Here is a 144,179-nt window from a genome sequence, read left to right on the forward strand (position 1 = left end):
ATTACTTAATTTTTTTTTTTTTTTTTTTTTTTTTTTTAAAGGGAAAATGCACATCAATTGACATTTTTTGTTTATACTCAAAATGTAAATGCACCAGAGTTAGCAGAAAAGCTAATTTTCATCTGTAGTCCTTTGGCAGGTCAACACATCATCATATTACATTAATATAAAATAAAACAAAAAGAATACATGAAAGATAGAAAACAGATTAAGAAAGAAAAGGGAAGATAAAGGAGAATTGAACAAATAATAAAATTAGTACAATACAAAGAAGGGCAGTACCTAAGATAAGGTAAACCAAATATTGACGATTGCAGTTTTGATTGTTTTTAATCCATCTCTTGAGTGTGAGTTTAAATGATAGATAGCTGGTGCTTTCTCTAAGTTCAGTAGGGAGGCCGTTCCAATAATTTGAGGCCCGTACTGAGAAAACTGTTTGACCAAACTTACTATGTCTATACTGTACAACACAGTCTCCCCTAGTGGCTGCCCTAGTTGCCCTGCCACTGCTGTTCTTTTGTTGTATAAATTCACCCAATGGTGGAGGTGCACGCCCAAAAAATGAGGCAGGCATCTTGAAACTGTAAGAAACTCTCAAAATTGAATAAGTTGTATTTTGTAGTGATAGGCAATGGTGATAGCTGATAGGTTTTTGATCTAGTATTTTTAAAGTTTGCTTATAAAGGATTTCTGTTGGTTTAAGAGTTGTCATGTTTGCTTGGGACCAGCTCGTGAAACAGTATGATATATGAGAAAAAATCATGGCATGTATAAAAAATTTGGCATGCCTCTGTGGTTAGATATGGCCTTATGTGTCTGAAATTAGCCAGATTATATCTGATGGTATTAGCCACCCTTTTAACATGCTTTTTAAAAGTTAAATTAGAGTCTAAAATAATGCCAAGGTATTTAAAATCGGACACAACCATGAGTTTTTTTCCTTCAATAAAAACATCAGCCTGCTTTGCACTTGTGGATTTCAGAAAAGAACATACAAACTGTTTTGTTAATGTTGAGATGCAGATCTGACATTTTTAGCCAGTCAGAAACACGTACCAGTGCTTCAGTTAATTTAGTTGCAGCCTGTTGTTTGTTCTTACTATGCAAATAAAGAACTGTATCATCTGCATACATTTGTATATTAACAGACTGACAAACTGAAGGCAAGTCATTAATGTACAGGCTAAACAAGATAGGGCCCAATACTGACCCCTGGGGTACACCAATATTACAGTCGAGGTATGAAGAATAAGAATTACCAATATGTACGCTCTGTTTCCTGTCAGTTAAGTCATCCGAGAAATTAAAAAAAGATCATTTTGATAATAGTGTCTGGTGATTCACAGTGTCAAAAGCCTTCTTAAAGGGATACTCCACTTTTTTTGGAAATAGGCTCATTTTACAACTCCCCCAGAGTTAAACAGTTGAGTTTTGCCGTTTTCGAATCCATTCAGCCGATCTCTGGGTCTGGCGGTACCACTTTTAGCATAGCTTAGCATAGATCATTGAATCGGACATGACCATTAGCATCTCTCTCAAAAAAAATTACCAAAGAGTTTCGATATTTTTTCGACCGACAGAAAATGAAAAGTTGCGATTTTCTAGGCTGATGTGGCTATCTGGCTGTGTCATATCATTACACCTGCTGCACCCATGGTACGGCAGTGTAAGACTGAAAATACTGGTTGGGGTCTGAGACAAAGAGCCCTGCTAGCTAATTAACATTCGACCTCCCCCATACAGGAAGTGAGGTTCACTTCCTCTCAGAAACAACAAAGAACTCACACAAGAACATGGTTTATTGTGAATGTTTATCATTGACTGTTATGTTTTTGGTGTCATTTGAAATGTCTCAAAGTGAGTGGTACAGATATCTCATATCCAGACAGATAAAATGAAAGGAAATAAGGTTTATAGAAGTTTAGAGAAAACTGGTCCAGATAATGTCACCCCCCTTTTGTTGAATAAGAAGCCATTTTGAGGGTGGCCTCCCCCATCCCCCATGTCACCTGGTCAAGGGGATAAAGGAAGGTGTGCTCTGGCTCTCAGGTCTCTTCATTGCTGGTCACGAATGGAATAGGTGGTCTCTGTATCTCTCTCTCTCTCTCTCTCTCTCTCTCTCAGGCTTCAAGCTGGGTAAGATTCTTTGGTGTAACCAATGTATAACCATGTTCTAGATATTTGAATTGATTGTGGAATTGATCTCTGATATCTGAAATATTAAATTGTAATGTGATTATTCTAACTGATTTTGACATTGTTCATTTAGTCTAATGGTTAAAAGGAATAGTCAAACATTCACTCACTTTTAGTGAGGCACAGATATTATTAAAAACCCTTTCATTTATGGAGTCAGATGAAATAAACGAGAGAATACATAACTAAATGTATTGTAAATTTAACCAACCAATACTTTGCATGAGTGACAGAACACGTGATAACCTTCCCCGTGTATTGGCAAACCGGCAATTGGACCAATATAGCGGGCCTTACAGCAGCAAAGTTTCTTGATTATTACGCAGGAATGAGAGTATAGTTACTAGCCATATCAGCCTAGAAAATCGCAACTTTTCATTTTCCGTCGGTCTTAGTACACGATGTAACTACAGAAGAGTCAAGTTTTAAATCGGAAAAATATCGAAACTCTTTGGTCATTTTTTTGAGAGAGATGCTAATGATCATGTCCGATTCAATGATCTATGCTAAAAGTGGAACCGCCAGACCCGGAGATCGGCTGAATGGATTCGAAAATGGTAAAACTCACCTGTTTAACTCTGGGGGAGTTGTAAAATGAGCCTATTTCCAAAAAAGTGGAGTATCCCTTCAAGGTCCAGAAACACTGCACCTACTATACCACCCTCATCTAATTCTGACTTTATGTTTTCAAGGAGAAAACAGTTAGCTGTCTCTGTAGAGTGGTTTGTGCGAAATCCAAATTGCATTGGGTGTAAAGGGGTGTGACCCAAGTTTAGATGGTTTGTCAGCTGTTCTGCTACCCATTTTTCTGCCACACTGATAGAATAATAATGGGTCTATAATTTGACACCATTGTTTTATCACCAGACTTGTAGATCGGAGATACTACTGCTGTTTTCCAGGAGCTTGGAAAAGTACTTTGCCTAACTGACAGGTTGATCAGATGTGCAATGGGGCAAGCAAGTGTGCGATTTTAAATGTGATTTTAAAAATGTGGTATCCAAACCATATGAATCCTTTGCTTTTGAATTCCTTAGTGAGGTTATAATTTTGATTATAACCTCTGATTCAGATATTTCCTTTATTTAAAAAATAGGTTTAGCTTTATCAATGGGGATAGATGGTATAGTTTCAGTTGGGATACCTTGAGACAGCTCTCTAACTGAATTTATAAAGAAATCATTAAATGTACTTGCTATCATATCATTATCTTGGGTCAGGATTCCATTCACTTTGAGTTTATCAGGTAAAGTTATCCTTTGTTCTTTACCAGTTAATTTATTATTTCTCCAAATAAGTTTTCCATTTCCCTGTGCTTTGTTAATGATTCTGATAAAAAAAAACTCTGCCTTAGCCTTTCTTAAATTCCTTAAAACCTTATTTCGGAGAGTTGTAAAGGTGAGCCGGTCGCTATATGCCTTGATTTTAGAGCCCTCTTTAAAGCAGAATCTCTTTCTTTCATTTGTTGCCAGAGAGTGTCATTTAGCCATGGTAAGGTGGTCTTTTCTCCATGTTTACGTTTCACCTTTCTTGTGAAAGCTGTTGTTATCTCTGTAATAATAGAAGAAAAAGTGCTGCAGCTAATCTCAGTATCCCTGCTGGTTAGAAAGTCAGACCAGTCAGTTTGGTGTATAGCTTTTTCCAAGTTGATTGTTTCATTTTTAGGAATTTCCTTATAGAATTGATTTATTTTGGAAGAATTTACAAATTGTTTTATGGTTAGTTTCCTTACCAGCAGTGTGATATTATGGTCGGACAGATCAGTCAGCATATTATGCGATGTAGTTACTCTCTCAGGTCTGTTTGTAAATATCAGATCAATTTGTGTCTGGGAGGAGTTGGTTATTCTTGTTGGACCTTGTATGTGTGTGTGTGTGTGTGTGTGTGTGTGTGTATATGTGTGTATGTGTGAGTATATGTGTGTGTGTGTGTGTGTGTGTGTGTGTGTGTGTGTGTGTGTGTGTGTGTGTGTGTGTGTGTGTGTGTGTGTGTGTGTGTGTGTGTGTATGTGTGCATGTGTATGTGTGTGTGTGTGTGTGTGTGTGTGTGTGTGTGTGTGTGTGTGTGTGTAAATATATATCTCAGTGGTTAAAATTAATAATAAAACTTTGATGTTAGCTTAATATTTTATGCAGGGAGAGAAAATAACAGTTGTTTTGTTTTGCCTTTCACCTCTGGTGTTTAAGACCAAATTAGGTCTCTTTCTGTCAAATATGGGATGGCGGTGAAGGTGGACAGCAGGATTAAGCAGCTGCTCACGCTCAAAGCAATGGGCTGGGATTCAGGAATGATGCACAAAGACTGTTGGCTGGTTTCACAGAGGCTTAAGCTATTCCCAGACTAAAATGCATGTTTGAGTTATCTGAACTGAAAGCAATGTGCACTGATATATCTTAAAATATGTCAGTGCCATTGTTTTGTCTTAAGATGTACACCACTAATGTTTTTTTTTCATGTTTATAAAATCTACTTTAATTGCCTAATAGAACTAAGGCCGTATCCCGGCTTAATCTAAGCCCTGTCTGTGAAACCGGGACTAAATGTTTAAGAAGTCTGATCTATGAACTCTTCATAGCATGATGTCTATCAAAATATACATCTCTCTCACGATAATCAATGCTTGTGAGGCCCCCTTTGGTGTGGTGTGGTGTGGTATTGTTTTCACATTTCCTGAAATGATCAGTCCATATGCATAAAATGAAAATTGAAAATGAAACATAAAATGAAAATGTAAATATGTGTCACTGTAATTTTAGAGTGTAATTTGACAATTCATTGTAAGTATGTTATGTTAGCAGTGTCAATGGAAGGTGAATGTTTCCATATAAAAATGAAGCATTTTAATATATCCCTTGGATTTAACCGTTTAATTAAACTGCAGCCACAAACACACATTTCCAGAGAAGAACACTCACATCCATATTTTGTAAGTTAATTCAAAACATTAAAAAAACTTTATTCTTTTTTTTCCAGATGTACCATACCTTTACAGTCAAAAAATATCTGTAAGGACAAAATGTAGCACTTTATTTTACAGTCCTGTTCCCCATGTACATGTACTCAATATAGAAATGGCAAATAACTACTAACCCTGAACCTACTCCTAAAACCCATATAGTTATATTAACCTTATATTACCCAGTACTTTTTAAGTGCACATACTGTAAAATAAAGTGCAACCGGACAAAGTTATTTACTCTTTTTTAAGGATTCATTGCAAAGCATAGTGATGCAGGCGATCAGGGTGACGTACTCCTGGAAGTCCACAACACCATCAGCATTTGCATCCAGATCCTTAAATATCTTGTCCAGAGCTGCCTTGTCTTGGGTTTTCTTTAACAAACACACAAAAGCGCAGTCAGAGACAAGATCAGTGCAGTGATGAATCAAATGGCCCATATTTATTAGCTCAAAATATATTCATTATGAGAATTAATACAAAAGAATTAACCTTAATTTAATTTAAAAGTAAATATATTATTTTTAAAAAGAAAATTATAGAAAGGAGCCATTTTAATAAATAACTTTTTCAAAAATACCATAATGAAAAGAAAAATTATATTTCAAATGTTCAATGTATGAAACAATTACTCAGAGACTCACTCCAAATATGTCTCCTAGCTCTGCGGTGAGCAGGTCCTTCAGCTCGCCTTTGCTCAGAGTGAGCTTGTCTCCCTCTTTTCCTGAGTATTTATGAAAGACTGCAATCAGCTGAGCCATCGCTTGCTGAGTTTCTGTGAAATTAGAGTGATACAAAATATGTGCGCCATTAATAAAAATAATCAAACAAAGGCTATGTGTCCACAACATCCAAAATTAGTAGTGGTGAGATGTCAAAAATACACATATATGAAATGTCACGCCCAGCAACAGCATAACAAACGGTTAAAGTTACACCCCTCTGGAGTCAAACAGAAGAAGGAGGAGAGAAGGGATGGACCTGTAATTGTCTACAGAGTGGGAGTTTTCAGAAAAGGGGGGATTAAAAACGACAGATTTGATCACGGCCAACACCCTGCACTTACCAATTAATTAAGAAAGGAAAGTGAAATATAGAAAGAAAGAAGGAAGGAAAGAGATCTACTCAATTTTGACATTTGATCCACCACCAACATGCTTCCTCTTCCCAACACACAAACTCTTAAACTATTGCGTCAAAATTGACAAAAGACATATTTACCAAATAATTAACGGTTGAAAAACATACAACATAGGGTACAACAGGGCTAAAGGCACACCGGGGTAAAAGACACATTTTAATATGATGTATAAATGATTTGTGTCTTTTGCCCCATGGGGCAAAAGGCCCACCTTGCCACCTCATATTTATTTATATGATTTTTAAACAAACAAACAAACAAACAAACCACTTTTATGATTTAATTTCACACAAAATCTGTTACTCCATCCATGTTAAATAAAAACTTTTTTGTTCTGCAATCAAACACTATGGGAGTATAGTGAAAAGCGAATTTTTCTTAAGATGTGCCTTTAGACCTGTTTTACCCTAAACTATAGCCAATAACTCAATATCAGAAAATGAAGGCTGCAAGAATGCTTAACCCATCAAATACAATAGTAGTGCAGCGGTGCACTACATTACAGTGCAGATCATTAGTTCACTTAGTATCACTGCTAAGTCAGTAAAAAAATATAAAGTCTCTTACGTGACATGGTGAAGCAGAAGTTCACGGTGAGCAAGAAGTAAAAGAAAAGAAGACCAAGCGAGTGAGGACTGAAGGGACAGATTGAGTTTTATATGCAGTAAAATGCCACACCCTCCAAATTCACCCTCCCACCATCCCAATCCTTTAACCACAAACACACCTACACATTCACATCCCTCTCTCTTTAACTCTGCCCTATATGCTCTCTTATTGTTCATCCCCTTAAACCATTGAAAATCCTGTTTGCTTAGTTTGCAAAAAAAATAAAGCAGGTTGGCTTGACATCTCTTGTCCTTGTAAAGTCTCTAACTCAGGTTAAACCAGTTCCTGCAAATAAACTGACAAAACCTTATACTTGCCTCTGACTGGCGTATCTGAGAAGCACTTTAGTGAAACAGGAATCACTGAAATAATCTTATACTACAGAAATTAAATCTAATAGTCATTATGTTGAAACTCCAGTTGTGAAATCATTTTAAGGCATACGCGCTAATACATGTTTGCTGGTATACAAAACTGCTCAAGTTGAATGAAAATGTAAAGTATCCTTTTGCAAAATGCATACAGATGTCACCTGTTTTCATCAAAATGACAAAGCCCATAGTTTGTTTTCTTTTAGACTGGTAATAACTTTTGCATAAAACATAGATAGTGAGTGACCTGAAATAGAAATGAATACAACTTTTGAGTATTATAACAACAAATTCATTCTTTGAGATTAAAGTTCTGAACATGAGATAAAGTTCATTCCTTACGGCTCTGAGTGCCAACGTAACAGTTTAAAGATCCCTTATGAGGGCCACCACAAGATGGAGACATTTAGTTGAAATATTGCATTCCATGAGCTGCAGTGAAGATTAATGTTTAGTAGTTATTTGCAACTTGTCTGATCACTGAATTGGGAAAAGCACTTAGAAAAAACAATGTGTGTTAAAAAACACTCCATAATAGAGTATCAGTGGTTAAAGCTAAAACGTATAATAAAACTTTGGTGTTAGCTTAATATTACAAGGAGGGACGGACAATAACAGTTGTTTTTGTTTTGAAACATCATATCAACATTATAATAACAACAATAAAATAGAAAGATGGGAATGTTTAAAAGAAAAAATTACAGTTTCATGAGATATGATTTTGACTCTAACATGCTAACGCCTCGGTTACTAACGTAACCTCGGTTCCCGAGGTAAGGTAACGAGTATTGCATCTGCTAGACGCGATGGGGAAAACTCCCTTTTCTCAGATTAGTGAAGCCTTTTATAACGCAGTGCTACTTCACAGCTATAACAGTGCAGTTATCTACACGCACGCTTATTGGCTGGTGAGTGGGAACTGCAGGAACCTATGGCGGAGTAGCGAACCAATCGTTGCACAGCCCGCCGATACGAGGGCAGATCCCGCCAGAAGGGGTGGGACATCTGCCTATAAAAGCAGCTCATTTTGCCATATGATTCAGGTTAAATAGACTGAAACAACTAACGCCGTACGCAATACCCTTATCTCGGGGAACCAAGGTTACGTTAGTAACAGAGTCTTTCCTTTTCAAACGGTCACTTCGTATTGTGTCTGAGACGCGATGGGGAACCAATCCAATCATGCCGTGCTATGTTCAAGCAGAACAACGTTCTCTGGCCCCAGCCTGGCACACTTGGACAAGGGCCCGGAGGGCAGTAGGGCCAATGAGGCAATCGTGCCCTGAAGAGGATTCAGAGATTGGTCGGAACCTCCAAGAGTAATGGTGGGCCAGGCTCGTTCAGAGGCCAGCTCCAACTATACAGAGAGGATATGTGCCTGTAGCGCAGGGACTTCCAGGTTATAAAATCTGGTGAAGTTGGACGGCGAGGACCAGCTGGCTGCCGCACATATCACCAATAGACAACCCACTGGACCACACTCAGGAGGAGGCCATGCCTCCGGTGGAGTGTGCTCTGACGGCGATGGGGCATTGGAGGCCCATTGAAGCGTAAGCTATAGCGATAGGATCAACTAACCAGGGGGATAAACGTTGCTTCGTGACCAGAAGTCCCGTTTGGTGTGGCCACCGAAGCTCACGAAGAGCTGCTCCGACTGTCTGAACTGTGCGGAGCGCTCTAAATATGCTCTTAGGGCTCATACCAGGCAGAGCAGGTGTAATTGTTGTCTTCCGACGTGTGAAGAGCAGAAAGCAAAATTACTTGTGCTTTGAACAGAGTCAAAAGCACTTTGGGCATGTAGCCGACTTGGGCTTGAGGGCGACTTTAGAGTCCAAACTCAAGGTAGGATGAGTATCCTTGCCCCCTTCAGGAAGCAAACAATAAAGTCACTTTTACCCAACGATTACCAAGGGAGCATGGAAAGCTGCAATGGCTGCCACGTAGATTTTGAGCATGGAGGGGGTGCAACCCGCGTCCAGTAGCTCTTGTAGAAATGAAAGTATACCAGCGGTACTTCACATAATGCAGGGTCTTGGCTCCGGGCTGAGCACCAGCTGGAGAAGATGAACCACAAGGGCATAGAGGCGTCTTGTGGACGGCGCTCTAGCCTCACAAAGGGTGTTTAGGACTCTTGCTGGGAGCCCCCGTCAAGGGTGCCAAATCAACCTGTTCGCCTAGGAAAGAAGGTCTTTCCTCAGGGGTATCAGCCATGGGGCTGCTGTCAGCAGCTGAATCAACTCAGGGAACCAAGGTTGGGTCCACTAAAGAGGGGCCACTAGAAGGACTATGTGTCCACCCTCCCTGATCCATTTGATGACCTGAAGGAGGAGTGCGACTTGGAGAAAAATGTAAAGAAGGAGGCTGGGCAATTCGTGGGAAATCCAAAAAAATCCTTTTGAGATGAATATTGGGCAGTGAGAGTTGTCTTCAGAGGCGAAGAGGTCGAAAATAATCCGAAAATACTCAAGATCATTTGAACCGTCTGGGGATGAAGGATCCATTCTCCTTGGGACAGCATGTCCGCTCCCTGGTTCAGTTTGCCCGGCACGGGCAAAACATGTGCCACGCGCTCTCAGCAAGCCCAGGTTGCCTTGTGCCCATAAGAGGAGGCTTCTGCCTAGCCTTTACAGAGGTCCCGACCTGAGTCCGCCCTGGCGGTTTATAGTTCAAGGTTCTTCTTTATTATCTGTCACATACATATAGGCCTACATGCAATGTAGTGAAATGGTTTTCCCCTAGTTTTTCGTCCCACTGAACAAAAATACTAACAACAATAAGATAAAAAAGAAAAAGAAAAAAAAACAATAATATATATAGAAAAACATGAATAAAAATAAATTCAATATATGATAATGTCTGTATCTGTATGTAAAAATGTGTTTTTACGTGGCTTAAAAGTTCTTCAGACTCATCAAGTGTACTAATAATAGCCAGATTTGGCTATTAGTACCAGATTTTAATAGCCAGATTTCCGGAGGATAAAAACTCCTTCTCAGTCTCTCTGTATTAGTTATTTCAGTCACGGCACCCTTTGAAAATATTCACAAATTTGTGGCACCCTACACTAGTGTTGTCCTGATAAAACTTTAATACGATACCTTGAAATGTATCGATTTTCAATACCACAGGGAAGAACCGCCTACTGTCATATAGATATTTTTAATATTATCTTCTTCTTTTTTTTGGTCCATCCATTGAAAGTCTAGGAATCAGTAATTTATACATAATGACATATTTAATTAAGGCTTTTATTGATATATAAACATTGCTCAATACCATTGCAAATCTCACCTAAATGTTTGTTCACTCAGTGCATTTGTGTTTTTAAATTAGAATAATTTTGTTGTAATTGCACAAGATAGCTTGTTTTTAATATAAGTTTTAATATATTTTATAATATAATTATTTCACAGTTAATCTCTAAATTAATGTAGAAACAATAAAGACAGTATAGTTTAAATAATTGTTTAATGGCATATTTTTATGGATGAAGGCCAGTATACAGCTACTGATGTCTTCAATGACTTTTTTTCTTAAATTTTAAACATTAATTATCGCCATTCAACATTAAGGTGATTGAAAGCTATCAATTTTAACATGTTATTACGCTCCAAAAAATATTGCAACTTTTAATTTAAGTGAACTTAAAACAATCTTCACATAAGTTCATAACCCAGCCAACATTTGTATGTGGGATTATATATAGGATTATGTAGGATTGTCCACGGGTTCCATTATAATGGACCCTTGTTAATTGCCCAGATGGATTTCATGTAGGATTGGACGGTACTATGTGGGACCCAAGTGGGTAACATGCACAAGACCTATCTCGGTCCCAGCTTTAAATGTCATATTTACCTGTGCCCTTCCTACCTGTCTGTATAGGAAATACACAGGGGGGGTGGGGGCTATATATACCAAAGTTGTATACACAGACGGTCCCTAAATGTGCGAATGTCCAACTTCAAGCCAACTTATGTCAGTCTATCACTAGGAAACGCTCAGCATTAAGCTTTGCGCGCTATTCTGAGTCCATCTGCTTGCCTGCGAGTTTGGTCTTTTATATCACTGTAATTAGTCCATTAACCCCTTAGCTGTCACCCCCCTTTTTGAGAATGGACATTAAAATGCACTATTCAAGCTTAAATGGTTGTAATTCAAGAATGCTTTGGAGTATAGACCTAAGTTTGGTCTTGTTTTAAAGGTAAAAAATAGCAGATTATTGCTGAAGTGAAAGCACTTCAAAAAATTAAAGTATGAAAAAGTTATGGAAGTTTAAATTTACATTAAATCAAATATAATTTATTTAATATTTTTATTTTATATAAAATATATATTTTACAAAATATGTTTTACAAAAAAATTACTATAAAATCAAAGCCAAATATCTAACCAAGTTGTGTTCCAAATTTGAAGTTGATATCACAAAAAATGAAGTTCCCATGAGATTTTGTTTAGGCGTATTACCAAAAATAGCCACCGGGTGTCATTGAATTCCATTGAATTTTACTGTATGCATTCTACCATAACAAATTAATAAATTTCTGTCCAAATATCACTTCTGTCACAAAATATGGAACCTTGAGACTCAGACCTTTCTGACAATATGTGTTTTGTCAAGATTAGAAAATATTTTGATCATAAATTATGAAACATAAGGATGCCCAAAAGGGGAGGAGCCTGATAAAATAATTTAGAGTACCGTTTCTATGGTAACACAATGTCCAATTTCAAAACAGTTTTCACAGGATGAATTCTGAGATCATAAGCTTTCAAATGATACCTAATTTATGATAACTACTAAAATATGTAATATAATAAAAAAAAGCGATAAAAAAATATAATACAATATTTTAGAGGATAATATATATATTATACTTTTTAGAAGATAATATTATTTTATAATTTTTTATTGACAAATACTAGATTATATATTTTCTAATGAAATTTTAGCATAAAAACCAACATATCAATTATTAAAAGTGTGTGCGTCAACTTTTTGTGACGAAGGTCAGAACTCCTGTTATTATGTAGATTTTTTGAGGTGCACTCTTGTCATAAATTCATATATTTCTGTTCCTACATAATTTATAATAAAAAAACAGACCTAAATATCTATTTAGGAGTCTTAGAACTTTCCAACGATATATAGTTTGTCATGATTAGATTAGGATTAAATAGTAATATAGGGAAGTAAAGTTAGGCGTCCCGTATACGGGACGGTGACAGTAGCTACATTAAGCGTTTTATATGCCCAGCAGGGGAATCCTTAAGTATTGAGGGAAACCCTAATAGCTTGCATGCAGCACATCGCCACAATATAAAGTTAAGGCAACTAAACAGCCAAAAATATATGTCAACCTCAAAAGTGTAACATTGGATCTGTACATCCGCATCGGGGGAATAACATTATAATCTCGTTCACGGTAGAGCAAGATGCATGTAGGCTACACAGGAAAAGTAACCGTGAAGACACTGAATTTAACATATAAACAGCTGTCATAATAATCACAAATACGCTTACATTGCTGTAAATGAGTTTTATGAATGAATGGCTTGCTCTAACTTAGTGGTTCTCAACGGGGGCGGTACCGCCCCCCAGGGGGCGTTCAGAGAACAATGGGGGGCGTTGGAAGCAAGATTTTTGAAAGGAGGGCATTCAGGTGTTAATGGGGGGCGTTCACAAGTTTAAATATATAACGCAATATTTTTGTTCATTTACTTTTGTTCATTTTAAGCATTTAGTAATTTAGTTGTAACTGTAATAAACACTTTAAGTGGGCTATTTAAAAAGTGTTAGGACTATGTTTTTGTTAAACTATGTTGTAAAACATATGCGCAGAGTGTGATATCATATTGTGTGTGCACGCGCGTCTATGGTGCGCGTTAAAGAATACATCAGCAGCGCTCAAAAAAAAAAAAAAACATTCGTCCGCACCCGCTCTACTCCTGACCGCAAGTCCACCGTCAGTGTTGTAGGTAGGCACTAGGCAGGTTTTTTTGTGTTCATTTCTATTGCATTACGATTGAAAGCAGTATCAATAATGTCAAAAATATGATGTGCAGTCAAGTTCGGGTGTGTGTAGGCCTATGCTGTGAGTGTTCTCAGTTCTCACCAATACGCTTGTTGTGATTCGCGGAGTTTTGACGAGTTGTATTTTGACGACTTGATATTATTTCTTATTCAAAAGTTTAGAATCCCTAACATTCTAAAATCTTCCAGTTTTAGCAACATGTAGCCTATCGTTACTTTTGCAACGATTCTATTATTTTTCCAGTCATAGACCAGCGCTCAAGCACTGACTACAATCCAGCGCTGAGAAGAATCAGCAATCACGTGCTCAAAAATGTGTTTCGCGCTGACAACAATCTAGTGGTGCCTAGAATCATGCAGCGGAGGAATGGAAAGTTGACAAGCCATTAAAAAGTATTGTCTTAAGAAACACTTACATTTTTTCAAATATTTTCAATAAATCATGTTCCCGTTCACTCTGGCGACGAATTTTAAAATTAATTAAACTTAATTCTATTTATAAGGTAAAACTTTTACATTTTTAGGCATTCCAATCCCTAATGCCAAAATGTTTTCTTTGTTCACCAAGTAATTTACTGGTCAGGCATTATTGTTAACTCGCAAGACAGTATGGAGAAAATGACAATTTGATGGATAATTTAAATATATTCTGCAATCACATTTTGGTAATGTAGCCTATTCATTCCGCCGTCACATCTGAGCGCGAAATGCTGCTTGGGTAGTTTCAAGATATAAAAATAATTAATAATACAATAATAATTTAATTGTTCATATGTGTTTAATCTTGTTAGAAGATTTTGTTTACTGATTATGAACACAAATTAATCACGACAAACCAAATTAATTGTAATTACCATTGATGACAACAACCAAGGTATTTTAGGCCTACAATTCTAACATAATTTTTCATGAAAAATCATGATTGTATTTATTTATTTTTCGAAAGTAAGGTTAATGAAAGCAGCTTCTTGCAATACTCTCCTAAATGCATAATTAAACCTAAGTGCAAACATTACCACTTTAATGACCGTCCTTTATTTTTCAGTGCATTTGTTTTACAATATATGGCTATTACTGTCATGGATTAATATTATAACTATTATTATGTAGTAGTGTAATGTAGACATGCACAACTAAAAGAGGTTTGAATTTTTCTTTAATTTGCACAGTGAATATGGATTGGCGCTTTTAATTTTGAACTCTCAAAGTGCACCAGATTGATGAATTAAACATTAAAATGCACAAAATTTTGTTACGGGGGGGGCATGCCCCCGAACCCCCCTAGAAGGCCTGTCCACCCACCACAGATTTACCAAAAATCATGTGAGAAAAACTTGTATTGCTATGCCAATGCAGTTTATAGCTTGTTTTTTGGATTAATTATTGTGGAGTGTAGTTCCATTGTATTAATAAAATTCAATTTTGCACTTATTTCATCTGTTAACTCTCATTCGTTCCTGGTCGCTTATTAGTTTGAGGGTGGGGGGCGTTCAGGGACCTGGATATTGGATAAGGGGGCGCTGGCCCAAAAAAGGTTGAGAACCACTGCTCTAACTGTTGCTGGTCTTTGCCAACAAACACGCGCTTTTGCACCACCTGCTGGTGAGATTGACTTACAGCAGATGGAGTGTATGCTCAGTGATCTACTGCTATTCCTGCAGTTCCTGGATGTCAACCATAGATGTCAACGTAGAATTTTCTGTCGAATTTGAACCACTGAATTTGTGGAAGCGAAAATCATTTGAACCGAAAAGCGAAATAAAATGGACCGAAAATTGCCTGTTGAATATTATAGGTTGTATTTTTAAACAGTTTGAATATTTTGGAAGTGAAATATGAAAGGTGAATGTGGATTATTGAATTTTTAATAATGAAAATTTGTTTGAAATGTTTTTAATTGAAATATTCACAGCTTAAATATTCAACCATGTTGAATTTCAGCCCATAAAAATGCAAGCCCTAAAAATACAATGCATTAAAATGCAAGCATGGTTAATGCAATGCCTATTTTTTTCAAGTAGTGCAATTCAACAGGCTTTTTTGAGCCTGCTGGTCAGTAGACTTTCTGGATGGGAGACCTCCTGGGAAAGGTTGCTGCTGGAACAGGTGTTAGTTAGGCCAGCAGGGGGTGCTGCTCACCCTGTGGTCTGTGTGGTTCCTAATGCCCCAGTGAAGTGATGGGGACACTATACTGCACAAGCACTGTCCTTCGGTTTAGACATAAACTGAGGTCCCAACTCTCTGTGGTCATTAAAAATCCCATGGCACTTCTCGAAAGAGTAAGGGTGCAACCCCGGTGTCCTGGCCAAAATCTCTTCATTGCCTTTATCAATCATGGCCTCCTAATAATCCCCCTCATTTGAATTGGCTCTTTCACTCTCTCTCCTCTCCACCTATAGCTGGTGTGAACACACTGTTCTGTGGCTGCCGTCACATCATTCAGGTGGATGCTGCACACTGGTGGTGGTTGAAGGAGACTCCTGATATGATTATTTGGATGTAAAGTATATAGTAAAGCGCTATATAAGTGCCTCATTCATTCAAATGAGTCACTGAACACATTGTCACTGAACATATTTGTGCAGTTCTACACCAATTAAAGTTCCCATTCTTCGTGATCCCATGTTTCAAACTTTAGTTAGTGTGTAATGTTGCTGTTAGAGCATAAATAATATCTGTAAAATTATAAAGCTCAAAGTTCAATGCCAAGCGAGATATTTTATTTAACAGAAGTTGCCTACATCGAACGGCCGTTTGGACTACATCCCTCTACTTCCTTCTTTAATGACGTCACTAGAACAGTTTTTTGACTAACCTCCGCCCACAGGAATGCTCCCTCAACTTCCCCAAAATTCGTGTATGTACTTGCGCACTTCTAATAACTTACTGTGTTTACTCAGCTCTTACGGTGATTTTCTGAAGTAAAACTGACGATTCATCTTTTGTGTGATGTACAATAAACTTTATTAAACTCATCAGTATATGTTTGATCATCATTCAGACAGCAGACTTGTAGGCTATTAATAAATAATGGATACATTACAAGCAGATGACAAATACGTTATAATAACCGTAATAAAACTACTAAACTATACCTGTTCCATCTCTATACAGCACTCTGACTCTGTAGGCATTATTGTCCAACTCGAAATGAACACCGTTACTGAGAGTTTCTGATATTATCATCATTCCGTGAGATGAAATTGTCCTGAGAGACCGAGCGTGAGCTCGTGAAGCTCCACCCCCTGGGCCATGCAGTAGCAGCTTATTTGCATTTAAAGGGCACACACTAAAACAGCTCGTTTTTCTGAGCCCCAAAAAATTACAATTTAAACATGCTGTAAAAAATGATCTGTTGGGTATTTTGAGCTGAAACTTCATACACACTCTGGACATCAGAGACTAATTTTACATCTTGTGAAAAGGGGCATAATACGGGACCTTTAACAAGACATATTGAAAAGGAGATAAACAGAAGGGAATAGCCTACATCACCCATATAATATAATATAATATAATATAATATAATATAATATAATATAATATAATATAATATAATATAATATAATATAATATAATAAGTTCACTAATCTTCCATTATTGAAACAAATTTCTTTAGCATTGTTTAGAACAATGAAAGGTAGTGACCACATGAATACAAGATACAGAGGGTCACAATCACATTTTTCTACTGAGGCCGCTATAGGGGAGTGGGAGAAAGACATGAGTTTGGCTTCAGCATTCCCTGGCATTGTTCTCAACAGCAGCAGACCACATAGCAGTCAGTGTTCAGAGACAATGGGCTGGGATTCAGGAATGATGCACAAAGTCTGCCCAGACTAAAATGCATGTTTGAGCTGTCTGAACTGAAAGCAACTTGCACTGACATATCTTAAAACATGCCATTGTTTTGTCTCAAGATTGTATTGTTTTCGCATTTCCTAGGAAATGATCAGTCCATATATGTGTCACTGTTATTTTATAGTGTGATTTTACAATTCATTGTAAGTATGTTATTATGTTAGCAGTGTCAATAGAAAGTGACAGTTTCCATATGAAAACGTAGCATAATATATCCATAGGATTTAACCGTTTAATTAAACTGCAGCCACAAACACAATAAACACACATTTAAGAACACTCACACTCACATATTGTAAGAATACAGTTTTAATTCAAAACATTAAAAACATTTATTCCTTTTTTTTTTCAGATGTACCATAACTTTACAGACAAAACCTTTCTGTAAGGACAAAGTTATTTACTCTTACAAAAAAATTCATTGCAAAGCATAGTGATGCAGGCGATCAGGGTGACGTACTCCTGGAAGTCCACAACACCATCAGCATTTGCATCCAGATCCTTAAATATCTTGTCCAGAGCTGCCTTGTCTTGGGTTTTCTTTAACAAACACAACGCACACAAAAGCGTAGTCAGAGACACGATCAGTGCAGTGATGAATCAAAACGGCCCATATGTATTAGCTCAAAATATATTCATTATGAGAATGAAAAAGAATGAATCTTATTTATTTTTAAATAATGTTATTTATTTAATAAAAAAAATATTTCATTATAGAAAGGAGCGATTTATGTCATAATGAAAAGAGGAATTATATTTTAAATGGACAATGAAACGATTATGTAGAAACTCACTCCAAATATGTCTCCTAGCTCTGCGTTGAGCAGGTCCTTCAGCTCGCCTTTGCTCAGAGTGTGCTTGTCTCCCTCTTTTCCTGAGTATTTATGGAAGACTGCAATCAGCTGAGCCATCGCTTGCTGAGTTTCTGTGAAATTAGAGTCATACAAAATAGGTGCGTCATTAATAACAATAATCAAAAGGCTATGTGTCCATTAGTAGTGGAGATGTAAAAAATACACACATATGAAATATCACGCCCAGCAACAGCATAACAAACGGTTAAAGTTACACCCCTCTGGAGTCAAACAGAAGAAGGAGGAGAGAAGGGATGGACCTGTAATTGTCTACAGAGTGGGAGTTTTCAGAAAAGGGGGGATTAAAAACGACAGTTTTGATCACGGCCAACACCCTGCACTTACCCTTTAATTAAGACAGAAGTGAAAGATAGAAAGAAAGAAGGAAGGAAAGAAAGAGATCTAATCGATTTTGACATTTTATCCACCACCAACTACGAAAATGGTCAAAGTGACAAAAGACATATCTGCCAATAAATTAATGGTTGAAAAACATATAACAAAATACTGAACTAGCCTTCAAATCAATATCAGAAAATAAAGGTTGCAAGAACGCTTTAAATACAGCAGCAGTGCACTACATTACACTTAGTTCACTTTAAGCAGATAGTAAAAAAATATAAAGTCTCTTACGTGACATGGTGTAGCTGTAGAAGTTCACGGTGAGCAAGAAGTAAAAGAAAAGGAGACCAAGCGAGTGAGCACTGAAGGGACAGACTGACTGTTATATGCAGTAAAATGCCACACCCCCCGAATTCACCCTCCTCCCACCATCCCAATCCTTTAACCACAAACACACCTACATTCACATCCCTCTCTCTTTAACTCTGCCCTATATGCTCTCTCGTTGTTCACTACCTTAAACCATTGAAACTCTTGTTTACTTTTTGTGCTTGTAAAAAATGAAGCAGGTGTGTTTGGCATTTCTTGTCCTTGTAAAGTCTCTAACTCAACTGGTTAAACCAGCTCCTGCAAGTAAACTGACAAAACCTTATACTTGAGCCTTTGGACAAACCCATTGTCAATACCTCCCCCTGACTGATGGGCGTATCTGAGAACCACTTTAGTGAAACTGGAATCGCTGAAATAATCTTATAATGCAGAAATTATATCTAGTATGTTGAAATTTATGTAGAAACTTTTTTTAAGGGCTACTCGTTAATGCATGCCTATGCATGTTTGCTGGTAAACAAAACTGCTCAAGTTGAATGAAAATGTGACAAAAAGTCTTTCGCTAAACGAATACAGATGTATTCATCAAAATGACCATGTCCATATTTTTTTTCTTTACGACTGGTAATAACTTTTACATAAAAACATAGATTGGTCTAATTTTAATCTGAAAAGTAAGACTGATTACCCCATGTCTAACTGCTAGTTGGTCAGACTAGTTCTTAAGGCACATTACTTAACATAAAGGCTGGATTTATGCAATTGGCAAAATCTAATTTTTCACAGCTAAAGGGCACAAGTTTAAACCATTAGGTATTGAAATCGCACACTGTATGTGTCATTAATCAGAAAAAGATGTCATGAATTTACTGCTTTAAGTTATGTTGCAATCATAATGGAGTTGCTCCAGCAGTCTTAACCAGCCATAATAGACAGGATTACTGTCTATTATTCTAAGAAATTCTAAAAGGCAACAACACATAGAGACTATATGCCTGCTTATAGCAGTCAAAAGCTACTTATCTGCATTAAATGTTGTGGAAGACCAACAAAAAAAATGCATATCCCATAGCCTATTGCAATGCTTAATGGGAAGCATGTTATACCACAAAGCAGTGATTAAAAAAATATTTTGTGAAGTACATTTTGCTAGAGCATTTTAGATTCCTAGTATAGATTCAGCCTGCACCTTAAAATGGAATACCAACAACAAAGGAAAAAAAAAAGTGCAAAAAAAATAAATAATAATTTGTCACTGGGACAGTATCCTCAAATGGACTCTGCATATTAGAGTCTTAAAGGGACAGTACATCTAAAAATGAAAATTACAGTGAAATACAGTGAAAGTTAGTGAGGGCCAATGTTGTTTTGGACCCCATCAACTTTCATTGAATGAACAAAAAAAGTTCTTTACAATCTGCACTATCCCTTTAAGGTACTGATATCACCACTTTAGGAGTATATAAGGTACAAATGTATTCCTTTGTGGGTATTGCCCTAATAACAAGATGTTGTACCCCTAAAGAGACAATAATGTACTTTTTTTTCTGACAGTGCACAGCCAAACAAAACTAGTCACACAAAATACTATATAAGAGGAGAAATAAGGAATACTGTATTCATTCTGATTTGAACGAATGCTACTAGATGGCACAGTATAATATGTATCCTGTTTTACAGCTGTGATGCGGAAGCATGGGCTTACACAAGCTGCAGCTTTTATAGCAATGCACTGCTGAAAAAGTGAATAAAGAAATAGATGGAAATAGAGAGAATAAGGGAAAAGGGGAGGGACATTGCATGTCAAACCAACATAGTAAAAAGCATGTGAAAAGCATTCAAAAGTACTGGTATTTCAGGACCAGTGACCGATTTGAAGACAGAGCTAGAAATAAGAGAAGTCAGGGAGGGAGAAAGGAGGGGGGGAAAGGAGGCGGAGGAGATGACTGGCCTTATTTAACCTCTGTGTTTGGTGACTCATTCGAGTAGAATTTCAGGGTTATTTTTTTTACCACAGTTGTTCTTTGTGCACGTTAATGCATTTAACTTTTTTGGTGCGCTGTTTATTTCCCTTAAAGGGATACTCAGCAATTAAAACGGCAAAAACAGCAATTTTGTCACCATCTACTCGCCATTCTTTAAAATATCTTCTTTTATGTTTTGCAGAAGAAAGTCATACAGGTTTGGGACTACAAGAAAGAGTTGAGAAAGAATTTTCATGGGTGATCTGTTCCTTTAAATGAGTGAGAAACATATACACATGCACACCTATGTGTTCATGCAATGGCAAGTTGGATGCAGCAGCTGGGAGAAGACAAACAAGAGCTCATGATTAAATCTCATGCACTCTGTGGCCAGTTTCCTCATGAGTCACCATCAAAAACATTCTCTGAGTAAGTGGGACCTCCCTGGCGCCATTTTGACCACGAGTGTTAGTTAGGGTCGGCTTCAAACTCTCAGTGTATCACAGTGTGCAAGTGTGGATGAGAACATGAGAGGACAGGACATGGTGGAAATACTTGTTTTGGCAGGAGGTTGGCCTTTCTTTGAAGATATGCGTGTTGCTATGAATAAATGTGCACAAAAGCATGGCACAAACTCATTCAATTTTCATATCAAGTATAAGAAGAAAGTTATTGTGTATAGAAATGACTTTCCTGCAAGTCAAAAGACATTATCTTTGCTCTGATTGGCTACAGTTGGCATGAACCACTTATTATACTGTGTTGACATAGCTAGCATACAAAACATATAACATCATGACAAACAAAATAAATATCCCTCTCCTTCCCATTCATATATTAAATCCAGACATCTGCAAAAGGCCTTTTTCATAAAGGTCAGGTTGAGGCAAGTTGTCATATGTTTTAAATGTAAAAAAATTGTTCGATTCTTTAGTATGCTATCTTCTATGTTTTTGCTGTTTTGTGAATTCTTTCGTATTATATAATTGTTTTAGTTTTGATAGGAAGGGTTATGTTCTGTTTTTCTGTGTTTTGAGCGTTTAGTCTAGTTTTCCTGCCTGTTACCGTGATTACCGTGTTTGTTGCCCTGATTGCTGATTTAAGTCACGCCTCTTTGGAGTTTCTTTGATTATCTTCATGTGTTTCAGTTGCCCTTTGTTTTCCTCATTATTTTGAGCTGTTATCTTATCTGTGTTTTGTTTCCTGAGTATATGAAGTGTTATTTTGAGTTTTGTAGCATTAAAGAATATTCTGCTGTGCTTAAATCCTGCCTAAACATAACCCTACCCTGACAAATATTCAGTGTGACAACTAGTCTACACTTCTCTTTCTTAGCCTGTAGTTCTCTTCAATGAGAGCCATTTCCCAGAGTACCAACTATAAGGAGATCATTGCATAAATTCAGATCAGCCTAACAATTCAAACTATGATGATTGCCAAAGAAAAAAAGACACTACCATCCGATCAGCTGCAAAGGGAAGCACAAAGGGACTTCTTTCATCGCAAGTTAATTACAGAGGGCCTGCTTGTGTGACTCAGACAGTTATCTAAAAATTTCTAATATAGCCCTATGAGGGGAAGCACCCTGTCACACAGCTGAGGGTGTGTTGTGTGTTGTGTGTGTGTGTGTGTGTGTGTGTGTGTGTGTGTGTGTGTGTGTGTGTGTGTGTGTGTGTGTGTGTGTGTGTGTGTGTGTGTGTGTGTGTGTGTGTGTGTGTGTGTGTGTGTGTGTTGTGTGATGAGGCCTGGATTAGTGTGAATTTTAGAGCCATTGGAGAGACTTTACATCTCTGTGAAATATCAGATTGCTTTAGACTGGAGAGCTGCACTAAAACTTCTGGCCTTTTCTTCTGTATAATATTAAATGAATGAATCAAAAAGTAGATATCCAGCTAACAGTGAACATTCTTAGAACATTCTTGGCAAGGTTCTTTCAAAGTTATGAACAAAGTTCTTCCAGTAATGTTAATAGAACATGTTCAAAGTTATCTGGTCTTTAATAACTTTATCAAAACATTAGCATAAAAATGTTATTTATACATCATTCATGGAACGTTTTTCTGGAACATTTTGGTTGAATGTTTGTCTAATGTTTTTAAACGTTACTACTTTGTTTCAGATGGTTCAGAGAACATTCAAAAGTAACATTCCCATAATACTCGCAAAATGATAAAAGAAAGCATTCCCTTAATGTTTTTTCTAACGTTCATATAGCCTAACTAAGAAAAAAATACATTCTTAAAATAATTTAAAACCTGGATGCTTTTGAACTCTCTAAAATATTGAAAAATAACGTTTTCATACAAAGTTCTGTCTCTCTTGACGGCACACTGATAGGTCCTTATTAACTCGATCTGCTTGCAATAACATCATTCTCTTTAAGGCACAGCTGATTGGTTCCTACATTGCCCAGACAGTATAATGATGTAAAGTCTTATTCATTTCCACGAACCAGTTCTTGGACAGTTCGTTTCAATGAACCGGTTCAAAATAACGATTCCTTACATCATCAGCAATTATGTAACAATGCATTTCTTTTCTAACAACTCAGTGTCATGTTATATCAAGGAAACATTCAAATGAAGTCACTTGTGTCAACGCATATTGAAACATTCAAATAATTTGTTTATTTATTTATTCAAATTTATTTGTGTGAACGCAAATTGCTTATTATTGCCTTTCATTCACTTCAGGGGCTGTGTACATTACACCGTTTTATATGTTTTGGCGTATAAAAAAAAGTGGGTAAAACGCAAACTTTCAAAAGTACAAGTTTTTGAAACCGGTCTCCATGTAAACAACAAACCTGCCAATCTGTGAAAACAATGACATCATTCACATGCGTATTACACGTTCAATCTAAATGTTTCATCGCCATCTAATGGCCTGGCAGCAGAATACAGCGTTTTTAGTCGTTTTCGCAGATCCGTGTAAATGGGGAACGTTTTGACAATGGTGTCGTCTGTACGCGTTGAAAAGAAGTTTTTCTTTTTTTCAAATTCTCAATTGAAAAATAAGCATACCGTTGTCCTGTAAACGTACCCTAAGTTAATGGTGTTTGTGGTCACAGTTTAATTTGCGGATCCTTTATGTCGGATACGTCTGACCGATATTGAAGAGCCTATCTTGGATAAGATTCCTAAAAGTTTCGCACCTACAGCACACATTACAACACGCATTGATGCACAAACGTGGATATGATCTACATGTCTAAAGAATAACCCAGTCTTATAAACTCCTTGATTTCACAAAGATGACATAAAATATAATCTGCATGCACAATAAACTATAGTAAAATGCATCTCTCAACAGAAGGTTTTTGCTGGTTTTAGCATATTTCCAGTATGTGCCTCAGGCTGGCATAGTATCGTAAACTCATTCATCACTATCAGCTCCTCTGTAATCCTCGGCAAACTTCGACACTGGTTAAACCGGCTTAGTTGGTTCTTTTTGAGTCGGACGTGCTACTTTAGCAGTGCGTCTTGCGTCATCAACCCTAAATTAAACTCGATTCAGTTAAATTAGTGAAGCAACTCGATCGGTTACTTCCTGAGAACCGACTCAAAAGAATGATTCGTTTAAGAATCAAACCATCATTAGACCTGATATGATCTGCTATTGTAAATCATGTATGCTGTTTTGTACAGCAGCAGCATGTCTTACTTGCTCTGCAGCAGCAAACAGCAGCAGCAGCGTAGCAGGTATTTCTAGACCAAACATATCAACATGGTCATATCCATTACCATGCCAAACACTCCGAGAGTTGTCATGACAGAAGTAACTTTATGGGAATGTTAGAAAACCGTTCCCAGAACATATTTTTGTTTGGTAGTGTTTGTGTGCATGAATTGATATTTCCTGTAGGAAACGCTTTGTGTTTTGTTATTTAACTTCTATTCTTTTGTACATCAGAATGGAAAATCACACATAATGTTCACACTGGCCTCCACCTCTCATTTCTCTCTTTGTCTCTCTGTGTTTTCTCCTCTCTCACCCTTTCTCTCTCTCTCTCTCTCTCTCTCTCTGTGGGCTGATAAAAGAAAATGTTTTCCTGCTGCCAGCTTCTCCACTCTGGCACACTGGCATAGTAAACTTATACTGTATACAGAGGAAATCCTCCACTTTTAAGCGTCTTGTCCTGTGCTGTGCTGTTTGCTACTCTCTTGTGTGCTTCCATTATGTTTTCTCTGCTCTTGAGTACACTAAAAATGAAGTTTGTCTCAAGTGAAGTAAAGTCAAATTAAGTTTTGCTTAGTTGTAATTTGCACAGCTTATACAAGGCTGCCTGGAAATGAAATGCTGCATTATCCCGTCCTTCGGATGAGATGTTAAACCGAGGTCCTGACTCTCTGTGGTCATTAAAAATTCCAGGATGTCCTTTGAAAAAGAGTAGGGGTGTAACCCCGGCATCCTGGCCAAATTTGCCCCTTGGCCTCTGTCCATCATGGCCTCCTAATCATCCCCATGTACTGATTGGCTTCATCACTGTCTCCTCTCCACCAGTAAGCTGGTGTGTGGTGGGCGTTCTGGCGCAATATGGCTGCCGTCGCGTCATCCAGGTGGATGCTAAATGGGAGAATCAATGAATTGATGAAATTTATTGAATCATTGAAATAATTTAACAGTATTATGTGGATGTCAATAGAAAATGACTTCCACTATAACAATCCTATTAAGACCTGAGCCCTATCACCTACCCATTACACAGAGCATCCTCACATAGTGAGGAACATTTCCAGTTATATCTCCACGTGAGCATGGTTTAGCACGGTATGATTACCTTTATGTATGATGTGATTATCCTGCATCACCAAGGTTACGTACAGCCTAATCCTGATTTTGTTGCATCACGCCGGAAATACAAACTATAACCGTGTCAACTGACACAAACTGAAACTGGTCTGCGCTGTATGGTGATAAAGAATATTGAATAACATTCTAATCAATTGGAATTTAAAAAAAGTCAGATGAGGACCGTTTAATTGCCTTTGTTCAGCAACATTTACCTGCAACAAACTATCCAATTTTCCCCCAAACAAATTAAAGTAACTGTAGAAAGACCACGCAAAGGGAATACTTTATAAACCGAGTTCTGTTTATTAGCCTCACTCGTACAGCTCTCAGTATCAGGTAGCAAAGCCTCGTATGTCCACCAGCCCCTTTTGCGCAGGCGCAGTCTCTGATAACAAGTATGGTGGCTACAAAGGCACATTAAACTCCAAGCGAGCATTAGGTGAATGCTCTACAGTAACCATTTATTCCCTCTTATCTAAAATACTATCTATTTGGAAAGCAGTTGACTACCAATCACGCTATTTAGGGAACAGCCAAAAGTGTGAGTGTGCATTGTTTGTGAGTGTGATTGAGGTAGTGTGGTATTGAGGTTTCTCTGTCTCTCTCACCTCCACCATTGTCCCTGGCTAAGTTAACTATGACCATCCAGTCATCTCTCACTAAACTTACCGCAAGGTCAGCAACCCATTTTAAACTTTCCACAGGATGTATGTTTTTTTTGGCTTGCTATACCACATGAGCCATTTTTACACAGGGAAAGTCAGTATGTGTACGCCGAAATTGTCAAGTCACCTTCATTTATATAGCGCTTTAAATACAGATTGTTTCAAAGCAGCTTTAATAAACAGGAAAGTAATGATCAATGATGCAAACTGAATTCAGTTCTTCTGTAATGCATTCTAAAGAGACAATAGTGTTATTGTTCTGCATGCTGAGCTCAGTTTAGTGTTGATTCAGTTCAGTTTAATAACTGCGTTAAGTTAATTAATAATGAAATGAGTTAAATTCAGCTATAAAGCAGCTCTGCCAAAAACAGCGATGTCATTGTTTAGCTAAGTTCAGTTCTCAGCCAATAGTGGTCAATAATATTGCAGAATATGAAGTGTCCCTAACTAAGCAAAGGTGACACTGGCAAGGAACCAAAACATCATGTGACAGAAATGGAGAAAAAACCTTGGGAGAAAGCAGGCTCAATCGGGAGACCAGTTCTCATCTGGCAAAACGAACAGACATGGTGTGATGATGATTACAGTCTGCATCACAATTTTATTTTACTGTAGAAGCACCTACATTTGGAACTTGAGTTTTTTTGCATTTAATTCTGCATTAATAGAAATACATGTGCAAAATGATCATGCAATCAGTAAGTCTCTGCAGAGTCTGCCAAATGAAGGTGTGTCGGACCCCTCTGAGACTAATAGCACTGGGGTCTCTGTTAGTCTTAATAGGGCTTTTCACACTGTGCTTAACCCCGGGTTATCATCGTTCTAAACACCGCTTTAACCCAGGGTAAAGGAATGTTTCACATTTGTAATTTAGAAAGGGGGTTAGCACCGTTTTTTACCCGGGGTTATGAAACTCAGAATTTGTGTGTGTGTGTGTGCTTTTGTGTGTTTTGGACACACAAAAGCACACACATTGGACATATGTGCACCAATTACCTCCATTCACTTCTGCAAATCCATGTTCCAGTCAGAAGCCTGCGGTCAGTGTTCGATCTGTATATGTAATACTTTTCCCATTGCAGCTCTGAAACTTTATATTACAGCATTATTACAGTGACAGTCTTTCTAGGGTAAATCACTTTTGTTGTTGGTGTTTTCTTTTTTGCTACATGGATTTATGTAAATGTGCATTTTAAACTCTTGCCTATGTTTATCACCTCTGAACATATATGATTTTTATGCTTCTGTTTGTCTGTCTTTGTTCTGTGTCTTTGTTTGCGTTTAGTTGGCTTTTCTTTTGTTCGTTCTTGAAGTTGAACAATTGAAACTGTCACCATGTCACCACACCTAAATCATGCCAAAGGAATGACATGGGTGGGACATGGGTGTTCTCTTCTTAATTTGAATAATTGATTTATGGAAATGCACCAAAGGGAAATTATTTCCTGCAGTTATCAGGCATCTAAACGGGCAAAAGATGAGTCACTGCCAGCCAGTATTTGAATGCGGTTCAAAGTCATGCCTGTACACCTCATGCAATCATCTACACTGTTTCACATTTTAAACAATCAGTCTCTTGCAGACCCAATGTGTTCTGACATTGAGTTACAGCAAATGACCTTCCAGTAAGAGATTAATGACTTTATAACATTAATAATTGAATATGCAATGTACTGTAGTAGACTACAAGTCGAAAGATTAGACATACCTACTCAATCTCGTCACCAGCAACACAGTAAATGCACTCATGCATTTGTTAAAAATATACTTTTAAATCTATAAGTGTAATACAATTGTACTGTTATGGTGCAAATTAGGTGCAATTTTCCTCACATTATGACTTTTTTTCCAGGTTTCATCATGTGGGGTGCAGAGTATTTCTTCCAAGCAAAATGCCATCTGTCCTTTGTAAACAAGCCTCATCGAGATGCTGTTTGTGTGCTTTGTGTGTTTAGGAACATGTGGGTGTGTTCGCTCTTACATTAGACTGCTATACAGGTGTGGAGGACAGGGACTGCACTCTGGGAAAAACAATATATACTGCAGAGAGACAGGTGTCCCTGCAGGAAGTTTCCATGCAGCATGCTTCATGAATTTATTGATATAATACATATAGTGCGGCTTAAAATGTCTGTGAACACACTGAAAAGTAAAAAAAAAACAAAAAAAAAACACTAAACTACTAAACTGTTTTTCTTTATTTTACAAAAGCACAACATTTAGTTGCTATTGTGAGTTTACAAAAAAAATAGTTACAGTTTCTAATGATGTATTACACTTATCTGCATGACCAAAAATGATTGTTTCCATTGTTATCAGGAAAACGCTGGCGTCTCCATGTTATGCAGTAAGCGCTATCCTTTAGCTGCCACACTCCGCACAAACACTTGCACTGCGTCCAAAATCGATTATTTCCTTACAGTATAGTAAGCGAAAAACGGTAGCCTACGCCAACTGTATGTCCGAATTAGTATTCGAAATAGTAGTCATAAATAAAAAGGAATAAAGCTCAAATTGTAGTAGGCCTACCTACACAGTGCACAATTTCGGACCCACCATTGCGCACATTTATTTAGGTTAACGTTAGAGCGAGCGGCCAAGTTACTTACATGTTTCAAATGATAAACCATATTTGAGGACGATGGATGATAGGTGAATGTTCGGATTTCCTGCCCGACATAGACTGCTGTAACAAAACGCAGTTAACTATATGCCGCTCACGGACTGCGTGACTTTGCCACTTCCTGTGGAGTGTTTTTATTTAAGTAACAAAGCAACTAAAATATTGGTCGACTAAGCCTCACCTCGTCAACTAATGTTTAGTCAACTATCAGGGGGCATTTCACATAGATTTTTATTTTCTCTGTGCAGGTAGGCTACATGTTGTAACGTGTTGGTATTGCCTAAACAAATGTGAGAAAAGAATTAGTGGCAGTTGGCTAACAGGTTCCTTAAATACACCTTGAACTTCTAAAGCTGCTATTATGTAACAATCTATTATCTTGCTTTCTTTGACTGTTATATTGGGAATTTGAATATTGAGTTTTTTTTAAAACAGTAGAGCGTTGGTGCTAGCAATGCCAAGGTCATGGGTTCGATTCCCAGGGAAAGCAAGAACTGATAAAATGTAAATTGTGTACCTTGAATGCAATGTATGTCGCTTTGGATAAAAGCGTCTGCCAAATGCATAAATGTAAATGATCGCCTGACTACAATCAGCTAAGCTGGATTGCCTGTAATCAAAATGGGTGAGTTATTTGCCTTTGCACTGCAGCAGAAATGTCAATTTGAATAAGTCAGTGAGATACTTCAAACAAAACTGCCTCCTGTCAGCACACCTCTGTTTGATCTAGGCCTTTATGAAATGCATACACCAGCCTTTCTCAAAGTGGGTGCCGCGGCACACTGGGGTGCCTCCTGACTTTGTCAGGGGTGCCGCCAAAAAATTACGTAGGCTACAAAAAAAAAAAAAATCTGACATTTCATATATAAATATATTTGAATTTACATAAATACATTCTTCTTCTTTTAACCCTTTCGCACGTACGATCAGTCTAGGCTGGTCCCTGGAGCACCGGTGTGATTAGAACGGTCAGAGCATGACGTGATCAACTGCTAAATTCAAATGTGCTTTCGCGCGTTGGCTGGCGCTGAGCCAACTTTTCAGTGTTTTCATCCACATAATGTTTGTTTTAGGTTTCAGACATAATTACTAAAAAAACAATACATTTAGAGTTTGTAAAATACACACTGATGTCAAAGGAAGAGGCAATAATAATAATTTATATTATAATTAGTTTTATTCATATCAGATACACATTGTGTAAGTAACTTTAAAATTTACTCTATTCTTCTCCCAGTTCACCTGCCACTTACTTTTATGTATTTCGGGAGAAGTGGATGAATTCACTTGTTGTAAATCCAACAGATCCGATTCTCTGAACTGCGTCTGCGGCACAAACTAACATGGCGGCGCCCATCGCGCATACAGCTCAACTAACGCGATCGTTAAAATGGTGTTCAAAAAACAAAACACTTCCACTTGCATATATTTGACAATCGGAATATCAGATATTTCATGCCATATCTAACAAATTTGTGAATATTTTGAATAAAAAAGTAAAAATGACATAAAAGCAGATCATAATGAACATCTCTGTTGTTGCAGTTGCAGCGGTGTGTCACGTGACAAGCAATGACGCGTCACCATGGAAACCATAAAGTGACACATTCTAAATAATGGTCCCCTAGAAAAACTCACGCTGGGGGGGTCAGCCAGAATATATTAAATTTATGTGTGAAAGGGTTAAACATATGAAAGGATTAATAAAATTGTCAATTCATTTTATATATATATATAAAATTTGCATTTGCATTTGGGTTATGCAGTGTTTTTAAATTATATTTTACACTGGGGTGCCTTGAGATTTTATGCACTTTTGAAAGGTGCCCTGACTGAAAAAAGTTTGAGAAAGGCTGGCATACACGATAGGGCAAGGGTAGGTTAATTGTGTTTGTGTATACTTTTTTTTTTTGTATGAATTTGATTAAAATATAGCATATATTTTATGTAAATTTAAGAAAGATTTAAATTCTGACTCTTTCGACTTTTTCATAGGGTAGGCCTACTTTACCTAAAACATTTTGTTACATTTTTTAAGGTCACTGTACATTCACAGAGGATGACAGCATGTGTAAAAAGGAGGTGTGACAGAATCATTTTTGCCAAACAATGTTACAAAGCGATTATCCTATTAGAACATATTTGCATTCATGTTTGCATAGAGCAAGTAGGTCAACTGCCATAGAGTACAAGAGTACAAAAAGTCCAATTAGAAGGAAAAAAAATATTTATTGCATTCAAAGTTTTTTATACACTCAAAAATGTATTTATTGATGAACTGAATTGAGTAAACTCAACTAAACTTGCAGCAGACCTCTGCACAGACTCAGCTTCAACTCCTCCCCAACATATGCCGGTGTGATATATCCCAATCTTCAAGCAGAATGAACTGGATGGAATATTCTGAATGACACCAATCCACAATCTGACTTGTGATGCAGCCTGGAATTAAACCACAGTATGTTGGTTCATTTGGCCAGATGAGGACTGGTCCCCCGATTGAGCCTGCTATCTCCAAAGTTTTTACTCCATTTCTGTCACAGATGGAGTTTGAGCACACCTTTGGCTTGCTTAGTTGGGGACACTTAAAGGGGTGGTTGATTATGATTTCACTTTTCTAAATTTAGCTAGTGTGTAATGTTGCTGTTTGAGCATAAACAACATCTGCAAAGTTACAACGCTCAAAGTTCAAAGCAAAGGGAGATATTGCTTTTAAAGAAACCGCTACAACAAACGGCTGGTTGGGACTACACAACATTCCTCCCGGGTTAGTGACATCACCAACCCTAAAATTCACATAAACCCCGCCCCCGGAACATGATTTATAGATTATCAAGACAGAATATGCCAATCAATGACTAGAAGATGACTACACATAGGATACATAAATTCATCAACTGACCATTCAGAAACGTCCTGTTGCAATCTACATGTTGTTACTTCTTCTTGGGTCTCTCCATCATTGTCTGAATCCAGTTTGAACATAAAAGGCTAAAAGTTGTCAGTGCATGTCTCTGTTGCAAACTGTTGAAGCTCCGCCCTCTGTGCCTTGAGCAGCAGCTCATTTACATTTAAAGGAACAGACACAAAACAGTGCATTTTTGCTCACCCTCAAAAATTGACAATTTTAACATGCTATATAAAAATATCTTTGGGGTATTTTGAGCTAAAACTTCACATACAAACTCTGGGGACATCAGATACTTATTTTACATCTTGTGAAAAGGGCATTATACCACCCCTTTAATATTCAGCAATATTTTTGTCTTGGATGCACTGACACTATTGGATAAGAACTGAGCTGGACGACAACATCACTGTTTTCTACAGAGCTGTTTTATATATGAACTGAACTGTTTGTTTCCACATTTGATGATTTTTATGTCTTTTTGTACTTTTACAAAGTTATTTGTACAAAAACTTTTACAAAAACTTTGTACTTTTACAAAGTTTTTCTTTATGTCTTTTTAGGGCTCTTTTACAGCAGAATTGAACTCTGTTTTCATCACTCATTATTTTTCTGTTAATGCCTGTGAAGATGTTTTGAAACAATTTGTATTGTGTAAAGTGCTATAGGCCTAAATTAAGGTGACTTGACTTAAACTTAAGGCCTATTCACACCAAGAACAATAACTATAAAGATATCGTTCTGTTTATTCTAAGCACGTGCTTGTCTGTCACTTTAAATGCTTAAGATCATTACAGCAGAATGGATGCTGTTGAACTGTCGACGAACAGAGGTAAGTCTGCTGTATATATACCTCTTAATTCGTTGATTGGGTTGATTAACTGAATGTGCTCCACTCGTGTTTAATTAGCTTTGATTATCTGAATGCGCTCCACAGGTGTTTAATTAGGTTTAATCCAGGGTTTCTCAAACTCGGTCCTGGAGGGCCACTGTCCTGCACAGTTTATAGCTCCAACCCTGATCAAACACACCTAGCTGTGAGTTTCTAGTGATCCTGAAGACATTGATTAGATTGCTCAGGTGTGTTTGATCAGGGTTGGAGCTAAACTGTGCAGGACAGTGGCCCTCCAGGACCGAGTTTGAGAAACCCTGGTTTAATCTGAAAGTGCTCCTCCCGAACTTTGTTAATAAAACATAATTTAATGATTCAGTCGTGTGCTTTTGAGTGTGGGGTGAATTCAGGTTTTTTGTTCCAATTTATTATTATTTTTCACAAGAAGCATAACATGCAATAACTGACATAAATATATATTTATATAATGTATTTTACCCCCAAAATGTGATATGATGTAAATAAATAATATACCCCCCCCCCAACATACACAAATAATTTAATATTAAAATATAACATGCACTCATTTATTTAAATAAAGTTATTTTGAGCAGATTTTACAAATAATTAGCCTACGTGAAATAATGCAATAATTGGTATATATTATGTCATATAAAAACTAAATGAAGAGAAAAAAGTGAGAAGTACACATGATTAGTGCTTTTACTAGTACTTTTATTAGTGTCCACAGAACAATAAATTACACTTTTGCAAAATGTATATAAGTAAATACTGTTTGTTAGAGAGGACAAGCATTTTGCACAACACCATTTCCTATTGTGCCATACTGTCTTACACCATAGCAAATTGTTGGCCACATTAAAAAGTACAGTGTGAGACACTGAGAGGTACTTTGGGACCTTATAGGAGGCATGTGAGAAAAGTGTGTGAGGGACGTGTGTGTTCACTTATCCTGACCCCCTCTGCCCCTCCCTCTGCTCTTTTCTTTGCCATGCTTCTTCATATAGTAGGCCCTGGCTAGACCAGAAATACACTGACTGAATTCACGGAAGTTCACTTCTCCATCATGGTTCTTATCCAGTTCTTCCATCACCTCCTTAATATTCTCTGGATCCACTTTATCCTGAGACAGACATAGAGGGAGGAATGTCAATCCTGTTATTACTTACATACCACTCATAGCTCCAAAAAAAAAAAAAAAAAAAAAATGATGAAGGGCAGCAGTGCATGAGTTTCTAAAAAGTGTGTTAGCAAAGGAATGAGAGCAGGAATGAAGAGCAGGAATATTTTCGAGTTTCCATCATGGGTGTTACGACTTGAAATGCTTCTCATGCCAGGTTGCCATAATAAGCCTTTACTGCACAGTAATTGCACAACTTTTTTTGTAAACATGTTTTGATTTGTTGCAACATGTTGGAGGGGTTCACTTCTCCCAACCAATGACTATCTTTCTCAAAACGTCATCTTTTTTTCTATGCATCTCTCTCATTCTAACCTTAAATTCAGGACTGGTCAGATGGGCTTTAATAAGCTGTCCGAGTTCAGCATTACTGAGCTGGGACTTCTTCTCATCTGTTCCTGCATACTCCTCAAACACCTCCACTATGGCCACGATGGCTTTCTCCAGCTTAGACATGTCTATGAGAAAGAGATTCATGAAGTTCACTAATGCCAGTCAGAAACTCTTCATGCACATTTATCATCTTAAAGTCACCATAAAGAAGGTCTATGGCCAATGCAAAACAAACAACACATTTATATTTGCTGCAAGACATACCCACAAAATGATGGTCTGCAACTCAGGAATGCAATTTAAGCTGCACAAAGATACAAAGGGTCTGAATGAAATGAGATTTTGAAGAATGTTTTTGTCAGTACAATAATAGCCAGTGGGTTCCAATGTTTATGTTGGACCCAATTGACTTTCATTGAACGGACAAAAATAATTGACATTTCAAAAATATCCTCTTCCGTGTTCCACAGAAGAAATAATTTCATACAGGTTTGGAATGACATGATGGTGAGTGAATGAATGACAGATGGTGAATGATAGAACTTGAATGATATATCCCTTTAAATAAGACTTGGGTTAAATAACAATCATGCATTAAATCCATCATAGTGTGCTGTAAATTCCTCTAGACTGTTTCTAAAATCTTTTTCAGTTTGCACTTTCTTTTTCTCTTTCTCTCTTCTTATTTTCTTGCACTTACCTCAGTGTTGTGGTTCCAGAGAAGTTATGCAGATGTTTTGTTGGAGTAAATCGTCTGCTGCTTTTAAAGCACAGATTTAATTCTCCATAGCACACACACGCACACACAGCGGCAGGAATGATTCATTCTTGGGCTATGTAGGATTCGTAGCACGCCCAAACCAGTCTGATGAGTCTCATGCATCGTAAAATAATACATGGTTATGTAATCTGTTACACTTTTTAGATTCAAATATGATATTCTGCTGTGTTTCACTATGGATATGCAATTTGATTATAGTAAATAAACAAAACAAAAAAATGATTGGGGATTTCCCAAGTCAGACATGGGGAATCTGAGTCACATAGGACATGAGTGACTCTTTCGCTCTCTCTTCTGGGTGTTGCCCATTGTCCTTCTTTCCACGTAGAAAATTGTGGAAGCCTGAACTAACTGGTCTCATGCACCCTGAATGCCATAGTTGCATGTATTTTTCTGAAGTGACTGCATGCCCTTTCTTTAAACATTCTTTTAATAATGTTTCATCTTCAACATTTAGGAAAAAGCTGAAAGACTCATTGTGTAGCTATGACGTTGTTGGCTATATTTTCGTGCAGGCTTGAATCACAAGCTTCAAACGAAGCTTCATATTTGCAGTAAACAGAGACACACTTATCCTCTCTAAATCTAGTCTTCAGACATCAAAGAATGCCTGATATTTGCAAAATGATAATTTTTAAAGGACACTATATATAATCTATATATTGTATATTATATATATTATGTACATAAATACTTTATCCACAGTACACAGAAACGCTAACAATAATGAAGCCATCTGCAGACAATAATGGTGCACAAAACCATACTAGACAATGACTGCTCATCTTTATGCTCGGTTGTGGAGCAACAGAATTTCCCTTAAGCTTTTCATACATGACATAAATACAAAGACACTGACTCATCATCCAGTGTTGTAATATAGTCTAGTTTTTGGAGACCCAAGTAAACAGCCAGATAAACAGACACACCCTTTCGAATTAACTTAACCAAACCTATTTATCATATATCTTCCATTATTTATCATCACAGAATCTTTTTAATATATTTGCAGAACATAACCAAGATGGGTAACACTAACAGCAAAGTAAATGTCTGTGAATGTAAACCCCACCAAAGTCTTTACCTCTAACCTCTGAGAAAAACCTTTAGGCTGTGGAGTATTAAAAAGAAGGGTGTGTGCTTTTAAGTGTACTCTATTTAATTATCTTTTGTTCAGTGCAGGTTCTTCTACATTGTAAGGTAAGCATAACCACAGGTGTTTTAATACTGCACAAACACACCTTAGCAAATATGCACGCAAAAAAAAGGAGCATTACAGGAGCCATTATGTATAGGTGCCATAGCCATGAGCATTTGACTCGAGAGATCATGAGCTCTACAGTGTGTAACAGTGACCTTGTAACATGTACTTACTGTAATAAAAGTAAATTATGCATTCATGAATAACATAAACTAACATTTTTATTTCAAACCCTAATAAGTTGAAATACTCTGTAGCTACTAAAATGTGTAATTACACTGTAACACATCTGTAACCAAAAATTATAATATACTATAGGGGCCTAATAAAGTAAAAAAGAAAATAACAAAAATAAATTGCAAAAAATATAATCATTGGTGTCACTTTATCTGACATAAAAATGTTGGAACACAAATGTGTTTGTTATTAGCATGTTAGTTTTAAAATAATCCATCATAGTCATTCATTCAGCAAAACAGCGGTCTAAATGTAGCCTACAGACATGTTTGATCTTATCTGTGAAGAAAAAAAAAAGAAAAAAAAAAGCATTTTTGGGTTACTTGTCTGCAAGATAGAGAAATATAAAAGTAGGAGAGAAGAGGAAGAGCGAGTTGATGGAAGAACTCATGACGTGTGGAATACTGCTGACATCTAGTGATCAACTTCCTGAACTATAATAGACAATATTAAGAGCTGCGCCACGAATGAAAGCGAGGCTGTGATAGACTTAGCGTGTTTTCAGTGGCATTCGCTGTAAGAAGCTGTATAAAGCTCTGAGGTCACTTATAATTTTACACAGCTAATATTGTCTAGGGTTTGTTTTTTTTGGCCAACTGATTTTTTTTTTTTTTTTTTTGGCAAGATAATGCTATGTTTCGCCAGCAGAACAAGCCAAAAATACAACACCACCAGTACAACTCACTGAACAGATGTACGTCTATCCCGGACCCTCACACAACCTTGCTTTCATTCCTGTTAAAAAAAACGAAGATGGCGCTGCTGTGAATAAGGTCTATATGGTCACATGACAGACATTAGACACTTTAATTCCCTTTTACAAGAAATAAAAAATAAATAAAAGTGTCCTTGTACCATTCACTTTGTTTGTGCATCATGTAATGTTATGTATTATATCAAGTATTATAAATATGTGCATAATAATGGTAATAATAATTGTAGTTGTATTGATATACTGCTTATAGTTATACTGATCTATGGTCTATGTATTTTTGTATTTTAAGTCCAGACAAATCATGCTCTCCCATGACCTCATGTGGCTGACACACCCTTAAGAGTCATCCTGGTTGCAAGGCAACGCGACTGTTTACACGTGATATTTCTGTTTACACGGATTTCAAACACGCCCACACATTGTCGGTGGAGGGGGGAGGGGTACATTTGAAAACCACCAAAGTTGTTTGAATCAACAGATCCTAAAATTATATATTATTATGTAAAATGAATTCAGGTACGTGTATCTACAATAAACACCAGCTTGCAAGCACTCTGCATGATGTCGAGTGAGCTTAAAGCAAGCGGCAACCTCCCCGTCTCTCCCTTGAAACCAACACGGAAGTGAGTTAAGCTGTAATTCGTTGACTGGCCGCTTGAGGCTGTTGTCAGAAGTGAGTCAAATCTGTATCTCCCCCATGTTAAAATGACCAACTTTACAGCAGAAAAAAACGTGTTTAAAGCCTGGTGTCTGTATGTGGATTTGGTCTATACAGCTAATTTTGCCCTTCATAACAACTGTGAGGGGGGTGAATTATTTTATAACTCGTCCGTTTAGTTGATTAATATTTAAATTTAAGGGTGTGGCCAAGCCACTTGAGTGACAGATGGATTGCCGCTGTCAGTGCTAGCCGTTTGTCTGCTGTTACTAGCCGTCACTTCACCTCAGCAATGTTAGCTGCTGAACTTGCCATCTCTGCAGTGTTTGTGCTTTTTTTCGGGATTATCATTTCATACAATTTTAATACTTGGGTAACGTTACAAAGCTCACGTCTTAGGATTCCGTCGTTATCGTTCGAGAGAAAAAACAGCGCTGTATTTCAGTTGTTTTCCTCTGTGAACATGCACTAATGGATGTCTGACAATTTCGTTGCTTTTTGGGGTTTTCAAATTTAAAACGTCAATAAATGCTCGTTCGTTCTGCTCCCATGGAACAGATGGATTATAATATGCTTATGTAGGTTACCGTCAGATGAAATCATGCAGGCGTCGGCGCTTTCTCCGTCCGTGAATGAGCGTGGATTTTCTAGCGCATTTACTTGCACTTCAAAGGCAATATATCTATGGTTTAACCCATTTGAGAGACGGCCAACATCAGAATTTAAAATGGACTGAATAAGCTCTCTACGAACTTGAGCGATGCCGCGCTGACGGACCATGAAAGAGTGACGGACATGTATGCACATAAATCACTGTCGTACACAAACACTCTCGAAGTAATACACAGTCTCACTTGTAGCCATGTCTTTTAACTATTATAATATTTCGAAGGGCAAAAATAGGAACGTTTAATTGGCTTTACATCATCAGCTAACTCGATCACGTCGAGCTAGGTGATTTCAGATAGCCAGGCCAGGCTCCGCTCCTCAGCTCCACTCACGCCCCGCCTGTTTGTCCATTTTCTGTTATCCGGGAGTGACGCAAGGCCAAGATGGCGACGGCCGGCTCCGCCCACTTTAGGCTTCAAAAATGCTCTTCAGAAACCTACGGGTGACGTCACGGACACTACGTCCATATTTTTTTACAGTCTATGGCTTAAAGCAACACTAGGCTAAGTAACATTTTTTACCTTAAAATAATGTTTCCAAAATGGTTTCAGTGGTTCATCAAGTCGTAACAGGGTGAAAGGCACTTCTGGATTCGCTTTGCAGCCCTAAATCTGCTATAACCGCGCTATGCAAGTTTGCCAAACCGGGTCGCGTTTCTGTAGTTCGAATTAGACATAAGAAAACTACAAATTTGACTTGCTTTACGTCAAGCGTTACAATAGTCGTTATTTAGTTTTTCTTAGTTTCTGATGTCGCAATACATCATGCTTTCATGAAATCAACATACTCTACCTTGTCTGTGGACATCGTTCATATAAAGCCGGTGCTGAATAAACAGCGAGCGTGCGTGCGACGGTAGGCTGCGGGCGGCGAAATTATTTACGACAGCGGTAATGGACAATTCCGCTTCCAACCTGTAGGGCGACCGAACAGGATGTTGCTTTTTTTTTAAAAAAACCCAGCCGAGTAGCCTAATGCTCCACAAATCAAACAATAATGATAGACTCAAAAAGAAAAAGAGAAATAAATTGAGATTCATTAATATCATTACAGTGTTGCATTAAATATTATATGCCTGGTTCAAAGTTAAATCTGTGTTTGGTGTTTACTGAATGTCTGATGTGTAAACAGAGGATTAAGTGAGGGCGGGATGATTATCTTTTCAAAATAGAAAGCATTCAGAAACAACATATTTACTTTTTCATATTCTTGGTCATATTGTAGTTCTAAAAACTAATTTCATGGCAATAAAATGTGTTTATTTAAATAGGCTATATCTTTATATATTTTAAATGTTTATATACTGGGCAATGATGTATTATCTGATTTATGTATCAGACTGATGTATCATACTGTAGGCATAAGTGGATTGGTAGAGACCTTTGTGATATCCCTCATTGTTACTGTGTTAGACAACGAGAATCCCATTATTTATGGGAATTTTAAAGGAAGCATGAAGAGAAAATAAAGACAGTCTGTGAATTAGCTGCTCTTTGAACATTCACAAAGTCACTGTTGAAGTCTGTGATTGACCCGTTTATGAAAATGGTGTTTCCTCCAGTCTGGTTGCTCTTAAGGATTGGCATTTCTGTGTTGTATTGTGTTTGTTGTGGAAATTCTTAATACAAATATACCTACTTAATCTGACTTCACCATGGACAATTAAAACAACTTCCAGTTGTTAAAAATAATAACTACAGTATCTCGAGGTAATTCCCTGAATTACCTGAATACTTAGCCTACACAATACTTCCCTGAAGTAAGGTGACGGCGTCCCGTCAAGAAGCTACACCTCAATAATCACACATGAGCACACAGGCCTTTAGCATCTATACACTCTCACCGTCCTTCTCAGTCCAACAAAGGATCATTAATACTAACTCAGAGTATTACAGCCTCACCCCGAAAGTGGCTCTATAGTCTTCCAACACTATCACTGTCTCTACGGTGGTCTTTTGACCATAGAATCTTTAGTACTTCTGCCTCAATCTCACATAGATGTTATTTTGTTGTCTTTTGAGTGTAGAAACTGTTTCTCAGCTGCACAGCATATACCTGACACGACTCCCAAGTTGCTCTTTGCAGAAATGAAAATATTCTCGTCCGGGAGATCACTGGCCACAACAACCAAGTGAGTCTCCTGAATAGAAAGATACATGTATATTTAAATCATACAGTTGAGTAAAAATCAATGTCACTCAAGTCTTCTTCACTGTGATTTGTTCTGGTGATTGGTTTGTAATGATCTAAGCTAATCATATGGCTGTGTTAAGCACTTTTTGGTATATGGCCTTTGACATGAGCATCCTTAGTCTGCATTTCTCTGTACATTTAATGTTGAAAATAACCATTACATAAAATATTTCTATCACATGTTGTTGTTGCTGTTGCTGTTATCATGCCATTTGTGTGTCTACTATAGTTTCAGTCATTTCTGGGAAAGGCAAAGGTTGTTTTGTAGCTCTTCTGTCACCATGTTAAGCCATCAGAAAACAGAATGCAAAACAGAAACGTACATAAAACTGTAACATTTTTAAAAATTATTTCAGGGAGCCTATATAATGTGTTAATAAATTGCATTATCATCTCAAGTTGAATAAATATGCTGTATGTTGGGACATAATGCCTACAGAAAGTATAACAGAGCTGAGTAATTTAATATTACACGCCTTGTGCTTGTAAAGAGAATTTAATGCTGATATATCTAATCAAATGTTTAAAATCATGGGAAAATGTGCTTATGAAGCACAAAAAAGGAACCTGTTTTGTAGAATTATCCTTATTATATAAATATTAATTCAAGCAAAAGTTCTCAGAGGCTTATGTCTGGAAAATATTCTATGTTAAGATTGTATTTGATACTCTCAAACTCAATCTAAGATGTTTTTAAGTTCCAGTGTGTCTGCACCCTTAAGACAATCATAAAGAGCAGTTTGCATTTTCTTTTGAAATTGTCTCCAAAAGTCTCATCAGAGTAACGTCTGATATGATATCTTAATAATTTTGCAGAGTATATTGGAGTCCGACCTGAACAGTATGGAGGCAAAAAAAAAAAAGGAAAATCATTGAGTGTTTATTTCCATGGTGGAATTTACAGGACTTTTGAGAATACATTTTGTGCCCAATGCTGACACTTATAAAAACTTAAAGTGAATTTGAACATCACTGGACAAAAATGACAAAACATCCTCTTTTGCAAAACATACATACAGTGTAACTGTAGTAACAACTTCAAGGCATGTGACTGAAAGTGAAAAACATATTAACAAAATGATGAAAAAGAAAAACAGACATTCTTTTTTGCCCTCATGTTTGGCTATTTAATTCTTTTTGACACCAAGTGCCTGCTTTTGCGTCTGGTAGATCTGTTCACAGGCAATGGAGAGGCCCACAACAAGAGACACAAACTCTTCAAAATTCACCTCTCCGTCTCCATTAGAGTCCAGATCCTTCATAATCCTGTCAATGGCAGCAGGGTCCTTCTGACTCTGGGAGAAACAAAAGATACATGTTTGCAATATAATAGAATTGGAAGTAGGTTTTCACAGATTATGGAAAAAGAGTTAAATATGAAGAAGATCTGAATGATTCGGTATGGATATCAGAGGCCCCTTGCTCAGGGCCCTCCTTAGGGCGGTGCAACCGTTACGACCGCACCAGGCCCCGCACTTGACGGGAACGGACCAGAGGGTGGCTTCCACTACCTTGGACTGGGTCCCACCCCATGCTTGGTACGGCCCTGCCCGTGCTATACCATTAGAGGGCCCTGATCATTACAGGGCCCAAGCCTATGTTTAAAGTTGTCCCGCCTCGGGTGTATGATAGATGGAAATTTGTACCTTCAGAAAGCTAGTCAGCTCGTTCTCCATCAGCCGTTTGAGCTCTTTGCGACTCAGGGATGCTTTGCTACCCTCTGTGTCAGCATAACGGTGAAACACCGTGATCAGAGTCTCCATTGCTCTCTCAAGATCAGACGGCATTTTGACTGTCTACAGTGAGAGAAAATGTATTCGTTTTTGTGTCTCATCCCTTAATCAAACTGCATATTATGCAAACAGCCACTGTTCTCCTCCCATTGGGCAGATTGGGAAACAGAAGTGGATTTTTCCATTTGGAAATAAGCCAAAGTGTGAGTAATGCCCACCAGATGTCATGCCAAATAGATGCATTAAAAAAAAGAAGAGGCAATTTATTATTAGAAGGCCTATATCCTGATGCAATTGTTAAAAGTATTTCAGAATTAATGTTATTTTTAACTTTTAATCTACTTATAAAAACGTTTAGATTACGTAGCCTTAAGTGACACTGACGGCCATAAAATCTGTGCATATACGCACACACACACACCATTTAAAAAGTGCAGTTCGTATTTCAAAGTTATGTATTACTATCACTTAACAAGTAGAAATCTTATAATACTAAGGTAAAAACTTTTAAAAACCGCTATCAGTCGATAACTAAGTAAAACAATTTTGTAGGCTACTATGCCTTTATTTTAAATGTCAACTTGTTCTAGAATAGTAAAAGTTTGCGTACTTACGATTATAAAAGGCAGAGCGTCACCTGAAGATGAAAGAATGTACTGAATGTCTTGTGCAAGAGTTGGTCAAGCAGAGCAGGAATTTATACCGGGGCTCCGCCCGAATGATGAGTGTGAGGTTGGGTGGGAACTATAGCCTAAATGTTAACTGTTTAGGGCTGAACATTACAGAAAATGCTGACGGGTTTACAGTAGGCTACAAACGCGAATGAATGTAAGCATGAGTATGTAAATGAATTTAACAGTGGTCCCGTTACAGATTTATGAACGAGAAATTCCACTCCAATCAACTCTGCTAGGAAAAAACAAACCTCACAACTGTAACGCGTGAAACCAGTTAGACCATCGTAAACCAGCTAAAACCAGCAAACCACCCTTGTGAAAAAGAAGTGTGCTTACTTGTAGTGTAGCCTACTTCAAATCTTCAAATGTACCTGCAGATAATATATTATTAAAACAAAAGGCTACTTTTATAAAGAGAGTATACTTTCATGACTGTGTACACTGCACTTTGAAATAATTGAAAAGCAAACTTTTTTGAGGTACATTTTAATTTATTGTTGTAAAAAAAAGGTTGATCTTTTGTAGTGCTTTAAAGAAGTATTCTTAGTTTGATGTGCTGACTAACATATTACAGCATATGTAAACTTGATTATGATTTTAACTGTAGTTTTTTTTAGTTTCATCATTACAAATGTGTGATTAAAAATGCATGTAAATTCCACAATGCTTTGTGTACATCATATTTAAATGATAATAGAATTATATTACATATAGAGATGTATGCAAGTCCTCTAAGCGCCTCAAAAAAGCACTCTTTTATTAAATGAAACTAATTTAATTTAATATAAATGTAATGTGTGTGTGTGTGTGTATATATGTGCTACTTTATGGTCAGTGCATTCCTATGCATGTTGAACGAATGTTCAGTAAGTTTTCACAAGGAGGACCAGCCCTTAAATTCCTATCCACCATTTCCTAAGTGTGTGACTCAAAACTTTCACAATGCTCCTGTCTGACACAACATTGTCTGACTCTCCACTGAGAACAAATGTTAGAAGAGGATACTTGGCAGGGCATCATTTTTAAGGGAAGGGCCGGCGCTTTTGGCAAAGATATGGCCTGTTTCAACCTGCACAGTAGGCATGAAGGGATGTCTCTACCCAGCACACAGGAGGTGTCTTTAAAGGGGTAGTTCACCCAAAAAATACTGTCATGTACTCACCCTTAAGTTGTTCCAAGCCTGTATGTATTTATTTCTTCTGCTGAACACAAAAGATATTTTGAAGAATGTCTGCAACCAAACAGTTGATGAGCCCCATTGACTTCCATAATATTTTTTTATAGTCAATGGGGTCCATAAACTGTGTGGTTACCCATATTCTTCTAAATATCTTCTTTTGTGTTCAGCAGAAGAAAGAAATGCATACAGGTTTAGAACAACTTGAGGGAGAGTAAATGATAACAGAATTGTCATCTTTGGGTGAACTATCAGAAACTAAATTGAATCTTTATTAGTATAGGACATGAGAAAAGGGGAAGAGAGAGAACGGTCATGGGTGGATGACACATGGTGTTTTGAGTAAGCACGATTGTTTTTGTCATAGTAACCATGTTGAATCCTTTGCACATCTCTGGAGGTTTTTTGCCACAACAATTCTCTCGTTACATTCCTTTCAAGCAAGGACATGACGTTTTTTTTAAGTGGTATAACTGGCAGTTTTTCCCACAAAGGGCTAAAACAGATAAACATCTATGCATTAATGCAATAAAGAAGCAACATGAGGGGGAAAAAAACATTAACTTTCACAACTACAGCATTGGTCCATCCAGAAAAGACATGAATCGATATGGAAAATAACTAACTAGTTACTGAACAAATGGGCTTCCATTAGTTTTTTGTCCTTCTGAATATTCAGTGCTTATGTTTATATAGCCTGGGAGAACCATTTTGGCAGAGCACAGCAGTATCACAACTATCTGGTTTTAATTTGAAATGCATTACAAATATTTGGGTGAGCTTCAACTGTGGTAGAGTCACATACTTTTAATTCCATGCTAATTTGAAGCTTATCTGCGGTTTGAGCTTTAAGGACTGAGTAGGTTAAATAAAGTCGAAAGATGACAATGAATGAGTTTTTTGTGCGGGGTCAGTAGCAGGACTGACTGAGTCAGCTGAGAGTCCCAGGATGCAATGTGAGGCCTTAGGCAGGAAACCAGCACTGTTTAGCATACATAAAGGGTGGAGGACACTGAAATCACTTGGCAGGTTAGTCATCTGGAGTCTAACAACTATCTGCAATAATTATTATTCCTAAATCGACTGCAGTTTTCATATTGTCTGTTACAGAAAATTCACATTAAAGTCACAATGAAAATTTTCTTCCAAATTGTGATGTACAGTGAAATTTATGCTGGGGACTTGGTTTGATCCATAAGTTGTTGATTGAATGAACTGAATGTGAGCTTGACAACAAATTTAAGAAAACGGTGGGTTTAAGTGGACTAGACGACTGGAAAAGTCCAGCATACGTTATTAGGGTGAAGTCTGCCGTTTCACCGGAAAAAAATACAAGGTACATATGCATTAATGAATCGGTCAAAATAAGATCAATAGGATTCCTTTAAAAATAATTTTCATTTTGTGCCGACTATAACAGGAAAACAAGAGTAGCTCTCTGAAGGGCCATGATTCTTTCATCAACTTTTAATTACAAACCCCTTAAACAAAAACAATTTTGTAAACAGAACCAAAAACCACACATCTATGACTGGTATGACAATATGTTTAGTTATTTTTCAGTGTGGATGGAATGGATAAAAAAAGTCTGCTGTTGGCAAACGCATCAGATTTCGTAGCTTTAGCAAACAACGGTGTGGTGGCTGAAGTCATAAGTGCTTCAGTTCTTCCTTTTGCCCTTGCTGGTGAGTTTGGCAGGAGCTGGAGCAGGTGCTGCCTGGTAAAGAGCTGCTGACACTTTGTTGATGTAGTACAGTGCGATGACAGAGAAGATCAGGCTATATTGGAGACAACAGAGAAAGAAAGAACAAATTAACAGTGTTGAATGAGTTATATTTGACCAATTCGACAGGTAGCCTATAAAAACAAGTGGGTTGTCAACTATTTTTTTGTTTGTTTTTAAAAATATATGTGGGATGAGTCAAGTTTTTTATCTGGTAATCGATTACCACAACAAGACACATAATAGTCGAAGATTTCTTACAAAAAATACTTTAGAGGGAAAATGCAAAGTCCAAACGTTTTAGATTCACAACATCATCAGTGCCGTAATGGACAATAGTGCACCCGATTTTATTTATTTTTTATATATATATATATATATATATATATATATATGTTTGTTCGTGTGTCTTGTGAAAGTATTCAATCCCCTTCATTTTTTCATTTTGTTATGTTGCTGACTTGTTAAACTACTTTAAATGACTTTTTTTTTTCTCCACATGAATCTACACTCCATACACCATAATGACAAGGCAAAAAACAGATTTGTGACAACTTAAACCTTAACTGCAAATTTAGTAAACTGAAATAATTACATTGCATAAGTATTCATACCCTTTTCTGGGACACTTGAAATTTAGCTCAGGAGCATTCCAATTACGCTTGTAGATGTTAACCTATGGCAAATTCAGTTGAATGGGTACGATTTGGATAGACACACACCTTTCAATAAAAGGTCTAACAGCTGAAAATGCATATCGGAGCAAAAACCAAGCCATGAGGTCAAAAGAACTGCCCGTAGAGCTCAGAGACAGGATTGTGTCAAGACATAGATCTGGGGAAGGAAGACTACAAAAAAATCTGCTCCATTGAAGGTTCACAAAAGCATGTAACCTCCATAATCCTTTTTTTGAAAAGAAGTTTGAAACAACCAGGAGTCAGGAGTTCTAGAGCTGGCCTCTTTGCCAAAATTAATGAAGGCCGGGCCTTTGTAAGAGTGGTGACCATAGCTTCGTGATCATATATGGAGATGGGAGAAATTTACAGAAGGACAAACATCACTGCAACACTCCACCGATCTGGGCTTTATGGCAGATATGAGTGGCCAGACTCAATCCTCTCCTCAGTAAAGACACATGAGAAAACACTTTTTTTCTCAGACTGTGAGAAACAATATTCTCTGGTCTAATGAACCTCAGTTCTTCGGTCGAAGTCCATAGTAATCGATTGTCGAGTTCACGCGCGTGATCATAGGTAACTAAACCTATGCGGGTGAACTCGACAATCGACTACTATGGACTTCGACCGAAAACAGGAAGAAAATACAGGTATGTGCGCTGGCTGAAATAACATCATATTTATTCATATCTTTCACATCTACTGCAGTCAGATTCACCCGTGTTCACTCTGAAGGAATCGCTCACATGACCTGTGCACTTGTAATGACACATCAAGGATGTTAAGAGGCTAAAGCAGGTTTAAAACTTGCCCCATTGAAGTCAACAGGGTGCAAATTTTAAAAAGAGGATAACACGGTGTAGGCAACACCGATTTTTGTCATTGTTCTGTATTGACAGCACTCCAAATGTACAAAAAAATGAGCTCAATGTTAAAATTGACCGGAGTTCTCCTTTAACTAAGTACTGAGTTAAGGGTTTAAATACTTGTGCAATGTACTTATTTTCAGTTTAAATTATGCAGAAATTATTCAAAGAAAATTATATAATTACATAAATATATATTAAATCAACATATAAACAAAGAAATGATTCAATTAATTTCATATTTTATAATTACACAAAATAATAATACAAGTTTTCATGATCATCAAGAATATAGTGCAACATTATCCAAAACAACATATCAAACATCATAATATGATTATCATATTTATGAGGAATAAACCCAGCAAAAAAAGAAAAAGAAAATTGAAGGAGAAAATCAAAAACTTTAAAACGTTTTAAAAGTAACTCACCACGTTGTCACGCACACACGATGCACCAAACCCGACGCAAACAGAGAGAGGCACAGGCACACGAGAACTGAGACAAAGATTGTTCAAGTAAGTACATATATTAATTCTTCATTAAAATCATTCAGATTTTAATTCAATCTGATTACACTTGTCTATCAAAATGTGTATTTGTACTTTGTAAAAATGTCATTATTAAAATCTTCTGGTTAAGTATACACTGCTGTAAGTTTGTGATTTAGATTTTTTTTCTTTCATTTATTTGATTGTAAAAGCAGTAATATTGTGAAACATTATTACAGTTTCAAAATAACTGTTTTGTTAATTTAATATATTTAAAAAAAAAATATATATATATATATATATATATATTTATGCAATTTATTCCTGTGATGGCAAAGCAGGAATCATTACTCCAGTCTTCAGTGTCACATGATCCGGCAAATCATTCTAATATGCTGATTTGCTGCTCAATACACATTTCTTATTATTATCAATGTAGATAACAGTTGTGCTTTTGTGGTAACCGTGACTTTTCAGTATTCTTTGATGATAGAAAGTTCAAAAGGACATTATTTATTTGAAATAAATTTCTTTACGGTCTTTACTGTAAAGAAGTTTTTACTGTCACTTTTAAATAATTTAATGCATCCTTGCTGAAAAAAAGCTTTTTAACTTTTGAATGGTAGTGTAAGTGTTTCTTCATTCATTTGAACTTTATGCAAGTGAGGAGGAGGATACACCAGACAATAGCAGCACTTACTCTCTGGGAAGATTTTGGCTTGGAAGCCTTTCCCGAAGACAAGGTTCTCCAGGTTATTGAAAGCCTGTAATTGCAGGTTAAGAACTAACACCGAAAATAGATAAGCCAACTGAGCAAAAACTTAACATTAAGCCTTAAGGTTAGACAAACTACTACTGTATGCATGACCAAGCAGCAGAAGGATACTGTAAGAGAGCAGAGAAACAGCACAGACCCCAGGAAGCCCCCCAGGATGGTCAGCCACTCTGAAGAGCCCAGCTGCCGACTGAACATCTGCATTCCTGCAAACACCAGCACGGACAGCAGACTGGCCAACACCAGGGATGTACTTGTGTTCACCGCTATAACAACAGAGAAAGATAGAGAGAGAGAGAGACCATGACAAAGTGTGAGTGTGTGGAAACATCAGTATAAAAATCAAATAATAATAATAATAATATGGAAAGAATATATGAATTTGAATTGAATATATTAAGAAAGAATTAAGAACATGTTCGCGTACAGTTCTTGACAGATTAGTCTATTTGGTTCCGCGACGGGCTAGTGTTCATTACGGAAGAATTAATTTGGGAACGAGGGACGACTCAGATTAATAAACATTTTGTCATATATTGATTTACAGACAAGAAACGTTAAATTACGAAGAGAAAGGCAAAAAAGCATAAACGTAAAGGGAAAAGCGTACTATGGATCTATTATGAAGCAGGTAAATGTACAAGAATTTGGACACGTCAGTGTACGCTCTTTAAAACGTTCCGTGTGGAAACAATCAGAGAGGCTACAATTTTCATCTACTGTTCTGCTTTTCTTTTTTTAAATAGTAAGCGCACACTGAATTAAGTTATTGTTATTCTTCTTCTTTCGTCTTTTCTAAGAATACTATGCCGATGACAATTGAAACGTATGAAATGTTTAGCAATGGTTAGCGGTGAGCTAAACACCATTCATACTGTTCATTTTTGCTTTTTCGAATCACAAATGGATGAAAAAAAAAACAATTCAACTTATTGTTAATGTTCACAAAGCGACTTAAATGAGGAGCTGCAGTAGGCTCCTATTTTGCGTTCCAATGCTACAAACTTTTGACGAGACCACCCGTGTAACGTTACTATATGTCCATTTTATGATCATGCGTGCAAAATAACAGACAGAACAGCTCAAATTTCAACGTTTGAAATAGTTAATGTAAAAGCAAAGCTCACCCATATTGGACAGCAATAAGGTAAAGACAGGTTTAACTCCTCTCTGTTCAGTCTCGGGGCCAGCAGAGCAAAGATGACGCGCTGCTAACGTCTAAAAACTGTGCCAAATGCAAATTCCCCTGCACTAACCCTATAGCTCCATCTAGCGGACAGAAGCGTGCTGCACATTCATCGATAATAATTATATTATTATATTATATTATATTATATTATATTATATTATATTATATTATATTATATTCATATTTTCTACCGTAGACTGTAAAAACCACCCAAGCGGCTCTCATGCATGCTCAGCTCAGCATCCATGCGCATGCTCTTTACTGATCTCCCCCTGAACACCTCATAACATCCATCGGATGGCTTAACATCCGTCAGAATAGACCTCAGCAAGCACTGTTGGAACCCCCCTAAATCAACATGGATTGCGTTAAATTGGACCTCTCTTAGACACAAATAATGTCTAAAACCGTAAAGGTTTAACAGCCGTTAATTTCATTTGCACGTTCAACCATTTTGTTTTATTTCGCGGAGTTCTGATCTTATAAACCGTTAGTTGTTTAAATGATTCTCTATGTAGAAAAAAAACGCTCGGTAATAGCGTTTATTTCATTTGCTATTAATATAACAATCGGCATAGTTCAGCAATGGCAGATGCGGAGTTGCAAACCTTTACATCCATTATGGACGCCCTCGTGCGTATAAGCGTAAGTACATTTGCATTATTAAAACCACATATTTACACGTTATCTGTCATTTGCACGCGGCTGTTATTTAACACACGAATGCAATGTTTACGGTCAGGTTTAGGCTAAATGTGACATTTGAGTGTTTTCCATGCCCAAATCTAACATTAAAAAGAAGAAAATAATAATAATAAAAATTCTTTACTGAGAGCATATATCGCTCGATATGAATAACACATGTTAGCAGAAACCGAGCATATTTATCATCTTTTTCTGCTAAAGCGCGTGTAGGCCACGGCTGCTTTTCCTCTGTTATGAATGATTTATTTGCTCTTAAGCGTGTAGCCAGGCCTAATATAATATCAGAATATTTTTTCCCCGTTAATACAAAATTGAACAGACTGACGCATTTAGTCTAACTCAGAATCATGATTGATGCAGATCACACGCTGATGCAACATATTAATTGATTACATTCTTCGAGAAGATGTAAAGGAAAAATAGAGGAGCCTTTAAAAATCTATAAGAAGCGGAAAAGGCCTTATTATCTGTGAGCTGCTGTCGCGCGACAGGATGTGTGTTGCCATAGAGACGGGGATGCAAGAGGGCCGAGGTCGCGAGCTGTGGGAAACGTCTGGAAAAAAACTAAAGTCAGTGTAAAAAAGAGGAACAGAGCTTGGAGAATTTAATTATTTCAATGGCTTATTGACAGAATATGCTGTCAGCTCTGGGGAAAATAATTGCCAGATACTGAACATAAAACAGCTTAAAATAGCTTAAATTGATTTTGTCAGGCTTCTAGATCATCCTGCTAACCAGCCAAACCAGCTGAGCACATGCCTGACTGGGACAGCTGTAAATGTCAGCATTTTCTTTTTCAGTAGGGAACCCCCCTTTTTTATTAAATGATGGAGACTAATGGAGTGCAAAAATGCATTTTTTTAGCAGCCTGGTTCTAGAAATATATATTTTTACCATAGAGATTTTTAAAAAGTTTTTGTTTAAGAGTTATATACTGATCACAAGCGGAATAACCACCTTACAAAGTTTAATGTAAAGCAAATCTTTTTGAAAATCGGACAGAAAAGTACAAGACTGTGTATTTAACAGCTTTAATGAGGGAAATAACTACAACTGCGAAAGAAACAATTTATTTAAAAACAATGACGAAATATGAAACCATTGGTTTAATATAATATATAATATCATTTTTATATAATGTGGATGTACATTATTGTCTGATGTGTTTTTTTTTTTTTATGCCAGCGTTAAAGATGAATTTCTGTCCAGGAAATCTGAACAGATAATAAAGTCAAACACAACAAACAAGATGTTGATTATGTATAGAAACAATATAGTTTAAGTTAGTGTAAGACTGAAGTCATTCGCAGTGCTTCATGGGAGTGGGGGAGTAGTTGAAGTGTTTATTTGGCCTGATTTAGTTACAATTCTCTGATTTAGTGTAGATTTCTCTGCGGAATAAAGAGTAATGTAGATTTTCAGCAGGAATTCCTCTGTTAAACATGATTATTTAAAGAATAAGTTGAAATAATATGGACTAACCGGTTTGTCAAAAGCATATCATCGATTAACAACCTCAGAGCTCGCAGCAGGTCTGTCTTTAAAGATTTATAAGTTATCCTTTAAAATCAATTTCCCTGTTGAGAAAATAAATGGGATTTTTACTTCCGGAAACCGACTTAAATTTAGATTCCAGTGATGTAGAATGAATGGTTGTTTATGAGTATGATCAAATACAAAAAAAGTAATTAAAATGTTAACTTCCTTATGCCAGATATGAATCTTGGGTGGTAGGAATGTAAATAAACAAGATGTGTGTGAACTTAGTCTGTATTACAGAAGCCAACATCAAGGTTTTCGAGTTTGAGGAATGATTTTCTTGTACTCCCGCCAAGTTAAACGTTCGAGTTGCACTCCTTTTGGGAAGACCAAAGATGACTAACACATTTGAACAGATTTGTAACACAGAAAAAGTTCAATTCGTAAATCGCAATTGTCGATAAAATGTAGCTACTACCAATATCAGTCATTTGTGTGAATACATAGCAGAATTCATGATTTGAATGTTGCATAAAAGTATTTCCATTACTGGGGACATTTGTAAGCAAAACTAGAAAGAAGGAAGTATTGACTACACTTTTAATAAACAAGACTGTTTGTGTGTGTTGTTTTTGGCATGTACATAATTTTCCTGATATGCAAATATTCAGACTTTTATGACACATTCATACTGACCAACCTATGCCCATAATGTTTACCTTAGAAAAAACTCAGTCCATAGCACAATCCATAATCAATTTCAGTCATTGAAATGAAAAAACAACAACAACAAAAAACACTAAAAATACACTTAAGAAAAAATTGGTGTAAAAATTTCTGGTAAATTTCACAAATACTTACAAAGAAACTGCAAGTAACACATTGAATTAAACGTAAAATAAAAGTAGAAAAACTGAAATTGCATTTTCTGTGAAATGCCCTCTAATAATCTTTATTTTTGCAATTTTGAAAAATAAATAATTATATATATATATATATTACAGTGTATAGGCTAAAATAAAAATAAAGCCTACAGTGTTGCTTCAAAAACATGAAACTGCACATCAGGAATGATGTATATTATATTGTATATTAAAGCCTTTACCTCTGAAACAGGATATATGGTTATGATCTGTCTATAAATATCAACATAATCGATAATGTATATATAGAGAGAGTGTTGTCTGTGCTTGCATGTTTGATTGCGTGTTTTCCTCTGGTAAATATTGTTAAAACTGTCCCTTTCTCTGTCTAGTCTAATATGAAGAGTATAGAGAGAGAGCTGCACTGTCCAGTGTGTGAGGAGATGGTGAAGCAGCCGATAGTGTTGCCATGTATGCACAGCGTGTGTGTGCTGTGTGCGGCAGAAGTCTTGGTTCAGAGAGGATACCCGCCCCCCGAGCTCCCCCCAGAGCCCAACACACCCACCTCAAGCCCCAACACACGCTCTCCCCGACAGACACGTCGACCTCCACCCAAAACAGACCGCCTAGACCGGGTGATCAGAACAGGTTTGTGTGTTCCTTAATAGACACTGAGATCAAAATCAGGTGTGCTGTCATCTTATTACACGGCTCTCTGAGATGCTCGGTTCTGATTTGTCAATCATTCGTTCAGTTCTGCAGTCAAGTTTTTTTTTATACTGACCGCTAAACTGTATGCTACCATTTAAAAGTTTGGGGATGGTATTATTTTTTAATGTATTGCTCACCAAGGTTGCATTTATTTAATTCAAAATACAGTAAAAACTGCAATATTGTGAAATAGTATAGCAATTTTAAATAACTGTTTTCTATTTTAATATATTTAAAATGTAATTTGTTCCTGTGATGGTAAAGCTGAATTTTCAGCATCATTACTCCAGGGTCACATGATCCGTCAGAAATTATTATAACATGCTGAGTGATTTGTTGTTCAAGTAAAATGTCTTATTATTATCAATGTTGAAAACAGTTGTTGTGCTTAAGATATTTATGAAAACAGATACATTGTTTCAGGATTCTTTGATGAACACAACTATTTATTTCTTTAAAAAAATCTAACTAAATCAAAATTTTGAATTTTAGTTTATTTACAATTTTTCCTGATAACTAATTTTATATGTATATTTTTGTGGTCTTTTTAATCTCCCATAATCACGTAATTTCAGCTCAGTTCAATTAATCATGTCCATTTGATTATTTATTTGATCATCATTTAATAATTATAATTTATTAATTATTTTAGGCATTAAAATGAATCATATCAATTATTTATTTTAAATAATTAGATTATTTAATTATATTTAATAATGCTTAAAATAAGGCATGCCAGTTTAATCATTTATTTGGTTGTATTTTCATAATATTTATTTCAAAATAATTTATATATTTATTTAATTAAATTACTTATTAAAAAATTATTTAATTATCCCCAGTTTCACAGACGAGGCTTAAGTCTAGTCCCAGACTAAAATGCATGTTTGAGCTGTTTTAACTGAAAGCAACTTTAGCACTGACATATCTGAAAATATGTTTTGTTTTGTCTCAGCAATACACATTAGTAATGTTTTTTTAAAAGGCACATTTATAAAAGCTACTTAAATGTCTTAGCTGAGCTAAAGACTAATACTGGCTTAATCTAAGCCCTGTCTGTGAAACCAGGCCCAGATTAAATAACATTTAATCCATCGTGATGTAACTTCAGCATAGTTTAACTAGCTTTTCTCTGTGCAAAAGTTTATAGATGCTACTGTATCATTCAGATGTATTGCGTCTTTGCAGCACTTTGCAGGTGCGTGTGTGTTTAAATGTAGCAGCCGTCGTGATGGGCTGATTCTGAATGTGTCAGCACACACGGGGCCTCTGGATTCGGTTCTCTTTCGGCATTGATTAGCTTTTCCTTTCTTCTTCCTGCCTTAGATTTATAGTGGCTTAAAGAAGCTTTAATGTGCTTTTTCTGTCTGCATCTCTCCTTCTTTTTGTGCAGTGTGTGGAACACATCCAGGACGGAGGCGTAAAGACACCCCTCCCGTGATCATGCTGTTCCCCTGTCCCACCTGCGGAAAAGATGTGGAGCTTGGAGAGAGAGGGCTTGCAGATTGTCTGAGAAACCTCACGCTGGAGCGCATAGTGGAGAGGTCTCACACACACACACACCCCCTCAGAGAATTCCTGTTTTTATTAACTTGAGCTACATTGAAATTGTAATTCCAGTAACTGTACTGTAATGTTGTTCTACTGGTTTTGAACAATACATCAGATGTTCTGAACTTGCGTCTATTCATAGACACATCACCATAGGGGTTGATAGTTGTTTGAATATTTTCACGCAGTCTCACTACGTGGACCAATCAAATCACCTTACTGGCATAGCAAAATGAGGTCAAGAGAAGGCGGAGAAAATATTTAGTTTCTTCCTTCCAGTAAACAGCTTGCATGGCTCCATTCCATATAGTAATAATGCGCACGAGCAAATCTGGCCCTAAAACACCACAAGACTCAATTATAACTCAGGAGAAGCAAGAGAAGAAATATTTGACTCAAAATGAAAAAAATGTTATTCAAAACCTAAATTAACTTCTCACAAAAGGAGAAGAATGTTCTAGCCACTCTTATCCATATAATGAAAGTGAATTAAGGATGTTGAGCATGCACATTACTAGGATATTTGCTGTTTATTAGTACTTATAAAGCATATATTAATGCATTATTCTGCATGACCTTATTCTACATCCCTTAATCCTACCCAATACCTAAACTTAACTACCTTACTAACTATTAATAAGCAGAAATTAGAAGTTTATTGAGGCAAAAGTCATAATTAAAACATTAAAGACATTTAATATATATATACAGTACATATATTATACAGTACATATACATATATTCTGATGCTTTGTTTTTATGCAGTCTTTGGACAGCTGAGCTACATTTACACCACACATACAAACACACACTATAATTGATGTACATGTGGCGAGCAGGACGAGGCCGAGGGCCGTGGGAGAATGGCGCGAGGCCGGTGACGTGATCGATGATGAGCGCACCGGTCTCGTATCTCTCACGTAGGAGCGGAGGCATAAAAGGAGGAGCGACGACAGTGGAGATCGAGAGAGGACCAGGCCTGGACTGTTTTATTTGATGTTATTTGATGATCACGCCTCTGTCACATGCCTGTCCTGTCTTGTGTAGCACATGTGGTGTTTGTGTTCCTGTCACTGTTTGACCCCACCCTCCTTGTTATCTCATTATTGGTTTCATTTGCCCCACCTGTTGTTCCTTATTACCTGCCTGATTTGTCCCTTTTATAAGTTCCTTTGTGTTTGCAGTCTGTGTCGGATCGTTGTCTTGTTTACGTCTCCCGCTTTCCCGTGAAACCCCGGTATGTTGCTTTGTAGTTGTATTTTTGGTTATTTCATGTTTTCCCCCTTGAGGGTTTTTGTTTCATTTCATGTTTCTTTTATTTAATAAATATTCTTTCTGCACTTGAGTCCTCTCCTTTAGTTTTTCTTTAGTTATACGTGACAGAACGATCCGACCATGTTAAGGACTCAGCAGAAAGATTCACGACACCCACCAGGCCCTCCTGTCTCGTGCCCCGACCATGTTAAGGACTCAGCAGAAAGATTCACGACACCCACCAGGCCCTCCTGTCTCGTGCCCCCACTACGATCGCATTATTCGTTTTCAGACACTAAGTGCCCTCCGCCAACAAGGGGCTGACCTGAGGAAGTTCGCGGGTGAATTCCTTGGAGCGGCGGAGGGTTTAAAACTTAATGACGGGCCTCTAAAGGACCTCTTCTTTTACGCACTCAATGAGCCCATGGACTGGGTTCTCAGGAGGGCGTATGATGGCTGTACGTTTGAGGCTATGGTGGAGGGTCTCGCTCGCTTGCAGGAGCGAGAGGCCAGGAAGAGGGTCCCAGTTCCGGTGGCCTCAGTGCCGGTGGTCCCGAGTCCAGTGGTCCCAGTTCCGGTGGTCCCGAGTCCAGTGGTCCCAGTTCCAGTGGCCCCAGTTCCAGTGGTCTCGAAACGGAGGAGGAAGAGGAAGACTCCCTCCGTGACTGTTCCGGTGGTCCCTGTTCCGGTGGTCCCTGTTCCGGTGGTCCCTGTTCCGGTGGTCCCTGTTCCGGTGGTCCCTGTTCCGGTGGTCCCTGTTCCGGTGATCCTGCTCGCACTGCCTGCACCACCTCAGCGATCCGTCACGTCTGCCCAGCCAGAGACTGTTCACGTCACGTCTGCCCAGCCAGAGACTGTTCACGTCACGTCTGCCCAGCCAGAGACTGTTCACGTCACGTCTGCCCAGCCAGAGACTGTTCACGTCACGTCTGCCCAGCCAGAGACTGTTCACGTCACGTCTGCCCAGCCAGAGACTGTTCACGTCACGTCTGCCCAGCCAGAGACTGTTCACGTCACGTCTGCCCAGCCAGAGACTGTTCCTGAGCCTATGTCTTCGGACAAGATGGTCGTCGCTGCCGCCGAGCCTGTTCACGTCACGCCTGCCGTGCCTGTGTCCCCTGACAAGATGGCCGCCGTCGAGCCTATGTCTTCGGACAAGATTGCCGCCGCCGAGCCTGTTCACGTCACGCCTGCCGAGCCTGTGTCCCCTGACAAGATGGCCGCCGTCGAGCCTGTGTCTTCGGACAAGATTGCCGCCGCCGAGCCTGTTCACGTCACGCCTGTCGAGCCTGAGTCCCCTGACAAGATGGCCGCCGTCGAGCCTGTGTCTGAGCCGGTGGTGTCTGTTCCTGAGCCCTCAGTGACCGCGACACTGGCCATTATGGCCACAGCCATGTGGTGTGTGTGGGCTACGCACACACTTGAGCCGGTGGTGTCTGTTCCTGAGCCGGTGGTGTCTGTTCCTGGGCCGGCGGTGTCTGTTCCTGAGCCGGTGATGTCTGTTCCTGTTCCTGAGCCGGAGCCAGTGTCTGTTCCTGAGCCGGAGCCAGTGTCTGTTCCTGAGCCGGAGCCAGTGTCTGTTCCTGAGCCGGAGCCAGTGTCTGTTCCTGAGCCGGAGCCAGTGTCTGTTCCTGAGCCGGAGCCAGTGTCTGTTCCTGAGCCGGAGCCAGTGTCTGTTCCTGAGCCGGAGCCAGTGTCTGTTCCTGAGCCTGTTCCTGAGCCTGTTCCTGAGCCTGTTCCTGAGCCTGTTCCTGAGCCTGTTCCTGTTCCTGAGCCTGTTCTTGTGTCTATGTCTGTTCCTGGGCCGGTGGGGCCAGTTCCAGTGCCCGAGCCGGTGGTGCCAGTTCCAGTGCCCGAGCCGGTGGTGCCAGTTCCAGTGCCAGTCCCAGTGCCCGAGCCAGTGGTGCCAGTTCCAGTGCCCGAGCCGTTGGTGCCAGTTCCAGTGCCCGAGCCGGTGGTGCCAGTTCCAGTGCCCGAGCCGGTGGTGCCAGTTCCAGTGCCCGAGCCGGTGGTGCCAGTTCCAGTGCCCGAGCCGGTGGTGCCAGTTCCAGTGCCCGAGCCGGTGGTGCCAGTTCCAGTGCCCGAGCCGGTGGTGCCAGTTCCAGTGCCAGTCCCAGTGCCCGAGCCAGTGGTGCCAGTTCCAGTGCCCGAGCCGTTGGTGCCAGTTCCAGTGCCCGAGCCGGTGGTGCCAGTTCCAGTGCCCGAGCCGGTGGTGCCAGTTCCAGTGCCCGAGCCGGTGGTGCCAGTTCCAGTGCCCGAGCCGGTGGTGCCAGTTCCTGTGCCTGAGCCCTGGCCGCCCGAGGGGTCGTCTCCGCCGTGGCCGCCCGAGGGGTCGTCTCCGCCCTGGCCGCCCGAGGGGTCTTCTCCGCCCTGGCCGCCCGAGGGGTCTTCTCCGCCCTGGCCGCCCGAGGGGTCTTCTCCGCCCTGGCCGCCCGAGGGGTCTTCTCCGCCCTGGCCGCCCGAGGGGTCTTCTCCGCCCTGGCCGCCCGAGGGGTCTTCTCCGCCCTGGCCGCCCGATGGGTCTTCTCCGCCCTGGCCGCCCGATGGACTCTCTGTTCCGCCCTGGCCGTCCGATGGACTCTCGGCTCCACCCTGGCCTCCAGAACTGTTCATTTTCCCTGCCCCACCCTGGTCTGTCTCTTTTGTTCCCCCTGTCCCACCCTGGTCTGTCTTTCCTGTTCCCCCTGTCCCCCCCTGGTCTGTCTTTCCTGTTTCCCCTGTCCCACCCTGGTCTGTCTTTCCTGTTCCCCCTGTCCCGCCCTGGTCTGTCCCTCCCTGGTCTGTCCCTCCCGTCCCGCCCTGGTCTGTCCCTCCCGTCCCGCCCTGGTCTGTCCCTCCCGTCCCGCCCTGGTCTGTCCCTCCCGTCCCTTGTGGAGCGTCTGGTAGCCGCTCCTTAAGGAGGGGGTAATGTCACATGCCTGTCCTGTCTTGTGTAGCACATGTGGTGTTTGTGTTCCTGTCACTGTTTGACCCCACCCTCCTTGTTATCTCATTATTGGTTTCATTTGCCCCACCTGTTGTTCCTTATTACCTGCCTGATTTGTCCCTTTTATAAGTTCCTTTGTGTTTGCAGTCTGTGTCGGATCGTTGTCTTGTTTACGTCTCCCGCTTTCCCGTGAAACCCCGGTATGTTGCTTTGTAGTTGTATTTTTGGTTATTTCATGTTTTCCCCCTTGAGGGTTTTTGTTTCATTTCATGTTTCTTTTATTTAATAAATATTCTTTCTGCACTTGAGTCCTCTCCTTTAGTTTTTCTTTAGTTATACGTGACAGCCTCGTCCTGCTGGCCACAGTACACATACAAATATATAATGCAATTAAACAATCATGCGTACATGTAACCCAAGCCATACGTGTTTACTTTTCAAATTAGCCTCAGTGCACAATAGATGACCGATGTCTCTCTTTCTCCATGTGTGTAGGTACAGGCGGACAGTAAGTCTTGGCAGCATGGCAGTCATGTGCCAGTTCTGTAAACCTCCTCAGGCTCTGGACGCCACCAAAGGCTGCGCTGACTGCAGGTCCAACTTCTGTAATGAGTGCTTCAAACTGTACCACCCCTGGGGCACACCACGAGCCCAACACGAACACATCATGCCCACACACAGCTTCAGACCCAAGGTAAGAGCACCTGGGACCCTTCTGAGAGAGGATCACCACAAACACAAAGAAAGGAGAGTCATTGACATTTAACCCGAGATCGGACCATGTTTACATCCAGGGTCCAATATATATATATATATATGTATGTATATATGTATATATATATATATATATATATATATATATATATATATATATATGTGTGTATATATATATATATATATATATATATAAAATATATATATATTTTTTTTTTCCAGTGTTTCAAAGAAATGTACCAGCCATATAGTTCAGAATCAACTCTGAGTCAACAAGCACCACTGCCAAATTTTCGATATATTGTAATCATTATGTTCACAACTTGTAATAATTACTCTGAGTTTATAGTTTCTGCCTAAAATTAATACATGATGTTAACTAACTGCATGATTTGTATTATCTTAGAACTGTACATACATTTCTGAAATATGGACATTAATTGGACACAGTCACCTCTGATAACAGATCACTCTAAAATGTAATGTAGATGCACGTTTTTTTTCGATAAACGATACATATTGTAAAAAGCGTTATACAACTAAATGTGAATTGAACTGAACAGAATATATACCATTCAAAATCAATATATACCATTTTGTTGTTGTAAGACATTAATACTTTAATTTAGCAAGGATGCTTTAAATTGATCAAAAGTGACAGTAAAGACATTTTTAATGTTACAAAAGATTTATATTTCAGATAAATGCTGTTCTTATGAACTTTCTATTCATCAAAGAATCCTGGAAAAAAAATATGTGTCTGCTTAAAATATTAAGCAGCACATTTTGTTTTCAACATTTATAATAAGAAATGTTTTTTTGAGTAGCAAATCAGTATATTAGAATGATTTCTGAAGGATCATGTGACACTATAGACTGGAGTAATGATGCTAAAAATTTCAGCTTTGCCATCACATGAATAAATTACATTTTAAAATATATTAAAATAAAACAATATTACAATAAATAAAACACATTTTATTATTACAGAACAATAAAACACTATTTTGCATTATTAATATTTATGTAGAACATTTTTGTCCATTATATAGGCCTAGTCTGTCACAAAAACATGAAGACATACAAGTTTGTTTTGACATAAATGTCCATTAAATAGCACAAAACACTGACTAAAGTATTGAGCTTACATTTTGTAGAAAAGAGATCAACCACATGCAAATAATATTCAAATATTGTCCTTTTCCACAGTAGTCGACACAGAGGAGTTTTGATAAACATATTAGTCTCAAAAGTTCTCCCTAATCTCATTTCCCCCCTCTCGGGCTTTTCCCCTGTCCATTTATCTTCTCTCTCTCTCTCACTCACTTGCAGGTATTAGTTTGTGTGGAACATGAGCAGGAGAGGTTACAGTTTTACTGCAGGTCATGTCAGCATCTGTTGTGTCCGCTTTGTAAACTCCGTCGGGCCCACAGTGGACACAAGATCATTCCTATTGCGTTGGCTTACCAAACTCTGAAGGTATCCGTTCCTTGTACGCTCTATAGAGCTGAATCTTTAGACTATAAACAACGTAATAATGCCCAACATGCCCTTCTTTCCTGTATAAAATGGTTATTTGGGCTAATCTTTCTAAGCTCTAGCCCTGCACATCTCTAAGTGATCAAGGGTAGAAAGGAAAGGATTTCCTCAATGACTAGGCAGCTAGCAGAAGCTCTACAGTGTTGTCAGTGTTTTAACGTAACTCATCTTTCCCATGTTGTGAAATCACAGGAGAAGATCACCAAGGAAATGAACTACATCTTGGGCAATCAGGATTCTATTCAGGCACAGATCACCCAAGTAGAAAGCGGCATTGCTCAGACTGAGGTACACAGCATTGGTGTTTTAATTATACTTTGAGTGTTTATGAGACAAATACTTCACCCTAGAGTATACGAATGGTGTGAAAACAGAGCGAGGATGAAGTTGCAGGATTTCAACCGGATCCAGCAGTTGTTTTGTCAATGTTTTGTTGGTGTTATAGACTTTTAACAGTCAGAATGAAAAAAGATGGAAATTGCAAAATATTGAATATCATAATAACTGAAATATGTATTTGTGAAATATATTTATGGCCAAATGTGATGGTGGGGTTGACCAAGATTCATTCTGGAAAGTAATTATTATTACTATTTATATTAATACTTCATTTTTAAATTATTATTATTATTTATTTAGATTTAATATACATTTTATGCAAATATTTTAAATATAAATGAAAATAAATTAAATATGTAGATATTTAATTATTAAAATATTTATTACATTTAAAAAGACAGGCTGCATCCGAAATCGCATACTCTCTTGAGTAGATACTTATTTTGAATAAGTGATTACTTCACGGCCGCTAAAAAGGTGTGTTCTATAAAGTATGAATGTAATCTGGACATACTACAGTACATTTGCTATGTTGTCATTATCATGTGACCTACCAGCATCAGGTATGTCGCTTCACTGCGATGTAATCCTTTCCCGTGGACTCATGGGATAGTAGAGTGCCCACCGTATGCACACTTAAGAATCCCGCTGGAAGTAGTTGGTCATCCGGGTGCTTTTTGCCTACTCTTTTATGTGTACTGTGAATTCAGACATACTTCTTTTGTCATACAGTTTCTCATCTACAATATAGTAGGGAAGTATGCGATTTCTGGTGCAGCCTTCATGTTTCTTTTATATATGGAAATGTAATCTAAAGACGGATAATAGTTCACTATCTCTCCAGGAGTATCCTGTGTTTTTTCAGTGGTGTTATAGTGTAAATTTATTTGTGAAAAATAATGACCAAATGTGATGGTGGGGGATGATCAAGATTCATTGTGAAAAATAAGAAAAGGTTTCAAATATTTAAATTAAATTGATAATAATTTATTTTAAAATATGATTTAATGTAATATTTATATTATTTTATGTAAACATTTTAATATATATTAATTATAAAATAAATATAAATATTTTTATATATATTTATGATGTTTAAAAAAAGATGTCAAGCTTCGCTCTTCCCTTTTTCTGTCCTGCTCAATCTCTTTCCCTCTGTGCTCAGGTGAACAGCGTAGTGGCTAAGGAGCAGTTGAATCAGTGTGTGAGTGAGTTGCGTGGTGTGCTGGCGGAGCGTCAGGGGGCTTTGGCCATGTTGATGGAGGGGGCTCGTGCGCAGCGGGCAGGGGCTCTGAATGCACAACTCTCAGAAAAACAGAGTCTTTTGGAAAATGCAGGGCTGCTCACATACACTCAGGAGCTTCTTAAGGAACCCGACCAGCCGTGCTTTGTGCAGGCCGCCAGAGTCACGCACAACAGGTTAGACTGTGTTTGAGGGTGTTTGTTGCTGGGGTTGCGTGAATCGGTTCATTTATGAAATACGAAACCCACAATAGCCTATTGTGTGTTTCCATTGAAGGCACACAAACGTTGGAAGATTATGTTACACATAGTCAATTGGTTTACAGAGAACTTCTTTATATTCAAGTTTTACTTGATTTTTTATCTTTCTTCTTCTCAGACTGGTAAAAGCAATAGAACATCTTCAGCATTTCTCTCTATCTGCTGATCCCTCGTTTCGACACTTTCAAATAGACGTCTCCAGAGAACTCACAGCACTTAGCAGCATGGACTTTATACAAGGTTTTCATAAAAACTCCATTTTCAAAATCCGTAAATACCTTGAGTTGTTTTTTTATGTTAACAAGGTAACAATTTGAATTCACGTCTTACTTGACTCGACTGATCTTTTTCCTTCTGCAGCCCCATTGGCTCCTGTGATTGACACTCAAAAGACCCTGGCCTATAACGAGCTCTATTTGTGCTGGCGCCTCCCACAGGACTCCGCCCCCGCCTGGCACTACTCGGTGGAGTATCAGAGGAAAGTGGGCGGAGCTGGAGCATTATGGGGCAGAGTCTGGTCTGACGGAAGCTCAGGAAGTAATGGCACACACTGTCCTTGGCAGCGTCTTGATGATGTGGGCGGGACCAGTGCAGTGATTGACAAGCTAGAGATGGACAGTGTGTATGTCCTGAGAGTTCGAGGCTGTAATAAGGCAGGGTTTGGAGAGTACAGTGAGGAGGTGTATCTACACACACCCCCTGCACCAGGTAAGACACATCCACTCACAAATATACAAACACACTTGCATTTGAACCACTTCAAAATATCAGTTATTCAGAGACATTTGTTTTTCCTCAAGCTCCCCAGTTTCTCACATATTGGATGCTTCGTTTTTGTTTAGCATCTTTTCCAGTCATTCTACTTCGTTGACTTGGAATTTACATCCTCTATTCCTATATTTATCCATCCATTTATTAATTCTTCCATTTATTTATCTATCCATCCATTCATTCACTGATTCATTTATTCATGTGTTTGTTCATGTTTATTCACTTGTCCATCCGTCTGTATCAATTATCTGTCTGTCTATCTATCTATCTATCTATCTATCTAAATCTTGACTGATTGATTCATTTATATCAATTCATCCACCCTCCATTTATCTATACATTCATTCACTGATTCATTTATTCATGTCCGTTTGTTCGTTTATTCACTTGTCCATCCGTCTGTATCAATTATCTGTCTATCTATCTATCTATCTATCTATCTATCTATCTATCTATCTATCTATCTATCTATCTATCTATCTATCTATCTATCTATCTATCTATCTATCTATCTATCTGTCTGTCTGTCTGTCTACCTATCTATCTATCATACTGTATATCTATCAATTGATCCATTCATATCACAGTTCTATTACATCAAACTGAACCTGTTCTTGTTTTGTGGTATTTTATGCATATCATATTCTCTATTTTGTTTTCTCTCATAGTTAATTCTGTTGCTTATCACTAGTATATTTCTCAGTACTTATCCACAACTCTTTGACACATCTCTTTTTTTGCTCTTCTCTCTTTATTATTTCTCCTTGTACTTCCTGTTATTCTCCACCTGCCTTTGTTCCTATTATCTGTGCTGTTTCTTTGACTTGTATTCCTATTTAACTGGAATATCAGCTGCTCGATCTCCTCTGAATCCTAGAGTCATGGAATATGTACAATGTTCCTGCTCTCCTCTTTGTTTCCCCTCTTTTCTCCAAATTTCCTATCCCATTTCTTCCCTTTTATGCTTATCCATACATATCCCCCCTCTCTGTTTCTTTCTATCTTCTATTTATATGTTGTTTCACTCCCTCATCCTCTTTTCGCTTTGTGTTCTGCCCTAACCCTATGACCTGACCTTTCCAACCCTATCCTCCACTCCTCTCCTCCTGAATACCTCAATCTCAGTGTTGTCGTTCTGCCTGGATTCGCGCTGGGGCCTGCATGCGGAGCGGGTGGCGCTGGGGAAAGGGCAGACGTATGCCCGGAGTGTCCCTGGGATGACCCTGTTGCAGGCAGCTGATCGGGTCCTTACCTCATGTCACCTCACCTCTGACCTCCTTGTGGCCGACGTTTCTATCACAGAGGGACGACACTACTGGGCATGCTCAGTGGAGCCTGGGTCCTACCTGGTTAAGGTGAACATACACTACCATTCAGCAGTTTGCAGTCAATAAGATTTTTTATTTTTTAAGAAATTATTACTTTTAATTCAGCAAGGATGCATTAAAATGATCAAAAGTGACATTAAATACATTTATAATGTTACAAAAACATTCTATTTCAAATAAATTCTTTCTATTTATCAAAGAATCCCAAAATGTATCACATCACAAAAATATTAAGCAGCACAAGTGTTTTCAACATTGATAATAAGAACCATTTTTCTTGAGAGGCAAATCAGCATATTAGAATGATCCCTGAAGCATCATGTGACACTGAAGACTGGAGTAATGATGCCAAAAAAATTAAGCTTTGCCATCACAGGAATGAATGACTGTTTATAACAGTAATTAACTGCCTATGTAAAAATAATTACTGTATTTTTTTTATCAAATAAATGCAGCTTTGGTGAGCATAAAAAACTTCCAACAAAACCATTAACAATCTTACCAACCTCAAATTTCTGAGCAGTGAGCAATTTTGCAAATAGATGTAATATTTTTTTAATATATATTTTTTAATATTGAATGTTTTTGTTATATTAAATAATACGATTTTCTCACTTTTTTTTCAAGAATTAAACTTTTATACCTTTAATCCTTTAAATATATTTATATATCCTTTATTTATATATCCTTTAATCCTATATATATATATATATATATATATATTTTTTTTTTTTATAAAATAAAATATCGTCACTGTCAGGTGGAAACCTCGAATCTCCATATTTTGTCTTTTTTTATTATTATTTTTATAAATCATTACTATTGGTCACCCTTTACACCTCTCAGTGGTTTTTGCAAATATTTAACCAATGAAAAGAATTTAAAAAATAACTTGTGACCAAACCTCGTATGTCCAGAGGTATAAAGTCCAGGGGTAAGAAAGTAAAAGTCCTGCCATATGTTTATTCCACCCATGAACTCAACCAGCTGATTTCACTAACTAGTTCTATCTCCTGGCTGAAAAACTAATTAGCAAATCCAGGTGATTGGGACAAACCACTGAGGAGGACTTTTACTTTCTGAACCTGGACTTTACACCTCTGTGTTTGTCTGACCATACGTGAGTCCACAGTATCAACTTTGACAACACAGTGTTTTATTATTCTAAGAAAATACTGTTTTTTTTTTTCCATTTCCTGAAAAGTTTTTGGAGATATATATATTAAAAATAATAGATTCATACAAAAAACAAAACAAAAAAACTTTAAAATGTCTATGCCTTAAAGGGTTATTTCACCCAAAGATTAAAATCATCCCATAATTTACTCACCTTCAAGCCATCCTAGGTGTATATGAAAAATATCCATATTTATAACTTTATAAACTATAATCACTGGCTTCCGTTAACGGCCGTACACGAGTCAAATTCTGGCGGAAGAGTGAAGAAAGTAATGTACACCTAGGATGGCTTAAGGGTGAGGAAATTGTGGGACAATTTTTATTTTTGGGTGAACTTAACCCTTTAAAGCATTGTGTGTAGGTGGGAGTGGGTGTTGAAGCAAAACTGCAGGAGTGGTTCCATCTTCCACAAGACATGGCAAGTCCACGGTGAGGAGAAACAGAGAATTTTTAAACGCTTTAGAGCTGACTGAGGAAGGCAATGTTATTGATGATTTTTATTTCAACCCCCCACCCCACTCCATTTGACTTTAGGTACGATCCAGACAGTGGTCACGACAGCGGCGCAGAGGACGCCCAGGACTCCCCTCCTCCATTCTGTTTCCTCACAATGGGCATGGGCAAGATTTTACTACCCAAGTCATCTAACACTTCTACTGGCCCTCTCACTGCCCCCCTGCCACCTCGCCTCGGACTGTGTCTGGACTTTGAGAAGGGGCGGCTCACTTTCTACGACGCACACTCTCTGCGAGTGCTGTGGGAGGGGACTGTCGATTGCTCCGCCCCTGTTTGCCCAGCCTTCTGTTTCATTGGCGGAGGGGCTCTGCAGCTACAGGAGCTAATAGCCATTCGCAGTACAGAGCAGAACCCGCCAAGAAGAGTGACCATCCAAACACGTGCCACCGATGCCAGTCACTGAAACATCTGATCGCTTTAAAACTAGTCAAATTAGCACCTTTAGGCAAATATTCTTTTATCGTTTTCTATCGACTTTGTTTACGAGCTTATTTCATAGCTAACGATGCATTGACTGATGATATTTTATATTAAGATTCAATTTAACTTCAAAGTATACACATTAAAAAAAGGTTATGGATGCTAACAACATGTAGCATGCTAACAACATGTGGGTCAGCATTAAATAATGAGGAATTGTTCATTTTCATGGCTACAAAATCAAAAACAATGGAAATATAGTCCATGTATGATTCAGGTTCACTCATGACAGAACGTCCTTCTAAAAAACAAATGATTCCTCGCTATTTACAAACTCCTTTTCCAGCATTGTTAGCATGCAAACCGCCCAAAATGGGTGTGCTAATAGTTAGTAATACACCTTGATTTACTCATTAACAATGTATGTGCTCTTTACAGGAATGTTAAAATGTCTTGACGTGATCCTGTTGCAGTTCTTATTCATTTGAGACTGTGTAGTTCCCGACGTCTTTGAATGGTGTTGCTACTTTGAGACTCAACCAAGATGTCAAACCTTGGTTGGACATGTTGTATTGGTATCAGTCCACGTTCTGTGCATAGAGACCTTGTCTGTTTGGTTTGTTTGGGCCAAAACAGGGTTGACAGTTAAAGTGAAAAGAGCCTGCTTTTGTGAGATCCCTACAGGTGCCTGCTCAAATGTTATACGACAGACTCCCATTTGAATGTCCTAAATAATAATCTTCAAAACACAACAGTCTTGACACATCTCATACTTTTTTAGGCTTTTTTCATAATCAATTTATTTATTTGTTTTTGCAGAATGGGTATGGCAACATCGATTTAGCGGGTAAATTTGCTTTTCAGAAGTGTATGCTGCTTATGACAGTGCAACTGTCAGTTGTGAGTCGGTGTGTGTCGATGTGAGAGGGCATTTTTGAATTGTATGCTGAGCGTCAAATGTATTTATTGCGCGTGTGAGTGCGTGATATGTTATTGCAATAAAGAAAGACAGTTGCTGAAAGCTCTGGTTTTGGCCATGTTTTCCTCTACTTGAGTGCAGTGTTGCAGATTTAGGTCTCGTTGTGTGAATTTATATTGATGTTGATGATATTATGTAGAATTTCTTAAAATGGCCCTTTGAAAACAGGCAAAATGTTTGTAAAATACACTAATGGCAGAAGTGAAATAAAGCATCAATGTTTCTCACTTGTATTATTTTCATGCCCCATGATTTTTATTCTGAATAAGGGGCCGTTCACACAGAACACGTTTCTGCATTCCACTGCGCTGCTTTTCCAGCGTCTTTCTATGGACGTGTCTGACTGTTGCGCTTGCATATGACACAGAGTTAAGCAATCAAGTTAAGGTTTTAAAAAACACGTCTTGAGATTTTGCCTTTCCCCATTCCACTGCCCTGCGCCTCATGTTTTTAAATGCAAAAACACATTCTGTGTGAATCTGTCCTGAGGAAGTTTACAGCATTAGTTGAAAGTTAAAATTGCTTAACCTATTTTTTTGATGAGTTAAAGCAATGCCAAAACATATGTTGTCATATCTTATTGTTAAACAAATCGTTTTTCCTCACCTAAAACTGTGATCTTTACAACCTATTGCACACAAAACTGACAACGATGTCAAATCATGCTCAGATATTCAGTCATATATCAGGTCAGGCCCAGTCAATTGTGGGCAATTGCAAACTAAAACAAATTAAATAGTGGTAAAATCACTTATTGTGATATAACCACATTTCAGTAGTTTCTCATTTATTAGCAGGTTCTTTCGTATGATGTGAATTTTTGGCACTCAGAAAGTCCCACATAGATAGTGGCTGTTGTCAGTTATTAAAGTGAAAGTAAAAGAATGCTTCTTATACAATAAAAGCTGCTTGTTAGTCCAGTTTTTGTTTAATCCACAGGTGATCTAAGGTTACATGTACAACTCACTCATTTCAATGTTTATTTTCATGCACTACAGTCGTGGGAACTTATATGTGAGAGTGTGTCTGCCAGTGTGAGAACATAAAACATACAGCATACAACAACATATGTTTATTTATGTATGAATGTTGCAGTCCTCAAAAATGACCTTCACATTGGCATCAAAAGTGAACAAAAAACCACGGCATATATTATACTTTTTTCTCTCTCTCTATATATATATATATATATATATATATATATATAGAGAGAGAGAGAGAGAGAGAGAGAGAGAGAGAGAGAGAGAGAGAGAGATCATTATGTTCCGTGACATTCATCAGGAACAAAGAAGAACCTATCAACAAACCAGTAAGTCACGCCACACCTCCATAACTTGTTTTTTTTTTTTCTCCCACTCTTCCTATGAAATGTGAAAATAGGTGGTCATATGTAAATCACACATGCCTAGTTTTTATAATTACCTTGTTCAGAGAGCTGGCAGTATCTCTTCAGACTTGATAAAGGTAAGAAGCACCTGCACTCGCCTACTTTTCTCAACACAAACTGTTGGTTTACCTTCTCTCTTTCCATTTTCACCGTTCGTTTCCTTCTGGTGTCTTTTCAAACTCCAGTGTTGTCTGCAACATTGTCCTGAAAGAATTGAAATGAAAAATGAAATTTACCAAGTTATTTTTTATTTAAGCTTTTTATCTCATGCTTGTCATTTCTGAAAAATATTTGTGACTTTATTGCTTATTTGATTTTTTTTTTTTTTATCAACTCTATAACATCTATAACAACATTTCTCTAACATTTGCATGCTGGTTTAAGATATTAATAACATATCACTGCACAATACCATCATTTTATTAACCTATTAGATCAGTTTGCAGATATAGAATCACAACATATCAAGTATTGTGTTAAACTGTAACACTTTAAGAATTTGTCATCGGCGTTGTTTTAAAAATAGAATTTAAATGGCTACAACATCATCACTGACTAGTTCAGGATTTCAGTTTTTTAATAAGTAAATTGATGAATATCTACATATTTATAGGTGATGAACTTTAAAAAAATATACATTCAACCCCAAAATGTTAGGCTATAATTCACTCGCCTTCATGAGGTTTCAGACATTCTTCTGAACACAAAGGATGTTAGGAAGAATGACAGAATCTTTTTCCGTACAGAAAGAGAATGGTGACTGAGACTGTCATTCTGCCAAACTTCTCCTTTCATGTTCCGCTGAAGAAATTAACATGGGTTAGAAACAATAAGTGATGACAGAAAAAAGGTGAACTATCTTTTAAAATGTTCCACTTCCCCACTATTTACATACAAACACAAGACCCGTCAATGCGGTCGGCATTTTTAGTTTAACAAAAGCTTGCAGAACCGGTTCGACGTCTTGAATAACTCACTTCAGTGAGCGTTTAAAAGAAATCACGTTTGCATTCTTTTCTAAATGATTGCATTACAATGATGGAAAGATTATTGGAATGAGTCACTTATAACCAATGAGAAAACAAGGATGTTTTCCTGATGTGTATCTTTTTAATTAAATTGTCATATTAAAAGCTGCCAATATCCAGGGCTATTTAACTTTCTTAACTTAAAATTTGGTTTTATTCACTAAAATATAAAGGCAACTGTAGCCTATATTTTCATGTCTATTAAGACCCATGTATACTATGTGAAATAAATATAAAGCCGAATACTTAAACTCTTAAGCATTAAACTGTCAAATTTTGACAATTAGGCATAAAGTGTTACAAATGGTGAATTTCTGTAAAGCTGCTTTGAAACAAAGTGTATTGTGAAAAGCACTATGATAAAAAACTGACATGAATTAAACACCCCAAATTAGTACAATATTGTCTGGAGAACATTTCATTTTATGTAGGCCTATCTTTTTTCTACACACTTTTAAAGTTGTATATAAACATGATGCAAAAAAATCAGTTACATTTATTTATTTATTTACAAATTAGAAAGCGGAATTACACAGCAATATCAAATTAATAAATAAAACAAGTGTTTATTTAATTAAAACCGTAAGATAACTGATATTTGACAGCCATAAGCTACAATAAATGTTTCAAAAAATTCTCTCAAATTTTTCATGGACCAATGTACTAGCAAAAGCAATGTACTAACATTTCCGCATATAAATTTAATCCACATATAATGACTTGCTGCTCTCAATTATTCCTCTTTTTTTTTACAGCCTCTCTTCATCTGACAGACCCGTTCTTGTAAAACATCTGTAGCAATGGCAAATTTTGTCCAGCTGGTGGCAGTGTTGAGCCTGTGTGTGCTGGCTGTTGTGGTCCACGCTCAGGGTGAGTCTCTAATCACAGTTTTCCTCTCATTGGAGATCATACTGAACTATTACTTTCTAGTCTTAATCACAATTTATTTTATTTCAGTGCTTTGCCTTGTCATTTAGTCATGATCTCTTTTTCCTATGGATCTAAAACATTTTAATTTGCTTTCTCTTTCTGATATAATAGACGCAACTCCTCCACCTCCTCCTAACATTGGAAATGAGATCTGCACATTCTACACTCAGGGTGGGACCCTCCTTCTGGACGGGCCGAAGGTCTTTGAAATGATGCTGATCGAGTTTGGAAGGGCAATCCAGGTCTGTATACGTTTTCTCATATCATAGATAAATCAGCAAACATGATTATATTTATGTAAATAGAGACATGGGGCTCATGGAAAATTCTCTCTCACTCTCTTGGTAGACCTTGACCCCAATGGTGACTCAGCAATGGATGGACGATGTAGATGAGGATCATGACAAACATCTCAACATGGCAGAGTGTGCCAAACTCGTCCAGAGAGTCTCTGACTCCATTCAGAGGCCTCCTCCGCAGTAAACAAGACCTATCGACTGATTGAAGTTGCTTATACATGTACGGAAGTATATGTAATAAAAAAATAAAAAAAAGATCTCGCTTATTTAGTATGTAGGCCAATAGCTTCATCTCATGTAAGGCTAATCTTTAATAAACACTGTGACGTAACACTCAACATTCAAGTAAAGCAATTTATTGTTTGAGGAATAACTTTAAAACCAGGAATAAATGTATCTTTGGAAAATTAAGAAATAAAATCTGTCAGAAACACTGTTGTGATCTATGACGTTCAACTGGTACAGCTATTTTGTACTTTTGTACTTGTACACAGGTTTGGCAGTTGATGGCAATGAAAACAGGAAAAATAATAAATGATCTTCTCCTTACTACCACCCACACCATAGGGGTAAAGTTCAGGGGTGAATTCAGGGTGATTTGGACACTTTTTGCCACCGGGCCAATGAAAAAAGAAGCAACTTGGGCATCACTTGAGCACTTTTCTTGCTCGATTTTTTTGTCAGTCTTTCTGACTTCTACTTCAGACTAGGGATGGGCATTTTTCAAAAATATTGCATTCGAATATTCGTTTATTTAAATGACGTTTAACGAAAAAGATGTTATTTTTTAAGTAATTCTTTTTTTACGTTTTTGTCACCATTTCTGAAGCTTACGATTAGGCAATATACACAACAAGCTTACAATATATGTTCTAATTAGGGCTGTCAATCAATTAAATTTTTTATCGCATGATTGTCATGAGTTAACTCGCGATTAATCGCAATTTTTTTATTTGTTCTAAATGTACCTTAAATTAATACTTTTCAAGTTTGTAATACTCTAATCACCATGGGCATGGATAAATATGGATGCTTTATGTAAATTATTGAAACCATAGTCAACATAGCATAAGGTCATACATAAGGTCATAGATGTTTTTCAAAGAACTTGTTCATGTCTATAAGACACGTAGAAAGAACAAAGAAATACCAGGTTCACATTACTTCTTTCTTTGCACTGAGTAATTCACTAACACAAACATGTTTAGATTTTTGCATGACAGGGCAGCTCTTCTGAAAATGCTAAATGTACATTTATTATTTATTATTAGTTTGTCTCTCTCTATGCCCGTTTTGATGAAGCTAAATTCTCAATAAAACTGTTTTCATTGGTATATTTTACTGTTTCTGTTGTTCTGATGAATATGAAATAGTGACTGAAACGCGACCCATTAATAACCAGCTCTCAGCGCGAGACGCAGAGAGAGAGAGAGAGAGAGAGAGAGAGAGAGAGAGAGAGAGAGAGAGAGAGAGAGAGAGAGGTGCGCACGTGCTGGGAGAGCAGTAGCCTACCGGCGGTACGGTAGATTCTCAGAAACTAAATAAGGTTTGGGCGCGTTTTTGAAGGGAAAAAAATCGCTAAAGAGGTCTGCAGTGTCGCTAAGTTGGCAACACTGTGTATCTCCATTTCTCCAACTAGGGGTTGGGCCACGGGTCAAACAGAAAATACGCGCTGCGTTAATCGCGCGTTAAAAAAATGAGTGCCGTTAATATGATTTTGCGTTAACGCGTTATTAACGCGCTAACTTTGACAGCACTAGTTCTAATATTTTCTTTTAATTGAAAACATTAAACAGTAGGCCTATGTGTAAACAAAAAAATATAAAGAACAAAAGGATTTTAGCTCAAGCAGCGCGAACGGAAAAAAACGCCTAATAAAGCAGAGTAACGTTAGCAGATTGCGCCAGTTATCGTACAGAACATACACTCGAGTCAGCATATGATTATCGTGTTTATATTGTTTCACGTTTATGTTGAGAAAAACAATAATATCCACAGGGGCGCCGCCAGTAATAATGCTCGAGGGAGAAAACGCGCTGCGCTGACAGACGTTTCAGAGAAACAAAGATAACTGTGTTCTAGTTCTAAGTTTCAAACAGCACCTTGTGTTTTATGTTCTTAAACCTCTCCCTCAACGAAACTTAAAGGAAGAATATGTCTCAAAAATCATTTTGCTATTAGATAAGTTATCATCTCGGATCACTCGCACTACAGCTGCGCAACCTGCAGTCGTGATGCAGTGATAGACAGCTGTCTTTACTCAGTCGACTGCTGTTTGGATTTCATGTGATTTCTCATTGTGGTGATGATATTATAACTCCAGATTAATTAATTAATTTGATCAAAAGTAATTCCATTTTGTAAGATCATTTAATAACCTAATTTCGAATAGTAATTCCAAACTTCACGAGGCAGACGACGACATTATGATCAAATACAAACAACTTGTTAAACACGCGCCACAGTGCCACCCAGTGCATTTAATTATAACTGCGAGTTAGTGCTTGGGATTTATCAGGGATTCACTGCTTTTACGACCCGCAAAGTATTTACGGCTTCATAAATTCGGTAAAATTTGAATAGTATTTTATTTTTCGAATAATAATTACAGAACGAATATTCGAAAATTCGAATATTCGTGCACATCCGTACTTCAGACCTATTCTGCTTCTTCAACTGCGCACAGGTACTCCTCTGCTAAAGCAATTAATGTCAATTTGTGCTCTTTGCATCACCAATCAACACTACGCTACTAGTGTATCTAGACGGGAGCCAATGAGTGCGAGGATTCTCTCTCGAATGCTTAGTGAAACATCTTCCACACAAATTCCACATACAACGACTCGCCACTTGGTGGCAGTGTATAGGAGGATGCACTAGTGTGCCCATTGTAGTGGTTGATGTGCAACAATGCAAACACCCATGTATACAAGAAAATGGCTTTTTGAATAACTGTACACTGTAGTGACCTCTATGCATGAAAGGGTTAAAACACTAAAACAGACAAACAAACAAAATATGACTAGGGCCTACTGTCTTCAGTGGGGAAATGTTCCTTCGCATGAGACTGCAGGGATTCCTTTTGAAATGATTGCATTTCAACTGCAGAATTTCATTGTACAAAGGTGTAAAACCCTTAATGTGTCAAACTTTCTGGACTCAAAGACTCCAATGAAGGCTTAAGTGTGGAGGTTTAACTGGTTAACGTGACCTAAATCAGGCCCTGTATGTCGTAACTACACCATCTGGCTGCAAAATGCATCCATTCTCCATTCAAATGTAGGCTTTTTTTTTTCTGCAAGCAACATATAAATCATATTATAGTTGATCTGTTACTGGTGCCGAATTATTTCTGGAGAGCGCCTATCTCTTTCCCCACCAGCATTTTTCTAAAAAGTTGCCAGGCACCACCAGCGCCAGCATTTTTGATCATTTTCAGTTTTCATGGCCCCCAAAATATTTTGCTGTATCCGTACCAAAAGAAAGAAGAAAAAAAAAATTATTCTAGCTTAATGCATTTTTGTTAATCAACACTTGAACATGGATAAGTTTCATTAAAAAAGCAACATTTTGAGCAAAAAGCTGAAAATCGCGGTTTTGTCGAGGACTAGGCCTACATCCAAATCGGATTCAGTAACGTTACGATGAACATACCGTATATGGAGTAGAATAGATCGAGTCCATCAACACTCCCAAAGCTTGCACAGTCCTATAGCTCGTCCTGGGTCCACATTTCATTCGGTAACATTATCAGTTTTGATTTAGATGCTGTTTAATGTTGATGTTCGCATTATGCATTGTGTTTTGATGATTTGAGCTGGAGTATCTGTACTCTTTCAGAAGGTGTGTAATAGCGCCCCCTAACGTATAACAGTGTTGAGCAACTGCTGTTGAAATGAATGGGAACGCTATCAGGCTATAGACATTCTTGGTCTCAGAAACCAAATGAAGCATTGAGAGAAACACCTCAAATGCTCTAAAGTGAGGTTGGATGAGAGAGTTGAGTCGGTTTGAGAGCGAAATTCAGGAGATGGAGTGCTAAAGCTTGAAATAGCAGCTTGAATGCCTTGAGTCTGCATACTGTTGATCATAAATGCCAGCCTAAAGCAACTGCACATGAAACAGAGAGACAGAGAAGATGGTGAGACAGTTGGACAGGAGAAAAACAAGGTCACCATTACAGTCTGTGACCTTTGACCTAACCTGTTTTACTAGCAGACTTTCAGTTTAAGCTGAAATCTGTGACAGAGGTCAGCAGGTGCCAGAGGGGTGTTGCCTGTCTGTGCCTGTCTTCTGCGCGCTGTTTCGTGTTTATTAAGATTTGATGAATGGAGTCTATCTATTAAAAACATGTTGATACAACTTGTGGTGCTTTTGGCGTCTTTGTTAACTCATCTATAGTGCTGTCGTAAAGACAGAAGCAGGCAAATGCAAACAAGTACGAGGAGACAGATAATTAAGGCTGTTAGGAAAAAAGAGATGTGAATGAGATGAAAGTAAACAACAAACGCGATACAGGAGAAGGGCAGAAGGAAAAAAGGGGTGAGCAGCACATTCCTCTTCCTCTGTCTCTGCTTCCCTTGTTCAGGCTCTTCAAAACAACAGCTGGAGCTCTCACAGGTGTGTTTTACTTGCTGAAAGCTGAAACATATGAGCTGACTTTGCACGCACAAACACACACACGCACACACACGCAAGCATGCTGATGCAGCAAACACACACTACTGTTTTTCAAGAACTCAGCAAACAAAAGTTAAAAGTGCTCCTTCTGCACATTTATAACATTTATTTGTATCATCACAGACGACAAGACGCATCTTAAGTCACACTTCAAAATGTATGTTTTACAAAATGTCGGACAAAATTCTGCAAACACATGATGCTGGAACCATCTTCACTTCTCTGAGGTTTCTTTTTCTTTTGTAGATTTCATATAATGTAAGAGTAGGCTAATATCATATGTAGCCTAATATGTAAGAGAATATAATGTGATATAATATAATTAAAAATAATGCCAAAATAATATCCCTCAATAGAATGTAATGAAATGCAACTCTTTCAAAAGGTTTCATCTGTTTTTGGTTTACACCATCATTTATTTTTGAAAGCATTGGTTAATTAAACAGGCAGTATCAAATTCAGCCTTCATCACAAGCTCAGCACACAGTATATATATATATATATATATATATATATATATATATATATATATATATATATATATATATATATATATATATATATATATATATATATATATATTAACAATTGTAATTATATTGTCTGTATTACTGCCATGATTCCTCCATCATCCAACCATAAAAAAATGTTTTGGGGATTTTAATATGACTAAACCTGACTAGTTTAAACCTACAAAAGTCCCTTTTAAGGTTAGATCAAGTAGAAACATGCTTACTGTAACAATTGCTTTTCCAGTGTAGAAACACCAGAAACATAAAATAGTTTGCATCTTTTTTTAGTTCTGGAGTCTCTGTTGTCTCCGTACTCAAGAATCAGACAGTCTCATTCATGAGCAGAATTTATGATGCATTCTGACATGCATAGAAACAAAAAAGCTAATCATTGATCATGTGTTCATCTGAATGACTTAAAAAGTCACTGAGAAAATGCATAGTTAGCAACCTAGACAGGTTTAAGGTGGTGTGTATGTTTGTGTGTGTATCCCAGAGACAGTCTCTGCTGCAGGAAACAGGGGTATCCTGTTTTGCAGTAGACTCCCATTGTTGCGCTGATTAAACATACACTAGTACACACTCCCACACGTACACACCACACCACAGCTACTGCGCTGTTAGTGATGAGAACGGAGCGAAGTGTCCGAGATCAATCCGATGTGATTCATAATAAACACATTTGCCTGGATGCCGTCACACAAGTGTCCCATCAAGAAACACTGGACACCATACAGCAACACACACACACATTTGAGCATTGTGAGTGTTGTCTAGTCTTTCTGTCTCCACATGGCCATCCATTACTCCTGACTGTCCATCCCCCGTCTGTTTATTTATCTGTCTATTGTGTAACAGAGACGGTTTACACTGTAATTACACTAAATCGTTTCAGCCTGAGGAGCTTGTCATGGTGTGGGCATCATTTTTCATATTGGGAAATGACGACGGTCTCTGACCAAATCATTGTCAATTCAGTATTTATTTTCTTGCAAATTATGGACTTCTCCTTTATCTTTACACACACACACACACACACACACACACGCACGCACGCACGCACGCACGCACGCACACACACACGTTTTGCTTCAGGACCCAGATATTTCATTAAGTGGTGTAAGAGGATCAAAAGCGTAGAGAAGAAAAGAAAAATGCCCCTTAAATCAATGGTTTAATCTGTATAGGCCATAATATGCAAAAATTTGAACGTCATCGGCTGAATAGAAAAAATGATCATACCATTCAAAAGGTCAGTAAGATCTTTTTTTAAACAGATAGTTCACCCAAAAATGAAAATTAATTTCACCCTCAAGCTGTTTCAAACCCATATAAGTTTCTTTGTTCTGAGGAAAAAGATATTATGAAGAATGTTTGTAACAGTTTTCAGTCCCTAATAACATCCATAGTATTTTTTTTTCTTCATACTATGGAAGTCAATACAGGTTTAGAAGAGGGTGTGTAAAAATGAAGACAGAATTATTCATTTTTGGGTGAACTATCCCTTTAATGTTTTTGAAAGAAGTCTCTTATCATCACCCGGTCTACATTTTTTTTAAACAAATAAATACAGTAAAAACAGTAATCATGTGAAATATTATTATATAAAACTCAGTTTTATTGAAGTTTTATTTTATTTACAAAAATGCAACTTCCCCATTGCTAAAATATATAGATTATATACAGTAGCCTACCAGTCAAAAGTTTGGACACATTAAGGGTTTTTTAAAGTAGTCTCTTAATCCCACAAAGCCTGTTTATGTACAAAAATACAGTAAAAACAGTACTGTATTACCCCTAACTTTTGGATGGCAGTGTATCATGATGTAAAAAAAAAAAAAATTATTAAAAAAAATCAGCTAAAACTGTTTTCAACATTGATAATAAGAAATTATCTTAAAATGATTTCTGGAGGATCATGTGACACTGAAGAATGATGCTGAAAATACATGCTTTGATCACTGGTATAAATTGCATTTTGCATATATTACAACAGAAACCAGTTAATTTAAATTGTAATATTTCACAGTATTACTGTTCTTAATGTATTTTTGATCAAATAAATGCAGCCTTGGTGACATTAAGAGACTGCTTTCAAAAACATTAAACACCTTTTGACCTGTACTGTAAAGTTTGACAAGCTTATTTACATTTACAGTCAAAACTATACATGATTAAATGGTTTGTTGCATTTTCCCTGCTGTCTGTGACCCTCTCACTATCACAGCAGAATGGACATGTGACCCATTTTGGTTTGAGAACCACTTACATGTTAACATTTACACAAACATGGCTGAAGACTAAAAAGTGCTTTTGTCTTCATGCGTGAGACTGCCTTAGTCATTGTTTCTCTCACAAAAGAAGTTTTGCCAATCACTAATTCTTTCAAAAACACACTCTCCTGATGAACAATCACCAATCCTTTTCCCCTTTCATGTCTCTCTCTGAGAGGCAGGCAGGAAAAGCATGTAAAGACTCCATAGGCACTGAGAAACAGCGAACACACGGTTCCCACTCGCTCATGTTAACCAAGGCAAACTACAAACAAGCAAACAACACACACACTCAAAAACACACAGAGCTCTGCAAAACCAAACACTTAATAGCGGGAGATAAAAGTGCTGTTATTTCCCACAGAAATTAAAATGTCTGTCAGTACGCGTTACGCCTCGGCTTTTCGGCGTATTTTAGTTTTCATTGCTCACAATCAGTGCTGATCCTCTTTGAGACCAGAACAAAATCCTCTCACATTCCCCTGCTAAGCTCTCATAACTTCTTCTCTCAGTCTCAGCCAAACATTGAAGGCTATGTTATATAAAGATTTATTTGAACAATTTTTTTTCCCCAGAAACTCCAGAAAGAACATCCCCCTAAATCCCCTCTGATATAATATACAATGTTGCATAGGATATAAAATGGTACAAAGAAACATAAAGGCATTTAAGCTTAATGTAAAACACAAAACATAATCATACAACACAGAAGCCATAAACAATACAACAATAAAACAAAATTGAAATGTTTTAAATCAACATATTGACCATTTTTATTCACAAAGCCAAGCCTTGTGAATAAAGTACCGAATGATGTACAGTAAGACCCAGAGAATATGCAAAACAACATTAACAGCCAACGACCACGATCACCAGCTTATGGGTTATGAATATGTAATTTAGTGAATTTGACAATTATTCTTCTCCATATCCTGCCTGTCACCGCAACTCACATGATTAAAGCCATCAGATTTTGTGCGACTTTGGTGTTCTCTGAGGGAGGGGAATGTGTTAAAGTTATTGTTTATTTAAATACTTATTTTCATCGGCTTATTGTAAAGTGTATGGTGTTCTGACAGTGAGAATGATTAGAGAAAAGGAGCTTTCAACTACAAAACAAGAACTGTAAACAGATGCAAGATTTCCTATAATCTCAGAGACAGATATCCTTAATCCAACGTCATTCAGTCAAACTAATTTTCTGTTTCTACACATGAAGTTTAGTTTGGAATTGGATGCAATTAAATAGCTGCCAAACTGCCATTTGGACACAATTAACAATGATACTATAAGAATGTAGTCTGTGAGTAATGAGCGATTCTGTAAACAATACATGTATTACTTAAGTAACAGAATGCGACACTTTCCTAAAGGCCACTCGGAACTGTACGTATCCTACCCAAGATAAAAAAGACACCTGCTTAACGTTAACACATCGTTTCAAAAGAAAGGGCTGAAACAGGAAATGTTTGAGCTCTTGGTTTGGGGTGTGTCATGTTTGCAGATTTCAACACTTATTAACTAAGAAATACCTGCCAAACAAACTTAGAGAATCCTCATCCCTGAAAAAAATTAAAACTGTCACAGAAATGAATGTACTGTCTGTCATTTACTCATGTTGTTCCAAACCTGTATGACTTTCTTTTCTTTCAGACTCTGAGGACTCTTCCAGGCAGGACAAAGAAATTCTGAGGAAATTCTTTTCCATCCAGCTACAAAGAATAGGTACAGGAACTTTCAAGCCATAAAAGGATCATAAAATAGATCTAAAATACATAAGATAGTCTGATAATCTTCCACACCAGTGAGCTCAAGAACCCGATCCATCATATTTGAGAATGACTCATTCAGACGAATCATTAGATTCATTAAAAGATCACTCGTTCTGTTCAAAAAGCAGGTCCCAAAAAGAGCTAAGATCAATATTTTTAGGTAACAATGTCTTAAAATGTGGGCTATGATGACTAATATAGTATGATCCTTAGATGGTGCTTTTTAAAAACTAAAAGCTCCAGTCCCAATTCTTTGAAATTGCAGGGGAAAAACATTGTCCTCTTTTGTGAGCAGAAATAAAGTCATACGGGATTGGAATAATACGTACATACAGATTTTTTTTTTTACATTCCTTTAATTAAAGAGATATTTCACTTTATAAAAAAAATTAAGTTCTCATCATTCAAGTCATCATTTACTTACCCTCATGTTGTTCCAAGCCCGTATTACTTTATTTTGTCTGTGGAACACAAAAGAATATATTCTGAAGAATGTTGGTAGCCAGACAGTTTTGGTTACCATTGACTTCCAATGTCTATTTCTTCTTTTATGTTCCACTGATGAAAGAAAGATTTGGAACAACATGAGAGTAAATGGTAAAAGCAATATCATTTTTGGCCAAACTATCCCTTTAAGTAAAGACAAAGATAAAGTGAAAATAGTCTGACTTCACTGAATTTTCAGTGGCAGTTTCACTAGATGTTTGAGTTCCTCTCAGATTTGGATGAGTTTATAGGAGGGCTTGTTTGGAATGACAGCTCCGAACCACCAGAAAAGGAAGAAGCGGATGAGGCTAGTAAAGATGCCAGGGGTGTTGGGTACCTGAAAAACAAACCAAAAAATATGACTTTTTCCTTTACCTCAAACCACTGTCTCAGGACAGTCTCTTCATCGTCTTACCATGATATAATAGTCTTGGAGCTGAAGGCCATACAGCGTCCATGATGTCGATGTGAAGAACGTAGCGACAGTCAGGGAAAAAGACAAGCGCTCCACAGACCTCGTTCGCACAATATCCAACTAGTGGAAATGAAGAAAACAAATGGGTTTTTTATTTTTTTTGAGAGAGGAGAAAGATGCTTTTGCTACTTTTTATTGATAGAAAGCACAGAGAATTGAAACATGATGCAGGCAGGACTCAAACTGGTGTCTTCCACTTCAGCAGCAAGGATCGGTAAATCTGGAGCACATGTGCTCACCACTGCGTCCAAGCTCCAACCAGACCTTGTTATTTACACTCACGCATTGTCTCTCCTATAACAAGCTGCTATTGACGCTCGCAGACAGGAGGGAATGATGGAGGGAAAAACAGGAAGCAACAAAAGGAGGTACGAGAATGACAGGAAATACAACACAGGGCACAGGACAGATAGACAGAGCTGGACTGATAAATATGGAAGAGGGAAAGATCCAAAACAGGAAGATGGAGAGGGCACAGAAAAGAAGGATGGATGGAGTGATAAACAAAAGATGGAATGCTGGAATGCTACTACAAGACTTCACACCATTTTACTGAAAACAAAAAACAAAAACAAGATAAGGACAAATGTGCAATTATTTTAGAGTTGATGTATGCTTTATTTACATTTACATTTATTCATTTAGCTGACGCTTTTATCCAAAGCGACTTACAATTGCTATATATGTCAGAGGTCGCACGCCTCTGGAGCAACTAGGGGTTAAGTGTCTTGCTCAGGGACACATTGGTGTCTCACAGTGGATTCGAACCCGGGTCTCTCACACCAAGGGCATGTGTCTTATCCATTGCGCCACAACCACCCCTCCTTTATGAAATATGTCATGGTGTCACAGATGACAAATGTATGCAATAACGTTTACCTTTTAATATGTAATATTTGTTGATGCATGCAATTACTTAAGTTTAAATGTTTTATTATTTGCCATTATCACAATGCTGGAGGGATTGTGGGATGGTGGGGGACTATGTGCATATATTCTGGGAATATTCTGGGTGCATTGGAAGAGGATTAAAAAGGAAATTAGTAATGTTTTAGGGATGGAATGAGTGTTTAGGGAAACCAGTTTGAAAACAGTCATTGGTTGAATCTGGAATAACATACTAGTATAATAGTATATTTCTGCCATTTAAAGACATATCAGAAATACTAAGAATAGAATTCAGCTACACTTGAAATAATTTTGTGTGGTACAATTAAATAGTTATTTATTTGAATATTATTTAATATGCTTGAATTAAACTACAATAACATAAGTATTTTTTTCAGTGTCAGAAATACTGTATATATATATATTTGAGAAAATTACAGCAGATTTGCAGTTGAAATCAGAACTTTTTGGACAGAAGTGGGCACTTATTGAAACATTTTTGCTTGAAGGAAGATAATGTACTGGTATGTGGTATATTTATTTACTGAAGTGCTGTCAGGGACTTTTGTATTTATCTTTACTTTGTATTTTCTTTCATTTTCTTATTCATTGTTGTTTTTTGTTTTTGTTTGTATTTTTTATTCACTTTTTAGTTTGTTTGTTTCTTTATTAATTTTTCATTATTAATATTATAAGTAAATGTTATGTAACAGTGTTTTGTTTAAAAAAAAGTAAAAAAAACAGTTGTCGTGGTATTCCAGTAATTTTTATATTTTTCTCAGGCTTTATTTTTTCACAGACTTATTCTTCATTATCAATCTTTTTGTTATTTTATCACATATTATGTTTTTATTTTTGTTATATTGTTTATATACCGTAAGTAAATAATTTACATAAAACATAATTAACACTCTATATGAGTAAAGATTTACATAAATGTAATCTGTCATTTACTCTGTCATGCACGTCATTGACAGTCCTGGTAATACGCTATTAGACTTCTAAATACGTTCTTTTCATCTTTATGTGCTTTAAGGCAATGTATTTCTATGTGCACTGGACATTTTATATTTTTTATCTTTCATCTTGCACTGTCCCTGTTTGCATAGTTTTGCCCTGAATGTCTCTTTGGCTCTGACTTCTGTACCACTGCACTATGTACCGTTTCATGTGTAAATCCAAGATTATGTCTAAGGTTTTATGTAAAGTATAAAGTATAGTCAGTACATACATTGTAAATCCAGTATACATTGACAGACAGGTATGACATCCTATTATTGCATTCAGACAAACATGTTTTGGTCCTGAGACTTCATCAGAAGATATATGTACATTTTTTATATTTAGACCACTTCTATTATTGATTGCTATCAGGATGTGAAGAAGGTTTCAACCAGTTTAATAAAAAGTGTATATAAAAAACATTGCCTACCCTATCTTTAAATACATGCAGGTACATGCTGACTGTGGTTTAAACATGATTAATGCTGGTTATAGGCATAAGTGTGTGTGTGTACTCACAAGATCAGTGAGTGGAGAGAGGTACATGCTGATGGTGAACACACTGCAAGCGAGACCCAGCTGAGAGAGTTGAGCTTCTCCAGGAGGAATCACCATAGTAAAATACACCCAGCCCACACACAGCACAATCACCATCACCAGCGTCTGTGGGAACACTCGCCTCTGAAACACACACAGGTACAGCATACCTTTGAAAAATATTCATCATATTTGTTGTATATACAGTTGATATCGTGCAATTGAAAATATTGAATAAAGTCAAACTGTTATTCTGCTAATGTAATAGACAATAGAAATATTGTATTTATTTTTTCATTTCGCCTTTTTAATCAAACTGTTATGCTGGTAATTTAATTTGTAATTAAAATATTGTATTAAATTAGAAAAAAGCTAAAAAGAAGCTAGAGGTCTTAAATTCCAGACCCCACTGTATAATCCATGACAATGACTAAATGACAAACCTTCTCTTTGGTATAATGACAGTAGGTGATGATGTATAATATCTGTAAAGACGCCCCAATGACGTTTACAATGATCAATGTTCCATCTTCCTTCAGTAATCCATAGTAAAGCCAACCTAGATTACTAAAAACACACACACAAAATGATCATTCAGACTGAATGGACTTGCATATGGATTTCAATGCATGATGACCATTGCATACATGTTGTATGCAATAACTAACAAGAATGGCTGATGTCAAATAGCATATACATACTTTAAGCATGTGGTAAGGAAGGGCAGAAACTGAACGTTATCTGAAGACTGTGTGGCCTTCATTTTCTTCAGGTCTGTCCTGCAAACACAGAAACGGTGTGTGAGAAATATTTTCTTGGAAGATAGCATAACTTACTGGAATAGCAGATACAACAGGTTATGCAAATTCTATTTAAATGCTTCATACTTTCCACTGTCAATTTATCCAGATGATGAAATTCATTTGCCCCGCACAGCCTCAAAATGTTTATATGCTCAACTTACAAATATACACAATAAAAATGTTAAAAATGCACTATAGTTTCAGTCAAAATACTATATTTACTAGTTATTGTTAATATTGTAAAATCTTAATATTGTGAGCTCTTCTTGCTAACAGTGTTGGCTAATATCAAGTTACTAAAGGTTTGCTGTTGTACCAAAAATTATAGTATGTTTGCAGAACGTTTATTGAATTTGAGTGAAGGCAGCCACTCTTAGGCGCAACAACATTATAGTTGCAACCACTACAGTTGATAAATAAAAGTTTAATATATAAATTTGTTTAATCAAAGTATTTACAGAAAACCAGAGGAAGGCACGAAATGCCACTAGACAATAACATTATTAAATCTGTATGCGTGCACATTTTTGCTCAGCTACATGGTAACTGTCAAATATGATTTGTCATATCAAGTCCTGAAGTAGTAGTAGACATTAAAGTAACTTACAATCCCGTCGTGAACATCCCGACGGTGAATATGATGCACGCACATGATAGCAGCTGCAGAAAATCCATAGACTGAAAAATCGAAAACTGAGCTGTGCTTCTGTACCGCTGTGCAATCAAGCAAATAAATTATATTTACAAAACCTATGAATCCAGCACTCATGCAACGCTGACGTCCACTTCTCTGTTTCCGTGTTTGTAATCAGTGTTGAACAGCTTCCTTCACTCTGATTGGTTATTCACAGAATGATGCTCCTGATCGTCATTTTGTAGTCCGGTTGTGTAGTTTATTTTATTTGTATTATTTTATTTTATTTTTATTAAACAGAATTCAAGTACAAACATTTATGGCATACTTCAATACGGTGGCCCAGTAGTGCACAACACAACGAAATGTAAAAAGCAAACATAAGTTCACAACACAACGGAAACAAGCCACAACACAACGAAATAAAGCCACAACACAACGGAAATAAGCCACAACACAACGGAAAATCCACAACACAACGAAATAAAGCCACAACACAACGGAAATAAGCCACAACACAACGGAAAATCCACAACACAACGAAATAAAGCAACAACACAACGGAAATAAGCCACAACACAACGGAAAATCTACAACACAACGGGAAAATCTACAACACAACGAAATAAAGCCACAACACAACGGAAATGCTCCCGACCACTAGAGGGCTCTTGGAGCCCAGTAAAGTTAGTTTTCCAAGCCATTGTTCTATAGAGTCAGCAGTCTTTATATATAAATACCACGATTAGTTTTAACAGTGTATATCAACTTAAAATATTACTTCAAAATAACCTACATGAATTATAGCTGCGTATTTGATTTATACTCGAGAATGCTTGGACGCGCTTCCACAGCGCAGGGCACGTCTGGCAATTCCACCAAGTGGTTAAAACGTATAATTTATTATAATATAATTTGATAAATAAAAATAAAAACCATTTGGTGAAATAGGAAGGAATTGGCACAATTCCACCTATAATAAGTCAGTCTGGTCACTAGGAACATGATAAAAAAAAAAAAAACTTTTACAGAAATTTCCTAAAAAAAATAATTAATTAATAATTAATAATTAATTACTGTAAATACATGAAGGGTATTGGAAAAAGTCATTATAAAAGTCATATTAAGTCAGTCTACTATCAAATACAATCAAGCTTTGGATTTTGAATATGTATGTTTTTGAATGTTATGTTTGTATGTTTTTGAAGTAATTTTAATTAAAACAAATTATACGTTTTAACAACTTGGAGGAATTGGCAGACGTTCCCTCAGGGATAATGCGCTGTGGTAGCGCGTCAAAGCATTCTAGAGTATAAATATGTAGCTATAATGCACGTAGGTGATTTTGAATTAATAAATGTCGATAAACAATGGTTAGCTACATACTGTTAAAACTAATCGTGGTGTTGATATATTTTTATAGACTGCTGACTCTCTAATGAACAATGGCTTGGAAAACTAACTTTACTGGGCTCCGAGAGCCCTCTAGTGGTCGGGAGCATTTCCGTTGTGTTGTGGCTTTATTTCGTTGTGTTGTGGATTTTCCGTTGTGTTGTGGCTTGTTTCCGTTGTGTTGTGGCTTTATTTCGTTGTGTTGTGGATTTTCCGTTGTGTTGTGGCTTGTTTCCGTTGTGTTGTGGCTTTATTTCGTTGTGTTGTGAACTTATGTTTGCTTTTTACATTTCATTGTGTTGTGCACTACTGGGCCACCGTACTTCAACGATGATATATTTTTCGTGTTGATACAAAATTCTGAAGAAAAAACAAAACAGAACAACACACACACACACACACACACACACACACACACACACAAGGTAAAGTGATGGTCCAGTCCAAAGCAGATGGCATTTTTGTCTGCCATCCATTGAAGAGATTTTGCAAATAGCTTCAAATAATTCTTCCAGAGTCCTGTTGTGTAGTGAAATAAGAGGCGTAGGTGATTCCAACGGAGTAATTTTAAGATGGTTGCCACCTACATTGTTTATAATATATTGAGATTTAAAACGCTGTAGTTTTTAAAACTACACGCTTGAGGTATAGAGCTCTGTCCAAAGCACAACCGCTTTCTGAAATAAATTAGTTTCTGCACTCCTGGGCTTCGAAAGGTGTTTTAACTACACTGAATACACGCATGTTGTAGCTAGTTTAGTGTCCCGCGATTGATTTGTATTAAAAACGGATTTCAATGGTTTCATCTTTGTTGTATGCTAAATGTATCAATACAGTCTTGGAAACCATGCACCCTTTCATAATTTATTTTTGCATTTAATGATCTTAATCTGTGATTCATGAAAAATAATTACACAATTATTGCATCTTTATGAAAACCCATATAAAGTGATCTAAACATAAACAAATTTAATTATTAATAATTAATTTTTCAATAATTAAATATTGATTTATATCACAATTTCATCCCTTATGAAAATGTTTTGTCAGCAAAGAGCATGCCTGAGATTAAATGAGACATACTGTATATAAAATCAAATAAATTAAATATCTATTTTTATGTTTTTATGTATTGTCATTTAGTCAAAATGTGCACAAAGTGTGAAAAAATTCATTGTATTTAGGATACATAAAATGCAAACTATGAAAAAGACCAAAGAGTAATACAAAACAAGAAAAAGGAGATTGTTATTTTATTTCAAAGACAAAATTCTCCTCTCAGAATTATAAAAAAAATGTTTTCTAAAAGTCCAGGGGTACAAAAATGGCCAAAGCTGAGAAAGACCTATACATAGCGAGTCCAATGTATCTTGTGTTGAATGTTTTCAAATGTCAAAAAAGAAAAAGTTGAGAGTGCCAAGAAAAATGTGCAAGTTACGTCCTGGCACCCAAGTGCCACTTTTCTTTCATTCATCTCAACCCCATCTGAATGTTTGGTTAACAGCTGTGAAGTCCTGACCATGAAAAAGAGATGAAAAGGGAACGAAAGAGGACAGGAAGAAAGTTTGATGGTGGTGTTTTGACAGTGTTAAACTTTACTCTGAGGCCTCAACAAATTGCACAGAGAATCTGTCTGTGCTGCTCCAAAACTTTGTTTTCTTTGAATCAATTGAACAATATTTATTAAAAATAAACATTCCACACAATTTCATAATTAACAAATGTCTTTATTTTATAGAACTCTTAATATGTACATTTTTACACAACTATTTACAAGTTTATAAACCAATACAGTACAAAATAACTTTTTACAAAAAGAAATTGTTCTTTTAACTTATTTGAAAGAATTCATTGAACCGTTTTAAATTGTTTGTGCATGTCGTGCTCTCTGTCAGAAGGCCAGCTTCTCTCTCTCTCTCTCTCTCGCTCGCTCGCTCGCTCACTCACTCACTCACTCACAAACAGCACAACCGATCATTCCTGTTCAAAACCAAATGTTGTGTTATGAAAGAAAAGAAAACAAATCTGATCTCATCTATAACATAATTCCAGTACATTTTGTAGGGTGTGTTCACATTACATCACAGAAACCAACTGAAACTACAGCAACACGAGATCCAAAACACAGGAAACAGTTTGATAGCTGTTCTAGATTTACAAACACTGTTATATGCACGAACATCAATTCTTTATAAGGTGCAAGGTCAGGGTCAGCTTTAAGAGAAATCCTGTGATCTTTGGCTCAAATCAGTACAGTAGAGCAAAGGTCTCTATCAAACACAATATCTAGCCTATTGTTCTCCCTTGTGATCACAATTCCAGTTCTACAGCTGATAGTTACAAAACAAGCTCTCCCGACTTTAAGGTTTGTTCTGAATCACATTGGTAAATAGATGTGTGAAGAATTTTCAGGAAAAATGAGCACATACGGTCTACAAAAGTAAAATAAAAAGAGCTGATGGGGGAACAGAATTATAGAACGGTAAATACTCTTAAAAAAAGAGAGAAAAGGTTCTTCAAAAACACCTTTCTCTGGTCACATCACTCTCACGAACACAAATGCAAACACGTCACTCAGCAACTTGCACACCAGCACCAAAACCTCAGTTTGTATAAAAATTCTTCATAGAAAATCCATTTTCAGTGCCGGTAACCAGCGCCGGCATTAAAGTCTGTTGTGTCCTAACGGTCCAGCGTCCATAAAGTCTTCTTATATCAGGCTCAGTGGAGGAGCAGAAAGATGAGTATAGAGATCAACGTGACGAAACTTGAGACGGGAGACACACGAACACCCGAACTGCCCACGCTCCTCTGAACAACTGGGATCATGGCGATAGGGTCATCTGAAAGTAGAGGAGAAGCATGATGAGTACATTTCGTGACCGTGTAACTTGCGTAAAGTCACTCTAACACCTCGACTTGAAAAGTCAAGAAATTCCACATCTTTTTCTAAAGCAAATGGACACGCTGCCAAAAGCGAGGAAAAGAAGTTCTCACCTGCTGGAAGCCTGTTTGATGGGTTGTGTACTCCTCCACCAGCCTTTATTTCCATTTCATCATCCTTCTCAACTATCTTTTTCTTGTTCTTGGAGTCTAGAACATTAAACGATATAGTTGGACTGTAAGTAAGGCTTTGGTTGTCCTTGTAATTCAGTAAAGATTGCAGAAATGTCTAGTTGGTAACGCAAGAACTCATTTGACTTACCGTGAGGTCCAACGACATCCACCTTCAGTCTCAAACACTCCTGTCCATGATGGTGAAGAGGTTTGGCTGTGGAAAACAGAGTGAAAATTTAGAATTGGAATCTGTAGTACTATAACTGAAATAATAATAAATCATTTAATGTGTTATTAAATGCTAAAACAAGCATTTTGTATTTACGTTGGTTTCATAAGGTTTTGAAATTCAAGGAAAATTTAATGGCATATGGTGTAAAAAGTAATAGCTTAGTGTACATATAATAAATATTGAAAAAAATGTAAATAATTAAATTGAATAAAATATTGTTTCACAAATATCCTGACTTTGGGGAGTCACACCACATGACATGATGATGTACATTATGTATTTTTTTTGGTCACACAACATGCACTTTGTGTGTTTAATTTTAACACACAAACCTCAAATTTTTAGATACGTGGATACTTACAAATATAGTAGTAACTCTCTCCCTGGCGGAACTCCTTGCCCAGAGTGAAGGGAGTGAAGCGCTGGAACTTCTCCGAGAACTTCTCTGGAGCGTGAGGAGCGAAAGGTCTGGAACACTCCCAGCGCAGCTGGTCGAAGGACTGCGGCTTGCAGTTCTCATAGTCCTCCAGCTCCACCATATAGAGCACGTACCGCTCGGCCTCCTGGGATGGGATCTCGCCCCGCGCGTAGTGAGGGCAGATGATGTCTAGGTAGTCATTAATGCGGACATCCACGGTGTAATCATCCCATAGGAAGCTGGAAGAAAAGTGAAAAAAAAAAAAAAAATCCATGAATGGCTGTCAACCTTCAAAACACAGACACACCTCAGGAATAAAATGGCTCCAAAAACAAACTTGATGTTCACAAACAAACAGAAACAGTGACACGAAATGGCCCCAAGCAAGAGTCATCAGTGCAAAGCAAAAGCGAGAGCTACACCCTGATGCACGTGTGTGTGAGTAACGTGTGTTCACCCTTCACCTGTTGCTTTTATTTGGGTGAAACACCCTGTACAATCCCTTTTTCTTTTTCTTTTCTTTCTACTTTGCATTTTTGTGTCACGTTGGGTGAAGGAGTGTTTAGGGAAATTGTTCAACTGTGTTTTTCTTAAAGTCCTCAATGAAAAGATTTCCATAAGCATTTTGCTTTGTTTTAAAAAATTCTATAAATTAGTCTGCTCACGTATTTCACTTTACATTTTAGAATGAACTTGAATCTCCCTTTTTATTTTGTCACACAAATATGATTGAGGGGAACCCCATATATATAGATATACATATAACATGTTAACATGTTTACTTTGACAGCTCTAAAATACTTTTTGTTAAAACTTTTTTTCTGTGAAAATCTTGAAATCCATTGACTTAGTGTGATCCATCACAACCTCTTCCTTGTTCTCTTGGTAACGGAGATGGAGCCGCTTAGACTGACTGGCTCTCTGAATTGGCTCTACATGTTTTCACAGCCTCCTCTCTGTCTGTCTCTCCTTTTATTGTCGTCTCATTTGCTTTTCTCATTTTCGTCTGATCTGAGCTTCCCTGCTGCTGTTACCAGATGTACAAATGACAAATCCACAGGCCTTTCAGTATGTTGTGCTTTCATGTTGTCATTGATTTATTATTGTGAATTTTGTCTCACATTTCTGAATAACGCAACATATCTGAATAAATCACAACGTTTTTTCCTTAATACGCTCACCCCCGCTTTGACCATACAATGCCCCTGTTCAAACCACATAAAGTATCTGATTGGCTGATTAGCTCTGTGACTGTTATAAATGATACATTTCCATATACCCAATATCATCAAACCCAATCACTTTACCAAAACATTTACTCACACGGCCCTCACGTGAACCGCCATCAAAACACAAGGCGGCCTCTTTCCCCCCATCTTGCCCTTTGCTCTATTACTTTCTCCCTTTTGGCACATGTATTTGTTGTTGTTGCCATCAGGAGCCGTGGTTAAATGACGGACAGACACACAGGCTCCTGACGGGCCCCCTGTTGTCCACTTCAACCCCCTTCATCTCTGTCTCTTTCCCACTGTGCCTCCGCAGTGAGCATTGGCCGACCTGTCTAAACAGCCTGGCGGTCTATTCAGACGGGGGGTAAACATACACATCACTGCGCTCATTAGCCCCGCTTAATGCAGAGATTAGAGTCAGTCTCGCACGGCTTCTAATCAGCAGTGTGTTCAAAAGACAGGGTGTACGCAATGCTAAGCCAGCTGACTTTTCTGTGTGTGGGAAAGCGGTGTTTTTTTATGCGTATTCAATGTGCCAATCAACACATCAGAACTGATGAAATGGTCAAAGTGATTCTAAAACAGAAATCAGTGTCAGAACAGTTTCGGCGGTTTTAGTTTCGCTCTGTTTTTCTAGGAAACTAGACTGTGTGGTTGATTGCCCCGTCCCACTTCCTCTGAAGTTCCTTTGAAGCAGCTGATCTGGAGCTGTTTGAAACCTGGTGGCAAGATCAAGACAACACCACAAATTGGGTGTCATTAACTCATCCCCCACACATCAGCCTAAGGCACGGGTTTAATCTCTTTTTTTTGGGTCACCAATTAAGGTGTTTGCCTTGAGATGCACAATATATTGGTACCATATCGGTTATTGGCTAATATACATAAATATTCCTGATGAATGTCATGAAACATCATTATATTTATGTATGGGGAAAATAATTGTATTACTAAACATTAGGTCTATTATATTGTTACATTTTATTATGATAATTATACAAAGGTTAAATGTAATATTTAACCAATTCAGCTAATTTTATATCATGCTGTGATGCCATATATTTTCTTTAAATATAATAACAATCATCAATCAATCAAATAAATGTTTTTTATTCTGTACATTTAATGCTGTAATGCCAAAATACTCTTATAGCAGTGTTTTATTTTTAATTTATTTTGACAAAATAGTATAGAACATTAATTGGCCATTTATCAGAATATAATTGGATTATCTGTGCATCTCTAAGTTTAATTTCATACTGAAAGGGTCTGGTGGGCCCTCACACTATGATTCCCATGCCTGTCTAATCTCTCTGAGCTGATCCAAGGCCAGCCGCCGATAGCTCAAACAATCCCAGAGAAGCTCTGTTGTGCTTTTCCTCCTGGCGAGCGGTCACTTCAAACGCCGCAGTGGCCACTGTTTCCCGTGTGACACTTGGCTCTGTGAAGGGCCGGGCGTGAGAGTGACGCTAAGAGGGGCACGGATCCATGTAAACAGCACACATTTCAGGGGAGTGTCTGTACCTGCGGCCCCTGGGGGCCACGTCATTAATCTGTTTATCACAAGACACAGAGGAGCCTGTGTTTAAATGTTTGCGTTTGGGCTTAAAGAGTTTGAGTTTAAAGTTGCACTCAGTAATTTGTTTACGCAGACTAATTAGGTTGGTGGAATGAGCCGACCTCCTCTATGTAGAGCATTTTTAGGGTACTAATATGTTTGCAGTCTTCATCTTATGCAAGTGTCAGTCTTTAAAAAAAAAACTGTAAAGACGTTTACACTATTACACAAAAAAATGTGTTTCAAATAAATTATGTTCTTTTGAACTTCATATAAAAGAATCCTGTGAAAATGCACAAGTTCCACAAAAATATTAAGCAGCACAACTGTTTCCATAATAATAATGATAATAATAAGAAAATGTTCTTGTTCACCAAATCCGCATATTAGAATGATTTCTGAAGGATCATGTGACACTGAAGACTGGAGTAATGATGCTGAAAAACAGTTATTTTAAATTGAAATAACTCACAACATTGCTGTTTTACTGTATTTGTGGTCAAATGAATGCTGCCATGGTGAGCATAATAGACTTTCAAATACATAAAAAACTGCTTTATGTAAAATTAAAGCTTAAATTGCTCTCAGATACGTGTTTGTCCCTGTTCCCCTCAATAGTTTGTCTGCGCTCCCCCTCTTTCACTTTTGGCTGAATGTTTCAAGCTGTCAGGCGGGTCAGTAATGTCAAAGTTCAGGGTCATATTTTTCAGACACACCCTTACACAGTCAGCAGGACACACACACACACACACACACACACACACACTGCGACGGTCAGAGCTGTGTGCTTCAGAGCAGATGTACTCACTGCCAACTGCACTATGCTCGCTGTCAGCAGTTGACACACACACACACACACACACACACACACAAACAGAGTTGAGGGCTCGGTTACTGAAAACCTTTAAGACCTGCTGCTTGTCATGACAAGTATTATGATCCTATTTTAGTGGCTTGTTCTCACACTATCAAGTAATAAAACCTGTCTGTTCAAGCGCGTGCACGAACCTTTCACGCTATGTTTGTCTGTCTGGCTTTCTTTCTACACTACAAGTATAATATAACTTACAGAGACGTCTCAGTCTTGCGCCTTCGTCCCGTTAAAGTCTGACAGGTTCAAGGTGCTAAGTCACCACTAAGTCCTTTTACCCTCACCGCTCTCTCACTTTCTTTCCGAGCAGTATGTTCTCGTATTGTCCTTCCCGTCGATTACATGCTGGTAATTACCCCAGACGTAGCGGAACGGGTCGGAATGCCAGCCAGCTAATCCGCTCTTCCAAACCAGGGATTATCACACTGAGCACACGGATCACACCGCTGCTATTCACCAGCACCGGACTTATCCAATACGGCCCGTTCGCGGGGGTTAAAGTGGGGGTGGGGGTTTACAGATACATGTTTCAAGTCAAGATGGAGTGGGGGTAGGGCTGCACAATATATTTATTGAAATATCGCAGATGTGCAAATCATGATATGCACATGACAAAGTCTTGAGGTTACAATACCATATGAAAAAATAAAGTTTTAGGTCAAGAGAGAATAATGATGGTCTCACATACACTCTAGTCTTTAGGGTCCATTTTATTGTGTTAATATGAAGGAATTGTCCATACTATTTTATCACAGCTTTTTTACCTATATACTCTGCTTTATGTTGCGTTTTAGGGTTAAAGGAAATGTCTGGAAACTTAACAGATATCCAAATGACCAGTAGGCCTACCTTTTCCATTTTCTAGAGATTTTTTAAATTATTGAACCCATATTACATCGTTTTAACAAGTTATTGGATTTCACATTTTTCTTCAGTGATTACACTTAGATATTAGGCTATTTCAGTGACATTTTGTGTGAGTTTAGAGCAGACAACCAAAATTTCACCCTATCCATCACTGTCCTTTTGCTCCACCCCTATCTATTTATATTTTATATATATCTTTCTATCTTCCACCCCCCCCCCCCCCCCTTCCTCCATCTTCTCCACCCTCTTTCTTTTCCCATTCTGTTTAAAATCACATTATAAACCTGGGCCTCTTCATTCAGGCTAATTTTTTGGAGAAACATTCCTTTCTTTCTATCTGACCTCTAACCCGTCACCCATCCCCCGTCCTATCTTTCTCAGTCCGTTCCTTACAAATGCCTGATTTCCCCCTCCTCCCTTTGTCTTTCACTTTTAAATGGATGCTAATTGCCTGTTGATACACTAGCTTGTTGTTTGGTAGCATACTGTGAGTTTTATTCAAAGTCAGCACCTTTATTACAAAAAAGTACCTATGAAATAATAAACTGAAAGCAATATAGTCATTGAGAGACATAAAAATGATCATTAAGTGATGTAAGCATTCTGTAGGTGGCGACAGTGAGCTGCTGAAGACGCTGAAGGCAAACGCTTGACTTGAGGTAAATAAGTAACACCAGGAAACAAGTTTCTGGTTCTTTTGTTTACATTTGTGAGGTCACACACTTTACTACACCGACAATTACACAATCTAGCAGACTACAGACAGAAAAACAGGAAAACTCCAACTCAACAGGGCAGTGAGAATCAAAATAGTAATCAGGGACAGAACAAGATAGACAAAGGGGGCTGTGTGGGAAAAAAAGTGGTCGGAAAGATGGAGCAGGGAGGGTATGAGGACACATAAAGAGAAATAGTAAGGAAGTCTGGGTTGGAGATAAGGAGAAGAGAGGAAGAGCTCAGAATAAGGGGCTTTAAGGGTTAAAATGAGTGGAAAACGCAGCAAGAAATGTAAAAACAGGCCCAGGGTCATTTATATACATAAAAACTTAACCTAGAACATCAGATTATTTCTGCCGATTATTAATCATCATTACTTAACCAGTTGAAACCCTAAAATGGAACTCTAAGCTGTGGAAAAACACAACTGATCCGGAAAGAGCTACGGTTTCGTAATCAATCGACTACGTAGATGGTAGAACATTCTATAATGCTTTGTGGAATTATGGATTATATTTTCCATACACATCCATTTCTGTGTAAATCGGGATTATACAGCACTGGATTACACTGGGGTCTATAAATATATACAGTAATTTCTGTGTGAATGGGTCATTCAGCCAGATTACACACATCTGCGTATAATCTGAGGCTGAACCGTCCGTTTTACAGATTACAGCCCTGTCTACGTAGCCGGCTGTTTTTGCGTGCATCTATGAGCCAGAAACAAAGAACAGGGGTGTGTGTGTGTGTGTGTCTGTGTGAAGAAGATAGATTTATAGCCTGTCTGTGGAATCTGTCTGGATAAGAATGCTGATCTGTCTGCTCCCCTCCTCAAGACAACACAGCACTAAATGCTCAGTTACATGTAAAAGATCAAACAAAGTGAATCTGGCGAGGAAGGGATGGACAACGAGGAAATGGAGTGGACAATGAGTGGACAGCTGAAAGGTCAAGTATAGCAACATGTTTGTTGGAAGGAATCCCAGTCTACTAAATATACCCTAATCGCACATTCCCCCCGCATGCGAGCCAGCAAAACTTTGACGAGGGAACACAAATGCATATGACAACACATATGCGAAAATAAACACATGATTCAGGTCGAGAGTAATGATTTGATGATGCTAACATGACGAGACTGTACACTTCCTCTTCAGCGCGATCAGCGTAGGCATGAGTCGAGCACAAAAACAGATCGGCGAAAACAACGTCCATACGTCAATCCGGACCTGAAAATCCAGTCTCCTCGGGGCGCAGACTCACGCACATACCCGTCAAACCAGAGCATCAGCTCGCCAAAGGCCATGTGCAGAAGATTAAATCATCACTGTTCACTCACACCCACTCAGGTACAAAAACAGTCTAGTGTGCGTTTGTGTTTGTTTTCGTGCAAACGCTTTTACGCAACAGGCAGAACTAGATGATCACGCCAATTAATATTTAACACCTATCTGGCATTGATTAGTCGAGCCTGACTAGTGCACTTACATACTACCTGATTGAGTTTCACAGACTGATTGAACAATCATTGGCTTTGATGGAAGTTGTTAAAAGGAAATAAAAGCAAAAGGAGAAACCCGAATTCTGGCATTGGATTAATGGCAGTTGTTTCTTTTTTCTTAGAATGTAAGATTAATGAGAAAGATTTAACTTGGATAAATACATAGTGAAAACACAGTTCCCTTCCCACCACACCTGCCAGATTATGACTCAAGAAGGGATTATATTTATGTATTGGTTATATTTGGTGCTTATAATTGTACAGTTTTGATGTGTGGGTGTTTGTTTCTAACCTTTTCAATGCTAATAGAGCAACATTGCCATGGTCTCTGTGTATGTGTGCAAGACAGAGAGCTTTAAAAGTAGAGATCCGCACAGATTTTTAATGTAGAGATTTTCTGAGGGCTTAGCGTTTCGTTATTACAAATTTTCTTGTTGTGCTTACGCAACCCTTTCCGTGGATGTGGTCCATGTCGGGATTAGGGACCAGACAACGCACCAGACTGCTGCCACATAATCCCCTCCACCTCTTTTTCTCCATCTCCATAGAAGTCTCGAACTCAAATTACCAATCCTTCTTTTTTATACCCAGATCCAAGCAGCTCCTATTACTCCATCCACCTCACTCTTCCACCTCATTCTTTTCACAGCAGGTCCTAAAAAGAGTTTGGTCTCTATTACATGATTTCTTGAAGCTATCCCTCCTTCTGTCTGTCTTCAGGAACAGCTGCTGCTTCTCTCTCGATCTCTCTCTGCTGGCTGATATTGAGCCAGGCTCTTCTGAGACCGTGTCTGGTTAAGGCTGGTACACTCATGTTGCGCAACTACGACATTGACAAATTATTCACCGAAAGCCGACTGAATCACAACAGACGGTGTGAATCACCTGTGACATCATGAAAACTTCCAATCGGGTCATGACCGTGCGCACGGATTCAGTTCAGTTATCACCAGTTAACTTTTATGACAACAGGTTTATCATGGTGTACGTGAAAAATCCAGTCAAGTCAATGACAATAAGAAGCGGGAAAAGAGATGCCAGCACATGGCCAAAGGTTCTGTTTTACGGTCAACAAGCTTCTGATATCCACAAAAGCCCATTTTCTTGTTCTTGAGTTTCCTGCTAAAATCATAATAAATCACTTTGATTGCTGTCATTCATATTGATCTCTGGAAAGTGCCTGATGACCCGTCCTTCTTCACTACGACGAGAGATTACAAATGCAATCATTTGATGAAACACACAACAAAGTGCTGTAACGGTGTAATCTGTATCAGTAACAACTTAATATCATACTAAGAGTAACAAGATACCTCCCATAAAAAGCGCAAGCTACTACTAGATATTTTAGTCCGGTGTGCTCATGTCTGTTTATTTATTGCTTTGTGTATGTATCTGTAAAAATTTGGCTAGATTTAAAAAAATTTACATCTACAGGTTTGTGTGAAGGATAAAGTATGGTAAATATCATGTAGTAAGACACCCTGTCAATAAAATGCCCACACAAATAGTAAAACTAACATGTGTGCATGTATATTTAGGCTGATCTGTCTGTCCATCTGTCTGGTTTCTTCCCAGCTGCTGTCTCTTATACAGTAATTATCATGTCATTCACTAATACTGTACATGTTAAAGGTTAGACGAGAGGCAGAGACAATAATCAAAGCAATGAAGTGTGTGATAACTAACCTGAAAGCGTAAACAACTTGAACTAACATAACTTGCAAGCCAGGGTAATGATTTGCCAAGTTAAAAGTCAGAGTTATGCGTTTAAACAGAATGAAAACAGTAGGAGCAAATAACGAGAAACTGCAACAAAACATTGCATAGGCTACACCAGATAAAATAAGATATAGCCGCTTACTGTTAAACTATTTAGACTGTTAATGCAGTGCATATAACCTACGTAATTAATTTAATAATACTGCGTACTTTATGGCTATAGTTTACATAGGCTTTTACAACTTGTGATAGCTATAATACAGAGATTTCAGATATCACAGAAGAATACTAACAAGAGCTACATCATATAAAGAGGAAATTATTTACATGAAGGTGGAAAACAGCGGAGAGGTTTCACACAAATAAAGGAGAATGCAGTAAAATACTTACTTTGCGTTCGAGCTGTTCCAGTAAACACTGTGTCGCTCCGCAGACGCGTACCAGGCGCTGACGCTCACCGCAACACACACCAGACACAGAAAATCCATTGAGTCCGGGATTTAATGCTCTTCAAAGGAATAGATACGAGTGCAAAGGATTGTTTTGCACGTTGAAGATGAAAATATAAATGTGCACTACTGCAGTGCAAGAATCGTTGAAACACTATTGATTCGGTTTGCTTGAATAGCAGGTTTGTATACGAGTCTCTAGCAGAAACAGTCGCGGTAAAGTCTGAAGAAATGTGCGCTCAGTCCTCTTTATCAATAAGCTACATAAGCCACGCCTTCAAGTGCAAGCAGCCAATGAAAACAAGGACGCTTTTTATGTCGACACGCCTCTACGCACAGGCTGTCAATTGAAGTGAACAGATTATGACAATTACTGTAAATCAGTGCTATTTTAGTATCATTTATACACTATAGTTTTTATTGAAAACCTATTCTGATGTTATTTTTAGTCATTTTGTGCTTTGTCTTTTTCGTTATTTTTGTATTTCCAGTTTTTTTGTTCCAAGGCTACATTATATATACATTGTGTGTGTGTGTGTGTGTGTGTGGGTGTGTGTGTATTCAGCTTTATTTAAGTTGACCAAAATATTTCTAATAATAATAACAACAACCGTATAATAACAAAAAAAACCCTGAAATAAATCAGCATTTTTAAATATAAAAATTTAGTTGTCTGACTATAACTGACATCCTTTATATGCATATACCTAAACTTTTTATATTATAAGTAAATATACAAGTATTTGTTTTTATTATAAAGTAACCCAATTTCTTATTTTGTTCATTGTTTAATTGGTCATTTTACTTTTATTTATTTTTAATAATAATATTTTTAATCTATATGCCTTTTTTCAGGTTTCCCTGAATGCAAGCCTGAAATGGCTATATTTCTAATGTACCTGTTTACTGGAAATAACCCTGTTCCGCGTTAATCAAAATGACAGTAAGTTGCGTAATTTACCGTGGGCAGTGTTTTTCAGTTATGAAATATTACATTTGGAAACATTACGATGCATTGTGTAGAATAACAAACAACGCAGGCTTTTCCTGGGTATCAATCAAAAAAAATGTAATCCCCAAAATCCCCTTTTACACCTGATAAGGTTATTATGACATCAGCACTACATTCATCAGGGCTTTCCCCCCTCATCCCACCTCCTCAGGAGGGTCCCTCTAATCCAGGCCTTAAATACTCATCTTAGGGTCACAGAGGAAAGCAATTATCCTCTCTTTTGCCCAGGTCTTTTTGACTCGAGGGCATAAGGTGAGCCGAGTGGAAAGTGTGTCTACCTGCGGACTATTTTGGGCTGGGCTAGGCAGGGCTGGGCAGGCTCATACATGCTCCATGTTGTTGAAGGCTTCAGTTTGGGACGATTAGTCAAAGCTGAGTGTATATGAGTGAGGGTGCATTTCCGTCTGCTTTGAGAGCAATGCGTCACCTTCGCCCAGGTGAACAGGGACATTATGGATATACAGTTTTTATTCAGTCTGAGAGTTGCAGAATAAAGCGTGCTTATGAGCTCCATCGGCGTAGGAGGTAGAGCTCGGAGCAAATGTTCGGGAACAGATCTACCCACAGCAGGCTTTCCTTTACAGTCGGGCTTGGCATCGAGCACTGAGCCCTATCACAGTCTAGGACAGAAGCTGAAATTCCTCTCAGTCTTATTCTCTCTTTTCTTTGCTCTAGTACACACTGTCTTTTTTGTTCTCTCACTTCCCTCCTACACAGTAGCCGATGTTGTCTATAAAGTGCGGATAGATCTGTGTAAGACTGTTTAGCATTTGTTGGGCCATACTGTCCACTGTGTGTGTGTGTGTGTGTGCGTATGAATGGGCAGTTATCCAGCGTTCAGAGCGGTGGCTGAACAAAGGCCGCATTTGAATAACGGACTGCAGGTTTACAAAGAGATCAAGGTGTAAACGACTTCACCATTCAGCTTGGAAACCCTGCATCCAGTACAAACACAATTTCTCTAATGTCCTGTTAATGTTATAGAAGTGCTCCTTCATTGTTATTGCAGCATTCAGCCAAAGTGACCATTTCAATGGCCCTCGGGTTGATTTAGCGAGGGCAACTTTGAGGTAACTGCTTGCAGGATATCCCAAAAAAAGCATTCATGATGAAAAATGAGAAGAAGGATAATTTAATAACAACATCTTATGAAGTGCTGTTTAGAGTTAATTTAGCATTTAAGTTGCTAATGCGTATCCTCATGGGCTCAGGAGATCTCGTCTGCTCAACAAAGACATTTATTCCCAGCTTTGATTAGCTTCTAACTTCAAATGGGAATGATGGAATATCTCATGAAAAATTGATTTATTCCTCATTGTGAAACAAGCCCATAGCTGTTATCCTGAGCTGAATGAGTCTCCATGGAACACTTACTTTGTTTGTTAGTTGCCTGAAATGCAAAATTACCTCCATAATTGTGCAACAAAAGAACTGGCAACAGTAATAACATTGACAAACTTTGGTCAACCTTTACATGCTTCAAGCTGTGTCTGCCCTTTGGGCACCAGAAACCATTTATATGTTTTGGTTTCTATGTTTTGAATCAATAATTACTTTTTTGTTAATAGCATGTAACACTTGCTCCTAAAATGGAGAAATGGTTGGAGTGGGTGGGTTAATGATGATCAGATATGAAAAAGATGGTTATGTGGTTAATATGATAAAAGGTGAAGATGGGTGTAAACGCCGTTGGGGGTTTGGTTGGAAATGAGAGTGTATCTCTGTTTCGTTGCGTTAAGATACACCCAGAGGCATACAGAGAACCTGCTATTGCGAAACACTGAGAGGGAGAGATGAAAAGATGGAAAGAGAAAAACAGAGAGCAAAATAGATTTACTTTGGAAGTTGCATAATATAAATGAACAAAAGTGATGGATGACCTGGAGAACGGAGTAGGTGTTCATGTAGGAGAAAATCAACAGAGAACTAAATAATCAGAGTGCAAAAATAGAGAAAGGAAAAAGCCTGGCACTCCCCATACAGGGTCATCAAGCAGTTCTATTATATATTACTAACAGTTCTATATTAAATAGTAATACAATTTTAAATATTTTCATTTATTGTAAAGTGTGACTGTAATAGCAAAGTTGAATTTTCAGCATCCATTACTCCAGTCTTCAGTGTCACATGATCCTTCAGAAATCATTCTAATATGATGATTTGGTGCTCAACAAATTTCCTTATTATTATTTATCATTGTTGAAAACAGTTGTGCTGCTAAATATTTTTGGATCATTTTTTAAGGATTTTTTTATGAATATAAAGTTCATTAGAACAGAATTTATTTCAAATATTTTGTAACAATATAGTTGTCTTTTCTGTAACTTTTGATCAATTTAATGCAGCCCTACTGAATCTTTAAGGAAACTTTTGAATATATTCCTTTTGTGAACACAACATGCAAATATATTCTGTGTAGTTAAATTTAGCATTTTTATTAATTCTGCAATTAAATAATTTTGCACTTTATTTTCTAGAATACAAATCATGTTAATAACATGACAGTTGGTGTAAAATCCTTAATTTAAATGAATTAAGAGATTAAATGAAATAAAAAAAATTTCCCCCAGTTTTACAGATTTTCAACGTTATGGTCTTCGCTGAATGTATGAGAATATTTCGTCATTGTTTCATGCATGTGGACACATGTACTGAGAAGCTATTTTAAAATAAATCTGGCAAGCTGTATTGAAATCAAAGCCTGTTTTCTATGACCTCCATCTGAGGTCATCAATTAGAAACGCAGCAGTCTGACCCCATGACACACATACACACTTCTGTCGCCCTATTTAACTCCCTGCTTGGTCTCATTGCGGCACACTCCGCCAAGCTGTTCTCTTTTTGCGGAGACAATGGGATGATCCCTCATTAGCATACAGGTGGTCTGCATTGTGGACCCGGCTCTGGTTGAAGGCACACTCCTACACAATGGAGCTCCTGTTACTCCACGGGGGGCAAATGAAGGACCACGAATGCATTCAAAAGCTGATGTTCACACATACTCGCACACTTCTGTTTCAACTCTTAGGCCAATTGTTAACTGAACTATTCTCTGCACAGACGTTCAGTCATTTTCTCTGCCTCTTCCTAATCATTTCTCTCCATCTTTTCTCCATATGACCTTTCTTTGGTTCTTGAAGCACTCTTAATGTTTTCCACCTCATTCCTTTCATAACCTATTACTGTCCTCAAGCTTGTTTAAGCCATTGCTCATTTTACATGTTCTTTTCAACCATTTACTCTCTTATGCTTGAACTTTTCTTCTCTTCTAATGAAAAGAAAGATTTATTTTTCATCTAATTTTACCCTTCTCATTTTATATACTTATTTATTTATATAAAGTTGCACAATTATTGTAGGTAAAAGTGTTTTGCATTCACAAACTAACTCATTTGCTTTAAACTGAAATTTTGATCATCACATCCACCTTTATGTCATTTGCAACTCATGTGAAGAAATGCATGGAGATTAGAAAAATGAGTCATCACATTTTACATTTATATCATGAACTTAAGTTTTTTTTCTCTTGTCATATTTGATCTTATTTAGAAAAAAAGTGTCATGTGTCATTTTTTAAGGGGGCAACTTACAGTCCTGCCTCACATGGACACATTTAGCTTATTAATTCAAAGTCTGCTTTGGTGTTTTAACACCTGATCTCTATTTTTCTGGCACATTCTTGTTTAGCTAAGCATGTTTCTCTTGCTCACTCTCAGTTTGCACAAAGCCTCTCTACATTTAGAGGTGGTCAGAAGGCTTAGTGTTATGATTATGAATTTTCTTGTTTTGGTTATGCAAGCTCAAGCTTTATCATGAATGTGGACCATGTCAGGATTAAAAGCAGCAGATAAAAGACTGGTCTATATATGCAAGTCGGCTGCCACAGTTTCTCTTTATTTCTCTCTCTTTCTTCTTCAGCACCTCCTCCAACACACACATACACACACACACACACACGCGTGCACGTACACACACACATTTTTATCATCCATATCTAATCTCTGTTGTTTCTCCCCCCTTGCTTCATCAGGTGTCGTCTGTCTTTCCTCATTCTGTTCTTACTGAGCAGTTATTTTGCTTCTGTTTCCTGTATTTCTTCAATTACGCTCACATAAACACACTTAGACTTCTGGGGAAGGTTCTTAAACCATTTTATATATATAAAAAAAGCTGAACAGTTGATTTGACACAGTTGAAAAAACACCCCAACTGTTTAAACAAGAATATATATATAAAATGTCCAGTCTCTACATTTCTTCCCAGCAAAAGTCTGAACAACCACAACTTACACAGTTTTAGGAGCCAATATGATAAGAATAATAAAGCAATGTTCAAAAAAGGGATATTCATTGTAAATTTTCTAAATTTAAGCTATAACACTTTATAAGGAATAACAACTCCTAAATAGACAAAATACTCATTGACTGCTGCTTTGTTCAGTATACCAGCACATAATAAACATCTTTCACATTAACAATTCTCTGACTGACTGATTTGTGAAACTGGGTGACTAGAAACACAGATCACTGGCTGTGCTGTTGTCATGACATTCTTGTTTCTGTCGGCTGCGCATGAGAATAAACAAGCGGCAGATACGCTGAACTGAGTATTGTTCATGTGGTTGTGATTCCTGTCTAAACAGATGGTATATATATATATATATATATATATATATATATATATATATAAATATATATTATTATATATATATATATATATATATATATATATATATATATATATATATATATATATATATATATATATATATATATATATATATATATATATATATATATATATATATGGGCCATACAGTATTGGTGCAAAGTCAGAGTTGGAAACATCTTGAATTTTTTTTTTTTTTTTTTCACAAATTTTGCATGTATGCAAATTGTATAATATCCAAGGTACGCTTTTCTAGTAATTGTGCAGTTAATTCTCATATTGTATTTTCAGAAAATGCTGGAATATTTTCCTTCTCCCCAAATTTGTCACTACCGAAACACAATATTAAATAATTTGTTAAGAAGGCTTATAATGACTTATTAAGATTTTGTTTACATCTACCTTATAAATATATATATTGTCTATTTTTAAAAATATTTTTACAGGTTAAATCAATAAAGATTATAATTTTAATAATATTTTAAGTGTAATTTATGAGATTTGTTGTATTTTGAACCCAATCTTTCTTTGTAGAAGGTTTAAAGTTTATCACACTGATTTCAAAGTTAAGGATTCATTATTTTGAATATGCATTGAACCAAACACTATCATTACATCTTAGTTGATAATTCAATATACTTTATTTTTGACAAAACATCAGATGTTACGGTAGTGACTGCACATTTTTGGTAGTGACAGTAATGTTTTGGTAGTGACCACAATACTTAGTTTGCCATGGCTGAATCAGACTGTCCACATTTTATGTTAATATAAATAAATAACTATGATGCACATGTGCAGTCAGTACATATAGCAGACACACATCTGACAGTAAATATCTTATAAGAACACCTAGCTATTCTATACTTTGAGTCTTGAGGTGCAAGTGAGAAGAGGTATGCTCATAGATTTTTCTTCCTAAAAAAACTTTCCCAACAACTTACAATGTAGACTGTTTCAGAACCACTTTGTCTTATTTTCACATTTTCAACATTTTGCTTATGAGTCATTCAGATAAATCTCCAGAACCACTGAACTGTGTGTGTGTGTGTGTGTGTGTGTTTACATAAAACATTAATTTCAGAATAATTTTCCTCATTCAGATAAATCTCCAGAACCACTGAACTGTTTGTGTGTGTGTGTCCTCTGGATTTCTTTGATCTTCTGTTCTAACTTCTGACATTTTCTATAGTTACTGATTTTTGCTAGTTTTCTCCCTTTTCCCCCAGTGTGTATGTGCACTGGTGTCTGATCACCCTCACTGGATGTGCTAGGTGGTGTGGAAGCCCTGCAAAATGTCTCCACCTCTTTTTGTCTTTTCACCATCATCCTGTGTCTTTTCTGTCTTTTCCTCCATGCTTTTCTGACATGTCTTTGCTCCCTGTCAGATAATTCACTGATACTCTTCAACTTTCCTTCTTCCCTTCGTTTCTTATTTCTTTCTCTTTCTTTCCTTAAGTATTCCTCGTACTTCACTGGGTCTTCCCTCAACCTTTGTTTGTATTCTCTCTGTCTCTCTGTTGTAGTTTTTCTTTTTTTTTTTTTTTAGGCATGTTGGTGTTTTATGTCATTCTCCCTGTCAAGTTAATCATAGAAATTAACATTTCAAAGGACAATGATTACTGACAACAACCTTACACCTAAGCTAGTATCATGGACTGCAACCTTAAGTAATTGTAACCTCATCGCATTACAGAATTTTAACGGAATACTAAAACACTACTAAAACATACTACAGTAGTAATTATTTGCATAACTGTACTAAAATGTAGTTTATTCCTCCAAATAAAGGATTATGTGTTCCCTTTTGTCACTACCAAAACAATAATGTCACAACCGAAACTTCAAGACATGTTTCGGTTGTGACTGTTTTGGTAGTGACAATTTTAGATACTTTTGAGCCTAGCTCGAAGATGCTAATCAACACATGGTTAGCAATCACTGGTCGGAACAGTTGGACACATATAACAACTACATTTTATGGAATAACATCCAAAAAAGTTTTCTCAATAGCAGAAAAAATGAGCTTGGTAGTGACATTCCTTAAAGTTAGACACAGATTTTTAGACTTTAGAACACATTTACCTCAAAATGATGGGATCAATCTATTCACCATATAGCACATGAGAGAGAGGGACACAGAAATATTTCCTGATCAAAAATGTAGGGGTGTGGTTAAAATCAGTCTCAGCCAATGGACTACAACATTCACTGTTTTGGTAGTGACATGAAAATGCAGGACAAGTTTTTTTTTAGATCAAGTTTCATGATTTAAAAATAAAATATAAAATATTTTTTTTTAACTTAATTAAAAAAAAAATATATATATATATATATATATATATATATATATATATATATATATATATATATATATTTTTTTTTTTTTTTTTTTTTAAACAAGAATCGAAAAATTTGCAAAAAAAATTTCAATATCTTTTTCACAAGTTGAAATGTAGGGGTTAGGGTTTGGGACAGCCACCTCCTAATTGAAAGTAGCCCATAAATGATGATTTTTTATATATAAAGCTTACTGATATCTTAAATATTATTGTGGGTTTCAATAGATTATTGAAGGATAGTAAACATCTAAGATTTTAATAATTAAATGCTTTTCAAATGTGTTTTTTTGGATGAGGGACAGCAGTTTGCACCAATTCTGTAGAATGGCCCATATATGAGATGTATGTTTATAATTTAATAACATGTCTCATTTACACTACAGTTCAAAAGTTTGGCGATTTTTTAAAGACCATGTGACTACAGTGGTTCAACCTTAATGTCATGAAGCGACGAGAATACTTTTTGTGCGAAAAAAACAACATTATTTAACAATTTCTCTTCTCTTCTGTATCAGTCTCTGGTGCAGTTCACGTCAGCTTCTGTCCTCAGGTCTCTTTGTCTCAGCAACTCAACAGGTGTTTGCACTCAATTCATCAGCAGTGAAAGACACATATTCAAGGATCCCAGATGGGCTGATTTTATTGTGGAGGCGAGACACGACGGGTGACAATTTACACACACTCATGATCACACATCACTGTATGTGTATATTTGGCTTTCTAAGATGTTCAAACACAAGAACAGAGGATATAACAGGAACAAAAAGGCAGACAGAGGGATGCTGGATCATCCTCTGCTCTGAGCTGAACTGTAGTCATTGTTTAGAGAATCATCACCATGACACAACTGTATACACACTGACACACTTTTTTTTTAAAAAAACCATAAATGCTTTTTATTGTGTATCTGCATTAAAATAGAAGTAGCACTGTCATACGGTCAGCATTACTGGAAAGCATGCTGAATAGAAATGTGAATCAGAAATAATCATGTACTAGATTTGTTTTTCATGGGACAACAGATGATTTGTAGCTTTGTGTATTCAGGCATCACAAATCTTCCTTAAAACTTGAATTCATAATAATTAAATAATAATTATTTACATTCAATTTATGCATTTAGCAGACGCCATTAAGCGACATTAAGGATACATTGGTATTTGCATCAGCAATGCCAAAAGCATTTGATTCTCACAACAAAATTACTATTAAATATACACTAAGCATCTGCCAAATGCAAACATCTCGATGTACTTCCTGCTTTAAGTGCAGTCGCAGATGCTGAGCTGAACTGTAAGCGAGGTGTTAAATGACGAAGGCTGATTTAAATTCATGAGGTCGTGACCTGGTGGAGCTTTCCACTTCAGACATGCTGTAGTGGCTTACATGTCTGTGTGACTGGTGTGTTCATGAACATGTGGATCATAAAAATACACACATTCCATAACAGTTGTAACATGAGAGTATATTCTGTAAATACACGCTCCAGAATGTTTGTGCATATGCTGCACAAATCATTCCACTTTAATACGTTGAATTTAAAAGACCTATAGGCCTATTTAGGGCAGAACATTTTTTTATCACGATTAATCATTTTAAAAGGAAAACATTCAGTTCCTTTTAAATAAAAGAAAACAAAATAATGGGCCTTTGTGTAATTGTTAGGTTCGGGAATTTGTGTGGGTGACAAATGGCGTAAATTTATGCAGTGCTCTTTACTCATCTCACAACATTCTCTGCTTTTGTCAAATCCCAATTGAAATGCAAAAATAATCTTTTATAGTTCAAGTTCAATAATAAAACGACTTCCAACAAAATGTATGCACTTAAACGTGCATGTGTTGAGAAGTATATGCTAATGGCCTTCAGCTGATGTTCATACTTTATTAATGATATTTAGGTGATATTTTACAAGTATAACTATGACGATTAATTTTCATTATTCAAGAATGCAGACTTTTTGAATGGTGCCATTCACATGGAGCACAATGAAGTGGAATAAAAAAAAAACCCTCAGCAAAATCAAGAAACACGTTTTTTTTAAAGCAGAACTTATTTTTAAAATAAGTGCAGCATGACCGAAAATGACGCTGTTCAAACACCGACTAGGGCTCTCGAGATCCAATTTCCTGAGAGCTTAGTTCCAACCCTGATCAAACTCACCTGCCTGAAGCTTAGTAATCCTGAAGACCTTGATTAGCTTGTTCAGGTGTGTTTGATTAGAGTTGGAGCAAAACTTTGCAAGAAAATGGATCTCAAGGGTCAGAGTTGCCCACCCTTTGGCAAAAGCAGTGCAGTGTGTTCTGTGTGAACAGCCAAAGGTTTTGATTAGTTTTGAATAGGCCTATCACACAGGACAGAATGAAAGTTATGTGATTAAGCAGTTAACCCTGGTACTTTCTTCAGAACCAGGAAATATGAACATAGCACACCAGTCCTCAGGTCTTTACACTGGCTCCCAGTTACATTTAGGATTGATTTTAAAGTATTATTACTGGTATATAAATCGTTCAATGATATGCTCACTGAATATAAACCCAACAGATCACTCAGATCATTAGGATCACATCAGCTAGAAATGCCAAGGGTTCACTCTAAGCATGGTGAGTCTGCTTTTAGCTATTATGCCAGCCGCAGCTGGAACCAGCTTCCAGAGGAGATCAGATGTGCTCCTACAGTAGTCACTTTCAAATCCAGACTCAAAACACATCTGTTTAACTATGCATTTACTGAATGAGCACTGTGCCACTGTTCGTCCGACTGTTTGTACTGTATTTTATTTTCTAAACTGTTATTCTTATTTCTTTTCATTATTTTAATTTCTTCTATGTAAAGCACTTTGAATTGCCATTGTGTATGAAATGTGCTATATAAATAAACTTGCCTTGCCTTGCCTAAAACTGTGAAAAAATCAAAGTCACAAAATCTAAACAAGCTACATTCCAAATTTGAGGTTGAGATAAGAATTTGTTTGTGCGTGGTACCAAACGTTTACCATGAAATTCCTCTCCCATTCATTTCCAATGCGAACAGTACAAGTGTCAAGTGCCAAAACCTTTCATACCATTCCGATGATGTAAAACAGAAATTGGTTTTACATTTATGCAAATAGTTCAATAAACAAGAAGTTAATATTGAGTAACTTACAGTTTAGGCACATTATTTCCAGTTGCTTTCATGATTCATTCATTTATTAAAGATAGCCATTTGTTTTGTACCTGAATGAATCCGTTAACTCTCACTCATAAAGTTATCACTTGCCACTAACTAGACCAACTGGCAAAATGATTTAAACTCCATAAAGAGTCACAAATTCCCACCCCAATGCACAGACTGAGAGTCTGTCTAGAATGCACGAAAAAAACCCTGCAAATAATGATACAAACAGTCTCAGTGCAAAAGAAATTTCTAATACCATTTTTTTGCACTCTAGGAATTGGATGTCATGTGTCCTTCAACTGTCATGCAACTCCAGATCTTCAGGTAAGCTTAAGAGGTCAAACTCAGGAATGTAACGTTGAACTTATGGTCTCTTGAAATGCTTGGAACAGAAAACAGTCACTCTGGACTCTGGGCTAGAATCCACGATGCACAGGCTCGCTGAATGAACGGGAATGTGGTCTCGGGAGTCCTGGACTCACCGCACACAGATGCTGCTTGAGAACACACACAGAGATACAGATTAGCTTTGAACTTGAGAATATTTGCGGAGTATAAAGGTTTGCTTGGAACCAGACTGGAATGGTTTAGAACTGGGGAGTCTCAGACGTCGAATGACGAGACCGGACGGTGAGCTGAAGTGATACTGGGGTTTATATGCAGAGCACAGCATGGTGGTCAGTCGTGATGAGGTGCAGGTGCAGGTGATTAGAACTCTGGTGACTGAGAGCTGGAATACGTGCAGGGAGTTGATGCAGGTTGGGGTGTGTCTGTGAGAGAATCTGTGGCAGTCTGAGACGTATTCCAGGCGAAACTGGACAAGTTTAAATGCATGTGGTTGTTGAAGCCACATATGTAAATTTTACTTCTCCCAAAATGGTAAAAAAATAAACAAGTGAGAGCATTATATAGGCTTCCGGTAGTCAAATATGACAGTGCTACTGCAACAGGCATCGCCACAAATGAATAGCTGAGCATCTCTTCAGCAAACTGCTGCAAAATGAAGCTGAAAGTTCAGCGTCGCATCCTGAAGCTCAACGATATTCTAATTTTATAATACCAAATTGAATAAATTCATTAAAGTCTTAAAAGTTACGTCTGTTAACATTTACAATTTAACTGTATGCGTTGACATTGACAGTCATATTTCCTTTACATGCACTTTCACACTCACTTTGTCCTTCATGTTCAAAAAAGTACAGAAAATGTATATTTTAAAGTAAGTGTCAGAGAAGTGATCCACTCTGTGAGTGTGTATTTATGTATGTGTGGAAGAGAGGTAAAGAATAAGTGTGTATTGCACACCAGGCTCTGACCACGCTAGCCTCTGTGGTCTAGTCATGGTTTCTCATGTCCTCTCTCCCTCCTTCTCTTTCACCTTTTCACCCGTGTCTCTCTCTCCTCTGGCCTTTTCTTCATTTCAGAGTATTTCAGTGTCTTATTGTGTACAGTAATTGTTAGATACCGTTGTTGCAACACAACATTTTCTCTTTTTTTGTTCTTTGGTGTGATTTATCTTGCAGTCGCCTTGAATGTGAATCAGTCTGTGATTCTACACGAAAAAAAAAGCAGTAGCACTTTACAATAAGATTCAATCTGGAGCATTAGTTAATGCATTAAAGGCGGCATGAAACGGAAGTTGCGATAGTGTTTTCTTGCCAATTGTGACATATATCTGAGTGAAACAGCTTCTCGAACAAAATATGAAATTTGAAATTCCAAACGGCGGTTTTGCACTTTGGGAAGAGGATGCCATTTGTAGGGGTGTTCCAAACGAAAGAGCCTGTTTACACCTGGTCACTTAATGCATTTTCTCTGATCCGATAGCTTTCCAATCGTGAAACGAAAAGACCAGGGGTAAAATGTGAAAATGTAGGACGGGACTTGATTTTGTCCATCATGAATTGATTGGATTGTTGGATCGTTGTCATTTGCTCTTGCTGTAATCTCAGTAAACACATCATCGGTGAAGAGATGTCGCTGCAAGAGTAAGGGGAGGGGAAGTTACTTTGATTAAAGATTACGAGGGCACATGAATTAAAATAATAATATGCACAGATAAATCATTTATAATAAACACCACACAATACCATTAAAAAAAAACATTGTCAATTTTGATTTCAAGGTGACTTAAACTATCATGATGAACTAAGATTTTTGTTGTATGGTTGTGTAGTTATTGTGCTAGGATCTGCTATGTGATTGTGTCGTGTTGTTTGTTTGGCTGGGTGTTTGGGACAGCCTGTGTTATTGGCAGCAGGAAGTGTGTGAAACTTGTTGCATAAGTGACACATAATTAACAAGAACTCAACGTCTAACACTTACTCTGCCCGTGAAGGGCTCTCCCTCTGGCCATACACACACACACATGCACCTGGTGCTGGATATTTGGGACGGTCTGTTCTGTATTATGGATCTTCCCACAGGACATAAACCAGAAACACAGACGATTGATATTATGAGCTCATGCAAGAGTGTGTGTGTGTGTGTGTGTTGCTGCAAATATGAGTACAAATAGATGTGGTTTTGTGAGAGCAAATAGTAGCAAGGGTGTAATTAAACTAAGAGCAGACTTGATCACTTGTCAATATTTCGTCATCTCAAGGGTATTTTTTCTGATCATAATTTACATTTTTATTAGGGCTATTAAATAACGTGTAGGGCTATTAAATAACCAAAAAAAAGGACCAATTCTGAACTGCCTGAAATAAATCGCCAGTCATTTCAGTCTTACTTCCTGCACAAACGTATACGTTGTAAAAAGGTTGTATAATGCCAGTCTATGGTCTTCATTGGCTGCCCACAAACATCTACTGTGACCCGCTCTCAAACACAGTAGTTGTAGCTGAGGCCTAGAAGAGTTTGGTTCATGTTGTTGAAAAGATGTTTTCTGCGCTGTAAAAGCAAATCCACTTTGCTTGCACTTCCAAAGAATGCGGACTTGATAATATAAAACCAACGCCATAGTTACCATTCACATCACTGTGTATACAAGTGCTGAGGAAGCCTCCAGAGCCGAAATTCAGATATGGTAATGAGCGTTTCATTTCCGACATGCCCTGTAAGTGGGTGACCAATCACAACAGACTGGGCTGTCTGACCAATCAGAGCAGAGTAGGCTCTAGGAAAGGAGGGGTTTAGAGAGACTGAATCCTTTATCTAACAGTTTCAGACACTGTGAGAAATGAGGTGATGCTGCAGTGTACATTATGAGAAAATAAAGTGTTCTTTTACCTTACACTTACCAAAAGGGGGTAAAATAACCATTTTTAATAAGTGTAAAGGGCATTTTTATAATCCAAGGAACTATTTTCCACCATAATAACCTTTTGTGGAATGGAAAGGTTCCATGGATGTTAAAGGTTCTTCATGGAACCATCTGTGCCAACCATTATTTGTAAGTGTAGATGCATGTACAACTATTGTAGGAGACTTCCAAAACAAAATTAGAAACCTTTCATTTAATTTAGTTTTTTAATTGATTTTCCAAACACTGAAGCATTTCAAGTCTGAAGTTCCACTTTGTTTTTATGGCAGCAGTTAACGCAGTGCACAACGCAATGGCTCAGAATGCACATTTTCATTAAGGATGTGAATTTAACATTGGATCTGGAGTCTCAACATACACTATTCAAAGTGGAAAGTTTTTTAAATTTATGAATTGGTGCAGTGATGATTGGTGCAACTTGATGCATGAACATATTGAATGAAATTGACATATTTAATGACCTTGATTATATCCCTAGGTAATGGCCGCTAATTTAAAGGACTAACAACTGCAACCACATACAGTACACTCCACAGTTTGATTTTGGGCAGGACTATTTTAAGCAGTATGCCAGCATGTAGTGTTCAGAACACAAAGTGCATGTGAAGAATTGTGCTGTTTGAAGGGGATTATTGTTCTAATCTGATGCTTACTGATGATTATTATGTTTGATACAAGGAGTCACAGAACACTATGTACCAGCAAACTTGTGTTACGTGGAAATAAACATTTAAATGACAAAACATGAATCACAAAACCGGTAATAAAATCTCTGATATAGTATAATATTGTCAAATTAGGTGGGTAGTTCTTTTTGAGGGTCAAAGTTCAAGCCAGCACTGCAAAAACATACTACATTAAACATCCTTAAAAAGTTTTATTGCAATTTTTAACATCTTTCTTGATTCATGATGTCGTGTACATCATTTTGAATTGTATTATTTGTGTATATACACAAACTCTCCACGCACATAGTCATATGAGACGCGAGCACACACACACAAACTCTCCGCGCACATACTCATATGAGACGCGAGCACACACACAATACCCTAAATATGTGGAAAAGTCGATCAAAAGTGTGCCTACATTTCTTCATTGCTATTTGCGAGCTGCTATTTTATTTTTATTGTATATTTATATAATGATTTGAAGGAGAATGACAGTGTGTATGCTTACCTCAAATACACATTTTCTTTGGGGGACAATAATTTATATTTCATTTGAGAAATTTCAAATGAGAAATTTCCTTGCTAAATTAAGATTCATAAGTAATGAAATAAGCTAGCAAAATAATCTAAGACTTGTTTTTAGAAAATATATATCAAATTTAAATATTGTTCTTGCCCAAAAAGCAATTTTTTGAAGCACAAATCTAAAAAATGTAGTGAGGTTTATGCTTAAAAACAGTAAACTTCTGTCATCACTGAGAGAGATTTTGGAATCTCAAGGTGGAATTGTCATTGGAGAAAGTGATTCGTCTTAAAATCATATACAATTTTGTTTTCAGGATGTTATTTTTAACGGACATCAGCAAAAGTACTGATTTCGTATTTTCTAAGGCAATGGCTGAATTGGCCAGTGTTATGGAAGCATATGTGTGCGTGTGTTTGTGGGTTGATGTGATTGAGTAGATTAGGATCTCAATTACAGAACACACGGTGTGACGTTTGCCAGGGGGGATTGCTGTTTATTTAACCCAATTAAAGGATTAGCTTGTCTACGCACTAGCCATCGATAACGCTCACATCGGAAACCAGGGAGTAATTATGGGTTTAGAACAAAGAGCACGTCCAGTGACCACAGCAGAGCCTCTCTGACTGGCCACATCGCTGGCTACATATGTGTGAGCCAGTGCGATCTGGATTTAGATTTTCAAACCTGTTTATTTTTCACAATACATTTAGTTTAGGTTGTTTACAAATGTACTTTATTATCAAAATATGAAAGAATGTTTAGCTAACCTTACCATTAAATTATAGAAACGTTATTTATTAAAGTTCTCATGAAAAAGAGAGATTAAGTTATTAAAGTTTATTTTATGTTTTAAAAAAACGTTTTTCCTTGGTTATGTAAAGGTTAAAGGCACAATATTTAAGATTTTTGGATCAAAATATCCAAAAACCACTAGAACAATGTTATATATTTTGTTGATTTGTGTAATTACATTATCCCAAATGTTTCCAAGAATGTTTAAATCCAGAGAAATAAGCAATTTTAACCAGGACACGGACCGTGTCCGTGTGTCGCCTATCAATGACACCATACCCGCGTTACCCTCGATTTCTGGTTTTATTATGTGGAAACCATGGAAACACCAAAGACGCTTTAATGTATTATGTGTTTTTATTAGACAGATGAGCAACTGTTTGGATACATTCATCGACAGAAAACTAATCATTGTTATATAGCTCAACACAGTTAGTAGTATTGTTTAAATCTAATTTTCTTGATTTCCCGCGAGTGCCATGTTTTACCATACAGCAGTGTTTAACAAGTGTCTCATAGTAGCTGCATAGTAGCGAATGCACAGAGTAGCATTATAACATAACTTTCAACACACTCAAATGTATCTAAACTGTTATACACCACATATATGACCAGAAGAAGTGGAAGAGGTCGTCTGCGGCATAATAAAAGCTCTCGAGCCGAAATCACGGCGTCATCAAGATACGCCTTTATTTTGAATAAGCGACCTCTAGCGGCGAAAAATTACATAGTGTGCCTTTAAGGTAACATTCTGTTTTACAATTTTGTAAATATTATGGGAATGTTACTTTTGCATGTTCTGTGAACATTCTGAAACGAGTAGTAACATTTAACGAACGTCCAGCTAAAATTATCTAAGAAAAAAAACATTCCATGAAAGATGTATAAATAATGTTTTTGTGCTAAAGTTTTGAGAATATTATTAAAGACCAGATAATTTTGAGCCCATATTCTATTAACATTACTGGAAAATAGTTTGTTTCTTACTTTGAGAGAACCTTGCCAGAATGTTAGCTATTAGCTATAAGTGTTCCCTGTTAGCTGGGGATATACCTATGTAACCGGTCCTTCTCGCTCCCTCTTTGGGTGGATTCAAACCAGCGCCACCGGCATGGGAGGCGGGCGCGCTAACAAGGACGCTAAAGACCATAGCCTGTAACGCTGCGGTTGCTCTTGAGGCCAGGGGATTGAGGTTTACCTGCACAGCTCTTTACTAGCTGGCCTCCGTTACACTCAGCACACTAAACCTCACTCCCATTAGGGTCACGGCACCGATGTAACTGGTCCTACTCACATCGGTCAAAGTGGGATTCGAACCAGCATCAAAAGACCACAAACGGTAATGTCAGTAACTAGTATGCCTTTTCAGGCCATGGGACGCGGGTGCGCAAACAAGGATGTTATAGACCGTAGCCTGTAACGTTGCGGTCGCTAGTGTGCCTCTTGAGGCTAGGTAGTGAGGTTTACCTGCACAGCTCTTTAATAGCTGGCCTCCATTACACTCGCCCCCCTAAACCCCACACCCATCCGGGTCACGGCACCAATGTAACTGGTCCTACTCACACCACTCAAAGTGGGATTTGAACCAGCGTGACTGGCATGGGAGGCTGGCGCGCTAACAAGGATGCTAAGACCACAACCTCAATCATCAGTCCCTAGTGTACCTCTTGAGGCCAGGGGATTGAGGTTTAACTGCACAGCTCTTTACTAGATGGCTTCAGTTACACTCAGCACACTAAACCTCACTCCCATTTAGGGCTGGGTACTGAGTTCGATACTTTTTAGGTACCGACCGAATTGCCTCGATACTATCGAGTATCGAAAAATGACTTGTTGTTCGGTACCAGATTTCGATACCTAAGGGGTTAATTCGTCAACTGTCAGTGCTCAAACAAATACATATGAAATGCACAACGACACACCTAAAGTCGCTCACGCACATACACGCAAACTCTACACACATGAGACGCGAGGAACTCTCCTCGCACATACTCATATGAGACGTGCGCGCGCACACACAAACTGTCCACGCACATACTCATAAGGTGCGCGCGCGCACACACAAACTCTCCACACACATAGTCATATGAGACGCGAGCACACACACACAAACTCTCCGCGCACATACTCATATGAGACGCGAGCACACACACAATACCCTAAATATGTGGAAAAGTCGATCAAAAGTGTGCCTACATTTCTTCAGGCTCGATGCCAACAGCGCGCGATGCAGTAGGCCTATTTGCGATAAAATAATTGCTGCAAAGACCGGTACCACGACAGATATGATGAAGACCTTGACAGTGCACGGAGTAAACATAAGAGCAGAAAGTTGCTCCGTCTTCGACTGGTAAGAGATAACCTACCTTGTTGATCACTCTGACAGTGTTATATTGCAATAATAACCTACTGAATGTACACTGCCGTTCAAAAATGTGTTGGTCAGTCAGAATTTTTTTTCAGCAAGGATGCACTGAAGTGATCAAAAATGACCTTAAAACATGTGTAATGTTACAAAAGATTTCTGTTTCAAATAAATGCTGTTCTTTTGAAATTTCTATTCATCAAAGAATCATGAAAAAATGTATCATAGTTTCCAAAAATATTAAGCAGCAAACTGTTTTCATATTTCTGTAGGATCATGTGACACTGAAGTAATGATTTTGAAAATTCAGCTTTGACATAACAGGAATAAATTACATTTTGAAATATATTCAAATAAGATTTTAAATTGTAATACAATTTCACAATGTTACAAGTTTTACTGTATTTTTGATCAAACAAATTCAGCTTTGAGCATAAGCTCTTTATAAAAATAAAAAAGTGTTCCTTTGCGCACTGGCTAAGGAGCATGCGTCAAACTGAAAAAATAAAACCAAAGTGTTTCTGAGGTAATGTGTTATGTAATCTTGTTAAAATGGATTTCATAAAATTGGTATCGAAAAAAGTATCGTTAGGAACCGGTATCGAAACTGAGGTATCGAAATTGGCACCGGATCGAAAGATTTTGAACAATACCCAGCCCTACTCCCATTGGGGTCACGGCACCAATGTAACTGGTCCTACTCACATCGGTCAAAGTGGGATTCGAACCAGACTCTAAAGACCACAAACCTTAACCTCAGTAACTAGTATGCCTTTTTAGGCCAGGGGAGTGAGGTTTACCTGCATAGCTCTTTACAAGCTGGCCTCCGTCTGTTATGAAGAGTCAGGAATGAAGCGGAGAGAGAATCCATATGCAAGCATTATTTTAATAAAACAAACAGGTAATCCAGGCAAACAGAACGCGGCACTCAGGACAGGAACATGGAAACAGACGACCAGGGCGGAGCAGGCAATGCAGACGACCAGGGCGGAGCAGGCAGTGCAGGAGGCCAGGGAGGAGATGACCCTTCAGGCGGCCAAGGCGGAGACGACCCTTCAGGCGGCCAGGGCAGAGACGACGGTTCAGGAGGCCAGGGAGGAGACGACCCTTCAGGTGGCCATGGCACAGGAACAGACACTGGCTCAGGAACAGACACCGGCTCAGGAACAGGAACAGACAGGCAGTGCAGACGACCAGGGCGGAGCAGGCAGTGCAGGCGACCAGGGCGGAGCAGGCAGTGCAGGCGACCAGGGCAGAGCAGGCAGTGCAGGCGACCCTTCAGGCGGCCAGGGAGGAGACGACCCTTCAGGCGGCCAGGGCGGAGACGACCCTTCAGGCGGCCAGGGCAGAGCAGACAGTTCAGGAGGCCAGGGAGGAGATGACCCTTCAGGCGGCCAGGGAGGAGACGACCCTTCAGGCGGCCAGGGCAGAGACGACGGTTCAGGAGGCCAGGGAGGAGACGACCCTTCAGGCGGCCATGGCACAGGAACAGACACCGGCTCAGGAACAGACACCGGCTCAGGAACAGACACCGTGGCAGCGGCTATCTCTGCTGAGGGCTCAGGTTCAGGCGTGTCGGCGGCCATCTCTGCTGAGGGCTCAGGTTCAGGCGTGTCGGTGGCCATCTCTGCTGAGGGCTCAGGCGACGTGGCAGTGGCCATCTCGTCCAGAGACACTGGCTCAGCGGCGGCGGCCCTCTTGTCCGGAGACACTGGCTCAGCAGGCGTGACGTGAACAGTCACTGGATCGGCAGAAGTGACGTGAACGGTCTCTGGATCGGCAGAAGTGACGAGAAGAGTCTCTGGATCGGCAGACGTGACGTCAACAGTCACTGTATCGGCAGAAGTGACGTGAACGGTCTCTGGATCGGCAGAAGTGACGTGAAGAGTCTCTGGATCGGCAGAAGTGACGTGAACAGTCTCTGGCTCGGCAGAAGTGACGTGAACAGTCTCTGGATCGGCAGACGTGATGTGAAGCTCTAGCTCGGCAGGACTGACGTGAAGCTCTGGCTCAGGAACAGGCTCAGACTCCGGAACAGACGCGATCTCAGGAACAGGAAGAAGCTCAGGAAGCGTGAAGGCGGACATCTCTGCCATAGACGATCTCTTAGGTGACATGGCGGCGGCCATCCTGGGAACCAGAATCAGGCTTGGCCGCCTTCTTGGCTGGAGACACTCAGGCGACATGGCGACGGACATCCTGGGAAGCAGAATCAGGCGTGGCCGCCTACTTGGCTGGAGATTCCCCTTTAATGCTGCTGGATTCATTTGTTGGTCGGTTGTTCTGTTATGAAGAGGCAGGAATGAAGCGGAGAGAGAATCCATATGCAAGCATTATTTTAATAAAACAAACAGGTAATCCAGGCAAACAACAGAACGCGGCACTCAGGACAGGAACATGGAAACAGCTACAACGACCGACAAACAACAACTGAAGCACAGAGGTTTAAATACAAAGGCAAACAAGCTAAACAAGATAACAAGGGGGCGTGGTAAATAAGAAACACCTGGGAAGACTAATCAACATAACGGGGAACTGCTAAACATAGGATGAGACAGGGGAACACAGAACATAGGATGAGACAGGGGAACACAGACATGAATCGTGACACCGTCACACATATGGAATGTTTTTAACTTTTCAGGTTTTCAGCCTTTTCTTTGTAGTGATGCTCTGCAATCCTAAAGTAAGCCAGATTGCAGTTTTCTGCTGTATCCTCCACAACCGAGCACTCAGAACTGACTTACAAGATAGAATTGTGCTTATCTGATTTGCATTTTTTTTCTTTCTGTAAAACAGATGCCAAATTAATGCAGACAGCATGTGCAAATAAACATGACTTTCAGTGGGCACAGTTTGTTCTTAGTGAATTCCCCCCTTAGTCTTTAAATACGGAACATGTACTGAGAAAATGTAACAAACATCTGGATGCATTTACTTGACAAACAAAGTTTCACTCTTCATTTTTTGCTTGTGAGAGAACAACACGCAAAAGTAAACATAATTCAATGTAAATTTCTGATACAAAACTGAAGTGTTGTCATAAACTAATGATCCAGTTTGCCTCCATTGTGTTCTTATGTCATCCGGATTTTACTTACATCCGGTAGTTTTCTATTATTCTAATATTCAACATCAAGATTTGAAATAATCTATATATCGTTGGTCTTTTAAATGACCACCAATTATTTGCCTTCACTGTTTTTAAAATTGATTTGTGGTGATTTTAAAAAATATTCCATAAAGCAAAATGCTGTTTAAAATTATTTTAGATGGAGCACAGCGTGTTACATTGCAGGACATGTCCAACTATCTCAAAAATGATATTAACTACCCATTTGCATGAGGAATATGATTAGTATATGGCACACAATGCAAAATACATTTTTCAAAAGTTTCTTGCTTGTTTTCCAGGTTGTAGTTTTGTGTGCTGCTGGAGATGTACTGTGACATGTTTTTGCTTTCATTTGCCTCCCTTTTCTTCATTTCCAGTGTTTCCTCTATTCTGGGATGGTCCTAATTACAGTCCTCTTATGTGTGGCTGGACTTTGTGGCAGTACCAAGAGGCCTCTCACTCGCTCTCACTGACTCATGCACCCCTTCAACCTTTCATTATGTCACTCCTTTGCATTTCTGATTGAAATCCATTCACATCCTATTACTCTTACACTAACAAGGCTGATTTCTCTCCACTCTCTCTCTTTCTATTGAGTTTGTTCAGCTTGACCACCCCTTCCACCCACATAAACCTGACATTAACAGGCATTTACTGCTCCTGTATCTCCTGTTTATTCTGTATTACAGTAGTAAATCTGTTAATGAGAACCAGCAATCCCTGCATAACTGACCACTGGATCTGTAATGAGTTTAAATTGAGCATATTGTTACATTAATCGGCAACACTTTAGCTTAGGGTCCAATTCTTACTATTAACTAGTTGCTTATTAGCATGCATATTACTAGGATATTTGCTGATTATTAGTAGTTATAAAGCACATATTAATGCATTATTCTGCATGACCATATTCTACATCCCTTAATCATACCCAATACCTAAACTTAAAGGGATAGTTCAATTAAATTTTGGTATGTTTTAGCTTACCTCAAGGGCATCCAAGATGTAAGTTTCTTTGTTTCCGCAGTAGTTTCAATTTTGATATTTTTAAGTCAAACCGTTCTTGTCTGTCAGTCATATAATGCAGGTCTATGGTCACTGTCTCAAAGAGCATGCACAGAGAAGTCCAAATTAAACAATTCCCCATCGTAAGTACACATTGATGGCCTAAGACAAGAAACGAGCGGTTTGTGTGAGAAAACGAACAGTATTTATATTGTTTTTACCTCTACACAACCACGTCCAAAAAATCTGAGGGCGTGCGCGCGCTTCCTGATCTGTGACGTGTGCACGCGTTCTGGCTTAGTCTGCGCAAGCGCCGGAAAGTGTACAAGAGGTAAAAACTATATAAATACTGTTCGTTTTCTCACACAAACCGCTCGTTTCTTGTCTTAGGCCATCAATGTGTACTTACGATGGGGAATTGTTTAATTTGGACTCTGTGCATGCTCTTTGAGGTGGCGACCATAGACCTGCATTATATGACTGACAGACAAGAACGGTTTGACCTAAAAATATCAAAATTGAAACTACTGCGGAAACAAAGACACCTACATCTTGGATGCCCTTGAGGTAAGACATACTAAAACATACCAAAATTTAATTTCAAAGTGAACTATCCCTTTAACAACGACCCTACTAACTATTAATAAGCAGTAAGAGTTTCTTGAGGCAAAAGTCATAGTTAATAGTTAGTTCCTAGTGAGAATTGGATCCTAATCTAAAGTGTGACCTATTAATCATATAGCAATACGAATAAAAACTACTCTGAACACCTTAACAATCACTTAGCTATGTCCTGGCAACCATCAAAAACACTCTAGCAACTTATTATTATTTGTTAATTCTCTTTCACCTTTATTTAACTGACAAAAGTACAAAGAAAAGATTTCCAATGTTTTCACTGACTTAAGTGTATTATGTAAATATAAACTAATTTTGATAGCTGCAACACACTCCAAGAAAGTTGGGACAGAGGCATGTTGAACACTGCCACATCACCTTTCCTTTTAATTACTCTTTTTAATAATTTAGGCATTGAGGATACTAATAGTTGCAGGCAGGCAGGCACATCCCTTCTACGGTGTAGAGTGTCTAAGAAACTACTCTGTTGTAGCACATGCAGAATGAGGCCTGGCATTGTCTTGCTTCCCATAAAAGACGTCATCTTAAAGGGATATTTCACCTCTGGAAAGATGAATGTGTATTTAAAATGGGTCATTTGTGTAGAAGAAATGTGAAATTATTTTGGAATTTGGAGCTTTCTAGACTGAGAAAAGCCAGAAAATATATTTTTGGCTTATGTGGATGAAAGACAACAACTCCCAGAATGCACTTGCTTTGCTGCCCTAGGAGGCCACTCCCAAGCCACGCCTACCGGTAAGAGAGCGCAGTTAAACAACAAGGCTAGGCTAGTGAGTCTCCATGACGAGTCTGCCCGGGATTTCGAGATCGCCCAAAATGTCCAGGATTCGGCTTTTGCGTTCTACAGTCGCCATTCGTTATGTTTACTGTGGCGAGCAGGACGAGGCTAGGGCTGCGGGAGAACGACGCGAGGCCGGTGGCGTGATTACTGATGAGCGCCACCTGTGAGACGCACCGGTCTCGCATCTCTCACGGAGGAGCGGGAATCTTCTTAGCAATGTTAAAACGCACATCAACAGATCACTTGTTTAGCGTGAATATAAACACTACATTCAGATTCACCAATCGGAATGAATTCAGTTAGATTGAAACAAAAGGTGTGCATGTAAACAATGAATGGCGACTGCACAAAGCAAAAGCCGGATCCCGGACATTTTGGACGATCTCGATGGCCAGACATGTCCGGGAAAAAGAGGATGGTAACCCCCTACTACTCAGCTTTCTCCTACTACTCAGCTTTCTCCACAGAACACGAGCCTGCTAGCTTAGCTTCCAAATAAAAGATGGCTGACACTATGTGTACATTCTGTGAGTGAGATCCCACCCTCTATGGGCGGGTTGAAAACATGCGGGACAGCCCCTACTACTGGCTGTAGTCTTTAGCCTCTGGCCAAAAAATCCTCCGATGATGCAAAATGACGATTTTTGCGTCATCGGAAGATTTTTTCCAGACAAAAATACATAAATCTTTCCTCTCAGGGGGATATGAGGGTGGAAAGCACGGTAATTCGAAAATACTACAGGTTTTCTACTAATACAAAGCTTAATGCTAAATCCTGAAGTATCCCTTTAATGGCAGTTTATGTCTGTACAATCCCAATATACGCCTCCACATCAATGGTACCTTCACCCATATGCAACTTCCCCATGCCGTTTGCACTGATGCACCCCCATACCAGGACAGATGTTTACTTTTTCACTTGAAAATCTGGATGGGACTAAAAACTCAAACACGCTGAAACGTGAACTCATCAGCAGCATCTCTGCATTGAACTGATGTATAGCTTTCTCCTAACGTTACAGAAATTCATGTTGCATTTCTTGATGCAGTGGCAGACAGTGTTTAGTGACAATGGTTTTCCAAAGTACTCCCAAGCCAATGTGGCTATTTTTTAACACAGTAGCATGATGGTTTCTCATGCAATGCCATCTGAGGGCTCGAAGGTCACGCACGATAGAGGTTTTCTGCCATGCCCTACACAGACTGAGAATTATCTGGATTCCCTTATGTATAGTAGATGGTGAAAGACCTATACTTTGCAATCTTGCATTAAGAAATGTGAATTTTTAATTGTTTGACAATTCGTTTTCACTTTACTTTGATGGTCCCTTTAACACATTCTGTTGACTATAAGTAACGTTGAAGCTACATGTCAACCAACTCTCATTAGGGTTAGGGTTAGAATAAGTTGATGACATGTAAAGTTACTTATAGTCAATAGAATGTCTGTTGGAGGACCATCACAATAAAGAGTTATTAAGCAGATATAAAGTTACTTAGTCAACCGAATGTTAAAAAGGGACCATCAAAATAAAGTGTTACCGACAATTCTCTCATGAAATGTGGCATAAAGGGGTGAGCCGTGACCCATCTTTGCTTGCAAAGACTGAACCTTAGCTGGATACTTCTTTTATACCCAAACACGATACACTTACCTATCACCAAATCCAACTGCTAATTGTGGACTGTTTCAAAAGAGTTTAACTTGGATATTCTCTAATCTTTTCACTTTTATTTAGCCTCTGTCCCAACTGTTTTGGAGTGTGTTGCAGCCACCAAAATCAAAATTTGTTTATATTTACAAAATACAGTTAATTTGGCCAGTCATTTTTTTTTCTCGTTCAAGAGAATGAACAAATAGTTTGTAAAATAGTTTTACAAAATGTCCGAACATTTCTGGAATTGGGGTTGTAGATGACGCCATCACAGATTCATTTGTGGGTTCAGTTCAGGTCTTTGGGCTCAGTCAGACATACACACGCACAAGCCAAACTAATGATATGAGAGAATAATATGATAAGAACAGAATCAAATATGTTCCATGGACAGAGACCAGGGATGTTTACTCTGGTATATCTGCAGATTACAGTGTGTGAATAAGCACGGAATAAGTCATCAGAGATCATTGCTGAGTGTGACCTAGTTGAGTTGCTCCAGGCATGTTAATCTGCAATGATTGAACCAACCACACAACTGAATAACACACACTTCTGTAAAAACTTAATCAAGATCACATGACCCAACTCTTTTCAGACACACATATTGATTTCAGCTCATGGCAAATCTGTGACCACACACACAGACCCAAACATACCCTCTCCAGACAGCACAGACGGACTTTATCTGTGACTACACACACACCCAAACATACCCTCTCCTGACCTGCCTGACCCTACGGCGAACACTTCTAGCCGTGCCACGTTTTATCCCAAACACGTGACGGTTCTGACCCCAACATGAGATTATCATTCAGAAATGCTTCGATTCTCTGTGGGTAATACTCTATCTGGCCTGCCAAATGTCCAGCACACCCTTTTCTGGCCTGAATATACAAATCAGATCACCAACACTGGCCCTGATTTCATAGTCCTGCCCAGTAATGAATCAGTGTCTCCTCCTGCCAGTCCAGATCTCCACCCAATCCCTACAGAACTATAACTCAGTCTAAAAGCATCTTTAACACACAAACACATAGATTAGTTAGAAAAACAAATATACATGAAACAATCAGCTTTAGTGCATACAATTATTCAGAATCATTATTTCCATAAAAAAAGTTCAGTAATGTGTATTCTTCAACGGATGGAATATCATACTAAAATACTCTTGACTTTCCTGAAATACTAAATTCTAAATGAGAGGTCACACTACACTTTTTCCTTTCATTCATTTCCATGCATACACATGTGAATGCTGGAGACCGAAACGCAAGCTTGTTCAAAGAAGTTTCGAATTTCGCTGAGTTCAAGTTTGGTAAATTCTGACCTGCGAATTTGCATCACGTGAAGACGTGTTACCAATAGAATACCGGTGTATCAATCAAAAGAACACAAACGTTCAAGCTGCAGGTTTGCAATGTTGCAGGAAAGTGGAGTAGTATTTTTACATATCGGATAATTATTCGTTCTATTATTCTATTCTTTCTGATGTCACATCACAACCGTTACAGTGTGCAAAGAAAATTTGTCTGCTCAGAGTCTAATGTGACCTTCCCTTAAATCTACAGCGCAAAGCACACAGTGCGACCAATGTGTTCTGATTACAAAACAAATGCTTCTTTTGAGCCGGATGTTTTTACAGTGCAGCTAATGTAGCTTACAACTAACTGGGAGATTTAAACCAGTGTAGTTACTAACATTAATACATTATGCATTAGTCATTATAGCATCAATAGTATTTTTTAAAAAATACATGAATGAATGTGTTGTCAAAATTTTCTTTAGTCAGTAGGCTCTTGTTTAGTCGGTGACTCTGTGTTAACATCTGAGAGAATTAGTTGAAAATTTTATATTAAAATTATCCCATTTTTCCAAATATTTATTCCTTAAAAGTACCTTTCCTTCTCTGGCAAGCCGTTTGAACATTTAATTCTTAAAACCTACTAGTCTCTATTTTCATGCTACTAGTACTTATTTTTTAGATACTAGTATCTATTCCATTAAGTACTAGTGCTTATTCTTTAGATACTAGTGCCTATTCTTTTATTACAAGTATATTTAAGAGATACTAGTGCCTATTAAATTGGTACTAGTTTGTATTTATTATATACTTATTCATTAATTACTAGTACTTGTAATTAGATACTAGTACTTATTCATTAGATAGTACTTATTTCAGTATTGTTTAGTAACTATTCTTTTGTTACTAGTAACAAATTTAATTTTTTTTGCCATTGACTTCTATGGGGATCTGTCATTCAGATATCAACTATTCAGTTCTGACTAGTATGTATTCCAATTGTGACTATATATATTATGATATTGGAATATATTAGATACTATACATAGTACAATAGATAGTAATTCAATAGATACTAGTACTTATTGATTAGATACTAGTACCTATTAATTAGATACTAGTACTTATTAATTAGCCACTAGTACTTATTCAATAGATACTAGTACCTATTTATTAGATACCAGTATTTATTCCAAATGTTACTAGTAAGATTATTTATTTTACTAGAATTTTTTTATTGAACTCTGCAGTGGCCATTCTGACTAGTCATAACATAAGACGAGTAAAAAAGCAGTTGTGACTAGTAAAATAAGAATAGTTACTAATTACAATTACAAAATATACTAGTGTCTAATAAATAAGTACTAGATTCTAATTAATAGAAACTAGTTTCTATTTAACAGGTACTAATTAATGAATAAGTACTAGTAGCTAATAAATAAGTACTAGTAACCGAATACGTACTAGTATCTATTGAATAAGTACTAATAGCTAGTGAATAAGTACTAGCATCTATTTAATAGGTACTAGTATCTAATGATTAAGTACTAGTACCTAATGAATAACTACTAATATCTAATAAGTACTAGTTACAATTGGAACACATACTAGTCAGAACTAAATAGTTGATATCTGAATGACAGATCCCCATAGAAGTCAATGGCAAACATTTTAAATGTGTTATAGTAACAAAAGAATAGTTACTAGTCAATATCGAAATAAGTACTAGTATCTAATGAATAAGAACTAGTACTTAATGAAATAGTATCTAAAAATTAGGAACTAGTAGCATGAAATAGTAGGTTTTAGGATTAAATGTTAAAACGGCTTGCCATATTCCTTCTCATTTTGCAATAATGTTTATTTGTTTGTTTGTTTGTTTAATTATTTAAAAAATTTCAGTATATTTCCCAGTTTAAATTATTTTTAGAATGTTTGATCCCCAAATTTACTTGTAAACTTTTGGCTTCCACTGTGTTTAGCAGCAGGATTTGCGAAGATGATTTGCAGCAGGGTTTCCAAAGATCATTTGTGCGCAGAGTTCCTCATTTAAAGATTCACATTAAAAGCTCTATCGCTCTCATTTTCGCATTCATTATTTCACTACATGTGGAGACTGCTCAGCAGGAGAGAGAATGAAAGAGGGAACGTTTAGGTCGAGGTTCAGGCCACGGGGGTGTTGGGTATTAATTAAGTCCAGCTCGTTACCGGCTCCTGGCAGTCTGGTTTGCTGCGACAAATCTAGAACAGCTGGGTCACATTATGGAAAACCAAACTCCCTTTTATTACAAGTCAACAGGAGCACAAATTCAAATATGTAAAGGTATTCATTCATGTGTATGCGTGCACCACTGCATGTCTATACTGACCACTTTCTTATTCACCCAATCAAGAAGGAAAATTCAAAGGTCATGATCAATGTCGTGTGCAAATCCAAATGCCTACGTGCATCTAGGTGAACCTAATGTGTGTGTTTGTGAGCACGCTCTCAACTGTGATAAGGGTGGTTGACTGAGAAGAAAATTCCAGTGTGATTCCTTATCTCAATCGAATGATGTATTCCATGTGTTTATGGCCTGAGGTGCACTTCAGTATTTACACAGGATGGACTTTTACCCCACTGTAAAACACTTGAGAGCACCTGCAGAGAGCCGAGAGGCAAAACGTAACCATAAACGGTCATGTTGCATCAGATTGAGCTGAACTCGAACTTGAATTGAGATCACGTATCAAACATAGTTTCTTACACATGTTGGATGATGTGGCCGTGAGGACAATAAGACAAAACTTCATGCTTCGGGTCCCCCTTTTAATCTGAAACCATCGTTTAGTCATGGCCCCTGTTCAAAGACCTGAGGCGACATTCCTGCCCTGTTGGTGCCCCTGATGTATTCAGTCTTTCATTTATTAATCCAGGGATCGGGAAAGAGAACTTCAGGCATTAATGAGAAGTCGTTTCAGAAATGTTTCAGCATGTTGCCCTTTAATGATTCAGTTATACAAGAGCACAGAGTGTTACACTTCGAAAACTATAAACTCCAGGATGGGTGTTACGATATCTCATAAATCCATGCTCATTCTTGCATAGTTCCTCTTTTCCTCAGCGGGCTACTGTTTATTGTTCTTTTTTTTTTGGTAAACAGTTTGCTAGCATAAATTTTACCACAGGATAAAAGTCATTAGCGCTTGTGTGACTGTTAATGTTCACAATGTTCTCATTTATCACACATAACTTTTGTTTAGCAGCAGCGTTTGGGTAAGATTGATGATTTCTAGAGAAATTATTTTTATTTGATTCAGCGTGACATTCGAAGACAAATTAGTTTCTGGAAATGTATGCAAATAGCTGCATGTGGGATTGTAAGTTACTTCACTGCATGCAAGGAAATGACTTCTGTGAAAGATTTGCCAGCCGGTGGGACTTCAGAGGGTTATGAATATATTTCGATGGAGAATTAGAGAGAAAGTCTGAAATGACAAACACGAGGAGGTCGGTGATGTGACAGTTGAACTGCTTCACAGCATCTCATTCACGGCAATTCATTATACAAATTCAGAAAGGCACACACTCAAAGTTTGTTGTTCTCTACAACAAAGATTCTGTGCAAATGTATGTTTATAGTATAAATGCAGTGTTTGGTTTCGCGTGTCTCTGTTTGCGTGTGTGTTTACATGGCCGGTGATGTCACTGAATTTGTATTGTGGGTTTTGGTCGTGGTCTTGAGTGATATAAAACAATAGAACTCTCAAATTAAAACCAGACAGAAAAAATATTAACTTCAACATGTCATTGAGGATCAGTTAAAAACAAGTGGAAAAACTGAGAGGACGTACAGAGATGACAAGGGCTAAAGAAACTTAGGAAAAGAAGTATTTCTTAATGCACATTCCTATATTCAAAATTTATTCAAGTAAGCTAACTAAAATTGAAATGTAATTTTTTAACATTTTCGTCACAATTTAATTTTATTGAGTGCCATTTCATTTTGTAAAATGGAACTTGATTCATTTGAATTGGGACAAATGATTTGTTGACCTTATTCTGGACATTCAGCAGTCCATATCCTGAATTTTTTGTTCGTTTTTTGTTGTTTTGGTTTAAAGCTGCACTCAATAGCTTCGGGATTTCTTCGCTGTATTTTCGCTTTTTGCTCGCAGGTTTCTCTCTAGAGCTCCCCCCACAGCTTCGGAATAGATATTTGACAACACTGTTGTAAAAACTCGTTGGTGATTCTTAGACACCAGAGGCTATAGATCAACGACAGCAAAGCAGATGGGACATTCTTTAAAACGTCTTCTTCATTCGGGTTCGGACAGCGTGAGGGAGCGCAATAATGACAGCATTTTAGCAGATTTCTTTTGGCCGTAAAGCAATTGTTTACATCGCGAGACCTGATATCACGCGAGACTTCCTGACGCGGCGGCCGGCGGCCCGCCGGCTCAAAGTTGCAAGTGCGTATTTTCCGCTCACGGGCACCAGGGGGGTGCGAAACGACCACCATTCAACCCGAAATAAGTAATATAACCATTCCAATGACTCCGAAGCTGTTCAGTTAAGGTAAAAAAAGTTACTTAGTTCACCTAAAAAAAAAAAAAAAAAAAAAAAAAAAACGATTTTGTTTTGTACTGGTTTTATTTTATTTTATTTTTTTGTTATATGCAAATAAAAAAACAATATGCAATATTTGGTAAAAAGTTCAAACTTTTTTTTTTTTTTTACTTTATTTAATTATTATTTAATTGGATAAAATGTTTGACATGTTTGCGAACGGAAATATAAGTGTGAAAAGAAAAATAAACCTAAATAATTTTGTCTACATAAATCATTTTTAATAAAATAATAAAATATTGAAATGATGATACAATGATTAAACAAGTTAATCAAGACATATTGCAATGTTTATTTATTTTTTTATGCATGGAAAATAATTAAAATCTTCCTGCCAAGACCTCAGTAATGCCTACATCTTATCAAGATGTAGGCTTTACTGTAAATCAAAGGTAATCTTAGGAAAACACTGATGTAAGAATATCAGCTAGAGTAATGACATTACCTGTAACATTCAACCATACAAGCAAGTCGCATATTTTCTATCCATAACTGCATAAAAGTTGTCACAACCTCTGTTTACCTAGTGACTAAACGCTGGAATGCCCTCCATAAATAGACCATAGCAACTAAAATGCTGTCAAAGGGGAAAGCCCTGCATACAATGCAATGTTAGCAACGTGGGGAGCGTCATATCTCAGTCTCTGCTTAAGCAAGTGCACTGATTTCTACACGTCTTTTGTTTACGGGCTATTTGTTTATTGTTTATTCACAGAACAGAACAACAAGTTCCTGCAAAAAAGGACTACCCAGAAGCCTTACCGGCTTATAAATAGGGCCCTTAAAGACACATAATCAGCAGTAATAAACAAATAATAATCCACCCACCCAATACCCATCTACACCAACAACAACACCATTCACCACAAAATATCCTCCCACCAGTCAGCATACATCTCATCCTTCCCTCAAACAACGCCAATAATAGGGGTATTCAAACATCACAAAAAAGAAAATCAATTAAGTAAAAAAAAAAATATGAAACCTTCAGCCTTGTGGTGTCTATCAAGCATAATGTTGTAACAATTTGTGTTTAAAATGCTTTTTAAATATATCAAGAGAAGGTAGTTCCTTTATGGAATTGTCAATCTCATTCCAGATCCCAGGACCCTTACATGCTATACTAAAACTAGTACACTTCATCTTACGCTTTTTCCCTCGTAATAAAGTTCTCCTTCTAGTGTTATGATCATGTATACACGAGGTTACTGGAATGAGATGGCAAAGTATTGGATGCAATTTATGAACTACATTATACATAATACAAGCATTTTGAAAACTATTGCACTCAGCGAGCTTCAAAAGCCCAAACCTATAGAAAAGCGGACCAGAGGGAGCATCATAATTTGCCCATGATATAACACGTATAACTTTCTTCTGTAGAATCTGCAATTTTTCAAAAAGGCTAGGATATGTGTTACACCATATAATATTACAATAATTTAGATGTGATTCAAAAAGTGACCGGTACAATGTTAGAAGAGCATCAAAAGGAAGATAATATCTTAATTTATAGAACAAACCAACATATTTTGACAATTCCTTTGTTAAAAACTCTATATGTTGTTTAAAGTTTAAGGACTCATCCAAATAAATTCCTAAGAATTTGATGTTCTCTACTCTTTCAATTACTTTATTATGTATTTTGATTTGTATACTGTCAATGTTTGTCCGACTTCTATTTGAACGAAATATAATAAATTTAGTTTTAGATACATTTACAGATAATTTATTGTATTTAAACCAACTATCTACTTTAACTAATTCCTCATTAACAAGCTTTTGTAAAATATCAAGATTTTTATGAGCCAAGAAAAGGTTAGTGTCATCTGCAAAAACAACCTGATGAAAAATATTTGATGAATTTATAATGTCATTTACATACAAAATAAAGAGAAGTGGACCTAATATGGAGCCCTGGGGGACTCCACAAACTATATCTGTGCATTCTGAACAACTACTGTTTATTTGGACAAATTGCTCCCTATCAGTTAGGTAGCTTTTGAACCAGCTGAGTGCCTTCCCTCTGACACCATAGTGTTGCAATTTCCCAATTAAAATGTCTAAATCAATGGTGTCGAAGGCTTTTGATAAATCTAAAAATACACCAATACCAGTCTCACCATTGTCTATAGCGTCATTAATTTTCTCAATGAGATCCAGAATTGCCAAACAAGTAGAGCTCTTTTTCCTAAATCCATATTGAGATGGAATGAGTATATTCATTTTATCCAGATAACCACTAAGTCTATTGTACACAACCCTCTCAAACACCTTGGAAAAAGTAGGCAAAATGGATATAGGTCGATAGTTTTGTAAGTTATTTTTATCACCAGATTTATAAATAGGTATAACTTTTGCAATTTTTGTCATTTTTGGTACTACACCATGAGATAAAGACAGGTTTATACAATAGACAAGTGGATCTAGAATTTCAATTGCAATAGATTTAACAACTTTGCTACATATATCATCCACGCCAGCAGTATAGGAGCTTTTCATATTCATAATAATTTTCGAAACTTCCATTTTGTCGGTAGGTGTTAAAAAAAAAGAATTTAAATAATTCCCTTTTAAATATTGTTGGTATGAAGCTCCCCCTGGAGGATTTATGGATTTTGAAAGAGTTTCACCTATAGTGATGAAATAGTTGTTAAAACCTTTGGCAAGATCGTCATCATTGAGATAGATAGTATCATTATGTTTGACATTAATTTCTGGAAAGACAGCTGCTTTTTGATCCCGGCTGAGCACAGAATTTAGTACTCTCCAGCATCGCTTTTGATCACCACGAGAAGCCTTAATTAAATCAGTGTAGTAATTCCGCTTCCTTATTCGTATTAACTTTGTGAGTCTATTTCTAAATGTAGAATATTTTACTTTATTGTCATTAGTTGGATTTTTAATGTAGCATTTGTAAAGCTTATTTTTCCTTTTAATTGATTTTAGGATTCCCTTTGTAAGCCAATTATTTTGATTGCTTGTATCTCCTTTAACAATTTTTTCCGGTATAGTGCTATTAATACTGTTGGTTAATTCATTAATGAAAGTACTATAGGCTTCTTCCGGAATATTCCAGCTAAATACAGAATCCCATGTTTTACGCCTAAGGTTATCAAGCAATTTATCTAAATATTTTCCTGTTAATACTTTTATGCTTTTTTTAGGAGGTAATATCTTCTTTTGTTGTTGCCTGGTCTTAGTATCCAGGTCTATGAAAAGTACAATTGGAAAATGGTCAGTGATGTCTGACATAATTACACCTGAGTCAAAATGTACATTTATATTTGTAATAATATTATCAATGGTGGACTTAGTTGTTTCTGTTACTCTCGTATATGAGCTTATAGTTGGAAAAAAATTAGAAGAATACAAACAATTTAAGAAATCATTTTTCGCACCGTCATCTTTAGCTAAATTGATGTTGAAATCGCCAAGAATAAAACAATGTTTATTCATGTAATTGATGCTACTTAATATTTCATCCAGTTTGGTCAAGAAACGATTTAAGTCTGAGTCAGGAGGTCGATAGACCATTCCAACAATTGTACTTTTCATATTTTCATTATGTATTTCAATAAATAAGGAATCTGATAACCCATCATCCAAAAGCAGGTCATCCCGAACAGTTACACTCTGCTGTATATTAGCATATAAGCACACGCCCCCACCCGGTCTGCTTGTTCTATTTTTATTATACAGCACATAGCCGTCCATGTTGAGTACGTTCAGATATGACCGCTCATTTATCCAGGTTTCACTACATCCGATAATATTAAACTTATGATCTATACTAGCTAAGAGAGATAGTAAGTCATTGTGATGCTTTATTAGGCTTCTCGTGTTAAGATGTAATAAAGAAAAAGGAAGTTTATCAAACTCTACTAAATTTTCAGGCAACACACATTTACATCTAAGTTTTTCAAAGCAATGTTGGTCAAGCACTTCATGATTCCTAAAGGTAATTAATTCATCAAACCCCATGTAATATCTATATTAAAAAATGGTTGAAATCCCATAGTGTAAATTTTAGAACATTTTAAACCCCAAATAGAACCTATAAAATCCATCCCTCGATGGTAAATAACAAGTTTACCCTTTTATCACTGAATAAAATTGATTTATCAATCAACAATGTTTAGTCTATATTCAGTTAACCCAAACCCACTAACTTCCAATCCCGCCCAAGAGGACTCAACTATGACTTTTGCTGGATCAGAGCCAACAAGTCAGTACAAAGATATATATTTACTCACATAGTTTATAGTCAACTAGTTGTTACACAGTCCAGGATTATAGACGCAGTTTTTTTACATCAGACAGCTTATTTAGGACGTGCCTCTGATCTGCTTTGGTCAGTAAATACAGGCGTCCGTCCTGAGTCCAGTTGGCTGCAAGTTTGTCCTTATACTTTTTCCGCAGATCGTCCAGTAGTTTGGCCCGCTTCGCAGTTAAGCTCTCCATGATGTACATCTTTGGTGTTGATCCCTTTAGTCGTTTTTTCGTCCTGTACACCATGTCTCTAATATTGTAATTAGAAAACTTGACTATGATCCCTCTTGGTCTTTCCCTCCCGAATCTGGATCCCAAACGGTGACACCTGTCGATGTCTCCAGACTTCACATCAATATTAAGATTGGATTTCATAATGGTCATAATCACATTACTTGTATTTTCACGGTCATTCTCCGGGACACCATAGAGGACAAGACAGTTTCGCCTGGAGTACTGTTCTTGCTCATCCAAGATGTCCTCAATTTCATTGTATTTGTTTTGTAGATCAGTTACTTTGTCAACCGTGTCTTGCAATTCATATTTCAGTGAGTCTTTTACAGATTCGGCGATAGAGGCAGTAATGGCTTGTTTAATAGGTTCAATCAAGGAATCAACCAATATTTGACTAATTTTACGAATAAAGTCATAATCCTGGAAAAGTGCATCAATCTGTTTGCTTACTGTGTCCTCAATGGCAGCAATTTGCGCAGGTTGTTGCATTTCCCCCGCAGGAGCTCCACTTTTACCCCGAGGCATCCTGAGATGTTTGTTTGGCGTCTCTCCGAGTCACGCCGAACGTAGGAAGGAAGCCAAGCCAGGCCAAACACAAACTTGCCGCAAGAGTCCCCGTCCAATACAATATCGTAGGGTTGCAAACACCTTTAGGCACACAGCAGAGGCAAACCGCCGATCAAATGTAACAAAGAATCATACTATTTGTCAGGTTTTGCTGGATGATCCAAGCAGTGTTTTACCAGCACGCTTCTCGCGTTGATGACGTCATTAGCCAGTACGATGTTTCTTCTGTCACATGATGGACCTTTTAAAATCCTCTTCATCTGTGTGTTTGAATTGTTTTTATGAGCAATATAGGGTTGCATCTCTCACATTTCCCATCAGGCTTTCACGCACACGCATGAAAAGAGGTAAACACATACAGTAAGCCTTCATGGTTTGTGGGCTGTTTTGTCAAATTCCACTAGTGACTCATAACTGATGTTGATTGCAAAGCTTCACAGATTTATATTAGGTAGACAATATTTTATTCTCAGACCTGAGTCAATGTTGCTTGATAATTGTATCTCCTTGCGAGAGGTCAAGCGTGTTTGCGCTTCTCAGAAATCTTGTTAAAAGTAAATACAACTTTTATTCATGTTACACATCTCTCCGTCCACAGTAGTTCCTCTGTTTCCCAGAGTCTTTTAAAGGGTGGTGTGATGTTTGTGAACTCTTTGCGATCTGACATCACTGACATTGCAAAGGAGTGCGTGTGTGTGTGTGTGTGTGTGCGTGTGTGTGTGATTAACAATCAGACAATCAGCCCCTGTGACTGTGAGAACTCAAGGGCAAAAACACAGAGATGTATGGATGAATGAAAGGGGGCTGGTTGGGAGGAAAAACAACTGTCAGAGTGAACAAGTGTGTCTGTCCCTTTGAGGAAATGTGAATGATCTGAAACTGATTAAAAAGGAAATAACTCTGCTCTATTTTGAATATGCTGAATGAGGGGGGGGTCTGACGGTTGAGATTATGATTCACGTTTTTAAGCTGTTATCTGCTCTTCTTTATTTTGTATGTGACCCTGTTCTGTCATTTTAATATCTATGCCATATATAAAACCGACTATGAAATAAACAAACATTCAAAATACTAAGAACCCTGTGATCTGAACCTTGACCTTAACTCCCTCCCCCACTGTTTTTCTGTTCATCTGTCCATCTCTGTAACGCGCTCTCTCTCCTCACTGAATGGATTGAAAATGCTCTTTTAAAGCAAGGTTATATAAGTGCAGTGTTTGTTAGTCGGTTCGGCTGGTTGGGTCATGGTGAAGTGCAGAGGACTGAACTCTTCAAACTCTTTGACGCATGTAACTCTAATAAGTTCTAATTAAATTATTAAAGGTTTAAAATTTATATCTGGTGGTAAATCGCGGGAGCATTTAAGGACTTGGTTTGGAATATGTTTGTCATTGTTTGTGTGTGTGTGTGTGTGTGTGAGAGTGAGACTGCAACAGTGTGTGTGAGTTTTTGCTTTTCATTACCTCCAGTTTCGTCAGTCTTTAAAGGGCAGAGGGGTTTTATGAGACCCCATTATGAATCTTCTGATACATGTTTTTATCATAGTAAATCCCTAATTGGCAAATCTAATGTCCGCTTTCCCCTTATTCGTGTCGGAATGAGAACTGTTTCAGACAAGATAATTAGGTGTTTCTTCAACTATGGGAACTTCTGGCCCTGTGGACTAGAAAATAAACTAATAAAATGCACTTTTCACTCTCTAAATGGTCCACTATTATGTCTATATGCTATACATGAAACCACATCTCAAATGACGGAAATGACGATGATGGAAATGACATTTTTGGATAAAATGGCCAACTCCTTTGTCTTGCTTCTTAATTTCATTAGCATATTATGTATCCTAAATACACACAATTACATTTTCACACTTTTTACATAATTTAGCATAATAAACTACAGCACGATTAAAAATGGCACGCAAAAAATATTCTGCTCACATGTAGTGTTTATTTTTTCAAATTTTTACTTTACTTCACACATCACATGCCTCATGTTCTCGACACTGCTGTGTCTTTGGTAAACTAACAACTTTTGAATGAACTTTATACGTGGAAAAATTGTAGTTTGTGATGGAAATGAGAACTGTCAGTCATAATTTGTGTAAAATGTACAGTATATAAATGATTTTGTGCCCACACACACACACACACAAAAAAAAAAAAGGTCCATGCATGATAATATAACTTTTTGATCAGCATAATTTAAAATAATTAAGTAATAATTTAAGTATTTCATATTTTGGGATTGAAAACTGGGACAAAGCTATCATTTTTAACCATAATTTTAATATAATTATTTTTATATTATATTTTTTTTAAATTTTTCTAGACTTTTGAACGATGGAGTGTGTATCCCCCCCCCAACCCCCCCCCCCCTCCAAAAAAAAAAAGATTATTCTGATTGGATTTCTTACTATTAAAATCTAGTGTTATTAATAGAAGAAAACTTTTCTTGGCTTATTTCACAGAAGCCATGTTTGGTGATTTAATTGTTATTCTAATCTTTCGATAATGCGTTGGTAGGTGTGAGACAGCTCATTTGTTGTTCTTGTGCTGTCCTACATGATTCAATGCTTCAGATGGAGAGTAAACAGACTCTTAATTCACACCCACTATAGGCTGGATTTGAGAACTTAAGGCTATGTTTACTAATGTGAAGGAACGGTTTCAATCAATCTTTAATTCCACATTCTGTCCACAAAATGCCCAAATCTTAAAATCTCTCCGCAAAACCCTTCAGAGGGTCATTTCAGTTCGTGGCGGCTCATCCAGACCTTATTTAGCCCCAATCATGCAAACCTGCATCTGCATCACTCATCATTGGTCATTCAGTGTTACATAAGGACAGACTGACCACTACAGTGAGCTGATTTACTGACCTTCAGGAGATTACTGCGCAAATCAGATAGTACAAGAGTTTACTAAATGAATTAGCAGGGAACAGTGATGGCCTGAACGTGTATAAATACACACACATCACATTCATCTGCTAGAAAGAGACACAAGAGATGTGCCAGCTTTAAATCTGCACCAAGTTGTTTTTGGTTTGGGGCTTTAATGGTTGTGCAATGGAATGATCTTTTATTTTCAGCAAAGCTATAGGCCATCACATTCGCCCCGAACTGACCCAAATATATATTGTGACCGAAAATAAACTTTAGCCCTTGAAAACCTTAGCAATCAAAATCATTCTTTGCTGTTCCTTACAAAAGCTGGGCAGATCAAACAGTCATTAATTTTTTTCACGCAATGGTCTTTAAAAAAGAAAAAAAGAAAAAAAAAAGTGCAATTTTGAACATGTGCATCCTTCTGAAGAAAGGGAAGATCAGGAGAAGAGAGGGCGCAGTCGGATATGTATTGTGGTCTTTTGTTGGAATCCACCGCAATCTCACAGATCTGAATAATAGAGTGTGTAATTATTTCCAGATGGCCACAATGCGTCGCCTAAAGTGAAGAGAAACCTGTTGAAAAACTGTCAGGGAGGAGAAGAAATATGTTCACCATCTTGAACACTAATCAGAAGACATGTTTCACTGCTGAAAGAACCAGAAATCTGTTCCTGTAACTTGAAGCAATACAACTGATATTAAGTGTTTTTAGGCCTACTTGTTAAAAACTTTTGAAACGTGCCACAAATCCCATGTTGACAGTAGAACCAAGACTCTGAATCAGTATTCAGATGCAGGATTCCAAGACGCTGACGCACGCTATTGTTTTCTCGCTCGAAGAGTTGCAATACATGTTGATTGGATTACTTTTAAATGAGAAGAAACACACCTAGAAAACTATTGTTTAAGATGCTTTTGTCAACACAAGAATGAGCGGCTATGATGACTACAAATGATCTTTGGTAAATAACAAGAAAATCAAGTCATGTTGATAATTGAAATTCAGTGACAACTGTATTTCATTCCATTGAAAATGGTTATATTACAGAACATTTTAACGTGCTTTACTGGAATCGTAACACAAACTGAACAACAGCCATCAATTTATACATATATAATTCTGAAATACACACTACCGTAATGTTTTTGAAACAAGTCTAATGCTCACCAGTTTCCATTAAAATACAGTAAAAAAAATTGCGAAATATTATTACAATTAACCCGTTTAACATTTTACAAAATAACTTTTCTATTTTAATATCTATTTTAAAATGGAATTTATACCTGTGATGCATGGCAAAGCTAAATTGTCAGCATTCATTACTCTAGTCTTCAGTGTCAGACATTTTTTTTGACTTTTTTTTTCAGGAATGTTTGATGAACAAAAAATTCAAAAGAACAATAATCTTTTGTAACATTATAATGTGACCTTTGTCACTTGATCAGTTGTGAATAATTATCATTTGATCAAACGTTTGAATAACTTATATATATTATTGTTGGTCAATTTTATCCATAGCGTATTCAAGAGAATGCAAGAACATTATTTAAAGAATAGAGGCATTCTCAACACATCAGAACAAGCATGCTAACCACTAGCCAGGCCACAAATAAGATCATTTTCTTACTTTGTGTACTGTAATTCTGTTTATTCTGTTTGTCCTGAGGCGGTTTTTGCTTTCAAGAATTTTGACTTGTAGATCAGTATCACATAATTTGAGGTCACATTTGTCTCTGCCAAATTAAAATGACCTCAGACAGTGTAATGAAATAAGCCATGTCATTCATGCGCTTGAGATTTGGTTGTCTGGCCTATCAAACATGTACTGCCAACCTGTAATGCCACCGTAATGCTATTATGATTCAAGAGGACATATTGATCAAATATATATCTCTGGCTGTATTAGCTATAGTGGTTATAATCTCTGTTCCTAAGCTGAGGTTTAGTCAGTCCTGATCTAGAGAGGATTCCTTACTGGGACTTTCCTACTATAAATCAAATATATCCAATTGGATAACATGACTGGAGAATATTTAATGCACCTTGTAGGGATTTAAAAATGCAGTGCTCAATTGGAAAGGCCATTAGAAAATCCACTGCTTATGCCAAGCTGAATTTTGAGGTTGTGTATGTGCTCACATGCCCTGTGTAAAGTAGCAATAGCAATACTCCTGAAAGTAACATTTGACAAACATACTTGATTATTTTGCAGTCATGCATGTGTGACGCAAATAGGGGTTTGTATGAAAAAAAATTGATTTTTCGATCCGATCAGTTGAACTTGAACTTTGCAATAAGTACCTTCTTTGATATGGACACATTGGGTCATCAGCCTTCTTCATGAAGTGTAAAGTAAAAACAAACATTTGATATCGCATGTATGTTCCAATTCTGTAAGATGATTTTAAACGCTCTTTATTAGATTCATATCAGTGAGGTCATATTTAGAACATACAAATTTAGTTCAGTTCAAGTGGCTAACAATTTATCGTTAAATATGTGAACAGCTTAAAACGTTAGGAAAATGTTCTGTATTGTATTTTTTATTCAGCAAGGATGTAATAAATTTATCAAGCGTGACAGTAATGTCATAATCTCACTAAAGATTTCTATTTTAAATAAATGCTATTCTTTTGATCTTTCTATTAAAAAGAATCATGAAAAAAAAAATGTGTCACGGTTTCCACATAATAAACAGCACAACCGTTTTCAACTGTGATAATAAGAAATGTTCCTTGAGCACCAAATCAGATTGATAAATCATGTAAGGATTATGTAACACTGAAGATGAAGTAATGGCTGCCGAAAATTCAGCTTTGCCATCAAAGAATTAAATTACATTTTAAAATAGAAAAGTGTTATTTTAAATTGCATTAATCTCAATATTACAGTATTTATAATTTACAAATAAATGAAGCCTTGATGAGCATAAGCAAGACAAATCTTTTAAAAACGTAAAGAATTTTACCGAGCCCAATCTTTTGAAAGGTAATAGTTTGGCAGTGCATATGATTATATAGATACTAAAAACATAACATACAATAAAAGATAATAAAAAGGAAGAATGTATATATGTGCTTGCAAAGTTTGATCATACTGCAACTGCATGGCATTTTTTTCTCTATAGTAACGAAACAGACGTCATGATTGAGTAAAAGTCTAATTAAGTTTCGTAGTTGTTCTGTGGGAGGGGTGACGTTGATGGACGGGGTGCTGTTATCGTCCATTCAAAGGACAGAGTAATGCAATTAGTTTTAAAAGTCTTAAGAGCTCAGGTAGACCTCAGCTTTTATCCCGCCCCAGCTGCTCATCTACACATGCATGTAAACATAGCTAACACATATGTGTACATTAGTGCTGCTCAATTCCAACATACAATCACCTGACAGGAAAAAAGAGGATATCTAACTAAATCTGTAAAAACTATTTGTCATATATTTCGTACCTTTAATGGACTGAAGATTAAGTAATGGAGTTAATAGTTTAATAGTATGCATTCTTGTGTGTAGTGTGCCCTGGGTGGTGTAAGGACAAGGTCTGGCCTTAGTTACAAATAATCCATGTCCCTGGATTCATCTAATTATTCAATTAGGTCAAGACATCCGATATCTATAGCAACCCAAACCCAGTGACCCAAGCTGAAGGACTCAAATAAAACCAAAGCAACTTCCAAACGAAAACGGCATTTCATGAGAATTGTTAAAAATTACAGTGCTTTATGGCGCTAAGGATTTTATTTCAACTGGTTGGGTCAGTAATTCAAATTTTTACCTGCCCAGCCAAAAGGTTTACTGGCCCCACCAGAAAAAAGTATGTTTGACAATTCTGTGTGAATTTGTTCGTTCAAGCACAAGAAGGCGAGAAAGAAACCTCAATTCAGTATCTTTAGCATTCAGGCGTGGCTTTCTGGGATGTTTTCAGACAGCGCGCAAATACCGAGTTTTCTTTCGCTTCTTCTTTGGCTTAAATATTTAAATGGCCAAGGCTTAAAAACACAATACACTTTCATTAGAATATCTTATCTAATA

At 37.5% G+C, this 144,179-nt stretch overlaps 9 protein-coding genes across 9 annotated transcripts; 2 read left to right on the forward strand and 7 right to left on the reverse strand.

Annotated features, from left to right (window-relative positions):
- Positions 1-5,048: 5,048 nt before the first annotated feature.
- On the reverse strand, positions 5,049-6,970 carry LOC308703856 (ictacalcin-like). Its single transcript, XM_081387835.1, has 3 exons — positions 6,864-6,970; positions 5,800-5,930; positions 5,049-5,529 (listed from the first exon to the last, which is right to left on the reverse strand). The coding sequence occupies exons 1-3, from the start codon at positions 6,868-6,870 to the stop codon at positions 5,386-5,388; spliced, it is 282 nt and encodes a 93-aa protein (XP_081243961.1). The 5' UTR covers positions 6,871-6,970; the 3' UTR covers positions 5,049-5,385.
- A 10,494-nt stretch (positions 6,971-17,464) lies between these two features.
- LOC308704071 (ictacalcin-like) lies at positions 17,465-18,987 on the reverse strand. Its single transcript, XM_081388145.1, has 3 exons — positions 18,659-18,987; positions 17,966-18,096; positions 17,465-17,711 (listed from the first exon to the last, which is right to left on the reverse strand). The coding sequence occupies exons 1-3, from the start codon at positions 18,663-18,665 to the stop codon at positions 17,568-17,570; spliced, it is 282 nt and encodes a 93-aa protein (XP_081244271.1). The 5' UTR covers positions 18,666-18,987; the 3' UTR covers positions 17,465-17,567.
- A 14,212-nt stretch (positions 18,988-33,199) lies between these two features.
- Positions 33,200-34,836, reverse strand: s100w (S100 calcium binding protein W). Its single transcript, XM_081388368.1, has 4 exons — positions 34,718-34,836; positions 34,282-34,321; positions 34,000-34,142; positions 33,200-33,627 (listed from the first exon to the last, which is right to left on the reverse strand). The coding sequence occupies exons 3-4, from the start codon at positions 34,138-34,140 to the stop codon at positions 33,448-33,450; spliced, it is 321 nt and encodes a 106-aa protein (XP_081244494.1). The 5' UTR covers positions 34,141-34,142; positions 34,282-34,321; positions 34,718-34,836; the 3' UTR covers positions 33,200-33,447.
- A 6,502-nt stretch (positions 34,837-41,338) lies between these two features.
- Positions 41,339-42,914, reverse strand: s100a10b (S100 calcium binding protein A10b). Its single transcript, XM_081388331.1, has 3 exons — positions 42,819-42,914; positions 42,118-42,267; positions 41,339-41,766 (listed from the first exon to the last, which is right to left on the reverse strand). The coding sequence occupies exons 2-3, from the start codon at positions 42,256-42,258 to the stop codon at positions 41,599-41,601; spliced, it is 309 nt and encodes a 102-aa protein (XP_081244457.1). The 5' UTR covers positions 42,259-42,267; positions 42,819-42,914; the 3' UTR covers positions 41,339-41,598.
- A 2,596-nt stretch (positions 42,915-45,510) lies between these two features.
- Positions 45,511-49,857, reverse strand: krtcap2 (keratinocyte associated protein 2). Its single transcript, XM_081387950.1, has 5 exons — positions 49,718-49,857; positions 48,702-48,856; positions 48,516-48,579; positions 47,756-47,822; positions 45,511-45,836 (listed from the first exon to the last, which is right to left on the reverse strand). Exons 1-5 carry the CDS (start codon positions 49,719-49,721, stop codon positions 45,719-45,721), a joined length of 408 nt encoding a protein of 135 aa, XP_081244076.1. The 5' UTR covers positions 49,722-49,857; the 3' UTR covers positions 45,511-45,718.
- Positions 49,858-50,364: 507 nt separating this feature from the next.
- Positions 50,365-68,595, forward strand: trim46a (tripartite motif containing 46a; the record flags this gene model as incomplete). Its single annotated transcript, XM_081387951.1, has 12 exons — positions 50,365-50,424; positions 53,219-53,474; positions 54,931-55,081; positions 59,764-59,962; positions 61,315-61,461; positions 61,714-61,809; positions 63,026-63,279; positions 63,482-63,603; positions 63,724-64,071; positions 65,260-65,489; positions 67,003-67,070; positions 67,176-68,595. The coding sequence occupies 12 exons, from the start codon at positions 50,365-50,367 to the stop codon at positions 67,558-67,560; spliced, it is 2,316 nt and encodes a 771-aa protein (XP_081244077.1). The 3' UTR covers positions 67,561-68,595.
- A 1,386-nt stretch (positions 68,596-69,981) lies between these two features.
- LOC308704363 (uncharacterized protein) lies at positions 69,982-72,625 on the forward strand. The gene is made up of 4 exons (XM_081388587.1): positions 69,982-70,020; positions 71,727-71,841; positions 72,013-72,143; positions 72,250-72,625. Exons 2-4 carry the CDS (start codon positions 71,772-71,774, stop codon positions 72,382-72,384), a joined length of 336 nt encoding a protein of 111 aa, XP_081244713.1. The 5' UTR covers positions 69,982-70,020; positions 71,727-71,771; the 3' UTR covers positions 72,385-72,625.
- A 6,363-nt stretch (positions 72,626-78,988) lies between these two features.
- Positions 78,989-86,448, reverse strand: slc50a1 (solute carrier family 50 member 1). Its single transcript, XM_081389330.1, has 6 exons — positions 86,236-86,448; positions 85,527-85,604; positions 85,269-85,392; positions 84,808-84,969; positions 82,339-82,458; positions 78,989-82,260 (listed from the first exon to the last, which is right to left on the reverse strand). The coding sequence occupies exons 1-6, from the start codon at positions 86,301-86,303 to the stop codon at positions 82,153-82,155; spliced, it is 660 nt and encodes a 219-aa protein (XP_081245456.1). The 5' UTR covers positions 86,304-86,448; the 3' UTR covers positions 78,989-82,152.
- A 2,915-nt stretch (positions 86,449-89,363) lies between these two features.
- efna1b (ephrin-A1b) lies at positions 89,364-100,563 on the reverse strand. Its single transcript, XM_081388566.1, has 5 exons — positions 100,220-100,563; positions 91,305-91,600; positions 90,860-90,925; positions 90,652-90,747; positions 89,364-90,497 (listed from the first exon to the last, which is right to left on the reverse strand). The coding sequence occupies exons 1-5, from the start codon at positions 100,315-100,317 to the stop codon at positions 90,376-90,378; spliced, it is 678 nt and encodes a 225-aa protein (XP_081244692.1). The 5' UTR covers positions 100,318-100,563; the 3' UTR covers positions 89,364-90,375.
- Between the last annotated feature and the right edge of the window lie 43,616 nt (positions 100,564-144,179).

Source organism: Scardinius erythrophthalmus, assembly GCF_964197995.2.
Source record: "Scardinius erythrophthalmus genome assembly, chromosome: 16".
Taxonomy (NCBI): Eukaryota; Metazoa; Chordata; class Actinopteri; order Cypriniformes; family Leuciscidae; genus Scardinius; species Scardinius erythrophthalmus.

Bases quoted from the DNA above. Each gene is read 5' to 3' on its own strand.
- LOC308703856 (XM_081387835.1), bottom strand. The intron at 5,530-5,799 runs GTGAGTCTCTGA...TGTTTGTTAAAG, and splicing joins AGCTAGGAGACATATTTGGA to AAAACCCAAGACAAGGCAGC.
- LOC308704071 (XM_081388145.1), bottom strand. The intron at 17,712-17,965 runs GTGAGTTTCTAC...TGTTTGTTAAAG, and splicing joins AGCTAGGAGACATATTTGGA to AAAACCCAAGACAAGGCAGC.
- s100w (XM_081388368.1), bottom strand. From the start codon at position 34,140: ATGTCTAAGCTGGAGAAAGCCATCGTGGCCATAGTGGAGGTGTTTGAG. The intron at 33,628-33,999 runs GTTAGAATGAGA...TGTCTGTCTCAG, and splicing joins TGACCAGTCCTGAATTTAAG to GATAAAGTGGATCCAGAGAA.
- s100a10b (XM_081388331.1), bottom strand. From the start codon at position 42,258: ATGCCGTCTGATCTTGAGAGAGCAATGGAGACTCTGATCACGGTGTTT. The intron at 41,767-42,117 runs GTACAAATTTCC...TGTTTCTCCCAG, and splicing joins AGCTGACTAGCTTTCTGAAG to AGTCAGAAGGACCCTGCTGC.
- krtcap2 (XM_081387950.1), bottom strand. The intron at 48,580-48,701 runs GTATCCTTCTGC...CTGCAATTACAG, and splicing joins TGTTTCTCTGCTCTCTTACA to GCTTTCAATAACCTGGAGAA. The intron at 45,837-47,755 runs GTGAGTTACTTT...TCTCCAATATAG, and splicing joins CGTGTGTGCGTGACAACGTG to CCTGATCTTCTCTGTCATCG.
- LOC308704363 (XM_081388587.1), top strand. From the start codon at position 71,772: ATGGCAAATTTTGTCCAGCTGGTGGCAGTGTTGAGCCTGTGTGTGCTG. The intron at 71,842-72,012 runs GTGAGTCTCTAA...CTGATATAATAG, and splicing joins TGTTGTGGTCCACGCTCAGG to ACGCAACTCCTCCACCTCCT. The intron at 72,144-72,249 runs GTCTGTATACGT...CTCTCTTGGTAG, and splicing joins AGTTTGGAAGGGCAATCCAG to ACCTTGACCCCAATGGTGAC.
- slc50a1 (XM_081389330.1), bottom strand. From the start codon at position 86,303: ATGGATTTTCTGCAGCTGCTATCATGTGCGTGCATCATATTCACCGTC. The intron at 84,970-85,268 runs GTTTGTCATTTA...TGTGTGTTTCAG, and splicing joins GTCATTATACCAAAGAGAAG to AGGCGAGTGTTCCCACAGAC. The intron at 82,459-84,807 runs GTGAGTACACAC...CATTTCCACTAG, and splicing joins TCTCTCCACTCACTGATCTT to TTGGATATTGTGCGAACGAG.
- efna1b (XM_081388566.1), bottom strand. From the start codon at position 100,317: ATGGATTTTCTGTGTCTGGTGTGTGTTGCGGTGAGCGTCAGCGCCTGG. The intron at 91,601-100,219 runs GTAAGTATTTTA...CTTTTCTTCCAG, and splicing joins TGGAACAGCTCGAACGCAAA to CTTCCTATGGGATGATTACA. The intron at 90,926-91,304 runs GTAAGTATCCAC...TGTTTTCCACAG, and splicing joins AGAGAGTTACTACTATATTT to CCAAACCTCTTCACCATCAT.